Below are 144,179 nucleotides of genomic sequence, written 5' to 3' on the forward strand. Positions count from 1 at the left end.
AACTAAGAGAACGAGGAGGTGGGCCTAGATGGTTGCTTAGGGATTGTAGTTGGCCTGTGGAGTTAGGGGTGAATGATACTAGGTCCCTGTCCTCAGGGAGGTTGTGGTTCAGTAACAGAAGGCAGTCACCTAATTCAGAGTGGCACACATCACCAGAAGGAAATAGAGAAGGCAGTAGAATATAAATAGGAGGGATTCTGTGGTCAAAATGCCTGGATTCTAATCCTGCTCCTTCGCTTACTAGTTGTTGATTTCAAGAAAGTTACTTGCACACTGAACCTCGGCTTTCTCATCTGTGAAATGGGGATAATAAATAGTACTTCTCTCATAGGGTTACTGTGATGGTTAAATAAGACAATCAGTGTCCATATACCAGTAACTGTCACTGAACAAATTTCAGTTATTATATATGATTATATATACCAGATAATAAATATATCAAAAACTATATATCTCTATATAAAAATGCCAGATATTATTTATGATAACATCTGTATCAATTTATTCAATAAATCAACAACTGAGTACACCTCAATCCTCTAGGATAATATTCAGAGACTTAGACCCAATCGGCTATCTCCCAGTTTCCTCTGGGAGACAAATTGAATAATCCCAAAATGGGGGCTTTAGGAAGTAATTCGGCTTGAGATAACATAATTAATGCAATATTTGTGATATATTCAATAGCTCATTTCAGATAATAAAATGTTGGCATTCTTCCAGTCTAGTGACTTCCAAACCTGCCTCTACGTCCTAATCCCTGATTTTAAAATTTCTCATGGTGATTTTGAAGCATAGTTTTTGAAGTCTGGCCCCCTTGTGTGACTGATAAGGAAATTCTTGCAGTAATGTTTCAACCTCCCTGTCCAGCTTATCCATTCTGTCTTTAAGAATGTTTCTCTTACTTCTATGAAAGGGTCCTCTTTGGGGTTAATTTTCTGCCGTAAGGTTAATTATGCATCTTTCATTTCTTTACTCCCTCTAGTTGGGCTACAACCTCCTACAAACGCGATTAGCCCTACTCCAGAATCTGGGACTAGTATGGGCTCTAGAGAGAGTACTAGAGGGGCCTTTGTACCCATACTCAATACTGCTAGTCTCATTACAATCCTACTTTTGACCATAAACCCTAGCTATTTTAACTGAGCTCTTACATTGGTTCTTGTGTTATTAACAGAAACCCTTGCCTTGGTTCACTACTCTCGGGACCAGGGTTCTGCTTTATTGTTAAAAGTTCCCTTTCTTTGACTAGAGTCTTTGTTTGCTGCTTTTTTTTTTTTTTTTTTTTTTTTTTGAGACGGAGTTTTGCTCTTGTTGCCCAGGCTGGAGTGCAATGGCGCAATCTCAGCTCACTGCAACCTCCGCCTCCTGGGTTCAAGCGATTCTCCTGCCTCAGCCTCCTGAGTAGCTGGGATTACAGGCATTCGCCACCATGCCCGGTTAATTTTGCATTTTTTAATAGAGACGGGGTTTCTCCATGTTGGTCAGGCTGGTCTCGAACTCCCGACCTCAGGTGATCTGCCAGCCTCGGCCTCCCAAAGTGCTGGGATTACAGGCGTGAGCCACCACACCCGGCTATTTGCTGCTCTTTAAGTCTCTGTAGTCTGGCTTCCACCCTCTTTTTGCCACTGATACCCTTACTTCTCTTTCTATGATCCTTTCTCCTTATGTTGTATTGGAAGATAATACTGATTAATACCCATGGCTAGTTGAATTGCTGTGAGAACATTAAATAAGCATTATAGGCCAAAGTTGTTTTGATATTTACCCAGCTCTTTTAGGTTGTTGGTGCTATTTGCTGAACCATGACTGAGCCTACTGCAGTCCAGTTGCTTCTTTGAAGTCTAGTCCATTATGTAGCCTCAATAGGGAAGTCATAGACAACAAGTATGACAGAGTACACTCTATATGTATGCTTCATGGCAGCATGCAGCATGTAGAAACAAGGAGACAGCAAATTGGCCTAAGATTGAGGTTGGATGTGGAAGGGATGCATTTTGATGAAAGACGTCAATTACACTGCACAAGATGGAGGAGGATATATGTTTGAATGGAAGTATGTCACGTGAAAAGTTCTGGAAATTTGAGTTAAACACAGAGCAGCAATTTAGCAGAGCTACTAAAAATAGTTTAAACAATTCTAGGCTACATTGGTTTCATTTAATCCTTACAACAAGTCATTACAACACAAGCATTAATGGGTATAGTCTCTATTTTATAGATGAAGATATTGGTGGTTAGTGAGGTCCATTAACTTGTCCAAGATTATACATTCAACCCCATGATAATCTTAATTATTCTCATGGCTTGAATTGTCATTTATAGGCTGATGACTCCCAGTTATATCTGTCATTCAGACCTCTCCTGTGAATCTGTATCTACCCTCCTATACAACATCTCCAATAGAATATAAAATTCAATATTTCCAAAGCAAAACTCCTGTTTTATAGTTTCCTCCCACAAATCTGTTTCTCTTGTACCCCTATCAATTACCTGTTACCACCATCCACCTAGTCACTTATGTCCATAAACTAGCAATCATCCTAGGTTTCTTTTCCCCCTTATTGCAGCAATAATATCCTGCTGACTGTACCTCTAAAATGTATTCTGGATTAGAACCTTTGTCACCACCTATTCTTTTACCTAAATCAATCCATCAACATCTTTTGCATGGACTACTGCAAAAAGCCTTTGTACAGCTTTCCCTGCTTCCACACTTGCCAGGTTACAATCCATTCTCAACACAGTAGCCAAAGCTATAATTTAAAAATATATATATCTATTGGCCAGGTGCAGTGGCTCACGCCTGTAATCCCAGCACTTGGGGAGTCCGAGGCGGGTGGATCACGAGGTTGGGAGTTCAAGACTAGCCTGGCCAAGATGGTGAAAGCCCGTCTCTACTAAAAATACAAAAATTAGCTGTGGGTGGTGGCGGGCGCCTGTAGCCCCAGCTACTCGGGAGGCTGAGGGAGAGAATTACTTGAACCTGGGAGGCAGAGGTTGCAGTGAGCCGAGAATATGCCACTGCCCTCCGGCCTGGGCAACAGAGCGAGACTCCGCCTCAAATATATTCTTTGCTAAAGAGCTTGCAGTAGCTTTGCATTTTCTGACCAACCCAACTTGGGCCCATCTTCCTGCCTGTCACAACAAAGCCAAACACTGACATTGGAATTTGTAGTGAAAAAAGGGAGGCATTTATTGCAGGGCCCCAAGCAAGGAAAAATAGGCAGCTTATGGTTAAGACCCAAACTCCCTGATGGCTTAAGGGTTTTTAAAGGCAGGGAGGCAGAGATCACAGACAACGTAAAAAATCGATACATGAAAGCTATACATTGGTTTGACCTCAAAAGGTGGGACACCTTAAAGCAGGGGCCCACAGGTTATAGGTGGATTCAAAGATTTTCTGATTTGCAATTGCTTAAGGAGGTAAAGCTTTGTCAAAAATTTGGCCGGGTGCGGTGGCTCACGCCTATAATCCCAGCACTTTGGGAGGCCGAGGTGGGCGGATCACGAGGTCAAGAGATCGAGACCATCCTGGCCAACTTGGTGAAACCCCGTCTCTACTAAAAATACAAAAATTAGCCGGACATGGTGGCAGGTGCCTGTAATCCCAGCTACTCAGGAGGCTGGGGCAGGAGAATTGCTTGAACCCGGGAGGTGGAAGTTGCAGTGAGCCGAGATCGTGCCACTGCATTCCAGCCTGGCGACAGAGTGAGACTCTGTCTCAAAAAAGAAAAAAAAGCAAGACCAAAAAAAAATTGGCATCAGCAGAAAGGAATGTTGAGCTCTGGCCTGTGGGTGTGACTTCCTCCAGGCCCCACAGGAAGAAACTCAGAACACAGAATGGACATCAGAGTTCAGTCCTCAGTTCCCTTATCTGAGGTCTACCTGCCAGCAGATGGCATTTTTCCATTGGTAGGGGGTCCAGTTTTCTGAAGAACAACTCAGGGACATATGTTAAGATATTATCTTTAGGCTGGGCATGGTGGCTCATGCCTGTAATCCCAATACTTTGGGAGGCCAAGGCAGGTGGACCACCTGAGGTCGGGAGTTCGAGACCAGCCTGACCAACATAGAGAAACCCCGTCTCTACTAAAAATACAAAATTAGCCAGGTGTGGTGGCGCATGCCTGTAATCCCAGGTACTCGGGAGGCTGAGGCAGGAGAACCACTTGAACCCAGGAGGTGGAGGTTGCGGTGAGCTGAGATCTCACCATTGCACTCTGGCCTGGGCAGCAAGCACAAAATTCCGTCTCAAAAAAAAAAAAGATATTATTTTTATTTTCTATACTGAATTAAACACATTATGACTCGAACTTCCTTGGCTACTATTGTAGGCTACTATAGGCTACTATTGTAGGCTACTATAGTCTACTATTACCTTCTGGCTTATCAGGTTGCTCACTTACTTCTCAAGGCTAGCTAGGTGCCTGGAATTTCCCTTGAAGGAACTCAAGATTTTCCTTTATTTCCATTCTTCGGTTGGGAAGGCGCATGGCAGGCCCCTAAGAGGGGTCCCTACTCCATCTCAAATGAAATTAGATATCCAAGTTCATTTCTATTGCTAGTAAAGCCCTACATGACCTGGCCCTTGCTCACCTTTTTTGTCTTATCTCCTATCATTTTCCATCTTTTGGTCCCTGGATATGTCAAGCTCATTCAGTCTCAGGATCTTCGCATTAGTTGTTCCTTCAGCCCAGGGAGTACTTCCACATGTAAGTTTCTTGGTTTACTCTTGTCATTAGGACTCACTTCAAATGTCACTCTCTGAGTGGCCTTTCCTGACTACCTAGGCTGCATATATCACTCTGCTTTATTTTATTTGTAGTGCTCATTGTCATCTTACATTTTTGTTCGTTTGTTTGTTTTTTGAGGCACAATCTCGTTCCGCTGCCCTGGCTGGGGTGCAGTGGCGCGATCTCAGTTCACTGCAACCTCTGCCTTTTGGGTTCAAGCAATTCTCGTGCCTCAGCCACCTGAGTAGCTGGGATTACAGGTGCGTGGCACTGCACCTGACTGATTTTTGTATTTTTAGTAGAGACAAGGTTTCACCATGTTGACCAGGCTGGTCCCGAACTCCTGGCCTCAGGTGATCTGCCCATCTCTGCCTCCCAAGGTGCTGGGATTACAGGTGTGAGCCACTGCACCCAGCTTATTATCTTACATTCTTATTATTTGTTTGATTCCTTGTCAAACTCATAAGCTCTTTCAAGTCATGGACCTTGTCTGTCTTTTTTGCTGTTTTACGTCAGAATCTAATACAGTGCCAGGTTTTCCCCATTACCCCATGCTTTGCTATATAGTGTCTAAAAGTGTTCTTGATCATCGGAAGTAACAATATTCGTCTTTTCTGTGTTTTTCAGCCAAATGCTGGATTATTTTGGTGAATTTTTAGCACCATTCTCTGGAGGACACACTAGACAGTCTCCAGAGGAGGATATTAAAAATGGTGAGAACTTTGAAACTTTAACATAGAAGAAACGGATCATGAATTTATATGTTTAATCTGGAGAAGGGCCAGGCACGGTGGCTCACGCCTGTAATCCCAGCACTTTGAGAGGCTGAGGAGGGCAGATCACGAGGTCAAGAGTTCGAGACCAGCCTGGCCAACATGGTGAAACCCGGTCTCTACTAAAAATACAAAAATTAGCTGGGCGTGGTGGCACATGCCTGTAATCCCAGCTACTTGGGAGGCTGAGGCAGGAGAATCCCTTGAACCCGGGAGGCGGAGGTTGCAGTGAGCCGAGATCGTGCCATTGCACTCCATCCTTGGCAACAGAGCAAGACTCCATCTAAAAACAAAAATAAAAACAAAAACAACAACAGCAAAACCTAATCTGGAGAAGGGCAGACTAAAGACAGCCATCTCACTTTCATCACTATTTCTTATTCTTCTCTTGCTCATTTGTGCTCTCTCAATCTTCCCAATTTTTTAGTCATTACTGCTTCCAGTTGTGTTAAGGATAAGTCTGAATTCTGGACCTTCTTTTCTCTTTGAATCCAGATGGAAATTAAAGTTTTGTCCAAATTCTCAGCAGAAAAGTTGAGCTACCTAGGTGACCTGTGATTTTACTCGTGCTGTACTGACATGGGTACAATGCTTTGCTAGAAGATATGTTCTGATAAATGCAGATGGCTGGAACATTCAATTGACTCACCTTTAATGTAAAGTACTTAAATGCATTATATTCTTAGATTTTGTATGTATTAGGTTGAAAACACCACCATCTTCCCTTTTATTAACTGGTCTAAAATAAATTCGGTTTTTTGTTTTGTTTTGTTTTTCTAAGCAACACTAGGGATGGGCACATCAACAGATCAGGATAAAACCACAGTGGAATGTGGTTCCAATTCTGTTTTGCTGAATGAACTCTCGATTTTGTGAGTCCTTCTCTGGAGACTAGATCCTATTTTTCCAATAGAATAGGTCTTGAATATTTTACTGTGCTGTGGAAGTAGCAAGTCTGCTTTTGAATCTGTCAGTGTGCCTGCCGTGGCTTAGTGGTACTGTTCTCCTTATGCCAAATGGGGACTCATATCAGCTCCAGCCTCCCAGGCATCTCACACAAACTGTACTATTGATGACCTGCCTTAACAGTCTAGAGTCCCAGACTACTATCTTTGAGGATCCTCCCCAAACAGTTCATTTAATTTCAGATATTTTATTTAAAGTGGGTTGCACTTTAATCCAGGAATAATTTAGGTCAAGCCTAGAATAGAGTCATTTCTTTGGTATAAATATTCTTTCCAGAGCTCTCCAAGAAAAATGCTTGGCTGGGCACGGTGGCTCAGGCCTGTAATCCCAACACTTTGGGAGGCTGAGGAGAGTGGATCACTTGAGGTCCGGAGTTTGAGACCAGCCTGGACAAAATGGCGAAACCCCGTCTCTACTAAAAATGCAAAAATTAGCCGTGCATGGTGGCGGGTGCCTGTAATCCCAACTACTCGGGAGGCTGAGGCAGGAGAATCACTTGAACCCAGGAGGTGGAGGTTGCAGTGAGCCGAGATCGCACCACTGCACTCCAGCCTGGGCGACAGAGCAAGACTCCATCTCAAAAAAAAAAAAGGGGAAAAAATAGAAAGAAAATAAAAATTCTTATATTTTTGTTTTAATTATTTATTTATTTTTGAGATAGAGTCTTGCTCTGTCACCCCGGCTGGAGTGCAGTGGTGCGATCTCGGCTCATTGCAACCTCCACCTCCCGGGTTCATGGGATTCTCCTGCCTCAGCCTCCCAAGTAGCTGGGATTACAGGCGCCCACCACCACACCCAGCTAATTTTTGTATTTTTAGTAGAGACCCAGTTTCACCATGTTGGCCAGGCTGGACTTGACCTCCATCTGCCTTGGCCTCTCAAAGTGCTGGGGTTCCAGGCATGAGCCACTGCACCTGGCCCCAGAATAGAGTCTAGGAGCAGATCCTTTATACATGGAAATTCAGTATGTGATAAAGATTCCATTTAAAATAAGTGATGAAAGAACTCAGTAAATAGCAATTGGAGAATCAACATTATTTGGAAAACTTAATTAAAATCCTAACAGCATGCTACAGTGAATTCCAGATGAAGTAAAGATCTTAAAAAAAAAAAAAACTTCATAATTGTGGGAAAGAATAAATATTCTGTCTATGTGCCAGGAGAAGTGCAGAACGAAGCGGGGAAAAGCCCCTTATAAAACCACCAGATCTCGTGAGAACTCAGTCACTATCATGAGAACAGCAGCATAGGGGTAATCGCCCCCATGATTCAATTACCTTCCACAGGATCCCTCCCACAACACGTGGGGATTATAGGAACTACAATTCAAGATGAGATTTTGGTTGGGACAGAGCCTAACCATATCATTCCACCCCTGATCCCTCCCAAATCTCATGTTCTTACATTTCAAAACACAATCATGCCTTCTCAACAGCCCCCCAAAGTCTTAACTTATTCCAGCATTAACTCAAAAGTGCAAGTCCAAAGTCTCATCTAAGACAAGACAAGTCCCTTCTGCCTGTGAGCCTGTGAAATGAAAAGAAGGTTAGTTACTTTCTAGATAGAATGGGGGTACAGGAATTGGGTAAATACATCCATGCTAAATGGGAGAAATTGGCCAAAACAAAGAGGCTACAGGCCCCATGCAAGTCTGAAATCCAATAGGGCAGTCATTAAACCTTAAAGTTCCAAAATGATCTCCTTTGACTTCACGTCTCACATCCAGGTCATGCTGATGCAAGAGGTGGGCTCCCACTACCTTGGGGAGCTCCATGCCTCTGGCTTTGCAGGGTACAGCCCTACTTCTGGTACCAATTTACTATGTTAATTCATTTTCACGCTGCTTATAAAGACATATATGAGACTGGGTAATTTATAAAGGAAAGAGGTTTAATTAACTGACACTTCAGCATGGCTGGGGAGGCCTTAGGAAGCTTACAATAAGGGCAGAAGGGGAAGCAAACATGTCCTTCTTTACATGGCAGCAGCAAGGAGAAATGCTGAGCAAAAGGGGGAAAAGCCCCATACAAAACCATCAGATCTCATGAGAACTCACTCACTATCATAAGAACAACATGGGGGGTAACTGCCCCCATGATTTAATTACCTTCCACTGGGTCCCTCCCATGACATGTGAGGATTATGAGAACTACAATTCAAGATGCGATTTGGGTGGGGACACAGCCAAACCATATCAGTATGGGAGGGTGCAGAGCAAGCAGAAAGTCCTAGGCTCACCAGAACCAGGGAGGTGATTGAGAAACTGCCTCCTGACAGCCTCTTCCTAGATAGGGAAATGGGCAAGACATGGCTTTGTGACAACTCCTCACAAGACTTCCTATTTTGCTGTGCTTTTGAGAAGATCAAAGGGTATTCCACCAAGAGTTCCATCAGACTGCGGTTGAGCCTCGCTTAGGTGGCCTATGTGGAGATATATAACATTGCCAGAGTTTCCTGACACCCTTTATCAGATTAAGGAAGTTTCTTGCTATACCTAATTTTCTTTTCTTTCTTTTTTTTTTTTTTTTTTTTGAGACGGAGTTTTGCTCCTGTTGTTGTTGCCCAGGCTGGAGTACAGTGGCACGATCTTGGCTCACTGCAACCTCTGCCTCCGGGGTTCAAGCAATTCTCCTGCCTCAGCCTCCTGAGTAGCTGAGATTACAGGAGTACACAACCATGCCCAGCTAATTTTTTGTATTTTTAGTAGAGACGGGGTTTCATCATGTTGGCCAGGCTGGTCTCGAACTCCTGACCTCAGGTGATCCACCCGCCTTGGCCTCCTAAAGTGCAGGGATTACAGGCGTTAGCCACCATGCCCAGCCTGCTATACCTAATTTTTTAAGAGTTTTAACATGAATAAATATTGAATTTTATCAAATATCACTTTTTTCTTCTATTGACAGGAACATTTTTTTCTCATTGAAATTGCTGCTCTGTCTGAAATGCTCTCCTTCCTCCTCAACTTTTCTAAAATCCATTCATCTCTCAATATTCAACTTGCATTTTGCCTCTAGCCTGGAAGCCTTCTCAGATGTTTCTTCCCCACTTAGGTACCTCTTATCTGTCTCCTCCACAATCTTCACTATACCTCTATCAGAGTATTTACTACACTGTATTATTTAATTTGTTTTATTTCTCTGTCTTGTCCAGTTAACTTTGAGCTCTTCAAAGCCAGGGGCTGTGTCTTATTCTTTTCTATATCCCTAATACAAGGATTGTCTTATAAGAATCATGCAACTAATGTTTGTACAATATATTTACTGCTCATTCGTTCAACAAATAGTTATTAATCATCCTGTGTTCTAGGATTTGTGGGTGAACATGACAAAAGAGGGGATGAATAAGCCTGTAGGTGGCAGTATTAGTGACAGCCACTGAGTAGAACTGGAGAAGGAAGAGGCTGACATGAAGATGACCGCCCTAAGTCTTTTAATTTCTTCTGTTCAGCATATTCCTGTTGGGAAATGAGGGGTAGAATTTGGACAGGTAGAGCTAGTATGTGGGCGCATGGAGCCAGAATTCCAACCCAAACCTGAGCCCCAAATCCATGTTCTTTACGACTTGATTCCTCTCTTGCCCTTAGGAATGATTGCACAGTTCTGGCTCTGAAATGCCATAAAGCAGACATCTCAATGAAGGTGAAAGACACTCATCCAGATGCATACATAATAAGCAAATCATCAACCACAGGTAATAACACATAACTGCCAATTTACCTTTTGTGAAGGCTGGCACTTTTCTAAGGAATGATTTTTTAGAGATTACTTTCCTTTAGGTTACTTACCAGTTAATTGTGTGCCCCTGAGAATGTTATTTTAGTTTTGAAATGAAAGTTATTTCATTTTATTTTATTATTTTTACTTTTTTGAGATGGAGTCTCGCTCTGTCCCCCAGGCTGGAGTGCAATGGCGCCATCTTGGCTCACTGCAACCTCCACCTCCCAGGTTCAAGTGATTTTTCTGCCTCAGCCTCCCAAGTAGCTGGGGCTACAGGTGCCCGCCACCATGCACGGCTAATTTTTGTATTTTTGGTAGAGATGAGGTTTCACTATGTTGGCCAGGCTGGTCTCGAACTCCTGACCTCAGGTGATCCACTTGCCTCGGCCTCCCACAGTGCTAGGATTACAGGTGTGAGCCACCGCGCCTGGCTGAAATGAAAGTTATTTTAAATTTGAGATGTCCATTAAAAGAAAACTTTAAAGGAACTGGAATTTGATGAAAGTTACCTCATAAAGTAATTGAAAGGACTAAAGATGAGAGAATGCATATGAAATAACTTAGCATAGTGACTGACACTAGGTAGGAACTGTAGAGATGTTTGCTTTAGTCAATTGTGCGCATTTTATTTGAGGTCCCCCTCCTGTGCGACTACACTCCGTTGCATGTCTTGTTTGATACATTATACCTAAGTATTTCATATATGAAGATGAAAGGAAGCAAGAATTAGTGGAAAGAATATGGTTTTGGAATAAAAACAGATCTCGGTTTGACTGCTGATTCTGTCATTTCTTGTGTGTCCTATGCAGGTCACTTACTTTCGCTTAGCTTCAGTTTCCCAATATGAAAAAATAGGGTGAGTAGGAATTACCTTGCATGGTTGTGATGAAGATTAAATGAGATAATGTCTATAAATTGTGATGTTTGACACATTATAGCATTATTAATATGGCACTGACATAGCAACCTTAGTTGTTATGTGCTTCAATTCTTTTTCAAATAATAAGGGGCTTCCCTTGTGTTCCTCAGTGGGCTGGAATTTAGTGTGTGGAATATATGGTCCATGGACAAAGCTAACTGGTAAATATAGAGATCAAATCCTTGATGGGTTATCTTTGATTGCCTCAAGAGCTGGCCAACCCAGATGTATTTTTGTCCTTCAAAAAACAGTAGTGAAGGGTGCAGTAGTGTTCAAGAAACATGAATTCTCCTTCAAAAAGCAGTAAGATTTCTCTGTATTAATTTAGAACATTTTTACTTCTTTTTTTTGAGACAGAGTCTCACTCTGTCACCCAGGCTGGAGTGCAATGGTGCATGGTCTCGGCTCACTGCAATCTCCACCTCCCGGATTCAAGCGATTCTTCCACCTCAGCCTCCCGAGTAGCTGGGACTACAGACGCGTGCCACTACACCCAGCTAATTTTTGTGTTTTTAGTAGAAACAGGGTTTCACTATGTTGGCCAGGCTGGTCTCAAACTCCTGACCTCGTGATCCGCCCGCCTTGGCCTCCCAAAGTGCTGGGATTACAGGCCATTTTTACTTTTCAAAACTGTTCATTGTATAAGTAAAAAATAGTAATTTGCAAGTGGGCACCTAAATTTGGTGTTCAAATGATGTGATTCAGACCAATCTTGCTGAAAACAATTAAAAATGCTAGACTATAGTTAACAGCAATATATAGTTTCAAATAGCTATGGGGATATTGGACATTCCCAACAGAAAGAAATGATAAATGTGTGAGATGATGCATATGCTAATTACCCTGATCTGATCACTATACGTTATATGTATTTAAGGACTATTATGTATCCCATGAATATGTACAATTATTATTTGTCAATTTAACAAAATTAAAAAGAAAAACAAATATTTGCGATGTGCTTTTTTTTTTTTTTTTTTGAGACAGAGTCTTGCTCTGTCACCCAGGCCGGAGTGCAGTGGCACGATCATAGCTCAGTGCAGTCTCGACCTCTCAGGCTCAAGCAGTTCTCTCACCTCAGCCTCCTTAGTAGCTGGGACTAGGTGCCACCTCACCTGGCTAATTTTTAAAATTTTTTTAGAGTCAGAGTTTTGCTATGTGACCCAGGATGGTCTTGAACTCCTGTGTTCCAGTGATCCTCCTACTTCGGGCTCCTAATGTGCTGGAATTACAGGCATGAGTGATTACGCCTGGCCTACCTTTCTGAAAGTATGGAAAAGTTGACTAGATAGTAAGGAGCTACAAGGCAAAATATCTAAGTGAAAGTGAGAACTTGAAAAGAAAAGGGAACACAAACTATCCTTGCACTGAGAATAGTTGTCAAACTCAGCTCCAGTTTTCATGGCCTTACAAAGCTTCAGTTTCAACTGAATTTGAGCTTCAGTTTTCATGGCCTTACAAAGTGATGGGGACAGAGGTCAAGCAAATCTCAACAATGTTTAAAGGACTGAAATAGTGTAAAGTTTTTTTTTCTGATTGCAATTCAATTAATCCAGAAACCAATAACAAAAGTGGAAACATTCTATGAATTTGGAAATTAAGAATTACATTTCTAGGCTGGGTGCGGCAGCTCACACCTGTAATCCCAGCACTTTGGGAGGCCGAGGCAGGCGGATCACGAGGTCAGGAGTTCAAGACCAGCCTGGTCAAGATGGTGAAACCCTGTCTCTACTACAAATACAAAAATTAGCCAGTCGCGGTGGCAGGCGCCTGTAATCCCAGCTACTTGGGCGGCTGAGGCAGGAGAATCACTTGAACCCGGGTGGCAGAGGTTGCAGTGAGCCAAGATCGTGCCACTGCACTCCTGCCTGGGCGATAGAGTGAGACTCCATTTAAAAAAAAAAAAAAAAGGAGCCTAAATGGATACAGACAGTTTATTACTAACACAGACAGCATAAACAAGAATATCATGGCGTCAGCTCCCCACATCCTTAGTTCCACAGGATTACAGTGAACCAGAGGCTTCAGATGACAGATGGCATGAGCAGTGGGTTACTCTGTCATGGAAGAACTATTCCTATACTATGTCAAAGTGGTTCTATAGCCTGAAGTTGCACCATAAGAGAAGCAGCAAGATAGAAAATCCCATGCCTCAGCAGAATAAGGAAGGTGGATGAGAACTGTCTTTTGGCAGCCTCCCACAAGATAGGGAGACCGAAAGAAACAGCCCTCACAAGACCACTTATCTTATCATATCCCAGGGAGAATTACAGGCCACTTCGCCAAGATTTAGGTCAGCTTCCAGTTGAGCCTTGCCTATATAGCCTATGGAAAGATGCAAAAGATTATCAGGACATCTCAGCAGTGGCATTCCCCTATAATCAAGAACAAATACTGAAAATTAAGGGAAATACCTTTGAACTCTATTTATACACAATAATACAAAAATGTTTTATTTTATTTATGACAATAACATTATAGTAATATTTAATAGGTCATTTGTCAAATTCGGTATTATTAGAAATCCTTCAGACGCGGTAAATTAGCACTTTACCACTAGATGGCACATGACAAATACAGTTGTCCTGTGTATCTGTGGAGGATTGGTTCCAGAACCTCCCACGGTTTCCGAAGTGTGCATATGCTCAAGTCTGATATAAAATGGCGTAGTGTCTGCCTATGTCCTACGGATTTCCTCCTGTATAATTTCAAGGATCTCTAGATTACGTATTAGAGCTAAGATAATGTAAATGCCATGTAAATGGTTGTTACGTAGGCATAACTTGCTGATATCCCAGGTTCAGTTCAATATCCACACCATTGCAATAAAGCAAATATCACAGTAAAGCAAGTCACACAAATGTTTTGATTTCCCAGTGCATACAAAAGGTATGTTTATACTGTACCGTAGTCTATTAAATGTGCAATACTACTATGCCTAAAAAAAAGTACATACCGTAACTTAAAAAATACTTTATTGATAAAAATGCTAACAATCATCTGAGCCTTTAGCGAGACATAATCATTTTGCTGGTGGAAGGTGGGTCTTGCCTGATGTTGATTGCTGATGACTGATCAGGGTGGTGGTTACTGAAGGGTGATGTGGCTGTGGCAATATCTTAAAATAAGAACAACGAGGCCAGGTGCAGTGGCTTACATCTAAAATTCCAGCACTTTGGGAGGCCAAGGTGGGCAGATCGTTTGAGTTCAGGTGTTTGAGACCAGCCCGAGCAACGTGGTAAAACCCCATCTCTACAAAAAATACAAAAAGAATTAGCCAGGCGTGGTGGCACGCGCCTGTAGTCCCAGCTACTCAGGAGGCTGAGGTTGGTGGATCTCTTGAGCCTAGGAGGTTGATGTTGCAGTGAGTGGAGATCATGCCACTGCACTCCAGACTGGGTGACAGAGGGAGACCCTTTCTCTGAAAAAAAACAAAAACAAAAACAAAAACAAACAAACAAAAAAAAACAATGAAGTTTGCCACATTTATTGGCTCCTCCTTTCACAAGAGATTTCTTTGTACAATGTGATGTTATTTGATCGCATTTTACCCACAGCAAAACTTTTTTCATGGCTCATGCCTATAATCCAGCACTTCGGGAGGCCAAGGTAGGCGGATCATGAGGTCAGGAGTTCAAGACCAGCCTGGCCAATATGGTGAAACACTGTCTCTACTGAAAATACAAAACTTAGCCGGGTGCAGTGGTGAGTGCCTGTAATCCCAGCTACTCAGGATGCTGAGGCAGGAGAATTGCTTGAATCCGGGAGGCGGAAGTTTCAGTGAGCCAAGATTGCGCCACTGCACTCCAGCCTGGGTGACAGAGCAAGATTCCATCTCGAAAAAAACAAACAAACAAACCAAAAAAACTTCTTTCAAGATTTGAGTCAATCCTCTGAAACCATGCTGCTGCTTTATCAACTAAGTTTATGGAATATTTTAAATCCTTTGTAATAATGTCAATAATATTCACAGCATCTTCTCCAGGAGAAGATACTATCTCAAGAAACCACTTTCTTTACTCATCTGTAAGAAGCAACTCCTCATCCATTCAAGATTTATCATGAGATTGCAACAATTCAGTTACATCTTCAGGCTCTACTTCTAATTCTAGTTCTCTTGTTATTTCCACCACGTCTACAGGTAACTCCTCTACTGATGTATTGAGCCTCTCAAAGTTATTCATGAGGATTGGAATCAAGTTCTTCCAAACCCGTGTTAATATGTTGATATTCTCCTCCCATGAATCACATGGATCACAAATGTTCTCTTTTTTTTTTTTTTTTTTTTTTTGAGACTGAGTCTTGCTCTATCGCCCAGGCTGGAGTGCAGTGGCACAATCTTGGCTCACTGCAACCTCCGCCTCCCAGGTTCAGGCGATTCTTGTGCTTCAGGCTCCCGAGTAGCTGGGATTACAGGCGTGCACCACCACGCCCAGCTAATTTTTGTATTTTTTAATAGAGATGGGGTTTCACCATGTTGGCGGGGCTGGTCTCAAACTCCTGACCTCAATTGATCTGCCCGCCTTGGCCTCCCAAAGTGTTGGGATTACAGGCGTGAGCCACCGTGCCCAGCCACAAATGTTCTTAATAGCATGAATCACAAGTGTTGATAATGGCTTCTAGAATGGTGATTTATTTCCAGAAGGTTTTCAATTGACTTTGCTCAGATTCATCAAAGGATAACTATCTATGGCATCTATAAACTTATGAAATTTATTTCTTAAATTATGAGACTTGAAAGTCAAAGTTACTTCTTGATCCATGGGCTGCAAAATGGATATTGTGTTAGCAGGCATGAACACAACATTCATCTCCTTGGACACCTTCATCAGAGCTCTTGGGTGGATAGGTGCATTGTCATTGAGCAGCAATATTTTGAAAAGAATCTTATTTTTTCTGAGCAGTGTGTTTCAATAGTCGGCTTAAAATATTCAGTAAACTATGCTGTAAATAGACGTGATGTCATCCAGGCTTTGTTTTTCCATTTACAGAGCACAGGCAGAGTGGATGTGGCATAATTCTTCAGAGCCCTAGGGTTATCAGAATGGTAAATGAGCATTGGCTTCAACTTAAAGTCACCAGCTGCATTAATCCCTAACAAGAGATCCAGTCTGTCATTTCAAGATTTGAAGCCAGGTATTGATTTATTCTACCTATTAAAGTCCCAGATGACATCTTCTCTTAATAGAAGGTTGTTACGTCTACACTGAAAATGTGTTCTTCAGTGTAGCTACTTTCATCAATGATCTTAGCTAGATCTTCTGGATAACTTGCTACAGCTTCTCCATCAGCACTTGCTGCTTCACCTTGCACTTTTATGCTATAGAGACTGCTTCTTTCCTTAAACTTGTGAACCAACCTTTGCTACCTTCAAATTTTCCTTCTACAGCTTCCTCACCTCTTAGGAGACGAAGGCTAGGGCCTTCACAGAATTGAAGAGAATTAGGGCCTTGCTCTGGATTAGGATTTGGCTTAAAGGAATATTGTGGCTAGTTTGATCTATCCGGACCACTCAAACTTTGTCTATATCAACAATAAGGCTGTTTCGCTTTCTTATCTTTCGTGTATTGACTGGAGTAGCACTTTTAATTTCCTTCAAGAGTGTTTCCTTTGTATTCACTATTTGGCTGTTTGGTGCCAGAGCCTTTGCTCTCAGCCTGTCTCGGCTTTTCACATGCCCTTTTCACTAATCTTATTCATTTTTAGCTTTAGATTTAGAGTGAGAGATGTGGGAGGACTCTTTCACTCGAACATTTAAAGGTCGTTGTTGGATTATTAATTGGCCTAATTTCATTATTGTTTTGTCTCAGGGAATAGGAAATCTAGAAGAGAGAGAGAGAGATGGGAAAACAGCAGGGTGGTAGAGCAGTCAGAACACACACAACATTGATCAATTAAGTTCCCCCCTTTATTTGTTTTTTTGAGATGGAGTCTCACTCTGTTGCCCAGGCTGGAGTGCAGTGGCACGATCTCAGCTCACTACAACCTCTGCCTTCCAGGTTCAAGCAATTCTCCTGCCTCAGCCTTCTGAGTAGCTGAGATTATAGGCACGCAACACCATGCCCAACTATTTTTTTTTTTTTTTTTTTTTTTTGTATTTTAGTAGAGACGGGATTTCACCATGTTGGCCAGTCTGGTCTCGAACTCCTGACCCCATGATCTGTCCGCCTTGGCCTCCCAAAGTGCTGGGTCCTGACCTCATGATCCGCCTGCCTCAGCCTCCCAAAGTGCTGGGATTACAGGTGTGAGCCACCGCACCTGGCCTAAGTTCCCCTTTTATATGGGCACAGTTTATGGCGCCCCCAAATAATTACAATAGTAACATCGAAGATCACTAATCACAGATCATCATAACAGATATAATGATAATGAAAAAGTTTGAAATATAGCAAGAATTACCAAAATGTGACAGAGACACCAAGTGAGCACATGTTGGAAAAATGGCACCAATAGCCTTGCTAGATGCAGAGTTGCCACAAACATTAAATTTGTAAAAAATGCAAGATTTACAAAGTGCAATAAAGTGATGTGTAACAAAATGAGGTATGTCTATATGGTATTATTTAGGGAATAATGACACAGAAAAAAAGTCTATACATGTCCAGTGCAGATGGATTTTTAAAAAATATTTTCAATTTTGAATTCACAGATGAAGAACTCGTGGATATGGAAGACCAGTTGTGTTCATCCTCCATCTGGTCAGTATGGAAAGTTCTTTCTCTAACTTAGGAATTACAAACCTGATTATCATTAATTTCAAAATGTATATGAATTTTAACTTTAAATATAATTATTGTGCAATAATTCTTTTTCTGAAAGTATTTTCCTCTTTATTTTCTAAATTTACCTTTTAATAATTTTTTTCTTTTTCTTTCTTTTTTCTTTTTCTTTTTTGAGGTGAGGTCTCACTCTGTCGCCCAGGCTGGAGTGCAGTGGCACGATCTCAGCTCACTGCAACCTCTGCCTCTCATGTTCAGGCGATTCTCCCACTTCAGCCTCCTCAATAGCAGGCACGTGCCTGCCACCATGCCCAGCTAATTTTGTTGTTCTTTTGTTTTTGAGACAGAGTCTCGCTCTGTCGCCCAGTCTGGAGTGCAGTGGCTCGATCTTGGCTCACTGCAACCTCCGCCTCCTGGGTGCAAGCAATTCTCCTGTCTCAGCCTCCCAAGTAGCTGGGACTACAGGCGCACACCACCACACCCAGCTAATTTTTGTATTTTTTAGTAGAGATGAGGTGTCACCATATCAGTCAGGCTGGTCTCGAACTCCTGACCTCAGGTCATGCACCTGCCTCAGCCTCCCAAAGTGCTGGAATTATCGGTGTAAGCCACCGTGCCTGGCCCTAATTTTTGTATTTTTAGTAGAGATGGAGTTTTACCATGTTGGCCAGACTGGTCTTGAACTCCTAACCTCAGGTGATCCGTCTGCCTCTGCCTCCCAAAGTGCTGGGATTACAGACATAAGCCACCGCGCCAGGCCATTAATTTTTTTTTTCATTTAAAATACTTCAAGCCTACAGAAAAGCTCAAAAAATAACACAGTGAACACCTGTGTATACTTGACCTAGATTTACCAATGATTAACCTATTGCTACATTGCATTTGGTAGTTGTATCTTTTTAATCTTCATTAATCTAGGATAGTTTCCCTGCCCTCCCACTTTTTAAAAATAGTTTGATGGTTCAGGCCAGCTGTCTTCTAGATTGTTCCACAATCTGGATTTAATGATTGATTCTTCAGATAAAATATTTTTGGCTAGTACTTAAATAGATGACGTGTGCTTCCCATTTCATCACATCAAAAGGCACATTTCAGTTTGTGCTATTATTGGTGACATGAAGTTTAATCAGTTAAGGCAGGGGTATTCCAAATCACTCCATTGAAAATGCACATTTTTCTCTTTTATATTTAATTAGTAGCCTATGGGCAATACTTAAAAGTCCTGTGAATATTCTCTTCCCCGGTGTTTTGCCTAATGGTTTTGGTATGCATTGACGATTCTTGCCTAAACCTGTTATTATACTGATGGTTTCTTTTCTTTTCTTTTCTTTTTTTCTTTTTTTTTTTTCTTCGGAGACGGAGTCCCTCTCTGTCACCCAGGCTGGAGTGTAGTGGCGCGATCTCAGCTCACTGCAACCTCTGCCTCCAGAGTTCAAGCAATTCTCCTGCCTCAGCCTCTCGAGTAGCTGGGATTACAGGCACCTGCCACCATGACTAGCTAATTTTTGTATTTTTAGTAGAGACGAAGTTTCACCATGTTGGCCAGGCTGGTCTCGAACTCCTGACCTCAGGAGATCCACCTGTGTCGGCCTCCCAAAGTGCTGGGATTACAGGCAAAGTGCTGGGATTACAGGCATGAGCCACCGTGCCCGGCCTATACTGAAGGTTTCTAAATGGTCAGTTACAAATTCTGTCATTCCTTACAAATATATCTCCTTTTAGAAAAAAGCAGTTTCTTTTCTTTTCTGTTATTCTTTTAGAACAAAGCAGTTACCCTCTCCATTACCACTTTTTCTTTTTTACTATCACTGTGGACTCACGGATTTTTTTATTCTATGTTTTATAGTCAACGACCATTATTATTCCTTTTGATGATCAAATTGTACCAGAGTTAGCCAGTGAGAGCCCTTTCAAGACATCTCCTGTGTCTTTTTGATGTGTTCTCATCATTCTTCAAGTGCTTTTTGGCTTATAATACAAGATACTTCAAGTTCACTTGTATTTTTCCTGCCCCATGTATAGCGTCAGCTATTTTTCCAGTAAACCTTGGTTTCTTTTAGTAGACAACAGTATTTAGAAACTAATACCTGGGCATTAGATGTACTCATTGCTGCTGGTGTGTCATATTAATTGCTACTGGAGTGTCATTGCCTCCTTTCTGTGGACAGACCTAGTAAGATTTGTCTTAGGAAATCATGAGTTCATACTAAAAATTCCGATTCAAATCCGTCACCAAAGGTTTCTTTAGGATTCTCTTCACTTTCTCAGATTCATATTTGTATCTCCTTTCTCCTATAGTGAGAACTCTGGTTCCAAAAATACCCCCAAAAAATGCATTTACTCGTTTGTTCTAACCATGCAGAATATACACACGTGGTGTGTGTGTGTGTGTGTGTGTGTGTGTGTGTATGTATGTATGTGTCATAGTTTTAGAATTTACTTCTCCAATAACATTACCAATAATACAGATTATATTTAAGTTTTCTGGTCAGAACCAAATGATGACGTTTGTTAAAAATACAGATTTCTGGGCTTGTCCCTAGCCTGCCAAAACAGAATACTTGGGAATAGGTCCCTTTAGTCCTCATTTTAAAAAATTAACACTCCAGGTGATTTAGAAGAACTCTGATGTTTGTGATTCAATGATGTGATGAGGAGCTTGAGCTTTAAGTAAGAAAGGTTGGTATCCTCGTTCTGTTACTTAGTCTTTTCAGGTTCATCACCTGGTACTTAGAAAAGTGCCTGACCTATAATAAATACATAATAAAGGTACTGATCTTTTTTTATTATAAGGTACTGAACTGGATTGCCACATATTTCCTATCTGGCAGAAATTAAATTAGTTTTAAAAGCAGTTTATGTAATGATGTAATGTTGAAAAGTTGTTCTGAAGTGAATACATTTGTGAAAATAGAAGTAAAAATTTTCTAAAAGCTACACTGTAAAGATAAGTGTGCATGATCAGTTGAGATGTACGAATATATGTTTGTATATTTTAACATTATATATGTGTTTCTTTACTTCTTCCACCCATCGGGAGTCCAGTATTTTGGGGCAGATTATGTAACAATTCTAATGATAACGTTACCCAAAACTGATGAAAAAAAGAATAACTTCGACAAAATACTTCTATTTTGCAGCCTGTGCATATTATTACCTTATGAACTTATAAAGGGAGGATGGACTATTTTTTATTCACTTTTATAATCCCTGTCCCCACCACCATATTTTGACTGTGGTATTACAGGAATACCTCATTTTGTTGCACGACACGTATTTGTGGAGTGAATGAATCGTTCTTTCTCTCTTTTTTATTGTAGGAAAAATATGTAACAAAAAATTTCCACTTGATTTTAACTGTACAGTTTGGTAGCATTGAGCACATTCATATTAGAACAGGGTTCTACCGACAGCATTGTACCAAGTGAGGGAACCAAAAAATTTTCTGCTTTTCATTGTGGAATGTCATTTGAATCAGAAATCTTCTGGGGACTTTGTTATTTGAATTTCTAACTTTCCTTATTACTTGCCTGGGAGAAAACACATATTGAACAACAAAATGGTAATGTTCATCCTCAGAGACTAGACCTTGTCAATGTTCTCTGATGCCTAGTAGGACCACTGCAGGAAAAAAAAAAAAGTTAATGAGACTGTTGCTAGGAGACGGGAGAGCCAAAAGCTCATAGTCTTGTAGGGGTTCCTCTGGAAATCAAGGCAACTTAAGTGTGTTTTGGATTAGAGGTTTAGCTATTAAAATCTGCCCTTTGAAGAGCATGCACATTTTAGCATATAATGTTTAGTATGATTTCATGTTTTTGGAGAATTTTTGAGGATAATCTCAAGGCATTTCATTTCTTTCCATAGGGATAATCCCTTTTTTTCAGAGTACATCTCATTTCCAAGTGGCTGTTGCGCTGCTGTTTGCCCCCACTCCTTCAGTGCGACAGACAGCCTCAGAGCTGGTGGGGAGACAGCATGCCACTGGTAAGTAGCTGAGAAATATTTTGTAAAATAGATATCCAGACTAAGATTTTTAAAGCAAGCGACATGTTTTGAGGGAATAGAATAATGCAAAATTGTGTAGGAATCTCTGATTCTAATCAGCAGCATTGGGAAATGGATTAATTAAATTCTAAATATTCCCTGGTCATTTTTCTAGTTTAAAGCTTGTTTCTTAAATGATGGAGTTGCTAGGAGGCAATATAGAAACTTTCCCCTTGTGATTCTTGTAAAATATTTCCTAAAATAAGATTTAATGAAGATGTTACTAAATTGGAGAATTGCTTTCAGAATTGTACCTCAGCTTTACGATATTTGTATTTGACGTGATGAAATGGGTTATGATTCAAGATGTTCTCAAACCTGGTTTATTTTCTCAGTGCTGGGAGAGCATAAGAAAAATATTACTTTGCAATGCAGAAAAGGATACGATGCCTCATTTTTTTAAATTAAGAAAGTCGTGTGACGGGATGTCTGTACTAGAGAGAAAATGAGGAAGAGGGCAGTTTGTAATAATGTTCAGATTGATTGCTTCATGTGAGATATGAAAGTGTATTCAATGAGAAACATTAAAATTTGACTTTAGGATGAAAAAATCATGAAAAAGTAATAATGAATATTATGATCGTGCTTTCATTGGAAAAAATTAATTTGTATTTTTGGACAGCGATTTATACAGTAAAGACAAGAGTGTTCTCGGTGCTTCTTTTTTTGAAAAGGGATGTGAGATGGATAGCAGAGATTCTTATCAACGAAGCTTTAATGTTTGTTTCTGAAACATTCCTGAAAACAGAGCTTTTGTAGCTCTGTTTCTGCAAGAAAAACGAAAAAAAAAAGTGAAGTGGTGGTTTATTCCTTTGAAATTCAAACTGGCCCTTGAACGTGAGGAAAAGAAAAATGATAGATAAATAGATTTCGTTTTTGAGTTAGATGACAAAGCAGCAGCAATCAAGGAGGAAAAATAAGAATGAAAAAGCTTAAAAGAAAGTCCTCAAGATGGGCCATTTTCCCAAGTTGAACATGTCTGCTGGTAGCATGTTTTGCAGAGGGAAAGGGAGAGAACATACTGGAGGCAAAGGGAGGGGGTGTTGAACAGAGCACTGCGGCAAAGAGAGTGACTGACGCATCCAGGGACATGTGACCATTCTCTGGTGTAGCGAAGAAAATTTGCCAGGACTCCATCTTGTATAAGACATTCTATACATACTGACATGCAAATAATGCTATAATCTTTCTGTAGTACATAATGAGCTCGTTTTGCGTGATCCTCCACTGGTGTATATTGGTATTTTGTCTTTGCTTCTACGCCTTCCTCTCTGTGCTTCCAGTGCTTTTATACACTTACTAAAATATTAAAAATGATGTTTTCCCCTTTATTATAAAAATATCATAGTCATTGTAGTAAATTTTGAATAATGTAAAGATGATTATAAAAATTACCCATAATCCCGTAACTTAGAGATAATTACTATTAATCTTATTACTGTCAGTCTCTTTTCTCTGAATATATGCAAATAAATGCATAGAAATATATATTTTATACAAAATGAAGATCACATGTACATACAATTTTTAGCCTGTTTGATCCATTAAATATATATTGGGAGCAATTCCCCATATTTTAAAATATTCCACAAGAATGTGGTGTTTTGTGGATGTATAATTTTCTATCATATAGATGTCCCACTAAATGTCCAATTATTGAATGTTTATATGTGCATTATTTTTGCTGTTATAAATAACTGAAGGAATATCTTTCCATATAAATATCTGTGTGCTTTTCTGGTTTTTTCTCCCTAGGAAAAATTCGTAGACATGGAATTCCTGGATCAAATGGTATGAAACAATTTAAGGTTTCTTCCCCCCAACACCTATCACCTAATTTATTTATTATATGTGGTATAAACATTATTTTCCAGCCATTGTTTTCCTATTAATTTTTACCATTTATGGTGGTGATTTTTTGATATTTTACAGTTTTACATGTTAGATTTCCATATCTGACCATTTTAAGTGTTGTGATTTTTTTCTTTCCTTTGATTAGTGTATTCACCTGTATTTTTTTCTAGTTATTTAATTGCTTCATTTTTTACAATTAACTCCTTAATCCACCTAGAATTCATTTTGATATATGGTATACAGTAGGATTTAATTTTTTTTCCCCCTAATAGGTCACCGATTGTTTCAGCATCACTTATTGAATAATCCAACGCAACAACTGTTCTTCCATTAGATAGGGTGTAGCTTTCCACAGGTCGGCCATTTTCTCTTTACCCAAGATGGTTACATTTTGCAATGGTACTCCTACCTTCCTGCAGCTTCTGACAGCATACTAGAGCACCATGTTTGTGCTTGTGCGTTTCAAAAATCCTAGGCACATGCAGATTAGGGCAGTATTTTAAACAGGATTTTTTTTTTCATTTTAAATATGTTAAGTTTGTCACATTCTTGTTGCAAATTAAAATTAAGGAATCCAAATATATGAAACCACGGTTTCAGGTGTGCTATTCCTCTTAGGCGCACCTGATATCCCAATTGTGTGTTAAAAAAAAAAATACCCCCGGGGTTAAAGTTCCTCCTTCAACCTCTTTTTTTTTTTTTTTTTTACTCTTCAGATACTCAAAGAGTTAAAGTTGGCTCGACTCAGTTCTTGGAATTTTCTAGAATGATATAAGAGGGAAATACAAGAAATGTATGAGGAGTAGAAGTAAATAATGTTTGCCAGCCTGTTGCTGGCCGTAGTCTCATGTAGGGATTTAAAGGAGCTAGGGTGAGTCCTAACCCATGCCACCACTGCCACTACCTCTTCTAGATAGGGACACACCCCAGTGAGCCACCTCTTTTCACTGCAGGTGTAAGGCTCAAGACATAAGGCAAGGAGTTTTTTAGTAGGAGATGGGTTAAATATTGCCCAGAGAAATCTGACAATTAAAATCACTTGCTACCTATTACCAACCCTCTCCCGGGCCCCCAACGAAGCTTTCTCTCTCTATTGACTTCTGCACCGGGCCTCTTAGCTTTACTGATTCTGGGGGGGAAAAAAAAGGGCGGGGGGAGGATGGCGCGTGAGTGGGAGGCTGCCTTGCCTGCGGTTATTGCAAGGGGCTCCTTTGGCTCACAGCCTCAGTCCCAGTAGTTTCCTGACTTGCCGCATTAGACTGTGTTTTGTTTATGAGGAGGCTGGTTTCCCTGGCAATGGCAGCTCGCCAGTGCATGCGCATTTGCTCCACTGCAGTAGCAGAATGCGGCTGTGGGGCCAGGGGAGGGGTCCTGAGGGCCGCAGTGGCTGGAGTTATTTGGCAGACATGACGTCAGTTTTTCTGAGCTAAACTGCCATCGTTACTGTATATGGAGCATTTTTTTTTTTTTAAATAAAGCTTGGAAGGCTTTTAGCCACTCCTTTTCTTTCCTCCCAAATTAACTGCTCTCTATATGCTCACCAGTGACCACGAAGGCTTTCTAAGGTTTGAGGCCACCGATGCCCTCAGGGCCCCGAGGGGAATCATAATAGTATGAGAACAGGAAACAGACTGCCTGGTTTCAGACCTCGGCTGCTTGCTAGTTGCATGACTGTGGGACGGGTTACTTAAATCTCTTCGTTTCCTCAGATGTAAAATGGGGATGCTAACAGCATGTTTAGAACAGTGTCTGGCACATAGTAACCATTATGTAAGTGTTGTCTATTATTATTTGTAGATACTAAGGGGGACTTGCCTGGAAGCAGACTTGTGTCCGCAGTATACAAACTCACCCTTTAATGCACACACTGACCAGATAACACAAACACATTTACCCCCACAGCACCTAGACTCTTCTCACAGTACACACACTTGCCTTCCAGTACACAGACATATCCAAAGGCACACCGACAAGCACCACAGCAAAAAGATGTTCCCCAGAACACATGGACACCCCAATCCCCGTATCATTAGACTCTCCCAGAGGCACGTATGTACTGCTTAATGCAGAGACTCACCTGAGGCACACTGATGCACCCCGCATGACACAGACTTGCCCCCCCATAAGGACTCTACTATGACACACAGACAATCCCAACATCACACACTGTTCCCACATCACACGAACCCATTTTAGGAAACACACAGCATACAGACTTACCCCATAGAACACGGCTTCCCCGACAAGCACACATACTCTCAAGGCCAGTAGACTCACCCCACAGCACACAGACTTTCTCTAGAGTGTACAGCTTCTTCCCACAGCAAACAGACTCTCCCCAGGGCACACAGACACCCCTGACATCACATACTCTCACCACAGACCATAGACTCGTCCTAGAGCACAGGGACTCTTGCCAATGAAACAGACTTTCCCGAGAATAGACTCATGAGACAGCTTGAAGACCCGCATCATGACACAAAGACTCTCCCACAACAGACAGACTCACCCCATTGTGTACAGACAAGCACCATAGGCCACAGACCATCACCTCAGGACACAGACTTGCCCAGCACCACACAGACACTCTGCAGAGCACGTAGAGTCACCCCGCAAAGCACAGACTAAACCCATACTACAGAGACTCTCCCTATAGCTTTCAGACAAGTTTACCCCACCACAGAGACATGCAACGGTACATCTTACAACATATATCACTCCTTGATGCACACAATTGTGCCACAGCACACAAACTTGTCCTACAGTGCACAAATTCATGTCACAAAAGACACACTCACCACACAATACAAATACTTGCTCCAGCCGGACGCGGTGGCTCACGCCTGTTATCCCAGCACTTTGGGAGGCCTAGGCAGGTGGATCACCTGACGTTGGGAGTTCGAGACCAGTCTCACCAACATGGAGAAACCCCGTCTCCACTAAAAATACAAAATTAGCCGGGCATGGTGGTGCATGCCTGTAATCTCAGCTGCTCCGGAGGCTGAGGCAGGAGAATCGCTTGAACCCAAGAGGCGGAGGTTGCAGTGAGCCAAGATTGTGCCACTGCACTCCAGCCTGGGCAACAAGGGCAAAACTTTGCCTCAAAAAAAATAAAAAAATAAAAAAAAAAACAACCCAGCAACAAAAACAAACAAAAAAAAACAATTACTTGCTCCAGAGTTCACTCATTTGCCCTAAAATATCTAGACCTTACCCCAGAGTTACCACACAATGCATGCTGTGTCCCTGCATCACCAAAATACAACTCAAACTCCTCAGACACACTCTGATAAATAGACATACCTGACAATGTACAGCTTGGCATCATAGCAGGAAAAACTGGCTCTACAACAGATTTATTCTACAACAGACACACTCAGGCTGTAGAGACACCTAATCTTTCTTTAAGGTATTCAGACCCACCCTTTTGGGCACAGTCACAGATGTGATCCAGGATACCCTCACCCATCCCACAATACTGATGCAACCCACAGCGTACAAACACATCCCACAGCATAACACTCTAAGCCCACAGTGCTCAGAAATGTCAGGCACACATTTGCCATACAGATTTACTTCACACACAAAAAACACAGCCAGGTGGGTGGCTCATGCCTGTAATCCCAGCACTTTGGGAGTCCGAGGCGGGCGGATCACAAGGTCAGGGGTTCAGGACCAGCCTGTCCAACATGGTGAAACCCCGTCTCTACTAAAAATACAAAAAAATTAGCCGGGCATGGTGGCACATGCTTGTAGTCCCAGCTACTCGGGAGGCTGAGGCAGGAGAATCACTTGAACCCAGGAGGTGGAGGTTGCAGTGAGCCGAGATCATGCCATTGCACTCCACCTTGGGCAACAGAGTGAGACTTCGTCTAAAAAAAAAAGAAAGAAAGAAAGAAACAAACAAGAAAACAACAACAAAAAACACTTCTTATAGTGCCTATACAATGCAAACATGTATCCCAAAATATATGAAACTATTTGCTATGTCACTCTTAGGTTTACCCCAAAGCACATAGACCGTTTTCACTGCTCAAGCTGCTGCCTACAAAACAGGAGATGCCAAGCCATGCACAGAAATTCACCAAAATGCACAGATTCACCTATCAATATACATACTTGCCTCACAACTCACACAAACACCACCGAGCACTGAGACTCACCCTAAATGTACAGACAAGCCCTTCAGGGCACAGACTTACTCTGTAACATACTAAATCACATCCCCCATACTTAGATGTGCCTTATGATTCACAGTGATGCGTGTAAACACATAGATTGCTTCCACAATGCACAGAATTGCATCATAACACAGACTTACTCTACAGTGCAAAACTGACAGTGCACATAAACATTTCCCAGTCGGCTAGACACACAACACACATATTACTCCTACAATGTAAAGATTTCCATCACGGTGGACAGACGTGCTTTTCCATGCTGTTGAGCTACAACTCTGGCCTACAACAACAGAAATACAGCTTGTGTAATAGTTACCAGCAAGGCCTCTAGACCCATACTAACTGGGTTTGAATCAAGGTCCCGTCCCTTGCTGATTGTATCACCTTGGGTAAGTATATTTCTTTGTTCTTTAGTTTGTGCAACTGTAAAACAAAGATAAGAGTAGTGCCTACTTCAAAGAGTTGTTGTGAGTAATAAATACGTTAAGATTTGTTAAGTGCTTAGTACAGTGCCTGGTACATAGTGACTATTAGAATTGTTAATGTATATTACAACCATCACTATCATTACTACCAAAACAAAAAAGGCCTACCCCAGATATCTAGAATCATCTGACAACAAGAAGGCTCACCATATAATATATAGATTAGCCCTAGAACGTCTAGAAACACTCGACAGCACACAGACACCCCGCCATAGTACCCACATACCCTACAGACCAGAACCCTAACCAGATATCACTCACAACACACAGAATTGCATCACTAGTAACAAATTTGTGCACAGGCTTGCTCTATAACACATCCCACAATACCCAGACTGGAAGCCAGGCTGTGTGTTGTACCCAACCTCACCCCACAAGGCACAGGCCCACAACATACACACACACACACACACACACACACACACACACAGACACACACACATCCTAACCTCATAGATATGCCCTACATCATACAAACACACCCTATCACACATATTTTTGTTTCACAACATGTGGATACCCCTGCTCTTCACAAACATGTTCCTAAATACATGCTCCTAAAATTGGCAGCATCACATGATAACACAGAGCCCCCATTCCACAACATTTTTTTTTTTGAGACGGTGTCTCACTCTGTTGCCCAGGCTGGAGTGCAGTGGCGCAATCTCGGCTCACTGCAGCCTCCGCCTCCCAGGTTCAAGCAATTCTCCTGCCTCAGCCTCCCGAGTAGCTGGGAATACAGGCGCGTCCATGCCTGGCTAATTTTTTTGTATTTTTAGTAGAGACAGGGTTTCATCATGTTGGCCAGGATGGTCTTGATCTCCTGACCCCGTGATCCACCTGCCTCAGGCTCCCAAAGTGCTGGGATAACAGGCGTGAGCGACCGCCCCTGGCCACAACGCATTTTACACTTACCTCATGCTTGTCCCATAAAGAACTACATGCCCCACATCGCCTAAGTTGCCCATAAATCTGACTTACCGAACACTGCCACACGTATGACCAGGCCCCATACCACACAGATTTGCTCTGTAATACCTAGATAAGTCCTAACATGCAGAGATCACCCCTAAACACAAAACCATCCCAACTGCACAGCGTCATATCACAACAGACACACACACTCATCCCATAACATGCAGACTTGCACGAAAACACCCAGACTCCCACAAAGCAAACCCACGCCCACAATGCTAATACCACACAACGCCCAGACTGGCACAAGACAAAGACTAGCCTCAACTCATCTAGTCTCAACCCACATGATATAAAACTTGCTCTACAATGGTTAAAAGCTTATATTCAGGTCTCAGACTGTCTGAGTTCCAATCCCACATGCATCACTTACTAGTTGTGTGACCTCGGAAAGGTTTCTTGAACTCTCTGTGCCCCAGTTTTCTCAGCTACTTGTTAGGAATAATAATGTAATAGGGGTACTTACCTCTTATAGCTGTTAAGAGAAATAAATGGGCTGGGCGTGGTGGGTCACACCTGTAATTCCAGCACTTTGGGAGGCCGAGACGGGTGGATTAGCTGAGGTCGGGAGTTCGAGACCAGCCTGACCAACATGGAGAAACCCCATCTTTACTAAAAATACAAAATTAGCCGGGTGTGGTGGCACACACCTGTAATCCCAGCTACTTGGGAGGCCGAGGCAGGAGAATCGCTTGAACCTGGGAGGCAGAGGTTGCGGTGAGCCAAGATCATGCCATTGCACTTCAGCCTGGGCAACAAGAGCGAAACTCCGTCTCAAAGAAAAAAAAAGAGGAATAAATGAGTTAATGCCTATAAAGTGTTTAGAGCAATGCTTGGTAAAGAGTCAGCGTTATTGGTGTTACCTGATCAGGTTGTCATTGTTGTCATTACTCCACACGAAATTGGACCATAAAGGTAAGACTCAATCTAAAACAACTCGAATCAACCCACAATGCATAGAATATCCCTCATAAAGCACAGAATTGCATCATAGTGAATACTCTCACCGCTCTTTTCCTATAACACCCATCCCATATTGACTGCACCTATTCTTTTTTTTTTTTTTTTTGAGATGGAGTCTCGCTCTTGTTGCCCAGGTTGGAGTGCAGTGGCGTGATCTCGGCTTATTGCAACCTCCGCATCCTGGGTTCAAGCAATTCTCCTGCCTCAGCCTCCCGACTAGCTGGGATTACAGGCCCGCCACCACAAGCGGCTAATTTTTGTACTTTTAGTAGAGATGGGGTTTCGCCATGCTGGCCAGGCTGTTCTCGAACTCCTGACCTCAGGTGATCCACCCATCTCTGTCTCCCAAAGTGCTGGGATTACAGGCATGAGCCACCGCGCCCAGCCTGACTGTACCTATTCCGTAACGCCTAGAAGCATCTATCATATAGAGTTTCTGCATAACACCTAGACTTATCACACAACAGCTAGACACGCTACAATGCACAACATACCCAACAAACAGAAACTCATTCATGAAAAGACTCATCTCAGTTTAAGCAAATGCACTCTATCATACACATACGTGCTCTACAATACACATACTCACCCCAGAACACCACATTGGCTCCACAACACAAGGAACTCACTTCAAAATCTCTAGAAACAATCCACAAGCCATAGACTTCTCCAATATGCAGAACAGCATCACACCACATAAACTTGACTACAATTAACAGACAAGAAACCAGGACATGTGCCATAACACATACATTATCCCCGTGACATAAATACTGGTCCAGCAAAATACTGTCTTCCCTATACAACACTAAGATGTGCTTCATAAAATACAAACTTGTTTGACAACACAAATTAAAATATTTCAGAATGCACATATATACTCCATAACACACAGACTTGCTCTACAACACACCGACACACCCCATATCACCCAGATGTGACCCAAAACACACAGCAATACCCGATAAACAGTCACTCCTTTTTTTTTTCTTTGAGATGGAGTCTTACTCTGTTGCCCGGGCTGGAGTGCGGTGGCATGATCTCAGATCACTGCGACCTCTGCCTCCCAGGTTCTAGCGATTCTTCTGCTGCAGCATCCCCAGTAGCTGGGACTACAGGTGTGCACCACCACGCCCAGCTAATTTTTGTATTTTTAGTAGAGACTAGGTTTCATTTTGGCCAGGCTGGTCTCGAACTCCTGACCTCAGCTGATCCACCTGCCTCGGCCTCCCAAAGTGCTGGAATTATAGGCGTGAGCCACCACGCCTGGCCTCAGTCTCTCCTTTTAACACACAGACTGGCCACACAAAATAGCTTCTTCCTGCCACGACTTCCCTCACAGCAGCACATCCCACAAAGGATGGTCCACATACAGAGAAACACAATGTGCAGATATGTTCTGCAACACACAGCCTTCCTGGACAAGACCTAGACTCGCCCGGAAACACCCAGATCCATTTTACATTTTAAAGACTCACATCCCAGGCCAGGTGTGGTGGCTCACGCCTGTAATCCCCGCACTTTGGGAGGCCGAGGTAGGCGGATCACAAGGTTAGGAGTTTGAGACCAGCCTGGCCAACATGGTGAAACCCTGACTCTACTAAAAATACAAAAATTAGCCGGGCATGGTGGCGGGCACCTGTAATCCCAGTACTCAGGAGGTTGAGGCAGGAGAATCGCTTGAACCTGGGAGGCGGAGGTTGCGGTGAGCCAAGACCGCACCATTGCCCTCCAGCCTGGGCGACAGAGCAAGACTCCGTCTCAAAAAAAAAAAAAAAAACTCATATCCCAGATTAGTCTGCCAACCCATGGACATGCTCCACAATGCATGGATAGAACCACAATGCATGGACATGCCTTACAACACATGGAACTACACAGGCTCTACCTTTAACACACAAACTGTCTCCATAAAACACTTCCTTGTCTCTTCAAAACTTAGTTTAAAATCAGAAGAAATGCTCAAAAATACACATAGACTCAACAAGGCCTGGACATACCCCACTTCAACTAGCCTTGTCTTGTAACACTGAGACTCATCTGAAACATAGAGATACATTATGCCACACCTAGAATGACCCCCCAGAAACCAGACTAGCTCCAGAACACCCAAATAGGAGCCACAGTATATGGACATAACCCTACATATACAAATCCTTCCTACAACATAACGACTAATCCCACAAAACACTTTCTTGCTCCATAACACCAACACTTACCTCCCTGTGCATAGAATCGCTGGACAATACAGACACTTCTTACAATTACAGATATGATTCACAATACTAAGACTTGCTGTAACACATGCCAACTTCTCCAAGCCACACAGAATCACAACATTGTATGTATTATCGGACATGTCCGTATATTTTGGGGACAACTGAACTTATCCCATGACACCCAGGCCTTCCCCAAAATACATGGACGTGTCCCATCATACATATAATTTCCAGACAACAAAGACTGGTCCTGAAAAATAGGTTTTTTATTTCATAACACCAACGCTTAGCTGAGAGCACGCAGAAGTGCTGAGCAAAACATGCGTAAAACCCCACGATGCACAGACATGCCCTACAACACCCAAAGTCACTTCATAACACACAATCTCACTGCAACACACCAACCCAGGGACTTACCCTGAGACACTCAGACTAACACATCACATCCAGATCTACCCCCACCTAACCCTAATTGCCCCATGTCACCAGACTTACGTTGCAATAGCCAGACTTGACCTGCAATAGTCTGATTTGTCCCCTAACAACTAGACAAGACTATCCACACAATACATACAAAGACCCCCAAAATGTTTGCTTGTCTCCACAACACTGACAGTTTCTTAAGAACACACACAGATGCTGGAAAATACACAACCAAGTCCTGCAGCACTAAGATATGTGCCTGTAATACCTAGATTTGCCACACAACACCCAGAATGGCCCTGCAAAACTCCAGAATGCACCACAACAAGAATACATGCCTTGTGACACCAGAGCACGCCTTACAGCAGTCCCCAACCTGTTTGGCACCAGGGACCACTTTTGTGGAAGACAGTTTTTCCACGGACTGGGGGTGAGGTGGGAGGGGTGGTTTTGGGATGAAACTGTTCTGCCTCAGATCATCAGGCATTAGATTCTCATAAGGAGTGCACAACCCTGATCCCTCTCATGCACGGTTCACAATAGGGTTCACACTCTTGTGAGAATCTAATGCTGTAGCTGATCTGACAGGAGGCAGAGCTCAGGTGGTAATGCTTGCTCACTCACTGCTCGCCTCCTGCTGTGTGGCCTGGTTCCTAGCAGGCCATGGAGTGGTACTGGTCCGTGGCCCAGGGGTTAGGGACCCCTGCCTTACACCACATGGCGTGCTCCATAATACACAAACCATCCTAATAACATAGACTGACTCTATACTTACTTGCCTCAATAACATTAAGACACACCTTAGACCACATAAAAATGTTAGATAACATACAGAAAAAAACACATAAATAACAGACATGCCCTATAACACTTACACTCGCCTCATAGCACTCAGGTTCTCCTGTGACAGCTGGATTTACCCCCAAAATACCTAGACCTACCCCAAAGCACCCAGACATGCCCCACATAACCAGAAACATCACATATCACTCAAACACCTTCCAACAATCAGACTTGCCTGGCAACCCAGACTGTCCTACAATACACAGTAATGGCCCACAGCCAAGAGACTTCTCACAACTTACAGACTGGCCACAAAAAGCATCTTTTTGCTTTCACAACATCAAGACTTTCCACACAGCACATAGAAACAATGGACAAAGTTCAGAAAACCCCAGAGTGTAGTGGTATGCCTCATAACATCCAGAGTCACCCCATAACACAGGACCTAGACTGGCCCGATAAGATAGAATTAATACCCGCAATAAACAAACATGCCCTCTAATATATGAATTCATCACACAACACGCACACTGTCCCCACAAACACCTTTTTGGTGTCAAGAAGAAAAAGACTAGCTTCACTGAACAGAGAAATGCTGGACAGTGCACCTGCAGTTAAAAAAAAAAAAAAACAACCTCACAGACACAGCATTCATCACCCGAATCTGTTACAAAGTAACAGGCATCATCTTCTGACACACATATTTACCCCCCAGCACCAGAGTAGCTCCATAAAATACCTTCTTGCTTTTACAGTGCGAAGACTCGCCTCATAGCACAAGTCTGACATGCTGGAGAACACTCAGACAAAATCCTTAACATACATAAATATCACCCGGATTCCCTCCACAACATGAAATCTAACCCCATGAAACCCATGATAGTCCACAAAACCAGACACGCCTTATATCACCCAGTCTAGCTTCACAACAGCCAGGCATAATGCAAACTCGCCCCCGCAACTCATGAAAATACTCCACACCCAACAAACCTTCCCCCAACACAGAAACTTGCCGGGCAAAACAAATGCAATGGCTCATGCCTGTAATCCCATCACTTTGGGAGGCTGAGGCGGGCGGATCACCTGAGGTGGGGAATTTGAAACCAGCCTGACCAACATGGAGAAACCCCGTCTCTACTAAAAATACAAAATTAGTCGAGCGTGGTGGCACACGCCTGTAATCCCAGCTACTCGGGAGGCTGAGGCAGGAGAATCGCTTGAACCCGGGAGGCAGAGGTTGCAGTGTTGTGCCATTACACTCCAGCCTGGGCAACAGAGGGAAACTCCATCTCAAAAAAAAAAAAAGAAAAGAAAAGAAAAAAACTTCATGACACTCTCACACCAAGACTTGCTTCAGAGCACACACAAAAGATATAAAAGGATTGAAAACATACAGAACAACTTTGCAATGTGCAGATATACAGCAGTACTCACCTCAAATTACAGAAAGTCATACAACAAGATCCCTGCTGGTTCCATGATACACACATTCCATACACAGACACAGACACATTCCATACACACACACACATTCCATACACGTGCACACACACATTCCATACACACAGACACACATTCCATACACACAGACACATATTCGATACATTCCACACACACACACATTCCATACACACACATTCCATACACACACATTCCATACACACACATTCCATACACACACATTCCATACATACACACACATTCCACACACACACATTCCATACACATACACACACATTCCATACACGCACACACACATTCCATACACACAAACATTCCATACACACACACACATTCCATACACATACACAGACACACATTCCATACACACACACACATTCCATACACAGACACACATTCCATAAACACACACACATTCCATACACACACACATTCCATACACACACACATTCCATATACACACATTCCATACACACACATAGACACACATTCCATATACACACACGCCATACACACATTCCAAACACACACACACATTCCATACACACACATATTCCATACACACACATTCCATACACACATACATACACACACACATACACAGACACACATTCCATGCACACACACACATTCCATACACACACACATTCCATACACACACCTTCCATAGCAACAGACACACGCTCCATACACACACATTGCATACACATACACACACATTCCATACACACACATTCCATACACATGCACAGTTACCCATTCCATACACACACACATTCCATACACAGACACACACCATACACACACACAGACACACATTCCATACACACACACATTCTGTATGCACACACACACATTCCATACCCACACACACACATTCGATACGCACATATATTCCATATACACACACACATTCCATACACAGACACATTCCATACACACACAGACACATTCCATACACATACACAGACACATTCTGTACACACAGACACACATTCCATACACAGACACATTCCATACACACACAGACACATTCCATACACATACACAGACACATTCTGTACACACAGACACACATTCCATACACACACACATTCAGACACATTCCATACTCACACACACACTTTCCATACACATACACAGACATGCATTCCATACACACACACACAGTCCATGCACACACACAAACACATTCCATACACATACACACATTCCACACACATACACACACAGACATTCCATACACACACAGAGGCATATTCCATACATACACACACACACATTCCATACACACACACATTCCATACACACACATTCCACACACACATTCCATACACACACACACTTCCATACACAGAGACACATTCCATACACGCACAGACACACATTCTGTACACACACACACAAACACATATTCCGTGTACACACACTTCCATACACACAGAGACACGTTCCATGCCCACACATTCCATACACACACAGACACATCCAGTACACACACACACAGACACATTCCATATACACACACACATTCCCTACATACACACACAGACACATTCCATACACACACCCATACTCATTCCATACACACAGAGACACATTCCATACACACACGCACACATTCCACACGCACACACATTCCATATACACACACAGACACATTCCATACACACACATTCCATACACACACACACACATTCCATATACACATACACATTCCGTATACACACACAGACTCATTCCATACACACACAGAGACACATTCCATTACACACACTCAGACACATTCCACACACACACATTCATACACACACACATTCCATACACACACACAGAATCATTCCATACACACACAGACACATTCCATACACACAGACACACATTTGATACACACACACATTCCATATACACACACATTCCATACACACACATTGCATACCAACACACACACATTCCATACACATACACAGACACACATTCCATACACACACAAACACATTCCGTACACATACTCAGACACACATTCCATACACACACACACATTCCGTACACACACACAGTCACACATTCCATACACACACACATTCCATACGCACAAACACATTCCATACACACACACATATTCCATAAACACAAACACATTCCATACACACACACAGACTAATTCCATACACAGAGACACATTCCATACACTTACGCAGACACATTCCACACACACACACATTCCATGCACACACATAGACTCATTCCGTACACACACATAGACACATTCCATACACACACAGACACATTCCATATGCATACGCAGGTATGTCCCCAAAGAAATAGATTGTCTCCATCATATGCACATTAACCCAACGAAATACTTTTGGAGCTCTGTAACACCCAAACTTGACTCACAACACACATGAACACTGAACCACACAAATGAAACCTACACTACCCAGACATACCCATTGTTTGAAGACTTGCTGCAAAATACCCAGCCTTACGCCATGATATACAGACTTGGCCCATTGACCTATACCTACCTTGAATCACAGGGACTGATAGAGCAACACTCAGATGTGGCCCACAACCACAGATATGCCCTACCAAACAACTTTTTGTCTTCATAACATGAAGGCTTACCTCACAGAACACAGAAAGGATGAACAACACAGACAAATCAGACAACGCAGAAACACATCCCATGACACCCAGACTTGCTGCACAGCATTCAGACTCACACTATGACACTCATACTCACTCAATAACACTGATTGCTTCACAACATACGCACATAGCCCAAAACACACAAACATCATCCACAACTAACAGACATGTCCTACAATACAGGGGCATGCCACACAATTCACAAACTTTTTCTACACTGCCAACACTTGTCTCACATAACACACACAAATAAAAAAAAACCACAAAGACATGCTCCATAGCACCCAGACTCGCTTCACTACTTTCAGACTTACCTTATGGCACCCACACGTACCTTATATCATACACATTTACCCTGCAACACTCAGCCTGGCCACAGAATATATTTACATGTCCATGCCCCACAACGCACGCACATGCCTTCCAACACATGGACACACCCAAAATACACAAACGTTTTACACGACATACACTGACCCCAAAGAATGGCATCATAATGCACAATTATAACCAACTCAGATCTACCCTACAGAACAAAGACTCACCTCCCATACTTATCACACAATTCCTAAATTTACACCAAACACTCACACTCATCCCAAAATGCATAAACCCACCCCAGAACACATGCAGCACAACACGTAGATTTGCCCTCACTTAGAATAAATTCACAGCTCACACTTGTCACCCAATGGCCAGACACACCTTACAATGTACAGACAACTCTTTCACAACGTAGACATTGCCTAAGCAATGCACAGAATTCCATAACATCACGAGCTCTTCCTACAATGGCGACTTACCTCACAGCACCCCAGATTGCATCAGAGCAGACACTCCACCCAAGATATACGGCTTCTTCCACACCTCCTGGATACACCTCACAATACAGAAACATGCCTTGTAAGATATAGATTTCTCAGAACCATGAAGTATTGCATAAGAACTTATAAGCATTTCTCAAAACATATACTCCATAATTAATGGATACACAACATCTGCTCACATTCTCAAACACAGACTTGCCTTCCTCCCCATCACCCGCTGCCAGCATAGTCTTGTGCAGCAGGTCTAAGATGTACTGCAGAAAACAGACTTGCCCCACTCTGTATGGAGTTCTACCCAACTTTCAAATTCATTCTACAATGCACGGACCTTCCCTCTTACCTATAGCATTATCCCACAATGCAGAGACTTACCCACAAAGCAAATGATTACCTCAGAATGCACAGAGCCACCAGACCTGCACCCAAACACACAGACATGTACCACAACACCAAGAAACACTCCACAACATGCATATGAGCCCACATTGGTGTCTCCATAACTTCCACACTAACCACTCAACACCTAGACCAACTTACTATGTCATACATGCTCCATGACATAAGACTCCCAGCACAGCCCATGGAACCCCGTCACAATGAACAATTATTATTTTTTTAAGATGGATTTTCGCTCTTGTTGCCCAGGCCGGAGCGCAGTGGCGTGATCTCGGCTCACTGCAACCTCCGCCTCCTGGGTTCAAGCGATTTTCCTGTCTCAGCCTCCTGAGTAGCTGGGATTACAGGTGCCCGCCACTACGCCTGGCTAATTTTTGGTATTTTTAATAGAGACGGGGTTTCACCATGTTGGCCAGGCTGGTCTGGAACTCCTGACCTCAGGTGATCTGCCCACCTTGGCCTCCCAAAGTGCTGGGATTACAGGCGTGAGCCACCACGCCCGACCGTGAACAATTTTACCTCACAGTGCAAAAATTCACAAAATGCCAAGACTTACCCCACAGCTAATCCAATATTACCGTAACACCTAAAGTTGCCTGAAGAGCCAGTCATGTACCAGAGTACTACACATATTCCTCACAATGCCTACAGTGAACCTACAAGAAACTGACTTGCCCTGTATTGCTCATACTCACACCAGGACATGCCCTATAACCCACAGATAAGTTCCATAATGCAAAAATCTCCCTAACAATACACAGCCTCACTCTACAACAGACAATTATTCCACTATGAGAAGAAGAGATCCCAAATATCCAGCCTTACCCATGAACTCACAGTCTTGCCACACCACATTAAGACATGTCTTACAGGCCGGGCGTGGTGGCTCACGCCTGTAATCCCAGCACCTTGGGAGGCCGAGACGGGCGGATCACCTGACATTGGGAGTTCGAGATCAGCCTGACCAACATGGGGAAACCCCATCTCTACTAAAAATACAAAATTAACTGGGCATGGTGGCGCATGCCTGTAATCCCAGCTACTCGGGAGGCTGAGGCAGGAGACTCACTTAAACCTGGGAGGTGGAGGTTGCACTGAGCTGAGATCACACCATTGCACTCCAGCCTGGGCAACAAGAGTGAAACTCTGTCTCAAAAAAAAAAAAAAAGAAAGAAAGAAAAAGACATGTTATCTTATAATGCACAAACTAACTCCACAGTACTTAGATACAACTTACAGAGGACACATGTACCCTATGACAGAAAGGTTTTCCTACAAACACAAAATTGCATTCTGATGCACAGATTTACCCCCAAATGCACAAAATCACTCTGCAATGCAAATGCCCCACAAAAAACCATGTGCCCCCCAACACCCAGAATTACCCCAGGACTCACAGACTTGCACCACAGGATCAAGACCTACCCCATATTGTACGGATACGCTCCTCACCAGGCATGCCTTTTACAATGCAGCCTCACCCCACGAGGTACCCTTGACTGAAACCCTAGATACAGCCTACAGTGTACTTACCCCCACAACAACGTGGAAAACTTTCTAATGAAAGGTGTGTCCTTCAATGTACAAAATATCTTGCAAATTCATAGACATTCCCCACAGTCTCAGAATTGCCACATCATTTTCAGACTTTCTTCCAAATGCAGACTTACTCTAAAACACTTAGAATCAAATTAGACATACAGACTCAACCCATGTGAGATTCTCCCCACAGTGCACTAACGTGCTCCACAACACTCAGACTCTCCTAGAACACACAGAATCTCATCACAACCTCACACCACCCCACAACGCCAATAAGTGACCTACAAAACATAAAAATGTACGTGACAATTCACAACAAGCATCACAATGTACAGATTTGCCGCACAACACTGAGACACACACCCTGTCATCCACAGACACATCCTATCACATGAAATCACCCCACAAAACAAGCCATCACACAACACAAAAACCCACAGTTCAAGACATGCTTAATTATAACTTGACATACCCCACAACACACAAAATTGCATTATAATGCAGGCTGACCTTGTAGCACACAGAGCGGTCCTATAGTATTATACAAACACAACCTTCGCCTGCACCCCAGAATTGCCTCTAACCACCCACATTCTCTTTACAACACCAAGACACACCTCATATCACATCGAGAATCAGCCTGTATCATATAGTATTGCCCGAAAATGCACAGAATTGGACCGCAAGTTCCAGAAATGCCATACTAGGTGCAGACAGAGCCTCATTCCTGAGGGACTACCACCCTCAGAAAAAAAAACAAACCACAAACACATAGATTTCCTGTAACGCAGAGACACACTATAAAATGCAAAGATTGCCCCATCACATGGAGATTTACTATAGCTGTCCAGAATCAACCCATAAAATATATAGTCTCACCGCATGACTTCAAGACATATCCCACAATATACAGACTGTCATGTATAGACCACAACACCTGGACATGCCCTACAATGTGAGGACATGATCCACACTCTGTAGACTACCCGAGCACTGCATATAATTGAATCCAGAAAATCATAATCATAAAAGTCACAGCACCTAGAATCACTCCCACAAAGCATGCTCACCCCAAACCAGATGCCGATGACCAACTGGGTCCATGCTTTATAGAGATAGCCTATGGTAAAAAGGAATTTGAGAGGTAAAAAGGAATTTGAGGAGAAAAAAGAAAAAATATATAGAAATATACGACAATCCACAGCTTTCCCATGTGCCATTTATATATGCCTCTTCTTTTCTTTTTTCTTTTTTTTTTTTTTTTTTGAGACGGAGTCTTGCTTTGTCACCAGGCTGGAGTGCAGTGGCACAATCTTGGCTGACTGCAACCTCCGCCTCCCGGGTTCAAGCGATTCTCCTGCCTCAGCCTCCCCAGTAGCTGAGACTACAGGCGCACGCCACCGTGCCCAACTAATTTTTGTATTTTTAGTAGAGACGGGGTTTTACCATGTTGGCCAAGATGGTCTCCATCTCTTGACCTAGTGATCCCCCCGCCTCGGCCTCCCAGTGCGCTGGGATTACAGGCATGAGACACTGCACCTGGCCTTTATATATGTCTCTTTTAATGTAGAGAACAGCCTCGCAGTGAAGACATGTATCCCACTTGGCACAGATCGGCACCACAAGAAACTCCCTCACAGGACCTACACTTCCCTATACTTTGAATAACCCACATACTTGATCATCACCCACTTTCCTATCAGAACGACTCATGCCAAAACATAAAGCTCATTATTCCAAAACACATAGAACCAACTCCCAATGCAAAGAGACTTCCCTTGTAACAAAAAGATGTTCTCTGCCACACTGAGACTTACCTCACCTCACCAGACTTGACCCACAACATCTAGCCTTGCACCACTACACAGAGACATGTCATTTCACCGAGAAACTAGCCCCAGAACACTCAGGCTTGCCTCATGGTCGTTATATACTCATACCTTAGACTCATATCATGATGCGGAACAGGCATATACAGGGAAAATGTAATCCACAACGCACATGCTCAGTCCACAACGCATAGACTTGCCCCATATTTCACAGCTAGCTCCCATAATTCCCAGACTTGTTACACAATACTCGGAAGGCCTTACAACACCTAGAAAAAGCAGCATGATAGGTATGCTCACTCTAGAACATTCAGATTCACTTCATAAGGGACAAACTCAGTCAGTTACATTGAATACCCAACACCATATTGTTTGCTCCACAGAATATGAGAGAGGGCCTACATGCTCACACAGAGCTTTGACAAGTGACTTCATTTCTTTCTTTCTTTCTTTTTTTTTTTGAGATGGAGTCTTGCTCTGCTGCCCAGGCTGGAGTGCAGTGGTGCAATCTCGGCTCACTGTAACCTCCATCTCCCGGGTTCAAGCACTTCTTCTGCCTCGGCCTCCCAAGTAGCTGGGATTACAGGTGCGTGCCACCAGACCCAGCTAATTTTTTATATTTCTGGTAAAGACGGAGTTTCATCATATTGGCCAGGCTGGTCTCGAACTCCTGACCTGGTGATCCACCTGCCTTGGCCTCCCAAAGTGCTGGGATTACAGGCATTAGCTAGCACGCCCAGCCAACTTCATTTCTTTGAGTCTGTTTACCTATTTGTAAACATGGATGCAATATTTACTTTTAGACTATTCCAAGGATTAAATGAGATAACTTCAGGAAAGAATCAAGGTTCAGAACATAGAATTTAGAGGCAGACTTGCCTGCTTCCAATCCTGGCTCTACCACTCCCTGGGGCTATTACCTGGGCACATTAGGTATTGAAATGCTCTGTGGTAGAGCACAAGGAATATGAGTTTGGTGTCTGTCAGACCTGGTTTTGAATTCTGTCTCTGCCACTTACTGGCCATATGACCTTAGGCAAGGTACTTTAATTCACCAATCTTCAGCTCCTCACTTATAAATTGGGGATGATGGTGTTCCCTGCCTTCGAGGCTGTTGTAAGGATTAAATGATGCCTGGCATCTTAATCTAACAAGCAAGAATGTACAGGCACAGACACCGACTCACACCCAATGCGTGAATATATGTATATTATGTACACATGGATACATAGACATGCAGAAGCTCACAGAGATGAATATTTGCAAGCAGTAAACATAAGGACAAAACGTCCACATGGACACAGATGCCATTTTGTATGCCTGGACTCGTGCAGAGATAAATACAGGTGAATACAGATACAGTCCCACAAACTTACATATGTACACCTAGACATGGCTACAGCCCCCAAACAAGACAGGATTTCACCCACTTAAATGATGACACACTCAAAACCCCCATTACAGGCAAGGCGTGGCAGTTCGTGCCTGTAATCCCAGCACTTTGAGAGGCTGAGGCGGGTGGATCACCCGAGGTCAGGAGTTTGAGACCAGACAGGCCAACATGGTGAAACCCCGTCTCCACTAAAAATTCAAAAATTAGCTGGGCGTGGTGGCAGGCGCCTGTAATCCCAGCTACTTGGGAGGCTGAGGCAGGAGAATCGCTTGAACCCGGGAGGCAGAGGTTGCAGTGAGCCGAGATCGAGCCATTGCACTCCAGCCTGGGCGACAAGAGTGAAACTCCACCTCAAAAAACAACAACAAAAAACAAAAACAAAAAAAACCATTACAGGCCCATGCATAAAGAGCTCTATAAATGTACTTGCATATATAGACATTTAAATGCACAGGCAGATGTACACTCAGATGCCATGTATACCCACACAGAAATACCGAAGCAGACTACATCCTAAGCATGTAAGAGACATACACATATATCTATAGATAATACCTACCTAAACACACTTTAGACATGCATATGTACATATAGACATCCACTGGCACACAAATGCACAGATGTACAGACTTGCACCCTCACGTGTCAACATACACACACGTTGGCATGCACATATCCACACTGTTCTACAAATCTATGTTCGTGACATACAAGTCCTAAATGCACATTGAATATATGTATATACACGTATACATGTGCCAGTGTAGGTATATGGATGCATTTATAGACTTAATCATGCCACAAACAGAAACAGATTTACACACGCACAGACATTAGAGACACATGCAATTTATACATATGAAAAGCAGAGACACCTAACCACGAAGAAGCACCTTTACAAAGGTGGCTATGACTTTTTTTTTTTTTTCTGAGACAGAGTCTTGCTCTGTCATCCAGGCTGGAGTGCAGTGGCGTGATCTCAGCTCACTGTAACCTCCACCTCCCAGGTTCAAGCAGTTCTCTGCCTCAGCCTCCTAAGTAGCTGGGATTACTGGCACCCACCACCACGCCTGGCTAATTTTTGTATTTTTAGTAGAGACGGGGTTTCACCATCTTAGCTAGGCTGGTCTCAAACTCCTGACCTCAGGTGATCCACCCGTCTTGGTCTCCCGAAGTGCTGGGATTACAGGCATGAGCCACTGCGCCCAGCCGAGGCTGTGACTTTTAACGTGTCCTTGTCTTAGTCTCTTCAAGAGAGAATGAAAATTATCAAGCTCCTGCTAAATACACTGTGTAAAAGTAGATGTGGACATTACCAGAAGGATCTCTAAAAGATTTTGAGTTCACATGTGAGTATGCACACACCTCACAAACCCACGTGCACATGCGCTTTCGCGTGCACAGAATCAGAGATATAGCATCACATGGAATCACAGAAATAGAAACATGTGCATAGCCACATATAGAAAGATACATGGACAGACACACACCCCACTGAAATGTCAAACTGTAATATTTAAATGCATGTCTATTGAAGTTAAAAAAAAAAACCTGCATTTTTATCCCAGCTCCATCACTTACTAGTTCAATGATTTGAGGTCATTTTCTTGTCTTCTCACCTGTAACATGAGAGTAATATTAGCACCTATCTTTTAGAGTTCTTTGAAGATGTAGTGAAATGAAGGGCTTAGCCCAGTGCTTAGAATGTCATAGATGTTGCTGCTTATTGCTGTTATCTTTTGGTTTTGGTACAAAGTGCTTAGCTAGATAGGATTTGGTTTTTGTGGTCAAACTGCATGATTATATCATAGAGATGTATTAATCAACTTTTTTTGTAAAGGTATTAATAAAGAATAATTTATTAATGTAATATAGATTACATCCACAAACAAGGTCATTTCTGAAATTCTCAGCGGTGATAAGGGATTATTACTGTCTCTGGCAAATGGAAAGACCTGAAACAAATATTTCCTGCTAGTGTGGTTTGTTGTTATTACTGTCGTTAGTATTCTTTTCCTCTTTTCAGGAGGAGATGGAAGATTGAGAGCAGAGTGCAAGAATGGGAAGAGGGCTTCGTGCCCTGTGCACGTTTGCCACCTAGTGACCAAACTGAGTAAGTACCGTATTTGTGGATTGCTCAGAAACGTCCCTAAAACTTCACTCATTGCAAGGTTGTGTAACCACCCTGGTGAATAAGCACGTATACATCAAGTTATAGCGATTTCTGCTACATATGTAGAAATTTTTAAAAAGTCATAAAATAAAAAGAAATCTTTCTCTCTAACTTTTCCCCCTGCCGTCCCAAATTTCCCCGTGGAATTCATTGAGACCGTGTTCTATAGCAGTGATCTTTGTACTTTCTAATTATTTACCACCTAACATCATTTTGGAAAATGGTCTACTCCATCACACATCTTGAAGTGAACACCTGAAATTTCTTATCATAAATTTAAGTATTTGTAACATATTTCCAGCATATTATGAATACTCCGACTTTTAAATAAATTGGTTTCATCAAATTTTTGCATGCAATGAAATAAAAATACCATACCCATTTGATATTCATAATTGTTGATTTAAAAAAACATGAACAAGGTCTTCTTTAGCAGTCAGAAATTTTACGTAATGTTTCTATCTCCTTGAACTTGCCATTCCATTCAACTTCCCTCACATAATGTATAATAATGAATACATTTTCAATATTTAAAGGCCCCTTATTCGTCACCTTACCATACATGCCTGCAAAAAGCATACAAGAATTGAAAAAAAATTTCTGTGACTCTATGCCTCAAAAGATTAAAATTTTTATCATAAATTTATTAGTAGTACACAATCAGAAGAACTTAAAATATTACACATTTGGTAAGTAATCAGTAAAATGAAAAGTAAAATTGGTTGGAAATACATCTTTTTTTTTTTTTTTTTTTTGAGACAGAGTCTTGCTCTGTCACCAAGGCTGGAGTGCAGTGGCGCAATTTCACCTCACTGTAACCGCCACCTTCCAGGTTCAAGCAATTCTCGTGCCTCAGCCTCCTGAGTAGCTGGGATTACAGGCACGTGCCACCACGCCCGGCTAATTTTTTTTGTATTTTTAGTAGAGACAGGGTTTCACCATGTTGGCCAGGCTGGTCTCAAACTCTCGATCTCAGGTGATCCGCTCGCCTCAGCCTCCCAAAGTGCTGGGATTACAGGCATGAGCCACCCTGTCTGGCCAAAAATACATCTCTTAAGTGAATATGATTTTATTTTCCCCAAACTAATTTTTGAATCGGAGAATGACTCTTACTTATTTCTAATGAGCCAGACTTCAGTTCCTGTCCTTCATTTTTATAGATAAAAGAACTCAGAAAATTTTGTTCCCATAAATAATCATGTAGTGACCTGTCATCAAAAATAATTTTTAATGATTAAAAAAATTTTAACTAAATTTTTGATGTTTAACAGACAACTTGATTAGACCCATCTTTAATTCTGTGAAAGCAAAGAAACCCTCTGATTTACTAAAGGATTTGTTGTTCAGTCACTTTTTTTCTGTTTCTGGGAAGTTTACTAAAATGGCTTTCCCCAAATTTATTACATAACTATTATATGTTATATTTTCATTTGAGGCATTATTTAAAATTCATTATACACATAAAAGGTTGTGAAAATCAAAGTACTTAGATCAATATGTCTTTGCCAATACGATAATTTTGATAAAATGGTATTTATTTATTTATTTATTTATTTATTGAGACAGAGTTTCGCTCTTGTTGCCCAGGCTGGAGTGCAATGGCGCAATCTCGGCTCACTGCAACCTCTGCCTTCCGGGTTCAAGCGATTCTCCTGCCTCAGCCTCCCAAGTAGCTGGGATTGCATGCATGTGCCACCACGCCCAACTAATTTTTGTATATTTAGCAGAGACGGGGTTTTCCATGTTTGTCAGGCTGGTCTCGATCTCCCAACCTCAGATGATCTGCCTGCCTTGGCCTCCCAAAGTGCTGGGATTACAGGCATGAGTCACCACGCCCAGCCTTTAATTTATTATATTCTATAAATATAAGAACTTGAGGCTACAGATTTGAATTAACAATTTTATAGGAAATATTCATAATTTATTTGGCAAAGGCAGTATTCATATAAAAATAATCAACAAAATCAGATTTACTTTCAGAAAAAGTGTCTGACTTCATTTTTCAAGGAAAAAATATTAATATACGTTTTGAGGTGCATTATTAAAACCATGGATAAATCAATTATGGAGCACCTTGTTAAATAACTAGCAAAGTAAATATCATATTAAAATAAATATGAGGCTTTTATCCACTTCAAAATAAATTAAGAAATTAAATAATAACTTTGTTTCTGATATATAATTTTAAATTAAACAATGTAGTATGTGGTTACCATTATAAGTCATACATGAAACAAGGAATCTGAAGGTAGGCAGAATTTCTCATGTAAATATGTATGTATGTGTTTTTAGAACATTGGAGTTGAATTTCTTGGAATAATTGACTAAGAATAGCATATACATTTTTTTTTCAAATCCATAAACTTCATTAGACCATAGAATTAAAGTTTTCTTTTTCTTTTCTTCTTCTTCTTTTTTTTTTTTTTTTTTTGAGACAGAGACTCGTTCTGTTGCCAGCCTGGAGTGCAGTGAGTTGATCTCGGCTCACTGCAACCTCCCCCTCCCAGGTTCAAGCTATTCTCCTGCCTCAGCCTCCCGAGTAGCTGGGATTACAGGTGCCCTCCATCACGCCCAGCTAATTTTTGTATGTTTAGTAGAGACGGTGTTTCACCATGTTGGCCAGGATGGTCTCGATCTCCTGACCTCGTGATCCGCCCATCTAGGCCTCCCAAAGTGCTGGCATTATAGGCATGAGCCACTGTACTCGGCCTAGTATCAAACTTTTTAACGATATTTTATGAAAGAGTCTAAAAAATACTTGCTAAATATAAAACTAGCATATCATTTTATTTTTGATAATAGGAGGTAGAAAGTATAAAGGTTATTTATAAAATGAAATGAAGATTGATGCTTTTTTCTTTTTTCTTTTTCTTTTCTTTTTTTTTTTTTTCTGGAGTCAGAGTCTCACTCTTTTGCCCAGGCTGGAGTGCAGTGGTGCAATCTCGGCTCATTGCACCCTCTGCCTCCCGGATTCAAGTGAGTCTCGTGCCTCAGCCTCCCGAGTAGCTGTGATTATAGGTGCGAGCCGCGACACCTGGTTAATTTTTGTCTTTTTAATAGAGGCAGGGTTTCACCATGTTGCCCAGGCTGGTCTCGAGCTCCTAGACTCAAGCAATCCATTTGCCTCGGCCTCCCAAAGTGCTGGCATTACAAGCTTTAGCCACCGCAGTCGGCTGAGGATTGATTTTAATTGGAAAAGATATTTTACGATACAGTCTGAGAAAACAGGTTCTAACAAGTTTAATACAATGATCACATAATTTCTGAAATAAATTACATAATTTCTTATTTAATTTTTAACTTTTTAAATAATTTTGATACATTTGTACATACTTATGAGGTACATGTGAAATTTTGTTACATGCCTAGAATTTGTAATGATCAGGTCAAGGTATTTAGGGTAGCTATCACCTGAGTATTTATCATTTCTCTGTGTTAGGTACATTTCAGCTCCTCTCGTCTAGCCATTCTGAAAAACACAATGCATTGTTGTTACCTATAGTCACCTTACTATGCTATCCAACACTAGAACTTATTCCTTCTATTTAACTGTGTGTTCGTATCAATTAATAAGCCTCTCTTCATCCCTCCCCTCCTGCCTATACAGCCTTCCCAGTCTCTGGTGTCTATTATTCTACTCTCTACCTCCATGAGATCAACTTTTTTAGCTCCCACATATGAGTGAGAATATGTACTGTTTGTCTTTTTGTGCCTGGTTTATTTTACTTAAGATAATGACTTCCAGTTCCATCCATGTTGCTGCAAATGATAGGATTTCATTCCTTTTTATGACCCAGTAGTATTCCATGGTTTATATGTACCACGTTTTCTTTATCCATTCATCTGTGGATGGACACTTAGGTTGATTCCATATCTTTGCTATTGTGAATAGTGCTGCAATAAACATGGGAGTGCATGTATCTCTTTGATATATTAATTTCTATTCCTTTAGGTAAATACCCAGTGGTGGTATTGCCCATTTCTATACATAAGTTTTACCAAAGTCTAAATATTTTTTAGTACTAGAATACAGTCCAATTGTGTTGAAAAGAATCAGTGTCAGCAATATATACTGCAACTAGTTAGGAGATGCTCTTTTTTTTCCCAGTTGATGACACACGTTTGTGATTAATGTTGAGAATAGATGGAAAATAATGCTTAATTTTAAGCATGTGGGAAAAAATGGTGTTCTTAGGTAGATTCATTTTAAGAGAGAATACACGTAAGAGTTGAGCACCTGAAAGTGGATTCATTGATACTGTTCCTACTCACATACTTCTTGAAAAGAATTTGTGTAACAGTAGCCTAGTGTGAAGACCACCGTTCTAGTCTGTCTCCTGCAAGATTGTTCCAGAACAATATATTGTTGTAATTGTTGGAATAACCCATTTATTGTAGTTTATGTTCACAACCATGCAATGGAAGTAGTTGTCACTTTTGAATTTCTGCCAGATGCTTCTGTGAGTGATCATGTTTGAGCAAAATGTCCTGGAAGGGATGTTTTTGTTTTGTTGATAAATACATATTTTGACTAAACTTGTTTTGTCCAGTTTGGGAGCCACAATCACATGTGGCTATTTAACATTTAAAATGTGGCTAGTACAAACAGATATGCTGTAAGTATAGAATACATACTGGATTTCAAGGACAGGACACATAAAGTATTTCACTAATATTTTATGTTAATTACATGTTGAAATAATATTTTGATGATATAGAATTAAATAGTACATTTCACTAAAATTAATTTTACCTGATTTTTAGACTTTTAAAAAATGTTGCAACAAGAAAATTTAAAATTACTTGTGAAGCTCACATTGTATATATTATATGACAGTGCTGGTCTAAAGTTTATATTGGAAATCTCTCTAAGTTTCCCTAAAACCACTTCTATGGAAAAAATTGATTTTCCACTAATCTGGTTCAGTATACTGCTATTCTGATGTAACGTGTGCCTTTTACTAGTTTTTGGGTTTCCATATTGGGGGATTTTTAGTAGTAAGCAAGAAAAAGTTTAAAAAGTAATATTCCAGTAAGAATATTGGAAAAAACATCTATTAGTACCTAGACGCTTTCCCATATGAACTTTGAAAGGCTTCTTGGTGGTTACATGTGAAGCTTTTCAGACTCTTCATAATTCCAGTGGTGGATAATGCATTCTATTGAAGACATGAAGTATTTAATCACATCTGATTTCTTTTTTTTTCTTTTTGAGATGGAGTTTCGCTCTTGTTGCCCAGGCTGGAGTGCAATGGTATGATCTTGGATCACAGCAACTTCCGCCTCCCGGGTTCAAGCGATTCTCCTGCCTCAGTCTCCCTAGTAGCTGGGATTACAGGCATGCACCACCACGCCCGGCTAATTTTTTGGATTTTTAGTAGAGATGGGGTTTCTCCATGTTGGTCAGGCTAGTCTCGAATTCCTGACCTCAGGTGATCTGCCTGCCTTGGCCTCCCAAAGTGCTGGGATCACAGCCGTAAGCCGCCACCCCCATCCACATGTGAAACTTTTTTATGTAATTATTTTTATGTAACATTAAGAGAAAAATACACTTCCAGATAAACTATGATGTAATGCTTTCATATTCATAGAATTTTAATTTTATACTTACTAATGAGCTCTTTTAGACTTATTTAGATATATATTTTTATTATGTATCATGATATAACAACAGCCGTGACCAAATTTGAGCATAAACAGACAATGTCTACCCCTATTCAACCACCTTCTGGCCCACAGTGACTGTAAAATTCCATTGATTATAAGATCCATTCTGATTTCAGTAATATGAAGTGTGATTAAAAAAAAATATGCATCCTAGAATTGATTAAATACACCAAGTCATTTATCAAGAGAAAAGGATCATGGAGGGCAGAAAGTCAAACTGGAAGACATTGGCCTAATGAAAACACCTTTTCTATATATTATCGTATTTACAAAACTTAAAATGTGATTCTCTTTAAAATTTTATCAGAGTCCTCTTAAATAACATTTCATTATACATCTCCTCATAATTGGTATTTCATGGTTTTCCTGGCATTCTGTTCTTTGTTTCCTGGTTTGGAAGTGGGAGGGCTAGGGAAGAATGGTGACATGTGGGGCCAGGGCTGGGACAGACCAGATCTCTCCAGACTGAAAAGGTCTAGTACCTCCATTGGGAGAACTGCTTAGCACTGTCTTGTGTGAAGCTATGACTTCAATGACTCTGTTTTTCTTCATAAGTAAGCTGACAGATGGAGTTCTCCTCGTCAAGGCTTAGTTTAGTCTTAACATAATCAGTATACCTTTTCTTGACTGAAGGGTCTAAGAAGGGAAGGAATGAAGATTGAGCAGCTTCTCTAGTTTTTGTTTTATATTATATTTGGGAGGTCAGCAGGATGCATCAAAATTTCACAGGAAGTACATTATCTCAAGAATCAATAACATAAAATCGAGATTTGTCAACCAGGAATTATGGCACATCCCTGATTCTAATGATACTCTTGATGATATGAGATTTACAAGAAGTAACAAAGTGAATGTTTTTTTTTTGCAACGAGAAGAATAAGAGAACCAATGACCTGTTTTCTCTCTTGTCCCTACAGTGAAACCTTACATTAAGACTTAGGTATTTCTTGAGGGTTTAGAAGCAAGGCCAACTTCATGAGCAAAAGGGGCTTTTGCACAGGGCCCCTTGCTTACAAAGGTTCCATACTTGGCTTAATGCTCTGCTGTCACTGTCTTGAAATTCTTAATAATTTTTGAAAAAGGGGCCCCACATTTTCATTTTGCACTAGGCCCCACCAATTATGTAGCTGATTCCATTCAAAAGGAGATACTTGCCAGTGAACAATTAACTGAAGATGCAAAATAAAATTAGAAGCATTCCTCATGTGCACTGAATTCTTGCTGTCAGCTCATAACATAGGATTCATAAGCTATTATTGCTGCTATTGTGTTGTTAGGAATCATAGTTGTAGAACAGGGGTAGTTAGTACAACTCAACAGTACCTTATATTGACTCCTTATTTTTCCATGATACAACCTGGGGCATCTTCTGTGTTTCTAGTTTCTCATCTATAAAATGTCTGTGACATTACACTTGCCCTGCTTAACCCCAGATAAGGCAATTGTTAGAATCAAATTGAAATTCCAGTGAAAGTACATTGTGACCTGCAACAGTTGAAACAGTAAAGGTTGAAACAGATGTAAAAGATGATTTATTCCTCTCTAGAGCTTGGAGCCTACGTGGCAAGCACCAGCCAGGGGCTCTAGGGATCTGAATTAGACTCAGTAGTGAGGCTGCTCTGACCCATGAATACAGAGTAAATATTCCAGTGGGTACTAGAGCCAGGAAATCATGCCTTTAAAATTTCAAGAGTCCAACCAGGGCATCCCACTGTTGTCAAAAGGGCTGGGTTGAGGCACCTGGATGCAAATTGCAGAAATGCACATAGGGTTAGAGGGTTTGGAAGAGAGAAGAGGAAGTGCAGCTTGAAGAGATCCTCTGAGCCACTGGGGCATGGTCACAAGCACTTGTCTTGGACACCAAGATGAAGGAGGGAATGGCCAAGGGTGCCCGCCATCTCAGACTAACAGAAGTTTTCCTGTTACCCAGAAGAGAATTGTATTCAGAGCTGCCATTACCTGAGTAAGGAAAGGACTCTTTTGTCTCTATTGTATGAGGGAACTCATTTTCTTGGTTGTAAAGGGGAATAGCTCATAATAGAGACCTTGGGGAAGTCAGGAAATACCAGATGGCTCCAAATGCAAGAATGCCTATAGATGATTGCCTTCTGTAGTACATCCTGAGGTCTTAAACAATTACAGCATCTTGCTATGAAATGCAATGGACAGAGGTGAAAGTAGCAGTTCAGATGAGGCCACAGAAAATGCCAGTTGAAAGATGATTTGCAAATAATCTTGGCAATGCTTTTTCTCACTGATGGGAGATGGCGAACAACAGTTTGCTTTATTTCACACTGTCCCTTCGGCATTGCTGGCAAAATGGGCAGTGTGCTCCTCCCTGTCTCTCAGCTCTCATCAGTCCCAGGTAATCAACTTAATTTAACCTCACTGCATCTTTGTAGGGAACTTCTAATCTATCTTTACAGTAAATAGACTGAATATATTGGTTACATCTTACCTAAAGAAAGCTTTCCCAGGGGCACTTTGTTTTGCAAAAGTTTATTGGAAAATTTTTGTGTAAGTTGGATTATGGTTAAAATTATTGAGTGGAGCTTATTAAAAGGTTTTGTGCTGAATATCTTGAAAAACCACCAATTGCACCTGATATATATTTTTTAATATGTAGGGCTCTTAGCTTGATTAGTGTAGGGTACACTCTTGGGATTTCTATGAGAGAGGAAGGTCAAAATCTTCAAGTAAGTGACTTTCCTATTGGCAAAGTGAGGATTATTAATTCACGGTTAATTTGAGCTTTGCTCTTAGATTTGTACATTGAATCCAGGGTACTCAAAAGCGGACAGAAACACTTTTATTTTTCCTGCATCCCCCCAGGTAGATCCAAGTAGACAACTTTTTAACTTTCCTTTTTCTGTACTATATTTTGCCCTACTGAAATGTGGTCTCTTTTGCAAGTACATAAAAAAAATCAAACTACTTAAATCCCCTAAAGAGAGAGTATGCATTCAGGCAGTGATTCTATATCCTGAGATTTGTTCATATTCATGTAGGCAGAAAATTCCGGCACGACAACAAGGTATCCCTCTAAAATACGTATATGGAAAGCAATTAGTGTGACTTTGAGCTGACAAAACACTCGGTGAATAGCAGAAAGAATATTTCTTGGTAAGGCCTTATGGTAGAAGGTGATAGAGAGAGAGAGAGAGAGAGAGAGAGAGAGAGAGAGAGAGGAAGGAAGGAAGGAAGGAAAGGAAAGGAAAAGGGAAAGGGAAAGGGAAAAGAAAAGAAAGTGGCCAGGCGCGTATTGGCTCACACCTGTAATCCCGGCACTTTGGGAGGCCAAGGAGAGCGGATCATCAGAGATCAGGAGTTCGAGACCAGGCTAGCCAACATGGTGAAACCCCGTCTCTACTAAAAATACAAAAATTAGCTGGGCATAGTGGCGGGCACCTGTAATTCCAGCTATTCGGGAGGCTGAGGCAGGAGAATTGCTTAAACCCAGGAGACAGAGGTTGCAATGAGCCAAGATCACACCATTGCACTCCAGCCTGGGCGACAGAGCAAAACGCTGTCTCAAAAAAAAAAAAAAAAAAAAAAAAAAAAAAAAAAAAGAAATAGAGATTTATATCTGGTAAAATGTCAGGTATTTGTTATTAGGTCATTTTGATTAGACAGGGACACGCAGATGAGAGACGGAGAAGTAACAGGAAGTTTTGACAAACTTCGACACTTGGAATCAGGGCTTAAGGATGATAGCCGCAAGCTTATCAGCTTCTGCAGTAAGAGAGTTTTTTTATGTTTATTCTGCTTTAATTGCACAGTAGTGAGACAATCCCTTTCTACCCTGAATAGTAATGCATTTCACTTGTCCAACTTTATATTACCCAACATGAGTTGCGTGTGAATTTTTACAAAAAAAAAGGTAAAGACAGCCTTCCCAACTAATGATACAGTTATAAGACATTAAAATATTTGCACAGAGAAAGCAAGAAAATCTTTATTATGGGGCTTGCACAGAGTCTAGTTAATCTGGCAGTATTCATGTACCATATTGTGAAGATACAAGCACGTGACCCTGCGAGCAGTTACATCAATAGTCATTTTGAAGGATTTTTGCTGTTAGGTACAGGGAAGCCTTCCCCAAAAGAAAGTCGAGAGGCTTTCCCTCCACCTCCTCCTCTTGACCTTGGAGTTGCTAAAATTTTTAGGTGTTGCTACTGACTGTGTAGACCTGGGAATATCAGAAATTGCTGAAATTGTTTCTTGTACGTGCAGAAAGAAGGATAGGAATGTAGTATTTTAGGAGTGAGCATTCATGAAAAGGCTGTTTCCTGGCTAAAATGATACAGTATATTTGGTTGCATATTTCTGTTGGGAAATGAGGAAGAGGGGTTTATTGCATTGTGTCAGAATGCAAGGGTAAGGTAGGTAGGAGTATTTGCATCATTTTGATTTTTTTGCACCTGAGTTTGTACACTAGGTTCAGGCTGCCACAAGGGCTGCAAACCTGGCAAACCAATAGCAAAGAGCCAACTTCTGATCTGTTACTGGTTCAGATCAGAGACTTCCAGCTGCTTCACAACTTGGCTTGGGGAGGATGAGTCACAATCTAGATCAGTTAGGGAGATAGGAGGTAAAGATGTGGTTGGACATCTGCATTTGTGGTAAAGAGAGCTTGAGCATTACTTCTAAACCTGTGCATTTTGAGAGGCTTTCATCACAAAGGAGCCCACAGAGGGGAGTTGATTGCTGTGCAGAGGTCTTGGTTCAAGCATAAAGATGCTTGTATGTGAGAAGCTGGTAGTGGGAAACATTCTCTGGAGGGCTTTGTGAGCTAGATGGATGATTGTCATCTGTGCAGGTGCCTATAGGTAAATTAGGTCAAGCCCAGCTCTAGTTTGGATTAGAGCTTTTTTTTGGGGGGGGGGGTGGGGGGAGGAGATGGAGTCTTGCTTTGTCGCCCAGGCCGGAGGGTAGTGGTGCGATCTTGGCTCACTGCAACCTCTGCCTCCCAGGTGCAAGCGATTCTTCTGCCTCAGCCTCCCTAGTAGCTGGGATTACAGATGCACACCACCATGCCCAGCTAATTTTTGTATTTTTAGTAGAGACTGGGTTTCACCATATTGGCCAGGCTGGTCTCGAACTCCTGACCTTGTGATCCATTTTTCCACCCCCGCCCCAACCCGGCCTCCCAAAGTGTTGGGATTACAGGCATGAGCCACCGCATCCAGCTGGACCAGAGCTTTTTTAAGCTACCTGCAGCATTGTCTAAAATCCCTGCTGTGTTCCCAGACCAACCAAGAGAGGCCACACCTGTCAGCGAAGGTAGGTTGAAAGCTAAGCAATGACCTCACTTATGATATAGGAAAAATTTCCAGTGCTTCCCCTAGACCCCAGTTGAGACCGAGGACAAGACAAGGGAAGGTGATGATATAGTCTTAAGAGTTGCAAACAACCCTTAAAGGCCATTTAGTGTAATCGCTATATCTCAGTTTTGAAATTCCCAATAAAATATCTCTCCTACCTCTGCTTGAACATCTCCAGTACTGGGGAGCTTGGTGTTTTCTAAGGTAGCCCATTCAGTCTCTGGCCATATTCATTAGATAACTCTTCCTCACATTGAACTGAAATCTGCCTCCTTTGATAGAGGTTCTGATCTCTTGGGCAAGTCACCTCCTGCGGATATATGACCCTTTTGATACTTGAAGACAGCACCTATGTTTCATTTAACTCTTTGCTTAGCTAAGTTTTTCTCAATCCTCATTTGACAATTTTGAGGCTTCTGTTATCCATGCTTTTTCCTCTCAACAGTCCATAGGCCAGGGTACCAAAGTCTGACATAGCATTCCTGGTGAGTCTGACCATTCATTCCCTAAGCTGAACATCATTTCTCTATTGACCACATGACATGGTCAGATTGCATTGTCGATTCAGCCGTAGTTTCCAGACAGTCTAAACCCAGCTGGAAGATGCCCCAATGCTGCTTCACTAAGAACTACAGGGATAACCAGTGCTTCCAACCAAAAGTATTTCACTACTGAATGTAGGTCCTGGTGACACAGCAAGTAATAAAGTGGAGGGTAGAAAGTTATCTGGTTATATTTTTTGTTGATAACTTTAGTGTCTATTTTTCTTCCCTATATTATCCCTAGTTTATCCACTGGTCATTTCATATGCTGCCTGGGACCAGGCCCAAGAAAATATGGAAAAATGCAACTTACATAAGATTGAGGAATTTTATTAGTCATATACACTGCTCACAACAAATCAGGAGTGAACTTGAAACTGCCTTTCTCTCTTCACGCCTCCCTCCCCAGCCACAGTGTTAGGAATGAATGACACTGCCTGCAAATAGAGGAAAAGAGAACTTGGTCACTTAAAAATATAGCATTCTAATTTTTTCTTCCACTAGGTTAGAAAATATTTATTTGATTAACAAACTGTAGTAGTATATATTTATGGGGTACCATGTGATGTTTTGATATATGTTGACATTGTGGAATGATTAACTCAAACTGACAAATCCATTACCTCACATACTTAATCTTTTTCGTGTTGAAAACATTTAAAATCTACTCTTTTAACTACTTAACTTTTTGTGGTGAAACATTTAAAATATACAATGCATAATTATTTATTACAGTCACCATTCTGTGAAATAGATCACTAAAGCTTATTCCTCCTGTCTAACTGAAACTTTGTATCCTTTGATCAACATCTCCCCTTTCCCCGTTCCTCTAGATTTTAACTAAGTTTGTTCACTACATGGGCTAAAAAGTGCGATATATTCTTTATCTAATTAACTAAATAATAATCCCCAGTAGAATGTAAAGAAAATGTGATTTGGCAGATTTATGCTTCATATAGTTGGATGAGAGAGGGATCCAGTGTGAAGTTACATTTTGAGAATATTCACATTCCTGATGGATTTGTACAAGTAGCACACATCACAATGATCACTCACTTACAATCATGTAATCAACACTTCATACAAGGGCTAAACTAAAAATTATAAGATAGGTGACAGCTACTAATGTATTTATGGAGGCAACAGAACAAACTATTTGGTATTAGAAATGTGTTGAGTAAAAAGAGCCGTGTGCTTGCTGGGAGCAACTAATGAAGAGTTTGCTTACATTGTCCCATATTTATGATTATGTGTTCTATCACCCTCCCACTCCACCCGTGACATTTACTATATTTACTGTTCTAACTCCTTTCCTGAGACTGGAGCTCCTGCAGTATCTACCTTACAAACTGCATTTCGTCACACACACTGACTCACTCCAAAGCCAGTTTCAAATATGGTTCCTTCTTTTGGCCCTAAGATTTGAAAGACAGGGCATGTAAGTTTCTAAAGCACAACTGAATCCATCTTAACAAGGAAAGGTAAATACATTTTCCCTGCAGTTTCAAAATTTTCCACAATAAATGCATAGGAGTTTTCTTAGTAGGAAAAATAATAAATGCAACAAAAACTTTGTTGTATTTGGAAGTGTTCTGAAAAAACATTTAGGTATGGGGTAAGATGGGCTGGAATTTGCATTTTTTTCAAAGTTTGGAAATCTCTGAACTGATGAATAAAGAATTACATCGGGCTGGGCACGGTGGCTCATGCCTGTAATCCCAGCACTTTGGGAGGCCAAGGCGGGTGGATTTCCTGAGGTCAGGAGCTCGAGACCAGCCTGGCCAACATGGTGAAACCCTGTCTCTACTAAAAATACAAAAATTAGCCGGGCATGGTGGCTGGAGAGCCTGTAATCCCGGCTACTCGGGAGATTGAGGCAGGAGAATCGCTTGAACCCGGGAGAAGGAGGTTGCAGTGAGCTGAGATCGCGCCATTGCACTCCAGCCTGGGCGGGAAGAGCCAAACTCCATCCAAAAAAAAAAAAAAAAAAGGAATTACATTGGCCTTCACTGAATTCTGGCCTGGCTTTTCATGCAGAACAGTACAGGCATTGTAAACATGTGAAGCCAGGTGTACTGGCTTTGATTTTTGTTTTCCTCCAGCTGGCAGTGGGCTAGGATGGCTGTGCCCAACTATCTTCACTAAGAGTTGCCTTATTTTTGAAGACGTGGAATTAGCTATGGAAAGCAAAATTCCTCTGGCTGTGCCTTTGGTGCCTTGACCTATTTGGCCACATCCCATCCCTGCCCTGGACTCTTCTCTCCTCTTTGTCCAACAGTTTTTTTCTGAGACAGAGTTTCACTCTTGTCGCCCAGGCTGAAGTGCAATGGCGTGATCTCGGCTCACTGCAACCTCCGCCTCCTGGGTTCAAGTGATTCTCCTGTCTCAGCCTCCCGAGTAGCTGGGCTTACAGGCGTGTGCCACCATGCCCAGCTAATTTTTGTATTTTTAGTAGAGACGGGGTTTCGCCATGTTGGCCAGGCTGGTCTCGAGCTCCTGACCTCAGGTGATCTGCCCGCCTCAGCCTCTCAAAGTGCTGGGATTACAGGTGTGAGCCACCATGCCTGGCCTATCCAACAGTTTCTAAGGACCAGAGTAGACAGTGGATGACAACATCTTATGCAGTTAAAGGGGCATTTCATGATCCTTTACAGATAAACAAACTGGGATAGAAGAATATAAAATATTAACTTCCACCCCAAAAGAAGCCACCTCATTTTTGTTTTAATGAAAGTTTGTTAAAGTGATGAGGTTACAAATTAATATAAATGTTTGGGAAAATATGCTTCTTGTTTAGAGAAAGTGGGACCATAAACCAGCAAAAGTATTTCACTGAATTTCACTTTAATGGCTGCAGGTGAACACTTGATCTGAGAGTGGTACAGATCTCTTTGTCTTTCTATTCACCCTCTTTCTCTTCCCTCAACCTAATCAGTTAAAGGTCAGCTCTCTGACATAATTGCAATCCATTTTATTCAGACAATGAAACATCTTATTATTGAGTGCCAGATAAGTACCCCATTGCTATCTACCATCAAACAGGAAGTCAGAAAATAAATTCAACATCTAACTCCACTATTAACTAGTTGGGTGATCTTTATCTCATTGCCAGTTTTCTCCTTTTTAAAATGGGAAGAACAACAATATTTGCTGTGGCTTCTTCACAGGGTTATTGTGAGGGCAAGTGAGAAAATAGGCATAAACACACATTATAAAATAAAATATGATATATATATTTTATATATGATATATTTTATCTATGATATATTTTATCTATGATATATATATTTTATATATATGATATATATAAAATGTATATAAAAATATATAAAATAAAATATATATATTTTATAAACTAAAATATGATATATTTATATATTGTGAAGTATTATAATTGTTAATTGTAATAATAAGTATAAGTAACTTTTTAGATGTGGAAGACAATATTGCATTTAATATTAGTGGCATTTATTGGTCCAGTGAAATTATTACAACTGTAGATTTTAGTGTATACTTCTGATTCTCAGATAAAATTTGCAGACATGTTTTGATGTACTTTATGAAGATAAGAGTAATTCAGCTGAATTAGACTCTAGCTTTTTCTTACAACTGGTCACTTTTCATGAGTGTAAAAACAGGTGGTTTATCCAATTCTGAAATACCTTTTAGGTGACAACCCTGTAACATTTCATATGTGAGGCGGTTGTCTAGATGTTACATTCCAGATATCTATAGTTTAAAGAATATAAAACTTTTTAACATTAGGAATTTGCCAAAAACATTCTGTAATCATCCTGAGTAACAGGGATGGGAAAGTTTTTGTGATACGTTTTATTTTCTCTAATCTTGAAGTTAAACTAATTGGTCCAATTTTTAAAATAGTGAATAACAAAGACTGGAGGAGCCAGAATAGAGGAGCAACTTGAGGCTCAGTGAACTGCCCAGATATCAAGGAAGAAGGAGGCACACAGTATGCAGATTCTCCAGGGGAGAAGACTTAGAGTCTCTACAAATTATAAGAAGTAGGGGAGGAGGAAAGACAGTGATGGAAGGAGGAAGAGAAGTAATGTTTGTGGGTAACTACTTGACAAGTATTTTAAGTTTTGCAGTTTTAATTTAGTTTAGTTTAATTGAATTTTTGAGACAGGGTCTTGCTGTGTCTCCCAAGCTGGGGTACAGTGGCACAGTCAAGGCTCACTGCAGCCTTGACCTCCTGGACTCAAGTGATTTTCCCACCTTAGCTGCCTGAGTAATTGGGACCACAGGCTCCCATCACCTTGCCTGGCTAATTTTAAACATTTTTTTGAAAAGTTTTTTGTAGAGACGAGGTCTCCCTGTGTTGCCCAGGCTGGTCTCAAACTCCTGGGCGCAAGTGATCCTCCTGCTTTCGCCTCCTCAAAGTGTTGGTATTACAGGTGTGAGACACCACGCCTGGCCAAGTTTGGAAGTTTTAAAAACATGTTCTACAAGTCCATCAATGAATGAATAGATAAAGAAAATCTGGTATATATACACAATAGAATACAATTCAGCCATAAAAAAGAAAATCTTGTCATTTGGGACAACATGGATGAACCTGGAGAACATTATGTTAAATAAAATAAGCCAGACATAGAAGATAAATACTGTTTTGTCTTCATATGTGGAGTGTAAAAAAAGTTGAACTCATGGGAGCAGAGAGTAGAATGATGTTTGCCAGGGGCTGGGGTAAGGAGGAGACGTTTGTCAAAGGATCCAAAATTTCAGTTAGACAGGAGGAATAAGTTCAAGAGATCTATTGTACAACATGGTGAATGTGGTGAATAACAATATATTGTATTCTTGAAAATTGTCAAGAGTAGATTTTAAGCGTTGTCACCACAAAAATAACTATGTGAGGTAATACATATGTTAATTAGTTAACATATGTAATATGTAATACATATTAAATGTATTACATGTTAAAATGTAATACATTTCACACTGTATACATGTTTCAATAAAGCATCATATACACAATAAATATATGCCATTTTTGGTCAACTAAAAATAAGTTAATTTTTAAAAACCATGTCTATTGATAGAGGACTGTTTTTTATTTCAATAGCTTTTGGGGTACAGGTGGTTTTTGGTTACATGGATAAGTTATTTGGTGGTGATTTCTGAGAGTTTGGTGCATCCGTCACCTGAGCAGTGTACACTGTACCTAATATGTAGTCTTTTATTGCTCACTCTCCACACATCCTTTCCCGGTGAGTCTCCAAAGTCCATTATATCATTCTTATGCCTTTGCATCCTCATAGCTCAGCTCCCACTTATTAGTGGGAATGTACAATATTTGGTTTTCCATTCCTGAGTTACTTCACTTAGAATAATGGCCTCCAGCTGCATCCAAGTTTCTGCAAAAGACATTATTTCATTGTTTTTATGGCTGAGTAGTATTCCATGGTGCATATATACCACATGTTCTTTATGCATTCATTGGTTGATGAAGACGTAGATTGGTTTCATATTTTTGCAATTGTGAATTGTACTGCTATTAATATAAATGTCTGTGCATGTGTCTCTTTGTATAATTGCTTATTTTGTTTTGGGTAAATGCCCAGTTGTGGGATTGTTGGATCAAATGGAAGTTCTACTTTCAGTTCTTTAAGGAATCTCAATACCGTTTTCCATAGTGGTTATACTAGTTTACATTCCCACCAGCAGTGTAAAAGTTCTCCCTTTTTATCACATCCATGCCAACATCTTTTTTTTTTTTTTTTTAATTATGGCCATTTTTGCACAAGTAAGGTGGTATTTCATGGTGGTTTTAATTTGCATTTCCCTGATAATTGGTGATGTTGAGCATTTTTTCATATGTTTGTTGGCTGTTTGTATATCCGATAGAGGACTATTTAATCTGGGAAATAATCACCGTGAGACCAAAGCAAGATGCATATGATATAAAATAAGACTTCATAACCTAAACCGATCTGCCAGTGGGAAGAATACATTTTGAAGAGGCTTCAGTGTCTTTCCATGGCTGGATCAACAATCTGCTGAGGTAGAATTTCAGAGGAAACAAGAATAGTTTTGTAGTCAATGCAGGGTATTAAGGGCCTCCTGAAGAGATTAAATGAAAACCTTATTGTAGTCCACTACTACTTTATTAATGTGGCAGGCATATTTTGCTTTTCAAATTTTTCATTTAATCTTGTATTTGTGAATATTACTAAATGTCTTGGGATTAAGGACTTTTAAAAAGCCTTGTTTACAAAGCCCGTTATTCAGTTCCCTGCAGCAACTCAGAAAGGAGTCTATATATCCACCCTACAGGCCTCCTTATTACATAGAAGTTTAAAAAAGGAAAAGGAGAGCTGGAAGTTTTAGGAGGAACTTGGCCAAAAGGAAGAGAGATGTTTGCAATCGCTCCTTCACCTTTGCCACAACCATTTTCATATCCCTCTCCCTTGATCCCTTGGTGATGATTATCTTAGGGACAGGACACAGTAGTAGCTCCCCCTAGCTCTGGCTTCTTCCAGTTCTTTAGGCTTTTCTCCCACTCTGACTGCCACTGCCTTTGCCTGTGGTGCTGCTTTTCCTCAATTGGGCTGTTTAAAGCCCATCCCATCTGTTAAAGCTCATCTCAAATGCATCCCTGTCATCCCTTCCACCATGAGCAAGAAACAAATTTTTCAGCAATCTCTGCTATTTCCACGTCTGAATAGTCAGTAGCGACATCACAAAATCCTGTCAACTCCAAGGTCTGGAGGAGGAGGGAGAGGGAACAAAGCCCCTAGATGTTTTGTGAGGAAGGGCCTGTCTGTCTCTAACATCAACAATACTTCACTTGTCTATTGGGTCCAACCACCAGGCATAGTCATTTGCTTATATCTTCACAATGTGGTACATGAATATGGCCAGGTTAACTGGGCTCTGTGCAAGCCCCATGGTAAAGATTCCCTGGCTTTCTCTGTGTGAACAGCTTGTAAAAGTATCATTGATTATGAGGCTGTTTTTCACTTTTTTTGTAAAAAACTCATGCCCAAATCATATCAGGTAATGTAAAGCTGGACAAGCAAGAATGCATTACTTTTCTAGGGGAATGGAAATTTTCTCACCACTGTGCAATTAAAGCAGAATAAAGAGAAAACACTCTTGCTTCAGAAACTGGTAAGACCTTAGCTTTCATTCTTAGTCCTGATTTCAAGTATTTGAGTTTGTCAAAACTGCCTGTCACTTGTCCTTCCCTCATCTGTGTGTCCTTTTCTCACATACATCTACTCAAAATGATATAATGACTACATTCAACTGGGAGCCTCCTGAGTTAATTCGGCCCTTTAGCCATCTCATGCTTAGTGTGCTGAAATTGATGGTTGAGGAGGCATCAAATAAGCTATCTACATCAAATAAGCCTGCTACAACCAGAAAAAAATCCCAACAAAGTAAGAATTAGTTATTTTAATTATTTAACATAAAATGTAAAGTTTCTGATATATTTGGCTAGATGATATGATTAAATTGCTGATAACATAATTTTGTTTGTTACATACATAAATAGAAAAGGAAGATCAGTTTCTTTGTTGTTTTCAGGATTAAATACTTTTTCGAAAATTAAGAAAAGGGAAAATTAGGACAGATGCCACCTTTTCAACTACCAGTCTCTTTCAGGATAGTGAGAGCAGACTAAGATTCCAGAGTCTGTACTAATTAGAGTCTATGCTACTAATTATCAGTATAATTTGGGATAAGCCTTCCACTCTTGGGCCTCAATTACCTTGTTAGTAGATCAAGACATTGGACCAAATATCTATGGGCACTTTCAGCTTTGAGTGTTTGTAACTTCGTGAAACATCTTCGCCTTTATTTTTTTATACAGGGCCATGTTGGAGTGATAACCAATAGGGAAGTAACAGCCATATACTTTTGGGGGGTATGTCTTTGAGCATAATCTCATGGTGGAAGAGTGCCTTAGCTTCTAGAGCTGTGTTGTCTAGTACCGAGGATGTGCTATATATGGAAAATACGTACCACATTTCCAAGACTTCTTCTGAAAATTTTATAAAATATCCCGTTATTTTTTATCTTTATTATATGTGGAAATGATAACATTTTGGATATGTTTCGTTATATGAAATACGTTATAAAAATAATTTACCTGTTACTTTTCACTTTTTAAAATATGCTATTCCAAATATTGAAAATGATACCCATGGTGCCTATATTTCTTTTCTTTTCTTTCTTTCTTTCTTTTTTTTTTTTTTTTTTTTTTTTTGAGGTGGAGTCTTGCTCTGTCGCCCAGGCTGAAGTGCAGTGGCATGATCTCGGCTCACTGCAACCTCTGCCTCCCAGGTTCAAGCAGTTCTCCTGCCTCAGCCTGCCGAGTAGTTGGGATTACAGGCGCACGCCACCACGCCCGGCTAATTTTTGTATTTTTAGTAGAGATGGGGTTTCACCATGTTGGCCAAGATGGTCTCGATCTCTTGATCTTGTGATCTGCCCACCTTGGCCTCCCAAAGTGCTGGGATTACAAGCGCGGGCCACCGCGTCCGGCTAGCTCCTATATTTCTATTGGACAATCCTGGTCTAGACAGTTATTCCTGTTATATTTGACCTGAGTTCCAGTTCAAAAACCTCCCAAGGTTGAAACCATCCAAACTAGTGGCACTTAGTCTTGGATGCACACTGGAATCACACTGGCATATTATGAAAAATAATGATCCCTTCCTCCCCATGGTTCTAATTAAACTGACTCACAGTGACCTTTCTTATGTGCTCTGAATTTTTTCCATAAGGCCATGGGTGGTGTAATCATAAAAAAAAAGACTTTGTTATATGAATGCCAGAAACTTGTGTACATCCAAATTGGACAGCTACTGGATTAAGGGGGCATGAATCACTGAAGCAGGCTGAGCCCTGACTCTTAACCAGTCTCAAGGGCAAAACTGTTTCTCTCTTCAGTACTCAAAAATCTAGCAAACAGACAGGAAATCGTACCTTGAATTAATTCTGTCTTAGCTGCTGCTTCTTGTTTGAGTTTCTGAAAATCAGCTTATTATACTGCATCTTGTCTCCCAGGGAGATACTTGACATTGCTTGGTCTGTTTTCAGAGGGGAAAATGGAGCTCAAGGAGTGTGGCTATCTCCTAGGTAAAGAAAATTTCTTCCAGCAGATTTTTTTTTTTCTACTGGGGGATTTTTTTGGACTCCTAATATATTGAAGGAAGTAAAAGTAGACAATGTGGCTTGATAGAAATTGGACGGACCTCTAACATGGAGCAAGCAGCCATCGATTTCATGTTGATTTCTGATAGCATAGGCTGTTTTTTTTTTAGCCTCACCCTCAAATTTTGGGGTTCACCCTCACTGAAGTCTGCCATCCCTATATGCTCATAAGATCTATAGTTACTTGTGGTTGGGTCCTAGATATGGGCCTTAGGTAAGAAGGGAAGCTGCTCCTTTCCTTTCCTAGTTGTCCTCTTGATTCTCAGAGCCGTAGGTACTTGCCCAACTTCTATGGTTGACTAAAATCGGAGTCCCGGTAATGAATTTAGAACAGATTTTCAAAATAACTAAAAACCTAGGCTTTTAAATCAGACTCTATTGAATTGTATCTTCTGATCCTGGTAAGTCACAGAACTTCCTGACACTACAGGTGCTTGAAAAAGAGGTGCTGAGCTACTGTGATCATGAATGTCCATATTTGGTGCCATCTTTAGTGGTGGTAATATCTTGGCAAGGTAGTAGAGAGTTGATAAAAGCTCCAGTAAATAATCCTGTGTGTCCACAGTGCCTTAAAACTCTACCAATCCTCTGCCCAAGGTTTTTGATCAAATACTACTTCCCTGAGTGCAAGATTAAGTTAAAGGTGTATTCGTTGTTTGAGTTGTTTTGGAGTGGCTCTGCCACTTACTAGCTATATGGCCTTGGGTAAGTAACTTAACTTCTCTGAGCTCCACTTGTAAAATAGGAATCATAATATCCACTGCATAGTTTTGTGAAGCTTTCATGAGTTGCTCTACCTATTTTCCACACTTTGCACGGTGATGCCTCCAGAACAGAAGCTAAAGAAATGTTTGTAGAATGAATAGATGAATTTATGAATATTAATCTTGTGAAAGTATATGCTTACAGAATTGCCCTCTGTTTGGGTCAGTCTAAAGGTACCAGAGTTTAATTTGGTAGCTAATTGTCAAAGCCTAATTAGTTTCTCTATCAAATACTTAGACTCAGCCTATCTCCATTCCCCTGGCATTTTCATAAAATAGAGGCTAGACATTGATGGGAAGCTGGGAAAAGCACCTTCTACCACAGTACACATTTTGCAGAGATAGAGATATTTTAGGGGGGTCAGATTGTCCCTAAATATGAAAGATAAATGAGGGTAAGTTCTAGTCAAATATAAATAAATTTTACTAAATAAGGAGTCATTAAAATGGACAAGTACATATTGGATCAGTATTTAAATATTATTGAGACATGTACATGTAAGTGCTTGAAAAAAAAGTAGAATTCTCTGAACTACTTATATAAACCCCTGCCCAAAATAGAACAATAAGTAACTAGGGCCTAACTTTTTTAGAACAGCTGTAAGGGGATAGTACTATTAAGTCATCAAAGAGACATTACATGGAGCCATGGATTTAGATTATTTTTTGTGTCAGGTAAAGTTTGAAAAGATAAAATCACTGTTTGTTTTTTAGGACAGATTTTCTGCAAGTCCATTGTCATACTACAGTCATAACCTAAATCACATTTGAATGAAACTTTGAAATGAATGAAACTGGAAACCTCTTGTACTTAGGTAGTTGTGGCTACAGTGAATAAAAATGACATGCTTTGCAGTTATGTAAAGTGTAGAAAGACTCAAGATCGAATGCCAATTAATAAAGCCAAGTCACCTGCACAGCTTCATTTTATTATTTTTTAATCTCATAAATTATTTTCTCTTGGCATCTCCATCCTAGAAGCTCTATGGAATAGGGGAAGGGAGCAGGAACTTGCAAGTGTATCGGGACGGAGTGAGAAAGAGAAAAGTAGATGCAACCAGAGTAAGGAGGCTGGATGTACAGCCAGTCCAGAAGGTGCTATGGTGAGCTGGTTCACAGAGTCATTTGGGGCTTTACCCTAGCCCACATGCATAGGCAAACATAAAAACATATGCATTCACAATGTCATTATTTTCAATTTAGTTAACAGCTTTTCAAATCAACATGGTGTTTCATAGCAATTAACTGTAATTACAAATCCAAGAAACATTTTTTTTTTCTGGGTAATTACTTTCCTGATTCTTGTTCCATCATTTTCATTTAATTCTGAAAAAAATTTAACTGCCATTTTGACAAGTGTTTAGTGTTTTTAAACTGATTGTGTATACCCTATTACATAAGTACTTTATGCATACATTTCTACACACTTTTCCCCAATCCAAAAATGTCTATAAATGTTTGCAGCGACTCCCTATCTGGAGGCTGGTTGCACACTTACTCTCATGCCTATGATTGCTTGGAAGGGACTGTCACCACTGCCAAGGAAGAACGTTTTTGACAATAGAACTGCCAATTAATCAGTGGCAGACGAGAGAAGAATTGGCTCCATATTTTCTGATGGCGACTGGCCACTTGGCAGCCAGCCACCAAGTGAGTTATTGATCCATTGGAACTCAGCCTACTTGGATTGCCATGATGGGGTTTCTGTCAGCAGGTTATTACAACCGTGCGCCTTGAGGAGATGAAAAAAATTTAAAAAGACAAACTTAACAGGTTTAAACTATCTAAAGTGAACTATATGATAGGCATTGGCAAGCTGAATGGCAGAAATACTGACCCCTTGGATTTAGATGTATTGAATGAGTCTCTGAAATTCAATTAACTGGCCCAGATAGCAACTGAAATGCTGTTTGTGGTGAGGAGGGAGAAGATTAAACAGTACTGATACTTGCAATGAGTTCTTAATTAGAAGGGCAGAATAAACGGAGGGACACCAAAGAGATAGGATCAAGCTCCAGTTCAGATGCTTATGAGCTGTGTGACTTCTGTTTGTATAATTCTTTTTGTTTTGTTTTTTGAGACAGAGTCTCCCTCTGTCACCCAGGCTGTAGTGCAGAGGCGCAATCTCGGCTCACTGCAACCTCCGCCTCCTGGGTTCAAGCGATTCTCCTGTCTCAGCCTCCCAAGTAGCTGGGATTACAGACAAGCACCAGCACGTCCAGCTAATTTTTGTATTTTTAGTAGAGACAGGGTTTCACCATATGGGCCAGGCTAGTCTCGAACTCCTGACCTCAAGAGATCCACCCATCTCGGCCTCCCAAAGTGCTGGGATTACAGGCGTGAGACACCACATCCAGCCTCTTTGTACATGTTTTTTAGCGGGATAAATTATATCATGTGTGTCAAAGCATCTAGGACTGTACTTGACACTGAGTTGGTTCTCTGAAATGTCATTTCTCTTTTTTCCTATAAATCTTAGGGTTGTGTTATTTTATAAAGAACCGAGTTTTGAGGATCATTTCATTCTCAGAAAATTTATTTTTATGTATTCATGATGGCATAGGAATGACTAATTATTAACCTGTAGACCTATGTCTTTTTTATGAACTTTTAAAACCTTTCTACCATTGTGCTATAATATAAGCATTTTAACCTATTATTTATCTTACCAGGTGCTAAGATAATGACCAGGTGCTGTAATTATTTTATTTTAAAATTATCAATTATTTTATTTTCAATGATTTAAAATTGTGATGTGAAAGGAATACTAGAATTGGAATACAATTGCACTGGCCAATAAATGCAGATTTTTCTAGAATATGTTCAGCTATTGTGTAAAAATGATGTATGAAAGCTACATTTTCCTTTTTTTTTTTTTTTTTTTTGACAGAGTTTTGCTCTTGTCTCCCAGGCTAGAGTGCAATAGTGTGATCTCAGCTCACTGCAGCCTCCGCCTCCCAGGTTCAAGTGATTCTCCTGCCCCAGCCTCCCGAGTAGCAGGGATTACAGGTGCCCGTCACCATGCCTGGCTAATTTTTGTTTTTATTTTTAGTAGAGACAGGGTTTCGCCGTGTTGGCCAGGCTGGTCTCGAACTCCTGACCTCAGGTGATCCACCCGCCTTGGACTCCCAAAGTGCTGGGATTACAGGCGTGAGCCACCGTCCCTGGCTGAAAGTTATATTTTCCTTATAGGTTTTTATCCCTTTGTTCTATTCTCTTGGAAGACGTTGATATTTGCTCTCCTAATTTCTACCGTGGCAAGGCAAAGAACAATGAATTACCTCTAATGGTGCTACTGACAGTGACAACTGATGGCTGCTTGTCTGTATTGGTGTGAATGATAAGCCTGGTAAGCTCACAGCCATTCTATCACACACAACTCACCTCAGCCTAGATGGCTGATTTCTCCATGGCTCAGCTTCTTTCATTTATTTTATTTTATTTTTCTTTTCTTTTCTTTTTTTTTTTTTTTTTGAGATAGAGTTTTGCTGTTGTTGCCCAGGCTGGAGTGCAATGGCATGATCTCGGCTCACTGCAACCTCCACCTCCCGGGTTCAAGCGATTCTCCTGCCTCAGCCTCCCGAATAGCTGGGATTACGGGCATGTGCCACCATGCCCAGTTAATTTTGTATTTTTTTTTTTTTTAAGTAGAGATGGGGTTTCTCCATGTTGGTCAGGCTGGTCTCGAACTCCCGACCTCAGGTGATCTGCCCACCTCGGCCTCCCAGAGTGCTGGGATTACAGGCATGAGCCATCACCCCAGGCCTCTTTTCTTTCTTTCTTTCCTTCCTTCCTTCCTTCCTTCCTTCCTTCCTTCCTTCCTTCCTTCCTTCCTTCCTTTCTTTCTTTCTTTCTTTCTTTTTAAAAGAGATGGACTCTCACTCTGTTGCCCAGGCTGGTGTGCAGTGGCTCAATCATAGCTCACTGCAGCTGCCAACTCCTGGGTGTAAGTCATTCTCCCGCCTCAGCCTCCAGAGAAGCTGGGACTACAGGCACGCAGCACCATGCCTAGCTAATTAAATTTTTTTTTTTGTTTACAGGTTGGGTTTCACTATGTTGCCCAGGCTGGTCTCAAACTCCTGGACTCAAGTGATCTTCCTGCCTCCCTCCCAAGTCACTGGGATTGCAGTTGCAAGTCATCATGTTTGGCTCGTGTATTCTTTGGGAACACCTATGAGCCCAGCATTAAGGGGCTACACTCATTGTGACAAATAATTCATTCAGAAAGTATTTATTGAGTCTATTTACTGGACCAGAGACTCTGCTAGGTGACAGGACCATGGAGATACCCCTAAGACATAGCTCCAACCATAGGGTGCTGATAGTCTAACAAGGGAGCTAAGACCTGTCTGTAGATAACTCTAAAACAAAATAACCCAAGTGTCACAAGGAAGAAAAAAATTGCTCTTGGAGTTGAGAGAAGGAAGGAAGTTGGGGAAATTCAGGAAAGGCTTGACTCTTTTTTTCATTCATTCAACATACACAGGAAAATGAGACTATACTAGGCTGGTAATACAAAGACAAAACACTATTTGATCTCAAGGAGTTTATCCTCTAGGGAAGGCAGATACTCAGACTAGTAACAGCATCCTGGGATAAGGTTAAGTGTTATGGACAACTGAGGTAAGAACAAAGTGATGTGGGAGCCTGGGGATTGCTCTCTTTAAGGAAAACAAGGAAGGAGTCATGGTCTAAGCACTCATTGAACTGGGTTTTCTTCAGTGAGCATATAGTCTAGTGAATGTGACTGCCACGCCCATGAATAATTCCAATACCAGGTAGAAAATGCCGAGTGCCCTACAAGAAACTCAGACATAGGGCTATAAAGTAGGTTCAGAGGTGAGTGTGTTTACTTCTAGCTGGGGTCTCAGATAAGGATTTACCAAATAGATCAGATTGGAGGTGAGCTTTAAAAGCTAAGCAGAAGTTCAACAGGGAAAGGAGTGAGGGATGTGGTAAAACAGAAGAAATAGCTTGAATAGGCCGGGCGCGGTGGCTCACGCTTGTAATCCCAGCACTTTGGGAGGCCGAGGCGGGTGGATCACCTGAGGACAGGAGTTCAAGACTAGCCTTACCAACATGGAGAAACCCTGTCTCTACTAAAAATACAACGATTAGCTGGGCATGGTGGCATGCGCCTGTAATCCCAGCTACTTGGGAAGCTGAGGCAGGAGAATCACTTGAACCCGGGAGGCAGAGGTTGCAGTGAGCAACCTATATATAATATATATATATCTGGTCCTCAACAGCTAAAAATGGCCTAGCCAGAATGTTGGCAGCCAAGGCAAGTTGGGCAACCAATACAATGTCATGTCCGAGCTAGAGAGTTTCAAAGAGCTCCTCCATGTATGATATAAATCACATCAGGAGAGCTTGCAAACAGTAAGGTTCACCTGTGGTTAAACTTAAGGCTGTTCATAAAGTCTAGCAATAAAACTATTTCTTTCCCATGTACCAGGTGTCTTAGTTTTCACACTCCCACCACAACTTGAAATGTTTAATATGAAAGTGTGACTATCTGCAAGTAACACTAAAATATTGTCCCAGGAGGCTTGTTCACAAGAAATAGGCACAGCCTGGGAACAATGATCTGCAAAGCTCTGGAACCTGCTTTTGTTTGCATTTACCCTCCTTGTAGTTTTGGACACACTCAAGTACAGCTGCATTTAGCAGCTGGTCCATGATTTGGTCTATTCTCATTGTGTCCCAAACTGCAGACTCTGCAGATGAATGTCAGTGTAAACATGACTCTTTCTGATGGGTTGCCCTAACCTTTGGTTCATTTAATCTGGTACTTGGTCATCACTAAGCACAAAGGCTGCTGTTACAAGACAGAGACATCTTAGTGAGTACTGGAAACACCCACAAATCTTCCCTCTCAAATGAGCTTTAGCACGTGAGCTCTGAGGTCCCTTTGCAGATTCACAAGCAGCTGGAAGTTTCTGAGACACTGAACAATTAAAATGGACCTCTTCTTGAGAACTCTGTGGCTTACACTGTCGAAGCTCTAAGCAAACGTTGTTTTGTAGGTTCAAAAGTTGGAACTCATACTGAATTGGAAAAATTATTGTATGTCTTAATCAGAAAAGGATTTAGGGTAGCTAGTAGCAGGCATTCTGCCAGGAGTCTCACAGCCCTCCAAGGTTTAAGCCTTAAGTATCTTCTTCCCAATTTATGTGTCGTGCATCATAAAATGGGTCTAAGATAACAACATGTTTAGATAAACATTAATTAAACCTTTAGCTAAAAAAATTGTTTGCCTCCTTAGAATATTTGTTGGAGAGGGGATGTTTTGGATGGGTCCTGTTTGTTTGAAAAGACTACTCAAGGGAGTTTCCCAAAATAAATGTCCTTGTGGCAGAGACTCAAAATCATTCATAGAATAGAACTGGAAATGTAGAAATGAGAGAGCCCAAATTCAGAGGTGTTAGGTTCAGCAAACAGAGCATGACGTTTGGTTCGAGCCCACCTGTAGGACCTTGAGTAAGCCAATGTTTACACTCAGTTTCTGCATCTGAAAAAATATGGCAAAGAAGATGTGCTTACATCACAGAATTGTGGTGAGGGAGGATTAACTAAAATACTATACTTTGGGAAATAGTTTGTAAATTTCAAAGTGCCATTAAAATGTAATGAATTACTATTATAATCATCACTGTCTGAGGTCCTACAGCTTATAGCGACCTCGTCAGTTTTTCGAAAAGAGAGAGAGAGAGAGAGAGAGAGAGAGAGAGAGCACTCTTATCTTTCCCCACTAGATGGCAGGCGAGCCACTTGGTAAAGTACTGATTGGCTTAGGACTCTAGAAACCACAGCAGGATTTTGGTTTGTGAAGCAGCGTAGCAATGGACAAAGGGTGAATTAGAAGTCATGAAAAGCAGAGACAGCCTGTATCCCATCGGTTTGCAGTTTACCAGCATTTCGTGTGTATGAAAACATGGTCTTTTTCTTTTGACTGTGAGAAAAATGATAGCTAAACAAATAATTTATCTAAGAAGGAAAATGTTGAGCCCACTCAATTACAGCTAACAGACTTAACGATTATTTGTAACACCACTTTATAGGTAATGTCTTCATCTATATCAGGGATTGACAAACTGCTTCTGTAACAGTAAATATTTCTGGCTGTGAGGGTTAAATGGTTTATGTTGAAACTATTCAGCTTTGCCACTAGCAGAAAAGCAGCTTGAGACAATATGAAAATAAGTGGGCATGAATAGGTTACTATAAACGTTTATTTATGGACACCGAATTTTGAAATTCACATAACTTACACTTGTCACAAAATATTCTTCTTTTGATATTTTTTGAGCACTAAAAAATGTAAACATTATTTTTAGGTGAAAGATTGTACAAAAAATGACCATAGGCGTGATTTGACTGGCAAGCAGTAGTTTGCAGATCCCTGGGCTAATGTTAAAGACTTCTTAGCTATCAGATTAGCAGTCTCCTTAATCTATATATTTATAACTCTCATAACACATATTTCAATGTGGTTAGTATATTTTTTGCATGTATAAATTACTAAAAATCCATGTGATATTTTTGCCTACATCTGTTATTGTCTTGTTTGTTAAAGACTATAGACAAAAAAATTCAAGTAGTAGGCCAGGCGCGGTGGCTCACGCCTGTAATCCCAGCATTTTGGGAGGCCAAGGCGGGCAGATCACCTGAGGTCAGGAGTTCAAAACCAGCCTGGCCAACATGGTGAAACCCCGTCTCTATTAAAACAAAAAAATACAAATATTAGCCAGGCATAGTGGCGGGTGCCTGTAATCTCAGCTACTTAGGAGGCTGAGGCAGGAGAATCGCTTGAACCCAGGAGGCAGAGGTTGCAGTGAGCCGAGATTGTGCCACTGCACTCCAGCCTGGGTGACAGAGGGAGACTCTGTCTCAAAAAAAAAAAAAAAAAAAATTCTAGTAGTTGGTGCATTGTTCTTGGGTTTGTCAGAAAGAAAGCACACAGTTAAATGTGAATTTCAGTTAAAAAACTAAAAACAAAAGGGATTCACTGCTTTCTCTGAGACTCAATTTTAACTGGGTGAACTAAATTGCTAAGTCTGATATTTGTTCTTGTACTGACCGATCCTCATTTATTAAGGCCTTAATAAATGAAGTTGAATATCTGAAGACAAGACTTCTCCAGTAAAATATGTCTTTGGGGAATTGGGAGAAATATGGATCTTCACTGGCCTGGTTGTTTTCCGTGCACTTTAACGCATTAAAACAACTGTATGGCATTAACAGCTGTTTTTCACATCCATTTTCTAGAAGAACAAATTCTGAGCTGCCAGTCTCAGTTGAACAAGCCATTTAAAATGCTTTGTAAGAATCTCAGAGTAACCTGTGGACAAGCACTTGCCATTTTATGTTGCGAAGGGCTTCAGAGAAATTTGAGGTCTTATAAAGGAATTGAGTAGGAACAGCAAATAAAATCCTCCCAGGCTGGCGTTCTGTGAAACTGAGCTTCCTTCAGGCCGTTTCACAACAGAAACTCGGTCCTCCTCTGAAAGCTTTTTTATACCCCTTGATGGAGGTGTCAAGCGTGCACAGGCAGCAATTCGTAGGGCCTGCTTTAGAGAGGTTTCTTTTTGTGTGTATCTGTTAGGATTCACTACTGGTATTAAATATTAACCCACATTTAATTTGCCTCGTGACTTTTCACGACAGATATTGAATGTTAAATACTCTCCAAATCGGATGTTTTTTCCAGTTTTAAGATTTGACGCCCTTATGATCGAATCCATCCACGACTTTTACAGTTATTGAATAACCAACAGACCCTTGGAGGGTCTCTTACCGCTCTGGACTTGAGTTGGTTAATTCCGCTGCAGAGACGGAGTGGGGCGGGGGCGGGGGTGGGGGTGGGGGTGGGGGTGAGTGGTGTAACTGAGGAAGAGTCCCTGGCATACTGCAACTAGGTCAGAAGTGACAGCATTCAGCCCTCCCCTCCTTAGGGAGTGGGGTAAGGGGGCGACCCCGCCCAGTGCAGAGGGTGGCGAGTCAGGAGCCGACGAATGCTGGAGAGGCCATCCGCAGGGGCGGGTCTCTCCAGAGAGCAGCCGGGTGACAACGTGGCACAGAACGGCACTGCATCGGAGTAGGCACACTGCAAAGACGAGACGAGTCCTCCCCAGAGAGGGGAGGCGGTTAAGGAGAGGAGATTGCGTGGCTCGGAGCAGCCAGACCCGGTAAGCCGACTCCTTCCCGTATTCCGCTTTAACCAAGCTTGTTTCCCTGGCGGCCCCACAAATTCCCTGAGCGGAGCGTCTTCGCTGGCTCGCAGCCAGCCAGTCAGAGCCCACCTCTGCGACCTCCTCCTCCTTCCCATCCTGAGGGCTCCTGCCTCGGCTCCCGGCTTCCTCCTCCGGGCTATCTTTTACCCCTTCGGTAGCTGGAAAATCGCCCTCACTCAATCACCACGGTGGTAAATAGGGCAAAACGAGCAAGGCACTCGCCTCGGGTGCAAAATTTAAGGCGGCACCAAGATACTCAGTAATCAAGATAAAACTGTTCATGCAGTCTCTTTAAAATTCAAAGTTATAGCCAAAATTCCGCAAGAAGCTAGATAAGAAATATTAAATAAGGGCAAGCTCAGACCTTGCACTTGAACGACTTAGCCTCACTTGCCTCACCCGAATCCCCGACGCAGCTAATCAACTCTGAAGTGATTCCCTCCTCTCCGTGGTGCCACGTAGTAGACCTCCGGTTTTCGTTGTGTATACGCCTTCCTGGTTGTGTGGGAAGGGGCAGGGACTGAGCCTCAAGTAGCGCAGCCCAGTGCTTTGTTCACCGAGGCCCTGGGGTCAACGTGGATTTTGGAGTAGCCCAAAGCTGAGAGCTTATGCAGCCGCCCCAAGTTGCAAAGCTTTGCATTGGAACCGCCCGATCCCCACAGAAGCAAAGTTCGAGGGGAAACTGCACTCCCTTAATTAGTATTTAGGAACCCCTTCAATAATTGAATTGAGTATAAAATCTTTAAAGTAACTACAAATAGCAGGGAACGGCTTTTGGAATTGTTTTTCTAGAAGAGGGACGCCTCTATGCTTAGAGATTCCTTGTTCCTCTCTAGCTTCCCATGTGTATTTGGTGGTATGGCAGTTCAGTCTGAAGTTGCAATGATACAAGCACCTTTAATGAGGATCACACTCAATAACTTAGGAAGCACCATTTACCTCTCCTAGTAAGTGACTAGACACTGTTAGGTGCTGGCTAAAAGGGGTTTTCAATTCTTACCCCTAGAGCCATTTAATGCTGATCTTGAATTGTTTGCTGCTATTACCGTTAAGGGAGGCGACAAGGGGGGCAAGTAGCTCCGGAGTAGGGGATGGACTGGTTTTATTTATAAATGCTTCTTTTTGTCTTATGCGGGCCAGTGAAAAATGAGGTAAGAGGAAGATCTGTAAAAGATCTGGAGAAGATCAGGAAACGATTGTTCAAATCCGTGTGCCTTTTCTTAAAATCTTTTGAGGTTTTGGGCTTGACCAGCTCTTCAAAAGGAAGAAAAGGGCACATGTGATCCCTGGCCTGCTAAACAGAGTTTGCTTCCCTTGAGGAGGTATCAAGCCAAATTCTACTTAACCTGGAATGGGGAAAAGGTGGGCAGAACGGTCATTGTCGGCATCGCCAAACGGGGGTCACGGCAGATCCCCTTAGCTGTTGGATTTCTTATAGGCCTGGTTTAGCTGTTCCACGCTGTAGCCAGCAGAGGGCACTGTTGCTACATAGAATCTTTTTTGACTGTTTTTGGTGGTGAATTTTCAGAGCTATTTAAAAAACTTCCATCCAGTAAGAAGTATGAACGATTTTCCATGAAATTTTAATGTGAAAAATAGATTATTATTAAAAACTGATGGATGTCTATTTGGTTGTTAACCCATTGAACCATAGAAAGAGAGTGAAGATGTTCCATAACAATCAAAGATTAAAATAGCAAGAACAAAAAATAAATGTGATAATAAATATCAGCATCATATCCCTCAATTGTTTCGAACATAAGTAGTTAGGGCTTTTGCTCATAGGGATGATACTTAAATTTTCAAATGAAGAAAGTTGATTTGTGAATTTATATTACTCATTTGGAAGAATGAAAACTGGGATATGCATGGTCATGTGATCTTATAATGTACAATTCAGTTTTCTACATAGAAGTCTCCAGTAAAATATGCTTCTACGTGCAGTGGGAATTTAAAAATTAACAATGTAAAAGATGTATAATTAATTATCATAAATGAAATAACAAAGAAAGAATGTGTATGATTCTGAGTAGGATTAGAATTGAAATCTGTTCGTTATGTTTAGGTAATATTTGTAGAAATTTAATGGAAGAGTTGTATCGATACTAATTTATTTCTTACCGTTTTGATAGGAATATGTGGAACAAAAAGAAAATTCATATTGTAGAAACTTAGACTCACATTTTGTGTTAGAACCTATGAGCTACTCTGGGTGTTTTATTTTAAGATGGTTTTTGCTCATTGTTATGCTACAGGTATTATCATACATCTTTTCTAAAGGTGGAGGCCTTCTTTTTTATTTAACCAGAAGTTTCTTGTGTTAGGATGATTTTGAGCAGTTAAGAATTGCAAGAAAAAATCTTAACATCATTAGTTTCAAGTGCATTGTAATGGATGAGTGTGTCATCTAGAGCAAGATTGCATAGCTGTACATTTTGGGCTTTCCTGCTTAATAAATGTGTGACCTCAGACAGATTATGTAACTTGTCTGAGCTTCAATTTCCTCATCTATAAAATAATAATAATAATGCCTAACACATAGGGTTGTATTAAATATTAAGTGAGTTAATATATGTAAAGCAGCTAGAACAGTGCCTGGCCCAGAAAAATTCACTTTATTAGTGTTATTTACCTATTATTTTTTTCCATTTTTGTTAATAATATTTGAACATGATGCATTAATTTCCCCTTAGTTTATTGTTTAGCTCTAGAGCTGCTTAGATTCATTTGCATATAATATTGCTTATTTAATTTTAAAGAAGTGGTTCTATGCACATTTAGTAACTTACGCCTCTTAAACATTGGCTATGCAAGAGAATTCTTGAATAATTTCATGAAGCACTCTTTGTCTCTTACTCAGAGTAGAATATTTTGAAGACATCTTTTCTCTGAAGTTTTTAGACAAGCTATAAACTAGTTTGTATTAGTCAGAGTTCTCCAGTGAGACAGAACCAATGGGATAGCTAGCTAGATAGATAGATAGAGGAGAGGGGATTTATTAGAGAAATTTGTTCATGTGGTTATGGAGGATGAGAAGGCCAAGACTGAGGGACTGACAATTGGCAAGGGCTTTCTTGCTGTGTCATCCCATGGCAAAGGAGAGAGAGGCCAAACTTGCCCTTTTGTAAGGAATCCATTCCCATGAAATGCCATTCCCATGAATGGCATTAATCTATTCATGACGGTGGAGCCTAACCACCTCTTAAAGATCTCACCTCTTAATACTGTTACAGTGGCAATTACGTTTCAACATGAGTTTTGGAGGAGACAGACATTCAAACCATAACGCAGCTCCATGACAGAATTTTCACATGCTCCAGAATGTGAATGACAGCTACTCATTTTAAGGGAAAACAGCTTAGTTTAGTGTAAAAAACATGGATATTGGAGTCTGGAGCTTGGACGCTAGCTGTGTGACTTTGGACATGCCACATGTCATCTTTGAGCTTCTGCTTTTTCAAATACAAGGATGTTGTAAGGCCAAAATATGATCAGGTTGTAAAGGGTTTGCCACATACTGAGTGCTCACATCAAAACATATTAGTTCCATTTCCTTGACCTTACTCCCTTTCTCCTTTGATAATGCTTCATTCAAGGGTAGATCGAAGACCTCAGGACCAAGGAGGAAATGAAATGTTAAGAAGATTTGACTGTAACAAAAGGGTTAGTGTTAACACATCCATTCTGTACCTATACAATAGAAGTGCAATAGTAATCTTAGAAGCTGTGAAAGAGCACTGCTGCTTCCTCTCTCTGGGCCTCTGAATTAATCAATGATGTAATATATATAACACATATAATATATATACTATATTATATATTTATTATATATACTATATTATATATTTATTATATATAAATATATATTTATCACATAATAAATATATATACTATATAATATATTTATTATATATAATAAATCTATAATAAATATACATACTATATAATATATTTATTATATAATAAATATATATTTAATTAAATATATAATTAAATATATAACATATTTATCATATATAATAAAATATATTATATATATTTGTATATGTATAGATTAGTGTATAAGTATATATATTTGTATATATTATATATATATTTGTACTAATATACATACACAAATACATATTAGTATAGGACCTAGTTACTGCCTCTAAGGCTTCATGTCTTTCTGATGGTCATATAATGGAATGAATGGGACTTGAGTTGGATGATGAGATTCCATAGATAGAAAGGAAAGAGGGAGCATTCCAACTAGAAGGAATGGTGTGAGGAGAGGTACAAATGTGATTTTGGTCAGGAGCCAATAAGTAAACTAGTCTTTCCAGAGAACCTTTCTTGGGGAAGGTGCCTTGTAGTGCCCACAAATGCAGGAAGCAAGAATTAGGACAAGGTCACCGATGGTCAGTTCAGAAGGCTTATTGAGTAAGCACAACACAGCAGAGGTACTGTTTGGGGAATAAAAAGCTGGTGGCTATGAGGGTGGACTTGGTTATGGCAAAGTTAGTCAGGAAACTATTTTAACAGTCTGGGGCCAGATCATGGAGGGCCTCATAGGCCCCAATTGCTCCTTCATCTACATTTGCTTCAGCTTTTACATCTTTCTAGACCAGTCCTGTTGTTTTACAGCTGTCTTCCATTTCAGTCTTAGATTCTGTCTTCTATTTGCAAGTGGCAATTCTAAAATCCCATTTGATTTCCATAGCATCTAATAAAATTCGGTTTTTTCTCCACCCCACCCCCCCCATGAAAGCAAATTTTCCATACATTTTGTATGCCAAAACCTAGTAACAAGGAAGAATAGGTCAGATTAATCCTAAATATCTGCTGTTTTATTCACTGCAAACATAAACCCTTTCGTTAATATCAAGACAGCTAAACAACTCCACCTCATCTAAGAAATCTGGCATCTGAAGCCCTTTATGATTTGCCTCAACAAATCTTTTACAGTTTTATTTTTACTGCCCACTTCAGCCGTCCTTTGTTTCAGCTTCATCCCTCATCTAATTCCACGCGTACCCAGCAATTTCGTGCCTCCGCCTTTGTCCCTTCCACCTGCTTGCCTTCTCCTCCACACCCTAAAAATTCTACCCATTCTTCAAGGTCCCATTCAAATGCTACTCCTTTTGAGAGCATTGCATGCTGGTCTTACTTTCTGTACTATAAACATTTATGCTATAAAATGAGGACCTATTCTATTCCAGTTACCGTCAAGGCATTCCCAAATGATTAAAACACAGGGAAACAGATGGCACTATAGTGAAATATCCTAAGTGCTGTAATCAGAGTAGGCATTGGAGGAAGGCTCTGAGAGTTTCCATCATCAATTCAAAGCCAGCAGGAGGGATCAGGGAAAGCTTCCTGGAAGAGGTGGCATCAGAGGCGTTTGAACCAGAGTGACTCCATCTTGAGTAGGGGCTGGGTAAAATAAGGCTGAGACCTACTGGGCTGCATTCCCAGGAGGTTAAGGCATTCTTAATCACAGGATGAGATAGGAGGTCAGCACAAGATACAGGTCACAAAGACCTTGCTGATAAAACAGCATGTGGTAAAGAAGCCGGCCAGAACTCACCAAAACCAATATGGCGATGAAAGTGACCTCTGGTCGTCCTCACTGCTCATTGTATGCTAATTATAATGCCCACCAAGCACCTGGATTTAAAAATTGGTAACTATTTAGCCAGGTGTGGTGGCTCACGCCTATAATCACAGCTACTTCGGAGGCTGAGGCAGTTGCAGTGAGCCAAGATCACGCCACTGCACTCCAGCCTGGGCGACAGAGTGAGACTCCATCTCAAAACAACAACATAAAAATTGTTAACATTTTTCCATAAAATAAATTACTGATAACATTGTATATCTATTTGCTTCAGTTCCTCCCTCGACAAAACATATATTTATTTATGTTACCACAGTTCCATTACTGCACCCAATAGAATCAACAGCAGTGGCCGAATGTCATCTAACAGCCTACTCATGCTCCGATTCCCTCAGTTCTTCCAAAACTATGAGTGACTATTTATTTATTAATTATTAGTGAAGCGTTATCAGAAGATCTGAGATCCGAGAACTTGGTACTGTTGTTCACTTGATATGAGTCGTAGTATGGATTGGTAGACGAACAAAACTTAAGACAACAAAATAGATAGTAATTATTTATTTGAAAACATTTTCCTCTCAAAGCTACACTAACCCAAAGAAACTGCGGGATCAACTAAGATCAGCTTGAGGACTCAACCTGGTTACCCAGGAGTTATGGCACTACCAGAAACTCTCAGGCTCTAGAGAGAAAAAAGACTACTGGGAGAGAACTCCAGACACTTGTGGATGGATAGTCAGATGTTTATTCCAACACCATTTTTTGAGTAGTCCATCCTTTCCTTAATGTTCGGAAATACTACCAGACAACTGTAAAAATATTAAAAATGAATAAGTGAACATATTTGTATTATCTTATTGGGGGAAAGACTTTTCAAAGCAAGGCAGAAACAGTTGACTACATAAATACTTGAAGCAACTTTATGGCAAAAGACAAAAGCAATAAAATTCGAAAGTAAATGACATGCTCGGAAAAAATATTTGCAATATAGAGAGGATTAAAAATAAGTTCTCTAAAATGTTAACAGTACCTATAAATCAGTAAGAAAAAAATATAACGTGGAAAAAGGATAAGAACAAGTATTTAAAGAGGAAAGGTGATGAAAGAAATCAATTAAAACAAAAATTAGATACCTTGTGATTTACCTTCTAATTGATACAAGTCACAAATGTTGATTATGTGTCATGTTGGTAAGTACATGAGAGGAAAGAACTGTCATTTGCTTTTAGCATACAAATTGGTACAACCTTTGCAAGGGCAATTTGGCATATATACACACACACACACACACACACACACACACACATACATATATGTGTGTGTGTGTATATATATATATATATATATTTTTTTTTTTTGAGACGGAATCTTACTCTGTCACCCAGGCTGGAGTGCAGTGGTGTGATCTCGGCTCACTGCAACCTCTGCCCCCTGGGTTCAAGTGATTCTCCTGCCTCAGCCTCCCAAGTAGCTGGGATTATAGGCATGTGCCACCATGCCCAGCTAATTTTTTTGCATTTTTAGTAGAGACGGGGTTTCGCCACATTGGCCAGGCTGGTCTCAAACTCCTGACCTCGTGATCCCCCTGCCTCAGCCACCCAAAGTGCCGGGATTACAGGCGTGAGCCACCATGCCCGGCCCTGGCATATATTTTTATTACTCCAAATTTATAAGCTACTCATTTAGATTGCCTCTGTTCCTGACCTCATTTCCTATTTTTATGTTTGCTTTTTCCTAGATGGTGTGCTTCTCACCTCAGCGTGATAGCCTGACCTTGACTCCTGAGTTCCACGATCGCTTCACAACTGCAAGTCACCATCATACAAAATTTGAGTTTCCCTAAGTCCGCGCCTTTGAGAGCTTTGGAACGATATGCAAGTTCAAGTCACCATCCTGTTTCTTGCTACCTCCTGTGAGAAGACCAACATTTGGGTTACACTTGTTTCTACTCTTGTTCTTCTGCTTGTTATTGTTGCCTCTGCAGCCATTGATCACACACGTGTTGTCATACAAAAACTGGTTAGCCTTTTTATTTGTCTTGTGAATTTTATCATTTGGTTCTTAAGTATTACAAATTAATATTGTGTACTCTCATTGATATACAACTTGCAGTCATTGTAAATATGCGTGAGTTAGGGGTGAGAATGGCATGCAAGCAAAAGAACAAGGAGAGGGATGATAGAGATGCAAGAAGAGTAAAGAGGGCAAGAAAGTTTATGTTAATAGCGAACACAATGAAAGTTCTTTAAATGCTTGATAATGGTGAAAGCAACACTTCCTAGGGCATATTTTTGGTGTTAATGAACCTACACATCATACAATAAAGAAAATTGAGAAAGCAGTTGGGGCCAGTGAATCGGGGGCACACAAGAATCACTGAGAAAATCATACACAACTCAAAATGCCACAATAGGGAAAATATAAAGAGATTTGCACTTGTGGCTTCTAAAACAGAGAAGGTTGAATAGGTCTCTTTCTGTGTGTAAAATCTGCCAGTGAGCATCACAAAAATGCAAATTTAAATTTCAATCTGGATGGAAAGTTATAAAATTCATTGCAAGTAATGGGTGGTTGGGTAGGTTTAAGAAATGCCAGGTGGGTGGATCACTTGAGGTCTGGAGTTTGCAACTAGCCTGGCCAACATGGTGAAACCTTGTCTCTACTAAAAATACAAAAATTAGCCAGGATTGGTGGCGGGTACCTGTAATCTCAGCTACTCAGGAGGCTGAGGCAGGAGAATCGCTTGAACCTAGGAGGCAGAGGTTGCAGTGAGCTGAGATCGTGCCATCGCACTCCAGCCTGGGTGACGAGAGCAAAGCTCTGTCTCAAAAAAAGAAAAGAAGAGAAGAGAAAAGAGAAGAGAAGAAAGAAGAGAAGAGAAGAGAAGAGAAGCTGTGGCCTGTAATGAAAAGAAGTGGAGAAGTGACTGTCAGAGGAAGCAGATTAAGGAGCTGCCGGAGAGTATCCTGAATACCTGAAGAAGACGATTGAGGACAATGGCAATTTGCCTGAGCAGGTTGTCAGTGCTGCTGAAACTCTGGAAGCAAATGCCTACTTGCACATCTATTGCAAAGCATGAGAAAAGGACCAGAGGCTTCAAGCCTGGAAAAGACAAACTCAAAGTTCTGCTTTGTTCCAGTGTGTTCTGATTAAACCCATGTTGCTTTACAGATTCCAAAATTGTTACCTTCTTTAAAGAGAAAGCCAGAAACACTTTTCTGTGTACATGAAGGGAAACCATGAAATATGGATCACTGAGAAACTCTTTTTGAACTGGTCTTTGAAGTGTTTTGTTCTGAGGTTAAATAACATTTAAATGAAAAAAAAATCTTGACTTCACAGTGTTGTGATTCTGGACACTGCTCCTACAGACAAAAATGCAGTCATAAATGCTGCTCCTTGTGTTCAAGTCATCTCCATTACCCCCAGTACGACTCCACTCCTTCAACTCTTGCATCTGAGAGTGCTAGCGATGTACTGTGCTCTGCATGTATTTTGACTACCTGAAGATCTTATCAGAGACACCAGAACTTTACCATGAAAGTGGCTTGGCAACATTTCTCCGTTTGTAATGCTTTAACAGGTGTAGAAGAATCAGTGAGACAAATAAAACAATCAATACTTAATGAAGTCTGGCAGAAATTTTGGAATGAGGTTGTGACTGATTTGGAAGGTTTCCTTCCAGTGGTAGAAGAAATTGAAAATATTGTAACATCTGCAAACCATTTGAATAGTGAAGGCCTTGAAGACATTGAGTTAAGTGACATTACTGAATTGTTAGACTCTCACCTTCAAAAGATAGTTGAGAAATATTTTGGAGATGTGATCACATCAAAAGGCAATAGAAGAAGCCAGCATAGGTTAACATCCAGAACTCTAAGAATGTTCAAGTATCTACTCCACAAATGAAATTGTCACAATGATTCAAAAGAAAGAGATCCTTTGGTGGGCTACATATTGACTTTCAGGTAAGGCTTAGATGATTACTTACAATCCTATAAAGCAGTAGTAATAAACTTCCAAACAAACACCGATAAGTATTTTCTCTCTGCTTACTTGACAGGGGAGAAGAGGTTGACATTAGGCCATGTCATTCAAACCCGTTCTGCAAACAGGAAAACAGGAAGTAGAAACGCCGCACACAGATAGTTAAACCTTGGGATTCAGACTCTGATGGCTCTGATGATATGGTGATTTGTGTGCTGGGGATGAAAGAGGAGCAGAAGACTGAGCTTACATCTCTTCAGACGAAATGCAATTTTCTCTATTCTTTCCCTGTTACTATTGTTACGACCAAGCATTTTCATTGATCCATTATCATCTTCATCTTGAGATCACAAAGGAAGTTAATTGCCTGATATCCACTCTTGTTAATATAAAATATCAATGATATTTATTTTATTGTTTTAGTTTGGTGAACAAACTGATTGTCTAGGCTTTCATAATACTCATGTCCTTGCCTCATTTTTTCCTAAAAAGTCTTAAATTCCTCCAACATGGGTACTCTGAGAGTTTCGGGAACTCAACTATAGCATTTAAGGAGTGGGCTGCTACTGTACTTGGCTGGATAATTTGATTTTGTACTCCTGAAATTTGTTTTAATTCTGATTAAGCCTAACTTGCGATCTCACCAGAAAGGATTAGTTTGGTATAAGTTAAATTAATTTCTTTTCCAGCAATTGTATATGTTAGCTATTGGCTGATCCTGAAAAGCAGTATATTTATGTTAAATTTCCAGATTTCCTTTGGTAGCTAATCAAGGAGGAACAGCTGCTAGAGTTCATTTTCATAGATTCTTTCTGTTCTCATATCTGGCCTCCTCAGTGATTTGAAGAATTGAATATCCTCCAAAAAATGGATATTATTACCTCCTGTTCTCTGATGGTGATGGAGACTTCATTCTCAGATTGTTTTTAAATTCCTTTCATAATTCCATATATTTACTTCATTTGATTCAATTGTGTTACAAAAGTTATTGTCATGGTTGTTTTAATTTTGGATGTTTGGAATTTTCCAGGCAGATTTAACAGAGGAAAAAAAACCACAAAGCCAGAGATACGACGCTGTTATCTTGTTCTAAGAATTTTGGGCAAAGGCATAGGCTGAACCTGCCTGTTCTTTTGGCTGCTTTACACATTCCCAACTGATGTCCATTTTGAACTCAGTTGGACAGTTATTCTGGGGAATAGAGAGGAAGTCCAAATAACATCGCTGTTGTTTCTGTCTTAATTGCTGTTTGTGCCGGATTCACAGCACTGGCCTCATCATTATATCTGATAATGATGCACAGAAAACCTGAATAGAGAAAAGAAGAAAGATAATTCATTGGCATGTGCTTGCCAAAAAGAGACTTTATATAACTTGAGAAAGCATAAAGACAACCTGGAATGAGGAAATGTATGTACAGTAATGAAAAAAAAATGCTTTAAACAGCTGTGTCAAAAACTGACATCAGAGAGTAAATTGAATTTGGTTTTGTAGGAAGCAGGAAGCAAGCCCACTCAAACGTTGAAATTTGGCATGAGGGAGTCCAGTAACTTTCTCCTCAATCTGTGAACTATATGTGAGTTTGATATTTTGAAGGAAAAGGAAAAAAAAAAGTTTAAAAGGGCTTCTGCACAGCAAATGAAACTAGCATCAGAATGAACAGGCAACCAAAAGAATGGGAGAAAAATTTTGCAATCTACCCATCTGACAAAGGTCTAATATCCAGAATCTGCAAGGAACTTCAACAAATTTACAAGAAAAAACAACCCCATCAAAAAGTGGGCAAATGATATGAACAGACACTTCTCAAAAGAAGACACTTACGCAGCCAACAAACATGAAAAAAAGCTCATCATCACTGATCATTAGAGAAATGCCAATCAAAACCACAATGAGAGCCAGACTGGGATCCGGTGCGGAGAGCCCCTCATCCTGGAAAATTGGCCTCGGCCAGAAAGGCAGCCACCCCCTCGCCCATCATGCATAACACGTTCGTGAAGAACCTGGCGCTAAACCATTCCTAGGCAACCTGTTTCTGGGTCAGGGTTTCGTGAGTAGCAGAGCAGATTCCTCGTTGCCATCTATTGAAAGTGAGCCCTCCACACAAGGGTTTGTCTGCCTGCGTGCTCAGGGGGCCGTTGGACCCGCGCGTCCGGCGCTGTCCCTCTTCCTTCCTTCCTCCCGCCACCCGCCGGGGTCCTCGTTACCCAAGCCCGCGCGTGACCACCCACTCCGGGGGTGTCGCGCGCTGGCCTGTCCGCATCCGCCGCGCGTTAGGCCAGTCAGGATGGCGATTATTAAAAAGTCAGGAAAGGATAGATGCCGGAGAGGATGTGGAGAATAGGAACGTTTTTACACTGTCGGTGGGAGTGTAAATTAGTTTAACCACTGTGGAAGACAGTGTGGCGATTCCTCAAGGATCTAGAACCAGAAATACCATTTGACCCAGCAATCCCATTACTAGGTATATACCCAAAAGATTATAGATTATTCTATTATAAAGACATGCACACATATGTTTGTTGCAGCACTATTTACAATAGCAAAGACTTGGAACCAACCCGAATGCCCATCAATGATAGACTGGATAAAGAAAATGTGGCACATATACAACATGGAATATACTGCAGCCATAAAAATGAATTGAGATCATGCCCTTTGTGGGTACATGGATGAAGCTGGAAGCCATCATTCTCAGCAAACTAACACAGGAACAGAGAACCAAACACCACATGTTCTTACTCATAAGTGGGAGTTGAACAATGAGGACACATGGACACTGGGAGGGGAACAACACACACAGGGGCCTGTTGGGGGGTGGGGGGCAAGGGGAGGGAGAGCATTAGGACAAATACCTAATGCATACGGGGCTTAAAACCTAGATGAAGGGTTGATGGGTGCAGCGAACCACCATGGCACATGTATACCTATGTAACAAACCTGCACGTTCTGCACATGTATCTTGGAACTTAATAATAATTTTAAAAAGGGCTTGCTTGCATGGTTATGGTTGAGACTACAGATATTCTTCAACACGCTCAAATGAGGAAGATGAGGGTTGAAAACCCATTGTAGGATGCTGTGGATCTAGGATTCGCCACAGTTCCAGGAGAGCTTACGCTCTTGATCTAAACCACAGTTGTTCTCAACACTGACTGTGTATCAGAGTAATGATAGAAAGCGTTGAAAAATATAGATTTCCAGGAACTGCACAAAGACCTGCTGAATCAGGGATAGGGCCAGAATCTGTATATTTCAAAATTTCCTTCAGCGTTTCTTTATATAGCCATGGTTTTCAAACTGCCGCTCTAAAGCTAGGGAAAATTATGATAGAAAATATAAATGGTAGTGGGCCCAGGAACTAGGAAACCTTGATTCAAAGTGTTTGTTCTGCCACTAGTTCAATGAATGGTCTTATTCAAGTCACTCCTGCCTTTGTCTTTCAAATGAGAGAATAAGACCACTTGGTGTCTAAAGTCTTTCTATCTCTGACATTACCTTGAGAGAAAGGTGCATCAACCACAATGGTTGATTTTGAGAATATCTAAACTTTTTCATAGAGACCAAAGTAAATAGGATTATTATTGCATTGTGTAATTGTGCTCATGGTTCAAGTTTTACCATGTTTTAGTCCCTCCCAGAAAAGGAAGTAGGGCATAATGCCATAGAAACAAGGCAAATATAAACACCAACTCTCTGAAAGGAAAGAGAGGCAGTACCTACTGGGAGTTTCTTTTTCTATGATAATTGTTTTTATTTCCCCTCTGGGTTATAGGTTTTGGGAAAAATAATGCACAGATATTGTGTGTAAAATGCTAATATTTTGTATCTATTGTTTCCATAAACCAAAACAGAGAACCCTGTATGGTGAATGCTTTAAGTTTTCATAGGTCATTTGCTTCTTCTTAGTCACATCTACAGGTAAATATTTTTAAATCAATGATCTTTTCCTCAGTATAATCAGTGGTTCTATATGACTTTAAAGAATGAGCTGTTTTGGCTGGGCGTGGTGGCTCACGCCTGTAATCCCAGCACTTTGGGAGGCCGAGGCGGGCAGATCACGAGGTCAAGAGATCGAGACCATCCTGGCCAACATGGTGAAACCCCATCTCTACTAAAAATATAAAAATTAGCTGGGCGTGGTGGTGCATGCCTGTAACTCCAGCTACTGGTAAGTCTGAGGCAGGAGAATCACTTAAACCTGGGAGGCGGAGGTTGCAGTGAGCCAAGATCGCACCACTGCACTCCAGCCTGGCAACAGGATGAGACTCTGTCTAAACAAACAAACAAAGAAAAAAAAAAAAAAAAAGAACTGTTTTGATAATTTTACCATTTACTGAGATTACTACCTTGGCCATTTTTTTATTTATTTTGACCAGAATTAGAGAAATAAAAGGTTAAATTGAATTGCATCAACTAGGAACTCTTAATATAAATAATAAAATGAGAAATTGACTATTATATGATCTTAGTTGTCATAGAAATACTTTGACTTTGGCTTGATGTATGGAAACATTTATCTAGGGCCCAGGTCATTTGAAATAAAATATTGAGATAAATCTAATTATTGTTTAAGACAATATCCAGTTAAAACAACCTAAGAAGTATCACTGATGAGAGTCAAAGAACATTTTACTGTGGTTGAGTTGAACAGGTCAGCAAAACTTGTAGGAGGATGAGAAAGTTTGATATACGCTAAAGGTAGAAATAGAAGTTAATGACAACACTGCCATGTAAATGGGTGTTTTTTTCTTCTTTAAGAAAAGCCCCCCAAATATCAAAGCTGAGGTTTCTTTTAGTATGTTTTATGCACAGTTTGAGTGGAGAGAACCTGTTGTCAAATGGCTTGGGTAAATTCTTGAGCTCAGTATTACAAAGTGCATGGAAATTTCGTTCTTTATAGACATGTTTAACCACTGTGGCAAAAAGAAAAAAAAGGAGGGGTGGGGAGAAAGGGCAGCCCAGGCTGATGAGATGTGAAGAATATGTTAGGAAACTTGTATTACATTTAAAAAGAACTTTTTGTTTAAAATCTTTTAAGTTCAAAATGCAGAGAAAGCTCTTTAAATTACACATTTGGATTACATAGCTTCTACCACCCGAATGCTAATAAAGGGTTTTGACAGTATATATAGTCTAAAAGCTTGCGTGAACAAGGTTTATGATGTGAAATGCATTGATTACTGAACTTTACATAGTATTATTACCTTTTAATGGCCTTTGATGTCAGTGTGTTATGGTTGCTTAAGAATTCAGAAATATGATGTACTATGAACAGAGTGTATATATTACTGGGAAGTATAAAATCAAATAGAAAATAGATGAAAGAATTAGTATCATTAGCATAAATAACAAATATTGAGAAATTAAGTATGAATCTATTGTGTTTGAGACACTGCATTTCATCTTTCTTGCATTGCTACGTAAAGCCAAAGATATAATTAACTCATCTTTGCAAACACCTAGAATTGGTTCTTGACTACTTGGCAGTGGTATGGTGAGTGTCACAATGATAAGAAAATGGGACTTAAAGTGAGATCTTTGCCACTGACTTCTTGTCTGCTCTGGGCTGGGGGCACCCTCTTTTTGGGTGAGTGGTGCTTAGTCCTGGCAGTACAACCCCTGGGTTATTGGGTTGTGGAGAATCAGCACGGAGGCAAGGTTTTGTAATCACACGGATCTGCTTTCAAATCCTGCCTCTACCAATTACCAGCTGTGTGACTGTGGGCATATTTCTTAACCATTCCAGACTTCAGTTTCTGATCTGTAAAATGCAGTCAAAATACCTGCATTATAGGATTGCTATAAGATTATATGAAATGCTTAGTACAGTGCCTGGCACATAGTAAGCGCTCAATAAATTGTTGTGATTATTATTATTATTATAACATGAATAAGCATTATGCAACCAGAATATGAGAGTTTGCGCCTATCTTTGCAAAATTTTCACACTTTGATACTTAATTTCCCTCAAATTAAGGTATGCATGATGGTTTTAAGATGAGAGAAGGAAGTTTAAAAATGAGTTTTAGTATTTCTTTTTGTTTGCTGATGAGGGATACATGAAACAATAATTTCCTTGTCTGTAAGTTACTCCCTGATCTGCAGTGATTCTTTATGCTATAATGTGGTTATCATTACTGACATTTATTTGTGTAGTGACTAGAGGTAATCTCAGTTTTGGACATGGATGAGTTCTTATTCTCTAGAAAATAATCCATCCACTTGTTTCCACTTTAAAGAAAATTAGGTAACTGTGATATAGGGGTAAAGATAAAGCTAAATAGGGCCTGCTTTGCTTGACCACCAAAATATTAGCTCAGCTGCCTTTTGAGAGAATTTGTGTAAGTCTACGTAATCTTACTAGGCAAGGAAAATTCCTCACAGCTGGCTTCTGAACTTCTTTGAATTTCATGTATTCTATGATGGCATTCAAGAAGTTTAAAATAGTGTTATTCAGAATCCTAAGTATTCATCATAACTGATGCTGTGTCTGCTGAGTGACAGAAACGTCACTGCCTTAATTCTAGCCCCCACTACCACTTACCTGCATAACTGTATTAGCCTCACATCCCAACCCTTTAAGTGTTTTAGCTTGGGGTATTAGGTGTTCTACTGTACGTATCTAGTAGTCTTTGCTATTCAGCACCTTGCTGCTCAACTGGCTTTCCTTATGTACGGTTCTGATTCCAATACCTCCTGGTTCATAGACGTTTAATAACCACCCATTGTCTATATATTCCACTACTTGATCTTTAAATCATGCATGGCCTAGTTCCAGTGTACTTTCCCAGTTTTGTATGCCAGTGTTCTCTTTCATGTAATACATGTGATAGTTCCTGACTTCCTCAGCTTTATCTAAGTACTAAGGGCCTTCAGCGCATAGCTCAAGTCTAATCCCTGAAGCTTGTCACTTAAGGTCTTTGTCACTTAAGAAATTACATGTATTACCTGAAGCCAGGGTGCCTGAGAAGAGCCTACCAAGCTATAATCTTTTTCCTGTTCCCCTCCATATATGTCCAGTCTGTAGGGGTGGGTTTCTTCTCTAATTTACTTAAGCTTCCAGCCTATTTAATTAAATTAGGACATCCTCATTGATCCTCAGCCCTGTTGGTTGGGCCCCTGAATGCAACCCATTTAATTTTGGCTCTGAATACAAGGCTCCCTGTTTGGGCAATTGTCCAAACAATTGCCTAGAGATCTAAATTCTTAGGTTCTTGCCAGTTTCATCTCCTATCATTACAGCACATGATATTGTTATTTACCATTCGGCTTCAATTTTCTCTGCTTGTTCTCTATGTGAGAACAAGTTCTCTTGTTCTCTGCTTGTTCTCATATGTGAATGCTAGCCTGGAATGTACTTAACTTTACCATATCCTTGATTTGGCGTTAGAGCAGGGCATAGCAAACTAAGGCCCTTGGGCCAATGCAGCCCAACCATTTTTTTTAAGTAAAGTTTTAATGCAGCACAGCCATCCCCATTCATTTACTTACTGTCTGTGACTGCACTACAATGGGAGAGTTGAGTAGTTGCAACAGAGACAATGTAACCTGTAAAGCCTTAAATATTTACTTCTGAACCTTTACAGAAAATGTTTGTTGATCCCTGATCTAAAGCCAAGCAGTTCTCTCGACCTAGATACTGCTTATTCTTTGATAATTTCCCATTCCCATCTTGTTAACCAATAAGGCCAGTTCATTGAGACTATGAAGATAGCTTCCAACCCATTCAAACTATTTGCTTTTTCTTGAATTTCCCTGCCTTCTCTTTCTCACCTTCCTAGAATGCTATTTCCTTGTGTTTTGCTTTTTAGCAGAAGAGATGAAATAGTATTAAAGACTGTAAGAGTAGTCTCATGATGTCTTTTAATTTAATATCTAGGCCCTAATACACAACTCTTTGAATATTGCTACTATCTTTCAGCATGACTTTCCAATACCATTAAGATTAAGCCTTTCTGTTCTTCAGTTTCTCTAACTCAAGTCTTCTAAGCTCCACAGCTTCCAACATCTTTAATTACCAGATCTTCCCAATATTATAACATCCGTGCATTCCAGTCCCTGTCCTGCAGCATCTCCAATGCCCTTGTTTTCTAAACTTCCCAGTATTCAAGTCATTAAAAATTTAGGTCTTCTAATATCTCCAACAACCCATCTTCAAAGTCCAGGTCTTGTCTTTCAGAATCCAGAGTTCTAAATTACAAGTCTTCCATGGTCCTAATCCTCCAATGTCTCCTATATACAGGTCTTCTAGAGGCTATGTATTTCATAGTGTTTAAGTCTAGATTCTTCAATGTCTTCCAGCACTTACATCATTCAGTTTTTACATTTTTAAATGTCTCCTACTTTCTAGTTTTACAGTGTATTTTTATCGCCAATTCCTCCAATGCCCAAGTCTTTAAATACCTGCAAGAACTTTCAGGTACATCAATATCCTCAATGTCTGAATGAATAGACCTCTTAATATCCTGGTCTCATATTGTCCAGGCTGCCAGTATTCTTGACATCCAGCATCTTTAAAATTTAATTCTTCCAAACTGTCTTTTTGACATAAATATGTCAATATCCATGCTTACCAATGTCTCCCAATATCCAGGGCTTCTCATTTTAGGATTTATAAATGTCTACATCTGCTGTTGTTTATATCTGCCAGTATTTAGGAGTTCCAAGGTACAGGACTTACAATATCTCTAATTTCCAGAGATTTCAGTGTCTATGACTTCCAATATTCAATATCCCAATGTTCAGGGCCTCCAGAAATATCAATGTCCAGAGTAACCAATGTCTTCAAAATCCAAGGCTTGCAATGTCTCCAATATCCTGTGCTTACAATGTTTCCAATGTCCAGGGTTTCCGATGGCACCTGTGTCAAGGTCTTCCAACAACTCCGGGTCTTCCAGCGACTTCAAGTCTTCCAATAATCTCAAGGTCTTCCAGATAATCCTGAGCTTCCAGAAAATCCACATCTTCCAGACAATCCATGTCTTCCGGACAATCCATGTCTTCCAAGAAGCTCCAAGTCTTCCAGTAAATCAAGTCTTCCAGCAAATCCAGTCTTCCAGCAATTACTGGTCTTCCACCAAATCCAGATCTTCCAGGAAAATCCACGTCTTCCAGGAAATCCATGTCTTCCAATAATTTCAAGGTCTTCCATCAAATACAGATCTTCCAGCTAATCCATGTCTTCCAGAAAAATCTGTGTCTTCCACCAAATCCAAGTCTTCCAGTAAATCTAGTTCTTCCAGAAAAATCTAGATCTTCCAGTCAATCAGTGTCTTCCAGAAAGAAATCCAGGTCTTCCAGTCAATCAGTGTCTTCCAGAAAGAAATCCAGGTCTTCCAGTCAGTCAGTGTCTTCCAGAAAAATCTACGTCTTCCACCAAATCCAGGTCTTCCAGTCAATCCACATCTTCCGGAAAAAATCCAGGTCTTCCAGCCAATATATGTCTTCCTGAAGATCCACGTCTTCCAGAAAATCCATGTCTTCCAGAAAATCCATGTCTTCCAGTAACCTCCCAGTCTTCCAGAAAATCCACGTCTTCCCAACAATCCAAGTCTTCCGGATAATTTGGGTCTTCCTGAAAATCTACGTCTTCCAAAAAAGCCATGTCTTCCAGAAAATCCACATCTTCCAATGGCCTCCAGGTCTTCCAGACTATCCATGTCTTCCAGAAAATCCTTGTCTTCCCTTAAATCTATAGCTTCCAAAAAATCCGGGTCTTCCAGGAAATCCGTGTCTTCCAGCAAGTCCACGTCTTCCAACAAAGCCATGTCTTCCAGACTATCCATGTCTTCCAGAAAATCCTTGTCTTCCCTCAAATCCATAGCTTCCGAAAAATCCAGGTCTTCCAGGAAATCCGTGTCTTCCAGCAAATCCACGTCTTCCAACAAAGCCATGTCTTCCATCAAATTAATGTCTTCCAGCCTACTTGTGTCTTCCAACAAAGGTACGTCTTCCAACAAAGGTACGTCTTCCAACAAAGGTATGTCTTCCAACAAAGGTACGTCTTCCAGAAAATCCACGTCTTCCAACCAAGCCATGTCTTCCAGAAAATCCACGTCTTCCAGAAAATATATGTCTTCCAACTAAGCTACGTCTTCCAACAAATCCATGTCTTCCTATATCTCCAGGTCTTCCAGCATCTCCAGGGCTTCCAGCATCTGCTCGTCTTCCAACATCTCCACGTCTTCCAGCATCTCTGTGTCTTCCAGCATCTTCATGTCTTCCAACAACTACCCAGTCTTCCATCAACTGGCTCAATATCCATGTCTTCCAACGTCTCCAGTGTGCTGATCTTCTGACATTCAGGTCTTCCAGTGTCTGCAATATCCAGGTATTCTAACATGTTCTATAGTCCAGATCTTCCAGCCTTTCCCCAGGTCCAGGCCTTTTCAAATCTAGGCTTCCCCTGTCTGAGCCTTCCCATGTTAAAATCACTCTACAGAAAAATCTTCCAACTCAACTATTTCTGCTTCTAGTTGAATTAGCTTCAAAAACATTTAATGGGACATTCCTCCTTATAGACCAGATCTTATGAACCAACAGTACTGCAGTTTGTGTTTTTTACTATTAGGAAATGTGTGTTTAATCCCTACAACTTTTAAAAGTAATGTCCATAATAAAACTTCTGCAGAATAAACAGATAGGACTGCTGCAATAAATTTTACTACTTCACTAGTGCTTACGGTTTTTATACAGTTTACTATGTTTAGGTCTAAGTGAAATTTTTATTTAATGAGAAAAATTCCTGTTTAAGACTGGTATTTTAGGTAAAGTTAACATGTAGAGTATTATTTGTCCATTTTAAATGATATTAATTTTTATCATTGGTCTTACATGACCAAAGAATAATAATAATATAATAATAATAATAATAATAATAACAACAACAACACTTAACATAGCATTTGCTACATCCAGGCACTGTTCTCAGATCCTTACATGCATTAACTCATTTAATCTATTTAATCTTCACAACAACCCATTGAAGCTAGGTACCATCATTATCCCTATTTTACAGATGAGGAAACTGGCACACAGAGGTGAAGTAAATTTTGTCCACAGGACACAACTACTAAATAATGGAGCCAGATTTAAACCCGGCTAGCCTGTTGTGAGAGTCCATGATTGTAACCACTATGCTATAATATCTGCTGTTTAAAATCATGATAGAATGATGTGATCCAAAGGTTGATTGCTTCCACATTTTGTGTAGAATATTATACAATCCCGTATACAAATGGTCTCGCTTGATCCTGTCACTGCCAGAGTCTGTTTGTATGCACAGCTTTTATTCCCCAACCAGCTACTACCATTCCCTTGGACCTGTATATGGAAGTAGGTGCAAACACTTTCTGATACCATTTTCAGTTTTGGCAGGAAGAATATAAGGAAGCACTGAGTTCAATTACCCTTTGCTTCAGAATCATATTCATAGCTCCATGCTTCGAGTACTGGTGCTTGGAATTTAACTCTTCTATCTATTTGAATCCCCTTTTACTGACTTTTGTCCAGTTTGCACCTTACTATGTGGAGCACTTACCATTAGTTTGTTTCTAACCTCCAGCATCTACCTGCTTCAAATATCGCAACCTCCTGGGTTCCTGGCCACTGCCTTGTATCCGACTAATGGTAGCTGCAACTCCTTAAATCCCAGCATGCTGATCTGGAGAACCAAGTAGTTGGTTCTCTAAGTCTCAGCTCCCACCAGGTGCCTTCAGCAATGTTGCTACCCATGCTTCTGGCTGGCATGAAAAGCATGAAAACCACATAATTAAATTTTTACAGTTAGGCAGGGACTCTCTAAAGATTTAAAATCCTCTATGTGATAACAAAAAGGAACAATGATAATGCCAATTAAAATAGAAATACCTTCTGAATGTCTAATGATTTATACTTTACAAAGTGCTGTCACCTCATTCATTCAACAAATATTTATTGAGCGCTAACTGTATGCCAGGCATGTTTTGATAAAGCTTAAAATCGTCTGTGGGAAACAACATACAGATAATTGGAAAATTATTTATCAATTGTTAAGGCCATGAAGAAAAAGTAACTGAGAGTCTGGAAAATCAAGGAAAGCATTCCTAAAGAAGTAATATTTATTGTGACTCTGAAGAATCTATATTGTCATTTGGTTCTCACAATATAGCCTTGTGACTTAAATAAAACAGATTTTTTGTATATCAGTTTTACTAATCTGAGTGCTAACAATAGCCATGGGACCCAGCTGTTTTGACCTCTTTATTTTCCCTGCTACTCATTTTGCCTTAAAATATATATGAAGTACTATTTGAAAATTTATATCAAGGGATATAAAAATGTACTTTTTGGTTTAGTATATTCCACTTCAAGGAATCTGTCCAAGGAAATTATCTAAAATGTGGATAATTCACACACAAAGATACTCCTCACATAGTTATTTGGTATAGTGAAAAACAGAAAAACCTTAGTCTAACATTCAGGGAATGATTAAGTAAATGTGCCATGTACCTATGATGGAATATTCTTCCATTAAAATGCTATGGCATATTCATTTTATAAGTTAAGTGAAAAATCATCAGCATACAAGGTTACATAAAGTGTGATGGCAACTATTTTAAAATATATAATCAGTGACAAATGACTAGAAGTAAATGTATTGGGGACTGTAAACTAATTATTACTGGATGGGTTGCATTATGTATGATTTTATTTTCTTCTATATATTCTTTTAAGTTCTTACAATGTACAGGTATTTTCTATTCAGGAAAAATATTTAAACAATTGTGCACAAAACTATTCATCTTTTTTCTTGTACATGGAATCAAGCTTTACTGTTGGAAACACTTCAAAATATATGTTAGCAAAGTGAAAAAAAACAAATTCTCAAATAATTTCAGTATCTAGAGATAATCACTGTAAGGATTTTCGTGTATGCTCTTGTAGGCACTTTTACTAGCATATTTTCTTGTACAAAATGTAATCATACTGCAATTTAACCTATTTCTTTCTTACACTTAATAAATTGTGAACAACTTTCTATGTCAGTAACTGTGCAGCTATGTAATAATTTTAATATATAATTTACTTACTCCATCTCCTATTGGTGAGCATTAAGTTCCTTCCAATTTTCTTGTATTATAAAAACTTCTGTGATCAGCACATACTTTATGTAAGGTGTGAAGAACACAAACTGTGTCATTCTACGTGGTGTTCCTGTACATATTTGTGTGCAGATGTGTTTGGGTATTACTTAGGATAAATTTCTAAAAGGAGAGTTGCTGAGCCAAACAAGACCATGTGCATCATAATGTTCATCACAGCAAAAAAATTACAAGCAATCATGTGTCTAACAGTTGGGGTGGTTAGAAAATTATATTGTAACTATCTAATGGAATACTGTGTGGTCATTTAAATTTATATCATGGAAGAATATTTACCAAAATGGGAATATGTTCATAAGGTATCATCAGTGAGAGAAATAGGTCACAAAAAATACGTATAATATTCATGTTTCATAGAAGGAAAACTAAATACCTTCGGGAAAATAACTAGAAGATACACACTAAAATGTTGTTAGTAGTAAAAGTCCCAAAAAGAAAATGGATAAATCATGGTATATTTCACGTAAAATATTATATAGTCATTATATGAATGTTCTACAGCTACACATAACAATATGGGTAGATTTTACTTCTAGAATATTAAGATATCAAGTCTCAAAAGACTACATATAGTAGGATATCCTTTTTATATTATTCAAAAACAGGTAAAACTAAGCACTATATTATTTAGGGCTACATACACATAGCATACAAATAATTTATTAAAAAGCAAAAAAAAAATTGAAGATGATGGTCACTGGGGTTGAGGAAATAGGGTCAGAATATGGGAGGACAATGTACATGAATTCATATTATGGTTAACATTCTAGTACTCGTGTGTTGGGTAGTGGTTGGTGTCATTATGTAATTGAAATCCCATTATTATTTAATAATTTTATGATTATTATTAACATTAAATAAAAAGGCAAGTTAATGAGTAAAAATAAAAGAGGGCCTTGCATGAATCAATGAGACACTGTGCACAATCTAAGGATTATTAATCCCTTTCTGTACATTTGTCTTTCATTATTTTTTAAAGTAATTTATCTGTGGGTAGTAAGACTACATGGGATTTTTATTCTCTTTTGGTTCTTTGCTCTCGAAATGTTCTATTTTGAACATGTGTTATTTTCAAAATTAAAATATATTTAAACTTTATGTTAATGTGTTTTTATTGATATAGGAAAATACAATATTATATTTATTGAAAAACAAGCTCAAAATTACATAGCGCATGATCCAAAATATGTTGAAAATACATAACAGGGAGTGAAAAGAAAAGTGTTGATATGTTAACAATAGTTGCTTCTGTGTAGTCAGATTTCAAATCACTTTTTTTCTGTTTCCATATATACACATATATGTGTATATATGTATATTCCATATATACACATATATGTATCTATATTCCATATATACACATATATGTATATATGTATATTCCATATATGCATATTCCATATATATACACATATATACACATATATGTGTATATATATATATGTGTGTGTGTGTGTGTGTGTTTTATAGGGTGGGCTTATTTTTTGTTATAAAAGTAATATATGTTTATAGTAAAAAGTAAAAAAAAGCAGTAGTGTATAAAGTAAAAAGTGAAAATATCCTTCTCCTAATCCTATCTATCTCCCAGAGATAGCCATGACTCTTTGTTTTGTTACCTTCCTCATACTTTTTTTATTTACTTGAATGTATTCTCATGTGTTTTAGAAAATGAAAATACGTAACGGAGTGAGAAGAAAAGTGTTGATATGTTATTATTAACATTAAATGTTATAATAATAGAATAATAATATTATTAACATTAAATTAACATCCTATACATATATTCTACAACTTGCTTTTTTCCTGCTCTGTAGAAAGTCATTTTATAAAACAGCTACAGGAAATTTCAGAGTAGGGTGTACTGTATTATTTATTCAATTCTTTCCACATTAGATCTTTAGGTTGTTAACAGTTTGTAGCTATTATAGATAATGCTATATAAAGCATCTTTACAATCTATTATTTATTTAATTCTTTCCACATGATCTTTTGGTTGTTAACAGTTTGTTGCTAATATAGATAATGATATATAAAGCATCTTTACAATTTTTTTGCACTTTTACAAGGATTTTAAAGAGCTAGTACCTGAGAAATAAAATTTCTGGATCAACATGTTTGAGCTAAATTGCCCTCCTGGCATGCTGAATGCTATTATTTTTGACTTTTGTCAGTATTTTGGATGGAAAATCTAATCTCATTCCTTTAAATTATTTTTCTCTAATAATTTGTAAAGTTAAGCAACTTTTCATACATTTACTAGCTATTTTTATTTCTTCTTTAAGAAATTGCTTGTTTGTATCCTTTACCTATTCTTTTGTTGTGTCATTTGTCTTTTTTTATTATTAATTTGTAGATCTCTGGATATTGGAGCTGATATCCTTTTGTCTGGTGTATATTGCAAATGTTTATCATTTGTCTTTTAAATTTATTCATGGTGCTATTTACTATAAAGAAGATTTAATTATGTAAATAGACAAACATTTTAATCTTTTATAGTTTCTTGTTTTTGTTTCATATTTAGATAGGCTTCTGCACTCCCAAGATTAAAAAAGTATTCTCCTATATATTCTTCTAATCAAAAAATATATTTTTTGAGATATCGTCTTTCTGTGTTGTCCACACTGGTCTTGAACTCTTGGGCCAAAGAGATCTTCTTGCCTCAGCCTCCCGAGTAGCTGGGACTACAGGTGTGGGCCAGTGTGCCTGGTTCTTCCAATATTTTGTACGTTCTTATTGCTTAGTACTCTATGTAGAATTGGCTTTTCTTTTATAAGTGTTTCTATGGTACAAAGTAGGAATCTAAGCTTATTTTTTTTCAGAAGAGAGAGTCAGTTTTTTTCAACTTACTTATTCAATTGAATTATTTCCATACTGATTTGGAATTCTCTTTTTATCATGAACTATATGGGTATATTTTTTTGTTTCTTTTCTGTTCAACTGATAATATTTCTCTAGTACTGAGCTAGTACCTCACTGCTTTAATTACTGTAGCATTATGTTTTGACATATGATGGGACTGCTTCCCCTACATTATTATTTTTTTCAGAATTTTTCGCTATTCTTGTGCATCCCATTTTTCCAGATTAATTTTAAAATTAACTCATGAATGCCCATAAAAAATTAATCCCTTGGAAATGCTTCAGACCTTTGAGTAACATGTCAAGAACTGCCATCTTTATGATAGTGGGTTTTGCATCTAGTAACGAGGGATCTGTCTCAATTTATTTAAATTTACTGTAGTCTCCATTTAGATATTAAAAGAATTGTTAGGCTTATTTGTTTATAGTTTTAATTCCTCTTACGTGAATGATATTGCATTTTAAAAATTCATTATCATTAGTGCATAGAAAAGCTATTTAATATTTATCTTGTATCCAGGTATCATATTGAACTCTATTCCTAGCTCTAACAGTAGTTTTTATTTTCATTTGATTATCTTGATTTCTTAGATACACAATCATGCCATTTGTAAATAATAAAACATTTGTCTTTTCCTTGCTAATGTTTGTATCTATTTTTTTTTCTTTTAGCACATTGGTAAAGACTTTATAACTTCCAGGACAATGCAGATTGATGTTGATTAATAAAGAGCAGGCAACCTTCTGTTTTTGGCTCTAATAGAAATGCCTCATTGTTTAACTATTATAATTGCCATTGTTTCTGATAAATGCCCCTTTTCAAGTTATGGAAATGCCCTTCTGTTCTTGATTGACTTATAATTTTATCAGGGATGGATAAAGAATGTTATCAAGATGCCTCTTCTGGCATCTGACAAGCTGATATCCAGGTGATGATATGGTTATTCTCTCTAATCCATTAATGTAGTTAATTACATAATGTTGAGCTATTCTTAGATTCCTGGAATAAAACTGATTTGGTAATGGTGTTTTGGTATGTCATTATTTTATTTAGGATATAAAACTCTATATTAACAAATGCCTATAGAAGTGCCCTATTACCTCTTTCACATCATGGCACCCTGGGGTAAATAGACAAGATTGCTCAGGGCAAAGGCAACTTGGCTTCACAGGATCTGCCTGGTTGACCCAACGTCTTAGGAGATAAAGATTACAGTACACATACAACCCATTCACAGGACACCAGTGTGCTGAGGTACACTTGTTGGGAAACTCTTATTTATTGTTTTCCTTTCTGCGATACCCCTTTCCTGATTTGATATTAGGATTATGATATTTTTGTGAATAAAGATTTTTCTTTTTCCACAATGTAAATAACTTAGACACAAGTTGTTCCTTAAACAATTGGTAACACTCACCAATATAACTGTTTTGTCCTAGTACATGCTTGGGGCCTAGAAATTTAAATCTTTCCACTTCTTGTATGATTATTTTATCCAAGATTTTCTCCTCTTCTGGAGTCAATTTTGTCAAAACTGTCCATTTCATCTGGATTTTCAAATGTATTGATTGGAAATTACACATAATACTTCCTAATGTGCCTTAATTTGCATATATGTGGCTATATGCTTTTTTATTTTCTCTGGTACGACTTTCCTTAGATTTGTATATTTTATTTTCAGTTATCTATTTTTTTAAAATACCAAGTGTTTTCAAATATCACTTTCTGCTTTTGTAAATTCCTTCTTGTTACATTCTTTAGTTCTGTTTGATCTCTTTCTAGATTCTCTAGGTAATGTTTAGTTTACTTTTAATTCTTTCTTTTCTGTTTAGTGCATTTAAGTTAAGTTAAAAAATTTCCTCTAAATACATGTTTGATTGTACCCCATAGTTTTCAGCATTTTCATGTTTGTTTGTTTGTTTGTTTGTCACCTCATATTTAAAGCTTTGTTTTCCTGTTTAATTCAAGAGTTATTTAGAAGTGTATATATTTCAGTGTGGTTAGGTTTTAGTTGATGTTTTGCTTCCTATCCCCTTTTCCCTTAATTACTACTTATACTATCTCATGGATGGAGAATGTTTCTTGCATGAGTTATACCTCTTGGAATATTTTCTTCGTATTCTATATGAAATTTTTATAAATATTCCATGAACAATTGGAGAAAATATATATTTTTTGTTGGGGTAAATATTATATCATGCTTCTACAAATTAAGTCAAATTAGTTCATTGTTATTCAAATTTTCTATTTTTGTCTGATTTATCTAAATTTTCTAATAAAAATATATAAAATGTCTCACTTCATGGTTTTATTACAGTCTCCTATTTCTAACTTTTTTGGCTTGACATATTTGAAATTGCTTTTCAGGGTTTTTTTAATGATTATCTTATTGGATTGTATTAGTTCACAATGTATATTAATTCAAAAAGATACCTTCCTTGATTTATTTAATGATTTTTGTTTTGACTCTTCTATGCTACCTCTACTTTATCTTTGTTACCATTTGCCTACTATATTCATACCAGTATTTTCAGCTTTTCTCTGTTGTTTTGGTTTGGGTATATCTTTTCAAGACTGCATGTGATGAGTTTTTTTACTCGATCTCGCAATGTCTGCCTTAATATTTCACAATTAAACCTTTCATATTTATTATAATTTGGTAATATTCATTAATTTTTCTGTCTTTTTAAAGTCTTGATAGATTTGTCAAAGTATATGTACTTTTTCCTATGCTGGTTTAGAAGTTCGAAATATCACTTCTAATAGTAATTATGCTCAAATAGGTACACATATACATACATATTTATTTTTTACTTTATATACTTTTGTGCAATTGGAACTTTTGAAGTATGTAATATTTTTGTAATAAAAAAAGAGGAAAGAAACATCTGCTTTTTAATGTGTCTAGTATTTGTTCCTTTGTCACCAATCTCATTCCCCTTGCTTGGTCTATCGTCATCCAAATTTTAGGTCCTTCCACAAATCTCTCAGTCTCTCACTACTGCCCATCCTGTTTATTGCTACCAGATTAATCTCTTTAAGTATCATTTTTTCATATCACTCAAAAACATACAATTCAAGTTTCATCATTAAATCTAAACATCCACATGTGCCCTCCAAGTGCCCATGACCTTCCCTACATAATCATCTTTGTTTTCTACTTGCCCATGGGTTATCTACTCTAGTCAGACTGGTTTTCTCACTACCGCATACATCAGTATCTGTTCCCTCCTTTACTTTCATTGATGTTGTTCTCTAAACTTTTTCTGTTTTCTCAGAGTCCTACCCAACCATATCTCTCTCAGAAGATTTGTTATTCTGTTCCAATAGTTTTCCATCAGGGAACACCTACATCTTCAGGAAGGAGAAATAGTCTGGTTACAAAACTGTGGGAACAAACTTTATTTTTGACCCTGAAACCTTCAAACATTTTATTTTGATTGAAAAGAGACATTTTGACCATATATTAAAATTATTTATTAGGTTGGTGCAAAAGTAATTTAATTGTGGTTTTTGCTATTAAAAGAAATGGCAAAAATTACAATTACTTTTTCACCAAACTAATAACTTTGAGATTGATATTAACCCCTCACCCCAAACCAGAATTTCCCTTACGCTTCTACCTTAGTAGCAGTGTTGGTCACCATCACCTCAATTTAAATATTTTCCCCAGTTTATGCACTTTTTGAATCCCCCCTACCAGAGGAAAGTCAGTCTTTCACTTCTTTGAGAGCTGGTTTGACCATGCTAGCATTTACTTCATGATCTTGAGCTCCTCTGGAAGTTTCTATCAGTTTCTCCAGGACTGAGATGATTCCAACAGGGCCTTTGCTTTCATTTCAGTCAGTGTGGCCCTTCCTGTCCTGGAATGAAACAAGTAATGGGGCCCAAGAACTGTAGGCACTGAAAAAATGTACATTTTCTTACTGGTATCACGAATTAATCAGCTTTCTATGATGCTTCTACCCAACAAGATGAGGTCTTTAGCATACTTTGTATTTTCAATACTTTCACTTCTTCCCCTAACACCTCCTTCAGATGACTCTGCCTGCAAAGTTCCTAATAGAGAGAACAGCTGCAAGCAGTACTATCCTCGCGAGGTGGAGCTCTTTTGGAACAAAAAAGCTGAATTCTTGCTGAATCACTGACCTTTTTCTAGATTTTAAAATAATTTTGTTTGTTTACACTATGCATTTTTATTTTAGGACCTTTACTTAATTTTCTTAGTTTTAAAAATTTACTTAGTTTTCTTAATTTCATAGCCACATTAACAGTAATTATTGAGACAATATGTTTTCCTTGTGACCACTGTGAGCACTAAGTCGTCTCCCTTATTGCATGTATTAGTTCGTTTTAACACTGCTGATAAAGACATACCCAAGACTGGGTAATTTATAAAGAAAGAAAGGTTTAATGGTCTCACAGTTCCATGTAGCTGGGGAGGCCTCACAATCATGGTAGAAGGCGAAAGGCACTTCTTATGTGGTGGCGGCAAGAGAGAATGAGAACCAAGCGAAAGGGGTTTCCCCTTATATAACCATCAGATCTCATGAGACTTGTTCACTATTACAGGAACAGTATGGGGGAACCACCCTCATGATTCAATTATCTCCCAAAGGGTCCTTCCCACAACACATGGGAATTAAGGGAGCTACAATTCAAGATGATATCTGGGTGGGGAAGCCAAACCATATCATCCTGCCCCTGCCCTCCACCCAAATCTCATGTCTACACATTTCAAAACAAATCATGCCTTCCCAACAGTCCCCCATAGTCTTAAATCATTTCAGCATTAACTCAAAAGTCCACAGTCCAAAGTCTCATCCCATACAAGTCAAGTCCCTTCTGCCGATAAGCCTGTAAAATCAGAAGCAGGTTAGTTACTTCCTAGATACAATGGGGGTACAGGCATTGGATAAATACACCCGTTCCTAATGGGAGAAATGAGCCAAGACGAAGGGGCTAAAGGCCCCATGCAAGTCTGAAATCAAGTAGGGCAGTCAAATCTTAAAGCTCCAGAATGATCTCCTTTGACTCTATGTCTCACAACCAGGTCACACTGATGTAAGAAGTGGGTTTTCATGGTCTTGGACAGCTCTACTCCTGTGGTTTTGCCTGGTACAGCCCACCCCCCGGCTGCTTTCACAGGCTGGTGTTGAGTGTCTGCAGCTTTTCCAGGCACACAGTGAAAGCTGTTGGTGGATCTACCATTCTGGAGTCTGGAGGACAGTGGCCCTCTTCTCACAGCTTCACTAGGCAGTGCCCCACGGGGGACTCAGTGCGGGCTTGAACCCCACATTTTCCTTCCCCATTGCCCTAGCAGAAGTTTTCTGTGAGGGCCTTGCCCCTGCAGCAAATTTCTGCCTGGACATCCAGGAGTTTCCATATATCCTCGGAAATCTAGACGGAGGTTCCCAGACCTCAATTCTTGACTTCTGGGCACCTGCAGGCTTAATGCCATGTGGAAGCTGCCAAGGCTTTGGGCTGGCACCCTCTGAAGCCACAGCCTGAGCTGTACCTTGGCCTTTTTTAGTCACAGCTAAAGCAGCTGGGTCACCAGGCATCAAGGCCCTAGGCTGCACACAGCAAGGGGGCCCTGGACCCAGCCCACGAAACCATTATTTCCCCCTAGGACTCTGGGCCTGTGATGGGACTGGTTACTGCAAAGGTCTCTCACATGCCCTGGAGACATTTTCCCTATTGTCTTGGTGATTAACATTTGGCTCCTTGTTACTTATGCAAATTTCTGAAGCCAGCTTGAATTTCTCCCCAGAAAATGGGTTTTTCTTTTCTATTGCATCATCAGGCTGCAAATTTTCTGAATTTTTATGCTCTGTTTCCATTTTAAAACTGAATGCCCTTAACAGCACACAAGTCACATCCTGAATGCTTTGCTGCTTAGAAATTTATTCTGCCAGACACCCTAAATCATCTCCTGCAAGTTCAAAATTCCACAATCTCTAGGGCAGGGGCAAAATGCTGCCAGTCTCTTTGCTAAAACATAGCAAGAGTCACCTTTGCTACAGTTTCCAACAAGTTCCTCATCTCTATCTGAGACCACCTCAGTCTGGATTTCGTTGTATATATCATTATCAGCATTTTGGTCAAAGCCATTCAACAAGTCTCTAGGAAGTTCCAAACTTTCCCACATTTTCCTGTCTTCTTCTGAGCCCTGGAAAATGTTCCAACTTCTGCGTGTTACCCAGTTCCAAATTTGCTTCCACATTTTTGGGTATCTTTACTGCAGCACCTCACTCTACTAGTACCAGTTTGCTGTATTAGTCTGTTTTCATGCTACTGATAAAAATATACTCGAGACTGGGTAATTTGTAAAGAAAAGGAGGTTTAATGAACTCACAGTTCCACGTGGCTGAGGAGGCCTCACAGTCATAGTGGAAGGTAAAAGGCACTTCTTACATGGAAGTATGAGAACCAAGCAAAAGGGGTTTCCCCTTATAAATCCATCAGATCTTGTGAGACTTATTCACTATCACGAGAACAGTATGTGGGAAACCATCCCCATGATTCAATTATCTCCTGCCGGGTCCCTCTCACAACATGTGGGAATTATGGGAGCTACAATTTAAGGTTAGATTTGGGTGGGCACAAAGCCAAACTATATCACTGCATACATTTCTAGTTTTTGGTGACTGAAGCATATACTTTTTTCCTGAGTGGTGGTATAAAGTCTGAGTTTTTCATTGCTCAACAAACCTTCTCTTCAGTACCTAGGATTCCTGGGGAAGTGTAGCTGCAAATGTCCACACAGGATGGGATTCTGACACATTTAAACTCACTGTTGTACCATCACCTCTTTATATGTGGTATTATGTCATTCAGAAAGAACTTGCACAATATATATGGTTTTATTTTGACTCATTCTCACCATCAAAAAGGTTCTGCCCTCATTAACAATGTGAATACCCAAGTGCCCATGCAATATCTGCCCCCATGTTCCCAGTAGCCGAGAAAGTACACAGATCTGAGTTAATATCTAGACTCAGATGGACCTGATAAAAATTTGTCTGAGGATCGTAATCGTACATGCATTTTCCACAGCACAGCCCCTGACCCTTGGTAGATTTTGATATCTAGCTACAGTGGTTTGTACTGGTGCCCCAATCTAATGACATATTATATAAAACTTGTTTCTTGCTTACTTCATGTTGTCCTCTTAAGCATTACCATGGACTTTTGGCCTTTCGTAGACCACTGATTCCAGGTGATCATAATCACCTTTTTAAAGTTCAAATTTTCACAGACTAGTGGGCACAATTTTAAGCTGGCTCCTTTGTCACAACTTCCAGACATCTTTGAAAGTCATCTTGCTTCCTCACAAGAACAGGAGGCTTCCAGCCCATTTTAAAGTATGCAACTTTCTAAGGATTCCAGTTTTGTTTTAGAAAAAAAAAAAGACCAAATTCAGTATGCTGGGAGTTGAAATTATTTCACGAGTGCTTAAGGTGGAACAGGGTAAAATGGAGGCTACTATCCACTTTCACAGTGGATCAAAAGTATTATTTTTTTCAAAAACACATCACAATTTCACATTGTTGCTGTTAAGTCATTGTTTCTTTTTTACCTGGTTTAATGTGAGTTTATTAATTCAATCTTTCATTTGCATTTTTGTGCTACCAGTTTTTCTCCTTTTCCATTGCCTTTATTTTACCATGTTATGTGTTATAAAACCATACCATGTATTCAAATTACAGTGTTGTTCTCCTCACTCACATTTAGCAACCTCCTTTTTTTTCTCATTTTTTTCTCTAATAGCTTATGTTTCTTAAAAGTGGTCACAATTTGGGTAGCTTTAGACCATCTCCGTTATGATCACTCAGACTCCAGCTATAGCCAAAGAAAAATCCGTATCTTCCTCTAGGGAATACAAAAACATAAATAGGTGAAAAAATCATACTTTATCTAAAAGTTCCCTTTGTTGATTTAGTTTGAAGTTAATTCACATTTTTTTAATTGCATGCAGGCAGCTTTAATGTTCAACGCCGATTTCTTTTAAAAGTCTTTAGATAAATGCAGCTATTTATCATCTCATTGAGGTACCAGCTTATCTTTGCAAATGGCAATTTAAAATACTAGAAATATAGCCACATTCATGTCACAAATTGTCAGACATTAAAATTTTTATCCAGAAATTTCAAGTGGGATTATTTGTGTACATGAGTATAATTCACAGTATTATTTATCATAAGCACCAACTCACAAAACCAGAAATTTAAGATAAGAAACTTCAATTTCAATTTTATGTTCATGTCACATTCATTACTGTCTTGGTCCATTCAGACTGCTACAGCAAAATACCATATACTCGGTGGCTTATAAACAACAGAAACTTATTTCTCATGGTTCTGGAGACTGGGGAGTCCAAGATTAAGGCAGTTTCAGTGCCTGGTGAGGGCCCACTTTCTGGTTCATAGATGGCACCTTCTGGCTGTTTCCTCACATGGTATAAAAGTTAAGGCAGCTCTCTGAGGCCCCTTTTAGGAGAGCACTAATCCCACTCATTAGGGCTCTGTCCTGATATTCTAATCACCTTTCAAGAGGCCCTATCTCTGAATATCATCACAGTGGTGATTATGTTTCAACATATAAATTTTGTGGGGGACATAAACATTCAGAACATAGTACTTACCCTCCTTTTATAATCCTTCCCCTCCTCTCACCAATCTGGGTATTGGTATATTTTACAGGGTTTCTTATAAAAGCAAGGACAAAACAACCATTTAAAATTTTAGTGTAAAGATAAACTGTTTTTCATGGCTTAAGTTATTTCATCTCTATAAACCCTATTTTGAGTTTCTGGGTAACTTAATGGTCACTGCAGAAAAGAAATACTGTGCACTTTCTTCCAGATTACTTGGTTGCTAGAACCTGTATTACCTCCCTATTTCAGTATAACAAACCACTTGAAATTTCATGGCTTAAATTAATAACCCTTTATTTTTGCTCATGAGTCTATGAGTCATCTTTTTCTCATCTTGGCTAGACTATGTGTCAGCAGTCAGCTGTGGGTAAGGTAGGAAGGAAGCTCTGTTGATCTTGGTTGGGTTGTCTTACATATTTGGGAATGTGCTGGAATAGCCAGGCTCCCATCCACATGGTTTTTCTTCCTCCAGCAGGCTAGTGCAGACTTGTTTTCATGGCATGGCAGAGTTTCAAGAGGGAAAGCAGAAGCGTACAATGCCTCTTGAGGCCTGTAGATGGAAATGGCATGCCATCACTTCTGCCACTTTCGGTTGACCAAAGCAAGCTACAATGCCATCCCAGATTCAAGGCGTGGGGAAGTAAACTCCACCCTTTATTCTGGAGAACTGCAAAGTCACTTTGCAACAGGTGTGAATATAGGGAGTCTATTAATAATGACCATCACCGCAGTTAATCTACCACAGTTTACCTTCTGCCCCCAATTAACCTCATCAACTCACATGCAAAATACACACTCCCCTATGAAGAAGTTCATCTGCCCTTCACACACTGGACATACAATGGTGTGGCAGACATGAGGCAGCCACAGTAAATTCTCTCATACCAAAAGAAGAATGAAAGGCACATAACAGTCACTGATCTATAACAACTATAAAATTTCAGAAGAATGCCAAGGGACAAGGTATGTCCTTGATTACAGTCTGGTTCTAATCACTGTAAGAGGCACCACGGTTTATCGTTCTCCATGGATCTTGACTCTGCCCTCTAACAATATCTCAGATATTCTTTCTCTTCTTCTATTCTGGGCCATTGGCAAAGAATATGTTGGAAGATATGCTCTTTGACCAACTTTCTTAGTGTGCTTTCTGTTCATAGAAATTTGGAGCCCAAGAATCCATTTGCATTCTGAATTATTTAGTCTCTTTTAGTCTAGATTGGCAGCACTTTTACCAGCACAGACCCTCAAAATTTTGTGGGTTTTCTATGAATCTGAATCTACTTCACTGGACAAAAGCCATACCTAAAAATCTTTTAGAGACCAGCATTATCTCCACATGTAATCCCATCTACTTTGAGCATATCAGTCTGCTGTGGGCCAATACCAGACACCACTTAAATTCTTTCAGAGATATTATCAAAGTGTCTTACAGTTATAACTTTGATTATATCTTTATAAAGAGATCATGTCTTTTTGGCAATGCCTTTAATTTGATGTTTTACTGGATTGAGGGGTTGGAGAAAAAAAACAGTTTATGTTTCAACTTAGTAAGTTCTGGCTCTTCTGTGCTCCCTCTAAATTCAGCTTACAAACTGTCCAGGTCTTTCTTTACCTCATGTTGTTCTTGCTGTACCTTGTCACACACAGCTATGGGTAACCAAGTGATATTTTCAATGTTCTGTGTGGAGATTTCCTCAGCCTCAGTTTCAATTTGCCTTAGATTAGGGTTTCAGTTGCCTTTGCCTTTCTAGGCCTTGATTTTCTGTGAAGTTTCTCATGTTAGTCTATAATTTCTCCTTCCTCACTGCTCTCCTCTTCAATGTACACATAACTTTAAACCTGAGAAGTAGACTTGGGATGCTATTCACATGATATTAGTTGACTTCCTCTCCTATCTTTGATTGCCTTTTTCACAATAGGCTTTGTCTAAAAGCCAGTTTGTAATACCTTTTGGGAAATTTCCCCAAACCTGAAAACATTTTACTCTTTTCCTTTCATGATCTCTTAACATTCATTTTTATAAAAAGAAAGGCAGAATGCTTTTCACCATGCTACTGCCACCTACCCACCCGTGCACTTGGCTTAGTAGCCACAGAAGCCAAGGTTTCAAGTGAACATTTTAACATGACATTGAAGGCAAAGGGGAAAAATTCTCCCTAAGATTTCTAGCCATGAAATGAACGTCTGGGAAAAATTGTTTTTTTTTTTTCCTCTGGGTGTCTTGTCTTTTTTATCTCAACCAGGTACTGACCAGCACAATCACCTTTATTCTTAAACAAATAAAGTCTGAAACACAGTAGTTGGTTGTTTAATGCTTTAGTTGAATTATCTCAATATCATTTGAACTTGGTACTGTTATTTTTCCATTTAGAAACTACCTTCTGTAGAAAACTTTTTCTGAAATATTTTTCTGTGAATTAAAAAAGAAAACAAAATTTGTTTTTAACATACTTGCACAAATCGCAGTACGCCAGGGCCATAGTTCTCTTTCAGATTTTTTCCTTTTATTTTTAGTTGACATGTAATAATTGTATATGTATATGGGATACAGAATGATATTTTGAGATATATATATACAATGTGCAATAATCAAATCAGAGTAATATATCCATCACCTCAAAAATTCATTATTTCTTTGTGTTGAGAATGTTCAAGAATCTTCTCTTTTAGGTTTTTGAAAATATACAATAAATTATTGTTAACCATAGTCACCCTACAGTGCTATAGAACACCAGAACCTAGTCTTCCTATCCAGCTATAAGTTTTTATCTGTTAACTACCCTCTCCCCTCACCTTCAGATTGTCTTTGTAAAAATCAATTACCTTTTATATGTTAAAGCATCGTATTTGCAGTTTTTAAAAATATAGTCTTTAATTTTTTTCCTTTTTTTTTTTTTTTTTGAGATGGAGCCTCGCCGTGTCACCCAGGCTGGAGTGCAGTGGTGCGATCTCGGCTCACTGCAAGCTCTGCCTCCCGGGTTCACATCATTCTCCTTCTCCTGCCTCAGCCTCCTGGGTAGCTGGGACTACAAGTGTCCGCCACCACGCCCAGCTAAATTTTTGTATTTTTAGTAGAGACAGGGTTTCACCGTGTTAACTAGGATGGTCTCGATCTCCTGACCTGGTGATCCGCCCGCCTCGGCCTCCAAAGTGCTGGGATTACAGGCATAAGCCACACGTCTGGCCTTTTTTTCCTTTCAATTAAAGCATTTATTGGCTCTTCTCTCATTCTGTCTCTCCTCTAAATCCTCCACCTTCTTTAATTATCTTTTGGATCCAACTGATTCCAGTTAAGGAAAGAGTTGATGAATTCTACTATTTTATAGTCCCTCTCCCCAAGGAAAATTCCACAGTAATCTAGCAGTCTCTTGACTTAGGCTATTGAGTTTTCACACAGTTAACCTCCTATCACAATTTTTTTTAACAATTTATTTATTTATTTATTTTATTATACTTTAGGTTCTAGGGTACATGTGCACAACGTGCAGGTTTGTTACATATGTATACATGTGCCGTGTTGGCTTGCTGCACCCATTAACTCGTCATTTACATTAGGTATTTCTCATAATGCTATCCCTCCCCTAGCCCCCCACACCCCAACAGGCCCCAGTGTGTGATGTTCCCCGCCCTATGTCCAAGTGTTCTCACTGTTCAATTCCCACCTATGAGTGAGAACATGTGGTGTTTGGTTTTCTGTCCTTGCGATAGTTTGCTCAGAATGATGGTTTCCAGCTTCATCCATGTCCCTACAAAGGACATGAACTCATCCTTTTTTATGGCTGCATAGTATTCCATGGTGTTTATGTGCCACATTTTCTTAATCCAGTCTATCCTTGATGGACATTTGGGTTGGTTCCAAGTCTTTGCTATTGTGAATAGTGCCGCAATAAACATGTTTCCTATCACAATTTTTAATTTTATTATTTCTTTCATTTCCTTGCCAACCGTTTTTATCTCAACCAGCTACCAACCAGCAGTTACGTTATTCCTAAAAAAAAAAAAAAATCATGTCTGAAACACGGTAGTTGGTTGTTTGATGCTGTGGTCGAATTGTCTCAAGATCATTTCAGTTTGCCATTGTTCCCAATTTCTTCCCAAATCTTATGGTGGTTGTGGTGTGTTTATTTAGGCTAGTCCCACTTCTAATATTAACTACAGTATTTCAGAGAGTTATGAAGTGGTGGAAAGAGAGACCACATAGAAAATCACTCATGCACACCCACACAGGTACACATGCACCTGGTAGGATTTGATATTGCCCTGATTGGTTTATGTAAGAATTCAGAATAATATTGGAAGCAAGGTAAATATCAAAACTGGGGACATATGCAGCCAATATCCTACCAGCTTCCATTGGCGCCCAGAGTCCCTTTCAGGGGTACAGTTGCCATTGACATTGTTCATACAGAAAAGAATCATGACAGACATGAGAAGCTCAAGTGTTCCTGAATTGTCTTCCTATCATTCAGAAGAATTATGTCACTATTCAGGAACAGTATTGTTACAGACTGAATTGTGTCCCCTCAAAATTTGTAAAGACCTAAACCCGCAGTACCTCCGAATGTGGTTGTATTTGGAGACAGGACCTTTAAAGAGGCAATTAAGTTAAAATGAGGCCATTAGAGTGAGCTCTAACCCAATCTGACTGGTGTCTTCAAAAGAACAAATTAGGATATACGGAGAGACACCAGGGATGTACACATACACACAGATGAAAGTCCATGTGAAAACACAGCTAAAAGGAGGTCATCTGCAAACCAAGGAGAGAGGCCTCAGAAGAAACCAAACTTGCTGACAGGAGGCTCAGACTTGTAGCCTCCAGAATTGTGAGAAAATACATTTCTGTTATTTAAGCTACCCAGTCTACTGAAGTTTGTTATGACAGCCCAAGCAAACAAACACAAGTATACAAAATTAATCAATGAGCTTTCATTGAAGAGACTATTTTCAAATAAAATCCCCACGTTACTGGAAATTGTCTCTGCCCCTATGTGATAGCTTTCTGGTATATCCAAAATTTGTTTTCTTTCAGAATGGTATTTTGGACTCAAAATCCTTCGATTTCATAATTCCATAAACACTATCCCAATGTCTATTAGCAGTCCCCATTGTGAGTGGAGAATTCAATACCAGGTAATAGTTCTAACCTTTTATTCCGCTCTTTGATTTCTTACATGATTTTCTCTTTATAATTTACAAAGCATGGGCATCTGTTAACTTTTGTTGTATAAGAAACCATATGAAAACTTTGTGGCTTAATAAAGGAGTAACAGAAGATGCGCTTCCCTGCCTGAAGACTATTACTGTGAAAAAAATGCTGAAAAAGTGACTCACTATGATATATTGCTGCAAGGCCAAAATTATTCCCCTTTGACTATTCACACCCTTTTGCAATGTGACTGAAGTCCCTCTTAGTGAAAGTGAAATTTATATCCCCACCACTTGAATCTGAATTGCCCTTATGACTTGCTTTGGCTAATAAAATGTGGTGGAAGTGACATCATGCTAGTTCCAAGCTATGTCTTGAGAGACCTTGCAAGCCCAGCCCAGTCTGCTGGTGGGTGAAAAGTCAAGTGGAGCAGACATGAGCCATTATATCTGAGGCCTTCCTAGCACCCAGCTGACCTACCAGGTGATCACAGGCACATGAGCGATCCCAGCTAAGATCAATACATTTACCCAGCTGAGCTCAAAGCAAATTGCCAACCCACAGACTTGAAGGAGCTAAAGGAAGTAATTCTGTGGATAGGCAATGGAAGAGAAGAGTATTCCAGGCAAAGGCCTTAAGTTGAGAACATGTCTGCCATTCCTGAAGAATAGCAAGGAGGACAGTTTGGCTGGAGGTAAGTAAGTGATAAAGGGAGAGGCAGGGGATATATCAGCAGGAAGAAAATGGTAGATTGTAAAAATGGCCATGCATTTTTCCCATTTCTGCATGTTTGCCCCTGCAATATGATATTGCAGATACTCCCATCAAGAAGCAGACTCCTCCATTTCCTTTTCTTTATCCATTTTTCCTTTTCTTTCTTTCTTTACCCATGTATTATTAGTCCATTCTCACACTGCTAATAAAGACATACCTGAGACTGGGTAATTTATAAAGAAAAGACGTTGAGTTGACTCACAGTTTCAAAGGACTGTGGAGGCCTCAGGAAACCTACAATCATGGTGGAAGGGGAAGCAAACACGTCCCATCTTCACATGATGGCAGGAAGGAGAAGTGCTAAGCAAAAGGGGAAAAAGCCCCTTATAAAGCCATCAAATCTCATGAGAACTCACTATCAGGAGAACAAAATGAGGGTAACCACCCACATAATTAAATTACCTCCCACTGGGTCCCTCCAATGACATGTGGGGATTATGGGAACTACAACTCAAGGTGAGATTTGAGCAGGGACACAGAGCTAAACCATATCATTCTGCCACCAGCCCTTCCCAAGTCTCATGTCCTCACATTTCAAAACACAATCATGCCCTTCCAACAGTCCCACAAAGTCTTAATTCATTTCAGCATTAACTCAAATGACCAAGTCCAAAGTGTCATCTGAGACAAGGCAAGTCCCTTCCACCTAGGAGCCTGTAAAATCAAATGCAAGTTAGTTACTTCCTAGGTACAATGGTGGTATAGACACTGGGTAAATACACCTATTCCAAATGGGAGAAATTGGTCAAAACAAAGGGGCTACAGGCCCCATGCAAGTCCGAAATCCATTAGGGCAGTCATTAAGTTTTAAAGTTCCAAAATGATCTCCTTTGACTCCATGTCCTACATCCAGGGCATGTTGATGCAAGAGGTGGGCTTCCAAGGCCTCAGAAAGCTCTGCCCATGTGGCTTTGCAGGGTACAGCTCCCCTCCTGGCTGTTTTCACAAGCTGGCATTGAGTGTCTGCAGCTTTTCCAGGCACATGGTGCAAGCTATCAGTCGTTCTACCATTCTAGGGTCTGGAGGACAGTGGCCCTTTTCTCACAGCTCCACCAGGAAGTACCCCAGTGGGGACTCTGTGTGGGGGCTGTGACCCCACATTTTCCTACTGCACTGACCTAGCAGAGGTTCTCCATGAGGGCTCTACCCCTGCAGAAAACTTCTGCCTGGATATACAAGAATTTTCACACATCCTCTGAAATCTAGGCAGAGGATCCTAAACCTCAATTCTTGACTTCTATGCACCCACAGGTTCAACACCATGTGTAACCTGCCAAGGCTTGGGGCTTGCACCCTCTGAAGTAATGACCTGAGCTGTACGTTGACCCCTTTTAGCAATAGCTGGAACACAGGGCACCAAGTCTTGAGACTGCATAAAGCTGCAAGGCCCTGGGCTCAGCCCATGAAACCATTTTTTCCTTTTAGGCCTCTCGACCTGTGATGGGAGGGGATGATGCTATGAAGATCTCTGACATGCCCTGGAGACATTTTTCCCATTGTCTTGGTGATTAACATTTGACTCCTCATTACTTTTGCAAATTTCTGTAGCCAGCTTGAATTTCTCTTCAGAAAATGGATTTTTCTTTTCTATTGCATCATCAGACTGCAAATTTTTCACACTTTTATGCTTTGCTTCCCATTTAAACATAAGTTCCAATTCCAAATCATATCTTTGTGAATACATAAAACTGAATGCTTTTAACAGCACCCAAGTCACATCTTGAATGCTTTGGTGTTTGGAAATTTCTTCCATCAGATACCCTAAATTATTTCTCTCAAGGTCAAAGTTCCACAGATCTCTAGGGCAGGGGCAAAATGCTGTCAGTCTCCTTGCTAAAGCATAACAAGAGTCAGCTTTGCTCCAGTTCCCAAAAAGCTCCTCATCTCCATCTGAGACCAACTCAACCTGGACTTCATTGTCCATATCACTATCAGCATTTTGGTCAAAGCCATCCAACAAGTCTCTAGGAAGTTCCAAGCTTTGTTATATCTTCCTGTTTTCTAAGCCCTCCAAGTCTATAGGAAGTTTCAAAATTTCCCACATTTTCCTGTCTTTTTCTGAGCCCTCCAAGCTGTTCCAACCTCTGTCTGTTACTCAGTTACATAGTCGCTTCCACAGTTTTGGGTATCCTTATAACAGCATTCCATTATACTGATTTCAATTCACTGTATTAGTCCATTCTCAGGCTTCTAATAAAGACATACCCAAGACTGGGTAATTTATAAAGAAAAGAGGTTGAATAGACTCACAGTTCCACAGGGCAGGGGTGGCCTCAGGAAACTTAAAATCATGGCAGAAGGGGAAGCAAGGATGTCCTTTTTCATATAGTGGCAGGAAGGAGATGTGCCGAGCAAAAGTGGGAAAAGCCTCTTATAAAACCAGCAGATCTTGTGAGAACTCACTATCAGGAGAACAGCATGAGGGTAACCACCCCCACGATTAAATTACCTCCTACTGGGTTCCTCCCACAACACGTGGAGATTATGGGAACTACAATTCAAGGTGAGATTTGAGAGGGGACACAGAGCCAAACCATACCAACCCATTGTCTTTTTTTTTTCTTTATCATTTAGAATTCCTGTAAGACAGACATTGACTCACTTATCTTTCAGTTGTCCTCTTCTGAATTGTTCATGTTAATCATCAATGACCACAACATAAGTACTACTCCTGTTGTTTCTCACTCTGGATCACATATTAATAATATCAAATTGTCTATTTAAGAAACAATTCAATAGAAAATCAGTCCTTGTAATTTGGTGTACTGTAATTTGTAGTATCTGACCTTGTGATTTTTAAAAAAGAGGCTCCTGTTTAAGCACTGCTTGATTTCTGACTCTTTGGCATCTTAATGCTTGTAGCAGGGCTTTCCTGATTAGCAATCATAGAGGCCTCTTGCTGAACCTCAGATACAGCTGCATTGCAGCATATTTTTAGGAATGTTTCCCTCCTGACTCTCAAAGTAAATCTCATGGATCTTACATAGTTTATATTTTGGGTTACACTATTCTAAATATACTTTACAAATTTGGTAAAAATGCATCCAGTCATTGTCATATGATACTGATATGTATTGGTAAACAATTCAACACAGTATTATTTATAATTTTTAAAAATTGAAAACCTAATAAAAACCTTTTGGCATATTATATAGTACATATTCTGACATTTGTGTAGTGGAAGGATACAACATTATACCATATGAATTTTCCTTTTTTTTTTTTTTTTTTTTTTTTGAGACAGAGTCTTGCCCTGTTGCTCAGGATGGAGCAGTGCAATTGCGTGATTTAGGCCCACTGCAACTTCGACCTCCCAGGTTTAAGTGATTCTTGTGCCTCAACCTCTCTAGTAGCTGGGAGTACAGGCCTGCACCACCATGACCAGCTATTTTTTTTTTTTTAAGTAGAGATGGGATTTCACCATGTTGGCCAAACTGGTCTTGAACTCCTGGCCTCAAGTGATCCACCCTCCTCAGCCTCCCAAAGTGCTGGGATTACAGATGTGAGCCACCAAGCCTGGCCTTATACTCTTTGAATTTTCTAACCACGTGTGTGACATTTTTAAAATGCAACTCAGGTTAACTGTTAGTGGCATTATGAGGATCTTTTGTTCCCTCCCTTTTACATATTTAATTGAAATAAAACAAACGAAACATTATTTAAAAAGCAAATTATGCATTATTAGCTCAATATAGAAAAAATGGAAGAAAATATGCCAAAATGTTATTGGTGATTATTTCTGGATTATGGATGGTTTTTATTTTTTGTTTCAATAGTTTTTCTGGTACTGGTAGTTTTGGGTTATATTGAAAATTTCTTTAGTGGTAATTTATGAAATTTTAGTGCACTTGTCACCTGAACAGTGTACATTGTACCCAATATGTAGTCTTCTATCACTCACCCACCCCAGCCTTTCCTGCAGTCACCAAAGTCCATTATATTATTCTTATGCCTTTGCATCCTCATTGCTTATCTTCCACTTATAAGTGAGAACATACAATATCTGGTTTTCCATTCCTGAGTTACTTCACTTAGAATAATGGCCTCCAGCTGCATCCAAGTTGCTACAAAAGACATTATTTCATTGTTTTTATGGCTGAGTAGTATTCCATGCTGTATATATACCACATTTTCTTTATGTACTCATTGGTTGATGGACACTTAGGTTGATTCGATATCTTTGCAGTTGCAAATTGTGCTGCTATAAACATGGGTGTGCATGAGTCTTTTTTATGTAATGACTTATTTTCCTTTGGGTATATACCCAGTAGTGGGATTGCTGGATTGAATGGTAGTTCTACTTTTAGCTCTTTAAGGAATCTCCATACTCTTTTCAATAGTGGTTGTACCACTTTATATTCCCACCAGCACTGTAAAAGTGTTCCCTTTTCACCACATCCACACCAACATCTATTATTTTTTAATATTTAATTTATGGCCATTCTTACAAAAGTAAAGCAATATTTCATTGTGGTTTTAATTAGCATTTCTTTGATGATTAATGATGTGCATTTTTTCATATGTTTGTTGGCTGTTTGTATATCTTCTTTTGAGAAATGTCTATTCATGTTTGTATTAGTCCATTCTCTCATTGCTATAAAGAACTACCCGAAACTGGGTAATTTATGAAGAAGAGAGGTTTAATTGACTCACATTTATGCAGGCTGTACAGAAAGCATGGCTGGGGAAGCCTCAGGAAACTTACAATCATGGCAGAAGGCAAAAGGGAAGCAGGCACATCTTCACATGGTGGAGTAGGAGAGAGAGAAAGAATGAAGGGTGAAGTGTTACAGACTTTCAAACAACCAGGTTTCATGAGAACTCACTCATTTTCACGAGAACAGCAAGGGTAAAATTTGCCCCCATGATCCAATGGTCTCCCACCAGGTCCCTCCCTCAACACTGGGGATTACAATTTAACAAGAGATTTGGGTGGGGACACAGAGCCAAACCCTATCAATGTTCTCTGCCCACTTTTTGATGGGATTATTTCTTATAGTCTGGCTGATTTATTTGAGTTCCTTGTAGATTCTGGATACTAGTCCTTTGTCAGATGCATAGTTTGTGAATATTTTCTTCCATTCTGTGGTTTGTCTGTTTGCTGATTATTTCTTTTGCTGTGCTGAAGCTTTTTAGTTTAATTATGTCCCATTTATTTATTTTTGTTCTTTTGCATTTGCTTTTGGGGTCTTAGTCATAAATTTTTTTGCCTAAGCCAATACCCAGACAAGTTTCTCCAATGTTAGAATTTTTATAGTTTCAGGCCTTAAATTTAAGTCTTTGATCCATGTTGAGTTGAGTTTTGTACAAGGTGAGAGATGGGAATCGAGTTTCTGTCTTCTACATATAAGTTTCCTGTTTTCCCAGCACCATTTATTGAATAGGGTTTCCATTCCCTAATTCATGTTTTTGTATGCTTTGTTGAAGATCAGTTGGATGTAAGTGTTTGGCTTCATTTCTGAGTTCTCTACTCTGTTCCATTGGTCTACATGCCTATTTTTATAGCAGTACAATGCTTTTTTGGTTACTATAACCGTGTAGTATAATTTGAAGTCACATAATGTTATGCCTCCAGATTTTTTTTTCTTAGTATTGCTTCGGCTATGTGGGCTTTTTTTTTGGTTCCATATGAATTTTAGGATTGTTTTTCTAGTTCTGTGAAGAATGATGATACTATTTTTATGGGAATTGCATTGAATCTGTAGATTGCTTTTGGCAGTATGGCCATTTTCACAGTATTGATTCTACCCATCTATAAGCATGGGATAGGGTTCCATTTGTTTGTGTCATCTATGATTTCTTTTATCAGTGTTTTGTAGTTTTTCTTGTAGAGATCTTATACTTTCTTGGTTAAGTATTTTCCTAATTATTATTTTTCAGCTGTTGTAAAAGGGATTGAGTTCTTGATTTGATTTTCATCTTGGTTCTCATTGGAGTATAGCAGTGCTACTAATTTATGTACATTGATTTTGTATCCTGAGACTTTGCTGAATTCATTTATGAGATCTAAGAGCTTTTTGGATGAGTCTTTAGGGTTTTCTAGGTATGTGATCATATCATTAGTGAACAGCAATGGTTTGACTTCCTCTTATCCAATTTGGATGCCTTTTATTTCTCTCTCATCTGATTGCTCTGGCTAGAACTTCCAGTACTATGTTGAATAGAAGTGGTGAAAGTGGACATCCTTGTTTTGTTCCAATTCTCAGAGGGAATGTTTTTAACTTTTCTCCATTTAGTATGATGTTGGCTGTGGGTTTGTCATAGATTTCTCTTATTACTTTGAGGTAAGTCTCTTCTATGCCTATTTTGAGATTTTTTTTCCAGAAAGGGATGCTGGATTTTATAAAATGCTTTCTCTGCTTCTATTGAAATAACTATATGATTTTTGTTTTAATTCTGTTTATGTGATATAACACATTTATTGACTTGTGTATATTAAACTATCCCTGCATCACTGGGATGGAGCACACTTGATCATGATGTATTATCTGTTTGACGTGCTGTTGGATTTGGTTAGCTAGTATTGTGTGGAGGAGTTTTGCATCTATGTTCATCAGAGATATTGGTTTGTAGTTTCTTTTTTTGTTATGTCCTTTCCAGGTTTTGGTATTAGGGTTATACTGGCTTCATAGAATGATTTAGGAAGTATTCTGTCTTTATCTTTTGGAATAGTTTCAGTATGACTGGTACCATTTCTTCTTTGAACGTCTGGGAGAATTCAGCTGTGAATCCATCTGGACTTTTTTTGGCATTTTAAGATTACTGATTCAATTTTGCTGCTTGTTATTGGTCTGTTAAGGGTTTCTATTTCTTCCTGATTTAATGTAGGAGGATTGTAAAATTCCAGAAATTTATCCATTTCCTCTAGATTTTCTGGTTTGTGCATGTAAAGGTGTTCATAGTAGCCTCGAATGACCTTTTGTATTTCTGTGGTATCAGTTGTAGTATCTCCCATTTTGTTTCTAATTGAGCTTATTTGGATCTTCTCTCTTTTCCTGGTTAATCTTGCTAATGGTCTATCAATTTCATTCAAACTTTCCAGTCTTTTTTTTTGTTTCAATTTCATTTAGTTGTGCTCTGATCTTTGTTATTTCTTTATTTCTTCTCAGTTTGGGTTTAGTTTGTTCTTATTTCCCTAGTTCCTTAAAGTATGACATTAGAGTGTCAATTTGTGCTCTTTAAAACTTTTCAATGTAGGCAATTAAAGCTATGAATTTTCCTCTTAGCACTGCTTTGGCTGTACCTTAGAGGTTTTGATAAGTTGTGTCACTATTATTCATTTCAAAGAATTTTTATATTTCCATCTTTATTTCATTGTTAACCCCCAAATCATTCAAGAGCAGATTATTTAATTTCCATACATTTGTGTAGTTTTGAATGTTCCTTTTGGAGTTGATTTCCAGTTTTATTCCACTGTGGTATCAGAAGATACTTGATATGATTTTCATTTTCTTAAATTTATTGAGACTTGTTTTGTGGCCTATCATATGGTCTATCTTGGAGAATGTTCCATGTGCTCATGAGAAGAATGTATATTCTACAGTTGTTGGGTAGAATGTGCTGTAAATATCTGTTAAATCCATTTCTTCTGGGGTATAGTTTAAGACCATTGTAGCTTTGTTGACTTTCTGTCTTGATGGTCTGTCTAGTACTGTCAGTGGAATATTGAAGCCCCCCACTATTACCGTGTTGCTATCTATCTCATTTCTTAGATCTGGTAGAAATTGTTTTATAAATCTGGGAGTGCCAGTGTGCATATAAATTTAGGATTATCATATCTTCTTGTTGGACTGAACCTTTTATCATTATATAATTCTTCATCTTACTGTTGTTCATCTTACTGTTGTTGCTTTAAAGTCTGTTTTCTCTGTTATAAGAATAGAGCTATTCCTGCTCATTTTTGGTTTCCATTCGTGTGGAATATCTTTTTTCATCCCTTTACGTTAAGTTTATACGAGTCCTTATGTGTTAGATGAATCTTTTGAAGACAGTAGATATTTGGTTGTTGTTTTTCTTATCGATTTGTCTATTCTGTATCTTTAAAGTGGAGCATGTAGGTCATTTACATTCAGCATTAGTATTGAGATGTGAGGTACTGTTCTATTCCTTATGCTATTTGTTGCCTGAATACCTTGTAGTTTTTTTTTTTATTGTGTTATTGTTTTATAGGCCCCATAAGATTTATGCTTTAAAGAGGCTCTAGGCCCCATAAGATTTATGCTTTAAAGAGGCTCTATGCTGGTGTATTTTGAAGTTTTGTTTCAAGATTTATAACTCCTTTATAACATTTTTTGTAGTGGCTGGTTTTGTAGTGGAAAATTCCCTCGGCATTTGTTTGTCTGAAAAAGACTTTAACTCTCCCTCATTTATGAAGCTTAGTTTTGCTGGATACAAAAGTTGTGGCTGAAAATCAAGTTGTTTAAAGAGACTAATGATAGGACCCTAATCTCTTCTTGCTTGTAAGGTTCCTGTTGAGAAATCTGCTGTTAGTCTGATAGGTTTTTTTTTTTTTTAATAGATTACCTGGTGTTTTTGTTTCACAACTGTTAAAATTCTTTCCTTCATGTTGACTTTAAACAGCCTGATGACCATGTACCTTGTTAGTAATCTTTTTGCAATAAATTTCCCAGGAGTTTGTTGAGTTTCTTGTATTTGGATATCCAGATCTCTAGCAATACCAGGGAAAATTTTCTCAATTATTCCCTCAAATATGTTTTCCAAACTTTTAGACTTCTCTTTTCCCTCAGGAACACCAGTTATTCTTAGATTTGGCCATTTAAAATAATCTCATATTTCTTGGAGACTTTGTTCATTTCTTTTGATTCTTTTTTTTTTATCTTTGTCTGATTGGGTTAGTTCAAAAGCTTGTCTTCAAGCTCTGAAATTCCTTCTTCTATTGGTTCTATTGTATTGTTGAAACTTTCCACTGCATTTTGTATTTTCCTAAGTGTATTGTTTATTTCTAGATGTTCTGATTGGTTGGTTTTTCTTTATGATATCTGTCTCCCTGGAAAATTTTTCATTAATATCCTGACTTTATTACTTTATTTATGTTGGTTTTTATCTTTCTTTGGTATCTTCTTGAGTATCTTAATAATCAACCTTCTGAATCTGGCATTTCACAGGTTTGAATCCATTGCTGAGGAGCCAGTATGATCCATTGGGGGTGTTATAGAACCTTGTTTTGTTATATTAGCAGAATTAATTTTCTGATTCCTTCTCATTTAGGTGGACTATTTATTCAAGTAGTTCTTGAATTTATTTTTGATTTGACTGTGTTCTTTTTTAATTTCATTTTTCCCTCCTAAGGATCTGGCTTTAATGTTTACAGTTTACTATACCCAAATTTGATTCTTGCTGCTTTTAGGGGTGAAGACGCTGTATGAGTTCCTTAGTTATAGAGAGTCTTTGTGCACTGACTTTCCCAGATGCTGGTTGCAGTAGTTATGTACTTGGTGTGTGGGCAAGTTCATTGTCTCTTATGGGGTTGGAATGTCAGAGATCTCTTGAAGCCTATCTCATTCTCTTGTGTTGTACACTTTATTTTTCTTCAGTATTTTATTTAGTGAGTTGATTATGTAGGCTTCAGGATCGTAGGGGAGGTATCCCTGGGTAGGCACCAGTTGTAGCTAAAGCAGATGGATAGACGTAATACCAAAGGTGTGCAGAGGTCCAGGCTTGATGAAGATGGCTGAGGGAGCTCTCTATTAGATGTGCTGAGGTTTTATCAGAGTAAAGGGTAGGAGCTACATCAGGTCCCCTGCCAGGCCAGCAGGAAAGCTATCCACTTCCTGGCCTCACTGCTGTCCCAGTGTTCCAGCTATTGAGATCAGACAGGCGCCTCTTTTCATCTGCAGGAATATTGATGTTCCAAGTGTGAAAGAATTGGGACTCTGCCTCTTGTGCATGCCTGAATCTGGGGAGTGCTCCTCCTGTGGGGCTGCAATCACCCTGAATTGTTCCAGGAAGGCTGTCTATAGGTGCATCTATGCTGTGTTCCCATGGGAGAAGCTGCAGCTGTGTCTGCAGTGGTGTGCAAGCGGGGAACAAGGACCCCTTCTCCAACACCCTTCATGATCATAGAGGCTGCCTACCTATTGGGTAGAGGTGCAGACTTTCCCTACTGTGCCCAGCGCTGCAATTGTGTCTCTGCTGTAAGAAAATTTCCACCAATGAAAAAATCTGGGACACAAGGCCTGCCATTCAGATTCTTTTGTCCCATGGGGCATTCCCCTAATGTGGTGCTCTCCCTCTTCCCGTAGGAATGGGACTTCCTGAGAGCCAGAATACAGTGATTGTTATTGCTCTTCTAGGTCTAGCCACCCAATGGGGCTACTTGACTCTGGGTTGGTGCTGGGAAATATCTGCAACAGATCCACTGATGTGACCTGTTCAGTTCTCCCAGCCGTGGATACCAGCGCCTGCTCTGATGGAGGAGGCAGGGGAGCAGTGTAGACTCTGTGAGATTTCTTAGTTGTAGATAGGCTTAGTGTGCTGGCTTTCTCAAATGCTGGTTATAATAGTAGTGAACTTGTCATGTGGACAGACTGAGGACCTCTAGTTACTCACACTGTTGCGGGCAGTGGTGATAGCTGAGGTCATGCAACCATTTTCTTCTTGAGTGCAGTGTTATTCTACCTAGAGGTGCTGTAATGGCCTGTGTTGGTTGGTCTCCAGCCAGGAGGTGGCACTTGCAAAAGAGCATCAGCTACAGTAGTAACAGTGGGATTTGAGTTGCGCTAAGTTTCCCAGAGGAAATATTCTGTTTTCTCAGGTGATGAGTGGGGCTATAAAGCTCCTAAAAGTTTATTTCTTTTGTGTTAAGCTACCGGGGTGGGTGGAGGGATATCATCAGATAGGGGCAGGGTTAGGTGGGTCTGAGCTCTCATTCTCTTTGAGTGGGGCAGGCCACAGCCCCTGTGAAGGATGGGGGTGGTTCCCAGGCCACTAGGGTAATGTTCTGGAGGAAGGTATAAGTGCCTCTGCTGCACAGAAGAGTTTGCAAAGGGAGTCTGGAGTAGCAGGCTGCAACAGTAAGCCTTACCCAGCTCCCACGCAGTTGGGGAGGCCAGTCTCACTCCTGTAGTGCTCTTCTAACAGCACCTGGTTTAGATCCAGGCATTCTGCGCACAGATCTCAGACATGCCCCAGGCCAAGAGACAGCAACCACGGCTTGCAAACCATGCTCCTCCCTGTCTGCCCGCAGGGCAGGGTGCCAAACTTCTGTGCTGAAGTTTGAATGCTTCTATACTTCTGAGTCTGAAGCATACTTCCTGCTTGATCCCCGGGGTCTGATCAAGGGAATTGGTCCCCACTTGAGATTATATCACAAAATTCGTTTGGGAGCTTCTTTCACTCTGCAACCCCTTCCTGAGCTTGTTGGCTGTCTTCGCTGAGGGCCCCTGTGAGATATAGTCGGGAAACCTTCCTTATTATATATAGTCAGGAATAGGTTCTCTATTCCCTAGGGATAGGAATGCCTGCAAGGCACTTTCTGCTGCTGCTTCTACTTTTATGTTTTACACCGCTCCCTAAATCCATCCCAGCTCTGTGTAGGGTTAAGGCCTTCTCCCATGGTCTGAATTTTCAGATTCCCCAGTGGGGATGTATGCTCAGAGGCAGACTCTCCCCTTCTCACACTCTGGGAATTTACAGGTGTTTTGCCTGTCTCACTGAGTATGTTGCAGCCTGCCACTTCTTTCAAAGGATCTGTAGATTCTTTCAGTTTTCCTGTTAAGTTCCTGTGTTGGTTCTCGGGGGAAAAAATAGTGTGAATTTCTATCCACTATTCTGTCTTTCCAGGTGGGAGAGCCACACTAAAACTGCCTCCAACCTGCCATCTTTTTTTTTTTTTTTTTTTTTTTTTGAGATGGAGTCTCGCTCTGTCGCCCAGGCTGGAGTGCAGTGGCGCAATCTCGGCTCGCCGCAAGCTCCACCTCCCAGGTTCACGCCATTCTCCTGCCTCAGCCTCCCGAGTAGCTGGGACTACAGGGGCCCGCCACCACGCCCGGCTAATTTTTTGTATTTTTAGTAGAGACGGGGTTTCACCGTGTTAGCCAGGATGGTCTCGATCTCCTGACCTCGTGATCCGCCTGCCTCGGCCTTCCAAAGTGCTGGGATTACAGGGGTGAGCCACCGCGCCCGGCCACCAATCTGCCATCTTAAAAAAAAAAAAAAACTAATTATGGATTTTTTTTGTATCATCCAACAAAATGTTTAACTTTTATTTTAATTGCAGGGGTGCAGGTGCAGGTTTGTCATATAGGTAAATTGTGTGTTACAGGGCTTTTGTGTAAAACTTATTTTGTAGCCCAGATAATAAACATAGTGATTGGCTCTGATGACTGGAGGAACACCAGGGTCCTTGGTCTCATGCTGATAGGATTAACAACACGGACACGCGTGGAGTGGTTTTAAGGAGCAACAAGTTTAATAGGCAAGAAGGATGGAAGAAAGAAGAGAACAGCTCCCTGTACAGAGACAAGGGAGGGGGGCTTGGAACAAAAAGAAACCCCATGTGCGGCAGAAAGGCAGTCCATTATATCTGGAGGCTGGAGGAGGTGGTGTCTTGTTTGCATAGGGCCCAAGGGATTGGTTTGACCAGGTGTGTCATTCACGTAGCCCGTGAAAAACCCGGCCCACCCAACTTAGTCCTTTAATATGCAAATGTGGGTGGCCATGATGCTTTGAACACATGGTGTTATCTGGAGGTGGCCATCACACTTGGCACAGGTGGTGACAAGAAAAAGGCAGGAATCACCATATTGGGTGAACCCAGTTTCTAATGGCAGGCATTTGCATATCAAAGCTTGCCGGCCTGGCCCTTCAAGCCACCTATTCTGTTAGAAAAGAGATGGTTCGGGGGTTGTTTCTTATTACAGGAAAATTTCCACTGAGAACCTATCCTACCTAAAATAATTTCTCAATAACTCCTGTATTACTCCCCCCTCAAAGAGAAGTAAACCTAACTGCTGTTAGGAGGTGTTGGGTGATGATTCTTTCTGGCTACTTCCTGCCTAAAAGGAGCCCGTGTGTGGCTCTGCTCGCAGCGCCATTTGGAGTTTTATTGCTTCCAGGTGAAAAGAGATAAATTTTTACAAGAAGTTTTAAAATATAGGGTTAGAATATGAGTATTAACGTTACCACCATTAGTGGGGGTCCTATAGAACCTAACTGACAGAGTTTGACACTTGTTAGATACACCAATGGATTGCAATACCGATTTGCCTCCACTAGATGTCAATGTACATTACCAGAAATGTTAATATAAAAGCTACTTTTTCCTAGAGAAAAGCATACATTTCCCCCTTGATTTGCCATTAGAGAATAACTTTAGTCTTAGGCCATCTTTTTAACTTGCAATATGATAGGGAGAAATACGTTATTGGCTGGCTAAAATAATTTTAGCGTTAATTTTGACAGTTCCTTTCCTTTAATTATTAGAGTTTTTCATGACTTTCACAGACCCTCTCACAACATCCTTAAACTTTCTCACTTGTCCTAAACGTCTTTCCCTTAAACAACCAGTCATTTCCTTTTAGGACAAGTATTTACCATACAAAATCCTTTCTTATATAAAATTTCTTTCTTTATAACCTTCTTTTCATAGCTTAGAGTGCCTTATATTACCAACCTTTAGTAAAAAGTCCTATTAAACGTAATGATAGTAAAACTTTTATGCTTGCAATTATACAGCAATTATAATTTTACAAACAGAATTCCACATTGTGGGTGCTGCCACAGTGCATAGTTCTATTGCAAATAGTAGCATGACCTATAACAATTTTCACAAGAGTGGCATGGTAAATAATTGTCATTTAAAACTTTACTTGCCCAGATATAACATTTCCCTTTGGAGATTTACAAAGTTACAAATGCGATTCTAGGAATAATTAAATCTCCCTGCAAATATGCATTAAGAAGAAGTTCTAATATTTGGTGGCAAATTTTGAGAGGAAAGGACAGAAATGACAAAAAGTATCTATTGAGGTAAAGGTGGGACTCAGTAAGATGAGTAGCCCTCACTCAGTTTCTTATCTTTTATGATTTTTAGGTTAAGATCTTCTATTTCTCCACACTGATATTCAGGACGTTCCTCTGGGCTGTCAAGGGTTGCTCCCTCAGCTCTTCAGGCTTTGAATTGAGTGTGATGTATCCAGGAGTTGATTCCTGTAACGTTTACTGCCAAGAAGGTTGAAAGAAGAACAGTGGAGGTCCCTTCCCAGGTTGGCTTATGGAAGGAGAGAGATGAGAATTTTCACTAATACCAAATTTCCTGGGTTAAAGAAAGGTGGTTTTATTTCCTGGGGTTGGTCTTCTGCTAGTTGTGTTCATTCTTGTTGGAAGTGAGCTAGAGAGGTTACATGCTTAACCAATGTGGAGGTTTTCTGCCTGAAAACAATCTCTGAGCACATTGATAAGTTTTATCCTTTCTCCAGTGAAAAGCTTGGGGAAGGATTTTAAGGACCTTCATTGGCTGGAGGCTGGCAAATAGAGTTTGCCATCCTGAGGGCTAAAAAGTATGCCCTTGAGAAGTGGCCTATTCTATTTCTGCAGGGGAATACTGAGGTTTAATTTCTTTTATGGAGACCTCCTAGATTAGAAGGGCTTGAAGTGTGTTAGTGCCTTGAGGCTTCCTTGCCTTTGACTTAGATGCCTGATCAGCTCATCTATTTTCCTTGGCTACCTCATCTGTTCCCTTTCAATGTTCCCTGCAATACATCCCTGCTATTTCTCATGGAAGAAAAACTGAGGATAATAACCTGCTAGTTTCCTGGTAATATTTTATAGGAGATCCATTAGTGGTAAGAAAACTCCTTTCCTTTTCAATGGCAGCATGAGCATGGAAAATCAGGAAGGCATACTTGGAGTCAGTATAAATGTTAGTTACCTTTCCCTTGCTTAATTTAAGTGCTTTTGTAAGAGCTATTAGCTCAGCTAATAGAGCGCTTATGTTTGGGGACAGTGACTACTGCTTATCCTGCCTTACGTACTTCTTGCTTTACCAGCTGTTTGCTAGCTAAAAGCTCCCCCCAGAGAACTGTGATCCTGCCACATTATATGGGGTGTAAACAGTTCAATTATGTCCTGGGGTTAACTTGGAGGCTTTTCTGACTAATAAAGCTATCACGACAATGGCTTGGAAGCATGTATAAATAGGTCCTTCTAACTACAACCAAGGTGGAGAGAAATATTGGATTAGGGTTTTTCCTGAGATGCCAATTACGGTCAGGCTATAGGAAGAGGAGAGACCTGAATTAGAGAGAAAAAAAAGAGAGAGACTGGCTCTAGTGTTTAGAAAGAGGTCCGCTTTCCTTTCTTCAATTTCCAGAATCACCTGGGACTCCTGTGCTATGATGGCAGTTTGAGTTGCTGGAGCCGAGTTTTGAGCCACGGGATACATCGGTCCTGCTGTACCATCTGTGAGATTGGTCCTGAACCCAGTGACCTCCGCCTCTGGGGGCAGTTCTGTCTCCAGTGGTTTTCGCCACAGGCTGGACGGGGTCAAGGTGGCTTCATCTTGCTGCCTGGGAATTCCTTTTTAAAATGCCCTGGTCAGCCACACGAATAGCAACTAGCGGATGCACCTTGGGGATCCTGGACTTTGCAAGCCTGCAAAGCTTCTGCTAGAGCCTTTGTCCTTCTCATGAGCTTTCTCTTTCTTTTGGGCCTCCTCCCGGTCCCTATTATAAGAGACCGAAGTGGCCACCTTCAGGAGGTTCTCTAAAGTGCTGTTCGGTCCTACAGCTTGCTTCTGTAGTTTTCTTCTAATATTGGGAGTTGCCTGTGTAATAAACTTGTCCTTCAGGATAAGCTGTCCCTTAACTGGATCAGGGGATAAAGAGGTGTGTTCTATTAGTGCCTCTCTCAGCCTTTCCATAAAGGCTACAGGATTCGCACTTGGCTTTTGATCTATTATAGACAGTTTAGAGTAATTGAGAGGTTTGACCCTGGTTTTCCGTAGGGCTTCTAAACTGCATATTAAAAACACTTCCTTTTCCATTCATTCTCTGAGCTATTTCCCCAGTACTATAGCATTTCCTGATCTTGCCTAACGGGATTACTTCCCTAGGCTGTAAAAATTCCCACACACTCAACACACAGGGAGTAAGAGACTGCAGATAGAGAAAGAAGGAAAGAAAGAAAGTTTTGCGACAGGATAGCTGGAAGACAGCCTTGAGATTAAAACAGATTTGAGGTTGAGATTCGCTCCATACTCACCACTCTGAAGAATGAATTCCAGGCCCATGCACCAAAATAATGACTCTGATGACTGAAGGAACAGCAGGGTCCTTGGCCTCGCGCAGATAGGAGTAACAACATGGACACACGTGGAGTGGTTTTAAGGAGCGAAAAGTTTAATAGGCAAGAAAGAAGGAAGAAAGAAGAGAACAGCTCTCCCACACAGAGACAAGAGCGGGGGACTTGGAACAAAGAGAAACCCCGTGTGTGGCAGAAAGGCAGTCCATTATATCAGGAGGCTGGGGGAGGGGGTGTCTTGTTTGCATAGGGCCCAGAGGATTGGTTTGACCAGGTGTGTCATTCACATAGCTTGCCAAAAACCTGGCCCTCCCAACTTAGTCCTTTAATATGCAAATGTGGGTCATCAGGATGTTTTGAACACATGGTGTTATCTGGAGGTGGCCATCACACTTGGCACAGGTGGTGACAAGAAGAGGGCAGGAATCACCATATTGGGTGAACCCAGTTTCGAATGGCCTGCATTTGCATATCAAAGCTTGACAGCCCAGCCCTTCAAGCCACCTTTTCTGTTAGAAAAGAAATGGTTCGGGGGTTGTTTCTTATTACAGGAAAATTTCCACTGAGAACATTTACCCTTACTATCTGCCTAAAATCATTTCTTATTAACTCTTGTATTAATCTTACCCAATAGGTAGTTTTTTGATCCTCACCCTCCTCCCACCCTCCATCCTCAAGTAGGCCCTGGGGTCTATTGTTTCCTTCTTTGTGTCCTTGTGTATTCAATGTTTAGCCCCCACTTACAAGTGAGAACAAGCTTAGTATTTGGTTTTCTGTTCCTGCATTAGTTCCCATAGGATAATGGCCTCCAGCTTCATCCATGTTGCTGCAAAGGACATGATTGCATTCTTTATTATGGCTGAATAGTATTCCATGTTGTATATGTACTTCGTTTTCTTTATCCAGCTCATGATTAATGGACATCTAGATTGATTCCATGTCATTCCCTGAGCTGTTGTGAGTAGTGTTGCAATAAACATGTATGCATGCATCTTTATGGTAGATGGATTTATAATCCTTTAGGTATATACTCAATATTGGGATTGCTGGGTCAAACTGTAGTTCTGTTTTAAGTTATTTGAGAAATTTCTGAACTGTTTTTCACAGTGACTGAACTAAGTTTTATTCTCACCAGCAGTGTATAAGCATTTCCTTTTCTTCACAACCTCACCAACATCTGTTATTTTTTGACTTTTTAATAACAGTAATTCTGACAGGTGTCAGATGGTATCTCATTGTGGTTTTGATTTGCATTTCTCTGTTTAGTGATGTTGAGCATTTTTTCATATAATTGTTGGTCACGTGTATGTTGTCTTTTGAAAAGTGTCTGTTCATGTCTTTGCCTACTTTTTAATAAGGTTGTTTCTCCCTTGATAATGTTTTTAAGTGTCCTTGATAGTGTTCATTTGAGATTCTTCTAACTTTTTGATGTGAGTGTTTAGCAGTATAAACTTTCCTCTTACCACCGCTCTAGCTGTGTCCCAGAGATTGTGGTATGTTGTATTTTTGCTCTCATTTGTTTCAAAGAATTGCTTGATTTCTGCCTTAATTTTATTGTTTACTCAAAAGTCATTGAGAGAAAAGGTTGCTTAATTTCCATGTAATTGTATGGTTTTGAGAAACATTCTTAGTATTCATTTCTATTTTTATTGCACTGTGGTCTGAGAGTATGTTTGATATGATTTTGGTTTTGAAAACATTTCCTGAAAATTGTTTTATGGCTGATTGTGTGGTCAATTTTAGAGTGTGTGCCACGTGGAAATGAGAAGAATGTATATTCTGTTGTTTTTGAGTGGAGAGTTCTGTAGATGTCTCTTAGGTATATTTGGTCAAGTGTGGAGTTCAAGTCCCGAATATCTTTGTCAGTTTTCTGCCTCAATGATCTCTCTAATACTCTGTGTGGTGTTTCAGTTCTCCACCATTATTCTGTGGTTATCTAAGTATCTTTGTAGGTCTCTAGGAACTTCTTTTATGAATATCGGTGCTCTTGTGTTGGCTGCATATATATTTAGCATGGTGAAGTCTTCTTGTTGAATTGAATCTTTTAACAAAATGTAATGCCCTTCTTTGTCTTTTTGGATTTTTGTTGCTTTAAACTCTGTTTCATCTGAAAGTAGAATAGCAATTCCTCCTTTTTTGTGTTTTCCATTTGCTTGGTAGATTTGGCATGCTCTAACTCTGGGAGGCTGGTTCTAGACCCCCAACTTGGATTCCTTGCCTCTTGAGGTTCGAAACCTGTTTTTGTTGGAGAGGCCAAAGTGATCTGCTCTGTAGACCACAACACTTTGATGGGGATGTGCTGGCCAAAGTGTTTCACACAGGCAGTGCCAGCCAGATCTGTGCTCACTTACATGTGCCAGCAGATGCAGTGGCACAGAGGGGTGCCCGCATGGGGGTGGGGTATGGGCAGCATGGCAGACATGGCATGGCAGGGACAGGGCACCAGTATGGGTGTGGTCCTGGCACCTGTGCATGCATTAGCACTGCAGCAGTGGAAGTGGTGCAGTGGGCTGCCTGTGCCTCAGTGGGACTGGGGAGCTGGTAGTGTTGGTGAGAGTGGCAGGGTGTGCACATGCCAACACGGTGGGAGGCTGGATTGGGGGAGGAGTGGAAAGGGCCATCCACTTTTTCCCCTTTCAGTCCAGGATCTGTGCCCTCCCTTCATCCACTCTCAGTGCCTTCCCTCTGAAGATCTGCTCAGAGTGTGCCAGTCTTCCCAATGTTCCTGTCTCTCAGTGGGATTTGTTCCTTCCGGCTGCATCTAGTTGGCTATCTTGGCTCCCTCTCTTCTTCAAAATTTTCAAAGAGCATGTATTTTCTGAGCAGAATATAATAAACATTTTAATGAAAGTAAATTTCACGTAACGAACAAGAATATACGACTTATATATTGTGTTTATACTGTATAATTTATGAGTTTATCATTATTATATTGGTACCTGAAAATGTTTTTCACTATAAAGGATAACTGATGCATTTCTAGAATCATTTATCATCATAATGTTGGTGCTGGAAATCATTGGTTTCCTTTCCCTTTACTAAGGAATGGTTGACCTATTTCTGAAATAGTTAGGGAAGACAACTATGGCTTTGCTAAAAGTGATTAGGTTTTAAATGAGGAAAATATTTAGACTGTACTCACACTGTGGCCCGGGAGCAAAGTGGTTTCTCTCCCCTCTGAACTCTTGGAAGGCTTATTGTGCATATTACTCATTGAGCACATGTCCTTTACTCCAGTACTTACAATAAGGTGGTTTCACGGTTCCATTTCTTAAAAATCATCATATTGTGTATAACGGCTAGTGCAAAATAGTCACTTAAATTAATATGTGATGTCTAATGAAAAAAGTCGGGTAGCCTGTTTTATGCTGTTACTGGACTGGTTATTTGACACAGTGAACTTGCTCTTTCACCATCATCGAGGCTTAGATAATAATGAATAATATTAGGAAATCAAGACACAGAAAGGTTATTTGTACCTTGGGCAAAATCACATAGCTCAAAATTGAGAGGGTTATCTCTTACTCCATTTTGTGCTGCTATAATAGAATACGTGAGACTGGGTTATTCGTTTATCTTATTTTATTTTTAAAACTTTTAATGTTAGGTCTAGGGGTATATGTGGAGGTTTGTTATTTGGTAAATTAATGTCGCAGGGATTTATTGTACAGATTATTTCATCACTCAGGCACTAAGCCTAGTATGCAATAGTTATTTTTTTCTGCTCATCTCCATCCTCTCACCCTCCACCCTCATAGGCCCCAGTGTCTCTTGTTCCCATCTTTGTGGCCATATGGTCTTACCATTTAGCTTCCACTTATAAGTGAGAATATACAGTATTTGGTTTTCTGTTCCTGCATTAGTTTACTGAGGATTATGGCCTCCAGCTCCATCCATGTTCCTGCAAAGGACATGATCTTGTTTTTTCATGGCTGCACAGTATTGCGTGGAGTATATGTACCACATTTTCTTCATCCAGTCTACTGTTGATGGGCATTTAGGTGGATTCCATGTCTTTGCTATTGTGAAAAGCACTGTGATGAACATACAAGTGAAGTGCATATGTCTTTTTGGTAGACTGATTTATTTTCCTCCGGGTATGTGCCCAGTAATGGGATTGCTGGGTCAAACTGTAGTTCTGTTTTCAGCTCTTTGAGGAATTGCCACACTGCTTTCTACAATGGTTTAAATAATTTACTCTGTCATCAACAGCGTATAAGTGTCCCCTTTCCTCTGCAACCTCATCAGCATCTGTTATTTTTTGACTTTTTAATAATAGCCATTCTGACTGGTGTGAGATGGCGTCTCATTATGGTTTTGATTTGCATTAATGCTTGTTGGCTGTATGTATGTCTTCTTTCGAAAAGTGAGACTGGGTAATTTATAATGAACAGAAATCTATTAGCTCAAAGTTCTAGAGAACTGGAAGTTCAAGGTCAAGGTACAGCATCTGGCAAGGACCTTCTTTCTGGGTCATTACATGGTGGAAGGTGGAAAGACAAGTGCATAAAAGAGGAAGCCAAACTTGCCCATTTATAATAACATTAATATCACCCATAAGGGCACAGTCCCTATGGCCTAATGACCTTTCCAATGTCCCAACTCTTAACACTGTTACAATGTCAGTTAACGTTCAACTTGAGTTTTGGAGGCAATGAACATTCAAACCACAGCTGTTGGGATGTAAACTCGGATTATCTGGCTGTAGAACTTGGGGTCTTTACCACTCATCTCTAGGTTAAGCTGCCTGACATATTAAGCTGGAAAAACAGAAAACATTAGCCCAAATGTATTCAGACAGTGTATTACTTACATAGACAGCAAAAGCATGATCAGTATATTGTCAGCTCCCCATATTGCTTGTCCCACAGGAGGACACCAAAACAAAAGTGGCCAGATCACAGGTAATATGAGTGGTGGGGTACTCTGTTGATGAGTAGCCAATTGCACATAATAGCTAAGCGGTGTTATAGCTTACTACTCTCCTTTAAGGGAGCGGACACAGAGCAGTCCTCTATGCTCTGTCTAGATAAAATCTGTTGAGTGGGCCAATGAGGCACCTCATTTGAGCAAGTGAGAGGAAACAGATGTTGTAGATAAGGAACTTGTTCTGTTTACTGAGCACCATGCTATATATATATATATATATATATATATATATATATATATATATACACACACAGAGAGAGAGAGAGAGAGAGAGAGAGAGAGAGGGAGAGAGAGAGATGGAATTTCACTCTTGTTGCCCAGGCTGGAGTGCAATGGCGCAATCTTGGCTCACTGCAACCTCTGCCTCCCCGGTTCAAACGATTCTCTTGCCTCAGCCTCTCAAGTAGCTGGGATTATAGGCATGCGCCACCATGCCCAGCTAATTTTGTGTTTTTAGTAGAGACGGGGCTCCTCCATCTTGGTCAGGCTGGTCTTGAACTCCCGACCTCAGGTGATCTGCCTGCCTTGGCTTCCCAAAGTGCTGGGATTACAGGCGTGAGCCACCGAGCCCGGCCCATGTAATATTTTTAGTAAGGATTACAGTAGATGTTGAATCCAAATCGGAGAAAAGGTTTGATTGGCTATTATTATACAATTATATTATCTGCCTTTGAAAGTTTAGAAAGATATATTGTGGCAGTCAGCTTCTATGAAGTCATCAAAAAGACTAATGCTCCTGTCATTGCTGTGCAATTCTATTTTCAAGACAATTTTTTTTCAGTTAGCCTACTTGCTTAGTTTGCCTAAAATAAACTTGTACAATTGTCTTCACAAAACCATAGAAATGACTCTATAGCTATTATAATATCTTAGTATGTAATAGTTTAATATAAATTTGAGAAGGAAAATATGAAAAATCATGTTTATAAATAGTGGAAGATGGCTGTAATGTGGAAGTTCTCCCAGATTACATTTCTTTTTCTTACAAATATGAATACATCACGGATGAAGAGCTAACATGAGTTAATATCCATACATTTTAATAACAAAAATGGGAATTTTTTGCAATAATGCCTTGTCTAGATTACTGTTTATTTCAGAGAAAACCTTGGCATTAACCAAATTGATGTAGACCCCATATAGGCAATACATTTGCTGAACCTTACACACAAACAAACACAAAACACAAACCCAAATTAAGATGACTACTGGACAGGGATTCAGATGACTTCTGATTCCAAGACTAACTCACTGATCTGAACCACCATTTCCTTGTCTTTCAACTGTGGGGCTTTGACTGAAAAATCTCTAAGGGATCTTCCAGTTCTGACATACTTAATCTAAGATTTTATTAATGTACCATAATGCATTAACATTTTTTTGCTGGTAGTTCTTTACAAAAGTAATATATTCAATACATAGTGTTCTATTGCTATCTCAATGAACCATAATTGTTTATTACTCTAGTAAGTATCAAATATTGAGGTTAACTAAACCCACAGGAGAAAATGTATTATTTATGCAATTCACACCTCTGGACAAATCTCAATCACTGCTTCCTGGAAGGCAGTAATGGTTGTAATAAACCGATAGGACTGTAGTCCAAACATAACAATGGCCTGTTACGGAATTGTAAAAATACTTGAATTGATGAGTTCGCTATTTGATGTTTCATACTTGCAAATGTTAACTCACATTTTGAAAAACTCACTAGGTTTTTATCTGTGATAAATACACAAATTAAAGGCATATTTGCAAAGTGGTAGCTTTTATTTTTAAGAGGGTCTCACCCAAAGCTCTGCCTTGCTTTTCAGTAAATGAGTCTTGCAAGGCCTACTGGGGTATTAGAAATCCAGCAAATGAATTCACAACCTTGGCTTCCAGAAATGTCCTTGAAAAACTGGAGGTCATGCTCTTTGCTTATTTTTATTTTTCTTTAGCTGACAAAGCAATTAAGAAGGAATTTCTGGTTTTATACTTCATTGCCTCTGAGCTGGCTTTCATATTTAGTTGTTGTGCTGGATACATTCTTAATAATTTAATATTTGAAGCTAAAAAGATGCAGACATTCTGATACGGAAAATCAAAATTGCAATTAAACTACTGTTGAGTCACTCATTAGGAAGATATCTTTTGAAGTATTAGAGTAAAGAATAAAATTGCCTTAGGGTTATTCTTTCAACAGGTTTGGTTTATTTGACTACAAAGGCATTGTTTTTGAATGTGTAATACAAGGCAATATTAATCTTGTGACTTAATTTAGTCACAAAGAAAGAAAGCCATATTGGTAAAAGGCCTGTGTAACAAGCAATATCAATGACATTGAGAATCATAGTCTCACACATAACGTGATTCTAGTGCACTAAGCACACAATTTACTTTAATTGTTAGTGTAAATACAATCTCCATTAGCATGAATTTTTTCCAAGATCATATATAATAAATTCCTGATAAAATATATTTTAATCTCAGCCTTAGCAAGGCAGAGAAGTGGCTGGTAGAGAAAGCCGTGACTTGGCTTCTATTCTTACCTCTGCTACAATTTAATAGTTATTACTTTGGGCTAGTTCTTTCCTTGCCATAGTTCTCAGTTTCCTCATTTGTAACATGACTAGATGTCTTTAAACGGAGTCTCAAAATATGGTCGCACGTCCACTGCTGGGCAATAAGTATTCATCTGATGGGTTATAAATGAATTTTAAACTATAATTCAAGGAATGGATCTTTCCTTGGTTATTGAAGGCAAATGGTGCAGAATTCCATAGACTATAATTTTATTTATGATTAGAAGAACTTACTTTTTAAACACTCATATAGAGTACTATATGCATGGCACTGCTCTAAGCAATTTACAAATATGAATTAAACATATTTAACCCTCATAACAACCCTGTGGGTAGAAGATATGTTTATTGTCCCCATTTTATGGATGGAAAACAGAGGTACAGAGAAGTTAGGTAATCTGCTTCAAGAACACACAGCTAGTAAATGGCAGAGTTGGGATTCAAACCTCAGCAGGCTGGCTCCAGAGTCCTTGCTCTTAACCACTATCTAATACTACTAACTTTCTAAGAGAGCAATTAAAAATTTCTCAAACTTGAGGCCGGGTGTGGTGGCTCACACCTGTAATCCCAGCACTTTGGGAGGCCAAGGCGGGCGGATCACGAGGTCAGGAGATCGAGACCATCCTGGCTGACACAGTGAAACCCCGTCTCTACTAAAAAAAACACAAAAAATTAGCTGGGTGTGGTGGTGGGTGCCTGTAGTCCCAGCTACTCAGGAGGCTGAGGCAGGAGAATGGCACGTGAACCCGGGAGGCAGAGCTTGCAGTGAGCCAAGATCGCGCCACTGCACTCCAGCCTGGGTGACAAAGTAAGACTCCGTCTCAAAAAAAAAAAAAAAAAAAAATATATATATATATATATATATATATATATATATATATATATATATTTCTCAAACTTGATATTCATAAGCTAAGATAAATAAGTTGCTTAAGTCTACTGAACACTGAAATTCAGGATTGTGAGGCTCTCACTTCCGCATGCTCACACACAGCTGGCTGCTGGAGTTCTCAAATGTCTTCCTATAAACAGCAGTTCATTTTCAATGTTGTCCTGTGTAGGTTGTGGTTTACCACGGCTATTTTCGTGCATTTTAACTTTAACTTACTTATGGTGTGTTTTGATGAATATTTTCATCGACAATGTGCTTTCATTCATTATTAGCTTTCATATCATCCCTATTTAGACTTACCAACAGTAAGAAAGAGGCCCATTGCTGAGCCATATAGCTCTTGATGACCTCTCTTAGCTATCAAAGATTGTAAAAGCTTTGAGATTACATACTTCTTGTAAAGGCTCAGTTTAGGCCTGGTGCGGTAGCTCACGCCTGTAATCCCAGCACTTTGGGAGGCCGAGGCAGGCAGATTACGAGGTCAGGAGTTCGAGACCAGCCTGGCCAGCATGGTGAAACCCCATTTCTACTAAAAATACAAAAAATTAGCCGGGCATGGTGGTGTGCGCTTGTAGTCCTAGCTACTTGGGAGGCAGAGGCAGGAAAATTGCTTGAACCTGGCAGGCAGAGGTTGCAGTGAGCCGAGATCGTGCCATTGCACTGCAGCCTGGGCAACAGAGCCAGACTCTGTGTCAAAAAAACAAAACAAAAGGCTCAGTTTTGTGTTCTCATTCTCTTTATGTCCTCTACTGGCAGGGCAGAGAGGATGGGGGAGTTGTGTATTCTTCCAGGTTCAACTTATTCCTCCAGTTACTCGTAGGCAATTTTAGGAAGATCCAGCACAGTGGAAAGTGTGCTGCAAATGTAAATTGTTATATGGTGCCATATTTTTACTTCTCGAAACCAACACAACCTATTTGAAAATGTAGTTACTAATATTAATGATAGAAAAACAAATATAGTTCAGTTTATGCTTTTTCTGACAGTTACAAAGGTCTAGATCTGATCTATTACTTTTGCAGCAAAATCTGTAGTCCCTGTGAAACTGCATGTCTTAGATTTCAGGTGTGGTGGGTTCAGGAATAAAAGATCAATGTATCCAGTATGTCTCAAAGTAGAACAATTTCCATGACAACTTGTTCAGCCTTCTTTAACAAAACATTTTCACAGTTCATATGCAGAATCAACATTCTGTTGTTTGGCTCCCAGTGTATTAGTTTGTGTATGAGCTCTTATATGTTTTAATTCCGGTATCACATGGTGATATTTTTAAATATAGCAAAATAATGCTATTACTGGACTATAAAATAACTCATTATAAATTCAGTCATTGGTTTTATGATTAACAAATAGTATATATTTAGATTAATGTGCGAATAGTAGGTCCATTGATATCATCATCAAAAACAAAGATAAATGAAGCCCCTACTATAGGCAGGCATACAATGAGGTGTGCCCTATCAGTCTTTGAGTGCTAAGGGATTGTCATCTTTTTGGGGAGATAACATATGTATATGAAGTAAGTCAGAAATACCAAGGGGCCAAAGCAGTGATGCAAGCATTACGTGATAGAAAAGTTCAGAGGAATGAGTGGTTGTTGAGTACAGGGTGCTTAAGAGTGGCTTCAAAGAGGAGACAAGCCTTGAACCAGACACTGAATTTTTCTGTCCTGTTTTTCTGTCTAAACCTACGGAAAGTGCTACATTAGGATATGTATTAGAGTTCTCCAGAGAAACAGAACCAATAAGATATATATAGATATTTAAGAGGAGATTTATTATGGGAATTGGCTCATGTGATTATGGAAGCTGAGAAGTTCCAGGATCTGCCACCTACAAACTGGAGAACCAGGAAAGCCAGTGGTGGAATTCAGTCCTAATTCAAAGGGCCTAGAACCAGGGGAGCTGATGGTATAACTTCTAGTCTGAATCCAAAGGCCTGAGATTCAGGGACAAGAGAAGATCCAAGGACAAGAGAAGATGGATATCCCAGTTCCAGAAGAGAGAGAGTAAATTTGCCTTTCCTCCACCTTTTTGTTCTATTTGGGCACTCAACGGATTGGATTATGCCCACCTGTGTTGGTGAGGACAGTCTTCTTGACTCAGTCTACTGATTTAAATGCTAATCTCTTCTGGAAATACCCTCACAGGCACATCCAAAAATAATGTTTTACCGCTTATCTGGGTATCCAAGGTTTGAATCATAATCCCAAAAGACACAATCCTGAATGCCATCATCGCACATGTTGAAATCTTGAGTAGTCAAAATACCTAAAGTAAAAATCCTTAAAGTCTAAAATGCCTAATGTCTAAAATCCCAAAAGTCACAACTACAGAATAATTGCATCATAGCAGCTGGAATTATTACTTTGTAGCAAGATCTTGGCTCACTGCAACCTCTGCCTCCTGGGTTCAAGTGATTCTCCTGCTTCAGCCTCCCTAGTAGCTGGGACTACAGGTGCGCGCCACAACGCCCAGCTAATTTTTGTATTTTTAGTAGACATGGGGTTTCACCATGTTGGCCAGGATGGTCTCGATCTCTTTATCTCATGATCTTCCCACCTTGGCCTCCCAAAGTGTTGGGATTACAGGCGTGAGCCACCACACCAGCCTGT

At 39.9% G+C, this 144,179-nt stretch overlaps 1 long non-coding RNA gene across 10 annotated transcripts, besides 2 other annotated features; it reads left to right on the top strand.

Annotated features, from left to right (window-relative positions):
- Window positions 1–21,766: 21,766 nt before the first annotated feature.
- LINC00632 (long intergenic non-protein coding RNA 632) lies at window positions 21,767–103,365 on the top strand. Of its 10 annotated transcripts, none has more exons than NR_173144.1 (5): window positions 21,767–21,813; window positions 23,629–23,664; window positions 45,886–45,972; window positions 84,086–84,259; window positions 103,010–103,365. It is a non-coding gene; the product is annotated as a long intergenic non-protein coding RNA 632 (long non-coding RNA). The 10 variants fall into 10 exon arrangements; NR_173140.2 differs by lacking the exon at window positions 103,010–103,365 and adding an exon at window positions 95,183–99,362 and having other exon boundaries at window positions 84,086–84,366; NR_173139.1 differs by lacking the exon at window positions 103,010–103,365 and adding an exon at window positions 95,183–99,362.
- Window positions 35,346–35,847: an enhancer, noted in NCBI's record as "NANOG hESC enhancer chrX:139805503-139806004 (GRCh37/hg19 assembly coordinates)". NCBI's record gives its function as "activates a minimal SCP1, AML or CMV promoter by ChIP-STARR-seq in primed H9 embryonic stem cells {active_cell/tissue: H9 hESC(primed)}" and the evidence as "EXISTENCE:reporter gene assay evidence [ECO:0000049][PMID:30033119]".
- Window positions 95,177–96,674: a silencer, noted in NCBI's record as "fragment chrX:139865334-139866831 (GRCh37/hg19 assembly coordinates)". NCBI's record gives its function as "represses an EF-1alpha promoter that drives an FKBP-Casp9 reporter gene in an ReSE screen in K562 erythroleukemia cells {active_cell/tissue: K562}" and the evidence as "EXISTENCE:reporter gene assay evidence [ECO:0000049][PMID:32094911]".
- Window positions 103,366–144,179: the final 40,814 nt, after the last annotated feature.

Source organism: Homo sapiens, chromosome X (genome assembly GCF_000001405.40).
Source record: "Homo sapiens chromosome X, GRCh38.p14 Primary Assembly".
NCBI classification, from domain to species: Eukaryota; Metazoa; Chordata; class Mammalia; order Primates; family Hominidae; genus Homo; species Homo sapiens.